Genomic DNA, 144,179 nt, shown 5'->3' with positions numbered 1-144,179 from the left:
AAAGAACGATGAAGAATGAACAAGGATTAATGGTCAATGACGAATGAACGATGAAGAATGAACAAGGATCAATGATCAATGAAGGATGAACGATGAAGAATGAACAAGGATCAATGATCAATGAAGAATGAACGATGAAGAATGAACAAGGATTAATGGCCAATGACGAATGAACGATGAAGAATGAACAAGGATCAATGATCAATGAAGGATGAACGATGAAGAATGAACAAGGATCAATGATCAATGACGAATGGACGATGAAGAATGAACAAGGATCAATGGTCAATGACGAATGAACGATGAAGAATGAACAAGGATCAATGATCAATGAAGAATGAACGATGAGGAATGAACAAGGATCCATGATCAATGAAGAATGAACGAAGAAGAATGAACAAGGATCAATGATCAATGAAGAATGAACAATGAAGAATGAACAAGGATCAACAGTCAATGAAGAATGAACAAGGATCAATGATCAATGAAGAATGAACGATGAAGAATGAACAAGGATCAATGCTCAATGAAGAATGAACGATGAAGAATGAACAAGATGAACGATGAAGAATGAACCAGGATAAATGATCAATGAAGAATGAACAAGGATCAATGATGAATGACAAATGAACGATGAAGAATGAACAAGGATCAATGATCAACGAAGAATGAACGATGAAGAATGAACAAGGATTAATGCTCAATGAAGAATGAACGATGAAGAATGAACAAGGATCAATGATCAATGAAGAATGAACGATGAAGAATGAACAAGGATCAATGATCAATGAAGAATGAACGATGAAGAATGAACAAGGATCAATGATCAATGAAGAATGAACGATGAAGAATAAACAAGGATCAATGGTCAATGACGAATGAACGATGAAGAATGAACAAGGATCAATGATCAATGAAGAATGAACGATGAAGAATGAACAAGGATCAATGCTCAATGAAGAATGAACGATGAATAATGAACAAGGATCAATTATCAATGACAAATGAACGATGAAGAATGAACAAGGATCAATGATCAATGAAGAATGAACGATGAAGAATGAACAAGGATCAATTATCAATGACAAATGAACGATGAAGAATGAACAAGGATCAATGATCAATGAAGAATGAACGATGAAGAATGAACAAGGATCAATGATGAATGACGAATGAACGATGAAGAATTAACAAGGATCAATGATCAATGAAGAATGAACGATGAAGAATGAACAAGGATCAAGGATCAATGAAGAATGAACGATGAAGAATGAACAAGGATCAATGATCAATGAAGAATGAACGATGAAGAATGAACAAGGATCAATGATCAATGAAGAATGAACGATGAAGAATGAACAAGGATTAATGGTCACTGAAGAATGAACGATGAAGAATGAACAAGGATCAATGATCAATGACGAATGAACGATGAAGAATGAACAAGGATCAATAATCAATGAAGAATGAACGATGAAGAATGAACAAGGGTCAATGATCAATGAAGAATGAACGATGAAGAATGAACGATGAAGAATGAACAAGGATCAATGATCAATGAAGAATGAACGATGAAGAATGAACAAGGATCAATGATCAATGAAGAATGAACGATGAAGAATGAACAAGGATTAATGGTCAATGACGAATGAACGATGAAGAATGAACAAGTATCAATGATCAATGAAGAATGAACGATGAAGAATGAACAAGGATCAATGATCAATGAAGAATGCACGATGAAGAATGAAAAAGGATCAATGATGAATGACGAATGAACGATGAAGAATGAACAAGGATCAATGATCAATGAAGAATAAACGATGAAGAATGAACAAGATGAACGATGAAGAATGAACCAGGATCAATGATTAATGAAGAATGAACGATGAAGAATGAACAAGGATCAATGATGAATGACGAATGAACGATGAAGAATGAACAAGGATCAATGATCAATGAAGAATGAACGATGAAGAATGAACAAGGATTAATGCTCAATGAAGAATGAACGATGAAGAATGAACAAGGATCAATGATCAATGAAGAATGAGTGATGAAGAATGAACAAGGATCAATGATCAATGAAGAATGAACGATGAAGAATGAACAATGATCAATGCTCAATGAGGAATGAACGATGAAGAATGAACAAGGATCAATTATCAATGACAAATGAACGATGAAGAATGAACAAGGATCAATGATCATGAAGAATGAACGATGAAGAATAAACAAGGATTAATGGTCAATGACGAATGAACGATGAAGAATGAACAATGGTCAATGATCAATGAAGAATGAAAGATGAAGAATGAACAAGGATCAATGGACAATGAAGAATGAACGATGAAGAATGAACAAGGATTAATGCTCAATGAAGAATGAACGATGAAGAATGAACAAGGATCAATTATCAATGACAAATGAACGTTGAAGAATGAACAAGGATCAATGATCAATAAAGAATGAACGATGAAGAATGAACAAGGATTAATGGTCAATGACGAATGAACGATGAAGAATTGATGCAATTATGAAGAGCCCACAATCCAATATCAAGCTAGGGCATAATTGCATCACAACACTAACCAAGTACTTCAAATCTTCATGCACTAAACTTGCTGGTCCTTGCTTATACAAGGGAAATCATCCTCAATTTGGGCTAAGCATGAACATGGGATCAATACAAGGACAAATAAGAACACAAGGAAGCATCCCAATATACGTTAGACCAAACAGAAAGCTGGCCCAATGCAAACAAGTGACAAAACAAACAGAACACCAACCTGGCGAACAGCTCACCTTGCGAGCATTAAAGCATCCAGCCTGGTGTGTGTGTGAGCATGAAACTTCGAGGCATGGCATCTTTGGACATGGAAGAAGAGTCCAAGACTCAAAGAACACACAGAGAGACCTCACAAAGCCCAGGGGAACAGCTGCAAGGTCCCCCACTCGCCAGTTTCTAGACATGGGTTGAAATCAGAATACTTAGGTTATTTTTCATGTTTCTGTTTTAATCCTTAGTATGCACGTGTTTGTAATAATAGGCACGGGGTAGTTAAAGGTTGTTAAAACTCCCCAACTAGCCGTTAGACATTGCTCTATATAAAGGGCATGATCCTTGTAATTCAGACTCAGTTTTCAGATTTGTTAATGAAGTATTCATTCAAGTAATTGGTGCAATTACAAACTTGAGTATTGCCTTTGTGAGTGAAGCAAGGGAAGTATTCAATCAATTCCACGAGGGTTAAGAGAGTGAATCTTAATCTCGAGTGTGAGGACGAGGCCAAGGACTGAGTGAAGGTCCATTTGTCTCCATCCACAACGAAAAACCATCTCCGAAGATTGTTCTTGTCACCCTTCTGTTTTCACAAAACAGAAGGTTTATTGTTCATTGTGTACGTGCATAGTGTTCTTGATCTTATTCTTGAAGGCATTAAGGGGGTTCTTGGATCATTCCACCCCGTACATGCATCAACTTGGTATCAGAGCCGCGTTTCGAAGAGGGAGATGATCAAAAGGAGTTGAGAAAATCAGGTAATAGGGGGCAACATACGCGCTGGTAAGAGGTAATCTGGAAAATCAGGTTTTGTGCAATTTTTTCAATTCTCACAAAATTCAGGTACAAATTCAATCTCATAATCTCTTAAATTCAATTTTCTTTGTTAATCATTCATTTGTAATCAAGGATTATAGAAAATATTTGATCATAATACGAATTTGAATGTGGAATGAAAACTTCTGGAAAATTGATTTTCGCAGGAATCAATGTGCTTCAATTTGATTGATGATATTTTGTTTCTGAGTCATTATACATATCAAATTTTGTTTACTAATTCATTTACATTTAATTCTTGAACGTCCTAAGTGAATGTTTGTTGAAATTTGATGACAATTGCGATTTAACTGTTCGAACAATAATCTTCGCTGCGAAAATTGATAAACGCGATTTCTACTTCTTGAATTTGTTTCTCTGATTGTTTTGAATGTAATTTCTGATAAGAATTGGGTAGAATTTGTTGTAAACCATTGAGTATTACATTTTTCTTTCAAAGATTGATAATAACAATCTGATTTATGAAAATTTTTCTGGAAAATTAGGGTTTGTTAGTGCGCATCTGAATTTCTCCCTTATTGATTGTTGCATTTGATTTTCTGTAGTTTATTGAACGCATTAGATTGTTTGATTATTGCTTTTGCATTGCATAACGTCACATTACATTCTTGAATAATCATTGCATCAAGTAATCTGAAATTTAAGTCATTGTTTGTTGTTTTCTCTTGCTGCTGTCAGTATACATTAAACCCATTGTATTGTATCATTGTGCTTTTGTTTTTGTGCATCTGAGTGTTGAGAACACCATGAGTAATGATGAAAGATTTGCTGAAATGGCCTTGACCATCCAACAACTCTCACAAACAGTAGCTAGATTAGCCATGAACCAACAAGAGGGAATACCCATACATAACCATGAAAGAACCACAGAAGACAAAACTCTTCGATTGGATATTTCTGAATTTGGGGGAACAACACACAACCCTGAAGACTACTTGGAATGGGAGGCTAGACTGGAGAGGTACTTTGAGTTTAAAGGGACTTCTGAAGAGCAGCAATACAAATTGGCAAAAATCAAACTAACCAAACTAGCAGCCATATGGCTTGAGGGGATTCAAAAGCAAAGAAGGAGGGAAGATAGGGATAGAATTCACACATGGACCAAGCTTAAGAAACACCTATGCAGGAAGTATGTACCCTCCTCTTACAGGCAAAACCTCTTTGTACAATGGAGTACCCTCAAGCAAGGGAGCAAAACAGTGGCTGACTATATACAGGAGTGGGAGAAATTATCCGTGCTCTATGATGTAAACGAACCAGAGGAAATGAAGGTGGGTAAGTTCATAGGAGGCTTGAGAGAGGATTTGAGGGAGAAACTTGAAGTAATGCAGCACTTGACTCTCAATACAGCCTGTGACAGTGCCTTAACCTATGAAAAATATGCTAAGAAGAGGGCTACCTATGCACAGCAACATGAACCCACTTTGCCTAGGACTAACATAGCAGGTAACTCAACAAATAGGGGAGTAAGTACCAGCATAGTTAGCAAGGACTCAAGCACAGCAACACCTATTAAACCCAAGGACAGGTCTAATGCACAAATGAAAGATGTTGTGTGTTTCAAATGCCATGGTCATGGGCACTATAGGAATGAATGTCCCAATGCGAGGGCTTTCACCAACATAGAGTGGACTGAAATCAACAGCAGGGAGAGGACACCTAGGGCCATGTTAGTAGCTAAGGATGGAGAGGAACAAGTGATACTACCACCTACACCTGCTGATGAACAAGAGGGTTCATATATACTAACTAACCTAGGCACACTTCAAAGGACTCAACCTGGAGACACTGAGAGTAGTGAGTCAGAGGGAGAAAAAATCGAGCAAATATACCCTGAGGAAGGTCATTACCACCTGCTAATACGAAGGAATTTCCATGCCACACCAAAAGAAAAATCAATGGACCAAAGGGAAAGTGTGTTCAGGACCAAATGCAGAATACAGGACCATGTGTGCAGCCTTGTGATTGATGGAGGAAGCGAGGTTAATTGTGTGAGCAGTCAGCTGGTGCATGATTTAAAATTAAACACTAAAAGCCACCCAAATCAATATAAGTTACGCTGGTTAGACCAAAGGGCTGAAGGTTTTGTGAAAAAACAGTGCTTAGTTAACCTTGCCATAGGATCTTACAGTGATGAAGTGTTATGTGATGTAGTAGATATGAACGTATGCCACATATTGCTGGGGAGACCCTGGCAGCATACCAAACATTCCATACATAATGGATTTACCAACGTCTACACTATCCAACATAATGGAAAAATGAAAGAACTTATACCCTTACCCCCATGTAAGACACTTACTACCACCGCTACACAGAACAAAGCAAGCTGTATTGTGGCTAGGGTAGGATACTACAATGAAACTCAACATGGGAGAGAACCTGTGCACCTGGTCAGGAGGAAAATTAAGGAGGATAAAGCTCAACAGCAGTCTACAACCCTAGACCCATTAGAAGATAAAGCATCTGATCTAGGTGTTGTTCAACCTGTGACTGATGATGTGAATAAACCACAGCAAAAAAGCTCACTGACATGCTGTGAGGTAAGTGGGTTTTATTTCATCGAGGACACTATTACTGACTTTTCTTATTGCTGTAGGTACCATATGAATGTTGAACACCAAGCTAAGGAAATGATACCCATACAAAGAGTCAGCCAAAGGGATCCCACCAACACAAGAGGAGACAGCATACAAGGGACAATGCATGAAGGAACTCAGACTGCATTACTGTTGCACCCCCTGATCAACTATAAAACTTCGAAGACTTTCAGCTTGAAGAACATAAAGAGGCATGAAGGCAACGCAGAATTGAGGACAATTCTGTTTAAAGAAGGAGGGATTGATGCAATTATGAAGAGCCCACAATCCAATATCAAGCTAGGGCATAATTGCATCACAACACTAACCAAGTACTTCAAATCTTCATGCACTAAACTTGCTGGTCCTTGCTTATACAAGGGAAATCATCCTCAATTTGGGCTAAGCATGAACATGGGATCAATACAAGGACAAATAAGAACACAAGGAAGCATCCCAATATACGTTAGACCAAACAGAAAGCTGGCCCAATGCAAACAAGTGACAAAACAAACAGAACACCAACCTGGCGAACAGCTCACCTTGCGAGCATTAAAGCATCCAGCCTGGTGTGTGTGTGAGCATGAAACTTCGAGGCATGGCATCTTTGGACATGGAAGAAGAGTCCAAGACTCAAAGAACACACAGAGAGACCTCACAAAGCCCAGGGGAACAGCTGCAAGGTCCCCCACTCGCCAGTTTCTAGACATGGGTTGAAATCAGAATACTTAGGTTAATTTTCATGTTTCTGTTTTAATCCTTAGTATGCACGTGTTTGTAATAATAGGCACGGGGTAGTTAAAGGTTGTTAAAACTCCCCAACTAGCCGTTAGACATTGCTCTATATAAAGGGCATGATCCTTGTAATTCAGACTCAGTTTTCAGATTTGTTAATGAAGTATTCATTCAAGTAATTGGTGCAATTACAAACTTAAGTATTGCCTTTGTGAGTGAAGCAAGGGAAGTATTCAATCAATTCCACGAGGGTTAAGAGAGTGAATCTTAATCTCGAGTGTGAGGACGAGGCCAAGGACTGAGTGAAGGTCCATTTGTCTCCATCCACGACGAAGAACCATCCCCGAAGATTGTTCTTGTCACCCTTCTGTTTTCACAAAACAGAAGGTTTATTGTTCATTGTGTACGTGCATAGTGTTCTTGATCTTATTCTTGAAGGCATTAAGGGGGTTCTTGGATCATTCCACCCCGTACATGCATCAAGAATGAACAAGGATCAATGATCAATGAAGGATAAACGATGAAGAATGAACAAGGATCAATGATCAATGAAGAATGAACGATGAAGAATGAACAAGGATTAATGGTCAATGACGAATGAACGATGAAGAATGAACAAGGATCAATGATCAGTGAAGGATGAACGATGAAGAATTAACAAGGGTCAATGATCAATGAAGAATGAACGATGAAGAATGAACAAGGATTAATGATCAATGAAGAATGAACGATGAAGAATAAACAAGGATCAATGATCAATGAAGAATGAACGATGAAGAATGAACAAGGATCAATGATCAATGAAGAATGAACGATGAAGAATGAACAAGGATCAATGATCAATGAAGAATGAACGATGAAAAATGAACAAGGATCAATGATCAATGACGAATGGACGATGAAGAATGAACAAGGATCAATGGTCAATGACGAATGAACGATGAAGAATGAACAGGGATCAATGATCAATGAAGAATGAACGATGAGGAATGAACAAGGATCCATGATCAATGAAGAATGAACGAAGAAGAATGAACAAGGATCAATGATCAATGAAGAATGAACAAGGATCAACAGTCAATGAAGAATGAACAAGGATCAATGATCAATGAAGAATGAACGATGAAGAATGAACAAGGATCAATGATCAATGAAGAATGAACGATGAAGAATGAACAAGATGAACGATGAAGAATGAACCAGGATAAATGATCAATGAAGAATGAACAAGGATCAATGATGAATGACGAATGAACGATGAAGAATGAACAAGGATCAATGATCAACGAAGAATGAACGATGAAGAATGAACAAGGATTAATGCTCAATGAAGAATGAACGATGAAGAATGAACAAGGATCAAAGATCAATGAAGAATGAACGATGAAGAATGAACAAGGATCAATGATCAATGAAGAATGAACGATGAAGAAAAAACAAGGATCAATGATCAATGAAGAATGAACGATGAAGAATGAACAAGGATCAATGATCAATGACAAATGAACGATGAAGAATGAACAAGGATCAATGATCAATGAAGAATGAACGATGAAGAATAAACAAGGATCAATGGTCAATGACGAATGAACGATGAAGAATGAACAAGGATCAACGATCAATGAAGAATGAACGATGAAGAATGAACAAGGATCAATGCTCAATGAAGAATGAACGATGAAGAATGAACAAGGATCAATTATCAATGACAAATGAACGATGAAGAATGAACAAGGATTAATGATCAATGAAGAATGAACGATGAAGAATGAACAAGGATCAATGATGAATGACGAATGAACGATGAAGAATTAACAAGGATCAATGATCAATGAAGAATGAACGATGAAGAATGAACAAGGATCAATAATCAATGAAGAATGAACGATGAAGAATGAACAAGGGTCAATGATCAATGAAGAATGAACGATGAAGAATGAACAAGGATCAATGATCAATGAAGAATGAACGATGAAGAATGAACAAGGATCAATGATCAATGAAGAATGAACGATGAAGAATGAACAAGGATTAATGGTCAATGACGAATGAACGATGAAGAATGAACAAGTATCAATGATCAATGAAGAATGAACGATGAAGAATGAACAAGGATCAATGATCAATGAAGAATGCACGATGAAGAATGAAAAAGGATCAATGATGAATGACGAATGAACGATGAAGAATGAACAAGGATCAATGATCAATGAAGAATAAACGATGAAGAATGAACAAGATGAACGATGAAGAATGAACCAGGATCAATGATCAATGAAGAATGAACGATGAAGAATGAACAAGGATCAATGATGAATGACGAATGAACGATGAAGAATGAACAAGGATCAATGATCAATGAAGAATGAACGATGAAGAATGAACAAGGATTAATGCTCAATGAAGAATGAACGATGAAGAATGAACAAGGATCAATGATCAATGAAGAATGAGTGATGAAGAATGAACAAGGATCAATGATCAATGAAGAATGAACGATGAAGAATGAACAAGGATCAATGCTCAATGAGGAATGAACGATGAAGAATGAACAAGGATCAATTATCAATGACAAATGAACGATGAAGAATAAACAAGGATCAATGATCAATGAAGAATGAACGATGAAGAATAAACAAGGATTAATGGTCAATGACGAATGAACGATGAAGAATGAACAATGGTCAATGATCAATGAAGAATGAAAGATGAAGAATGAACAAGGATCAATGGTCAATGAAGAATGAACGATGAAGAATGAACAAGGATTAATGCTCAATGAAAAATGAACGATGAAGAATGAACAAGGATCAATTATCAATGACAAATGAACGTTGAAGAATGAACAAGGATCAATGATCAATAAAGAAAGAACGATGAAGAATGAACAAGGATTAATGGTCAATGACGAATGAACGATGAAGAATGAACAAGGATCAATGATCAATGAAGGATGAACGATGAAGAATGAACAAGGATCAATGATCAATGAAGAATGAACGATGAAGAATGAACAAGGATTAATGGTCAATGACGAATGAACGATGAAGAATGAACAAGGATCAATGATCAGTGAAGGATGAACGATGAAGAATGAACAAGGGTCAATGATCAATGAAGAATGAACGATGAAGAATGAACAAGGATTAATGATCAATGAAGAATGAACGATGAAGAATAAACAAGCATCAATGATCAATGAAGAATGAACGATGAAGAATGAACAAGGATCAATGATCAATGAAGAATGAACGATGAAGAATGAACAAGGATCAATGATCAATGAAGAATGAACGATGAAGAATGAACAAGGATCAATGATCAATGACGAATGGACGATGAAGAATGAACAAGGATCAATGGTCAATGACGAATGAACGATGAAGAATGAACAAGGATCAATGATCAATGAAGAATGAACGATGAGGAATGAACTAGGATCCATGATCAATGAAGAATGAACGAAGAAGAATGAACAAGGATCAATGATCAATGAAGAATGAACAATGAAGAATGAACAAGGATCAACAGTCAATGAAGAATGAACAAGGATCAATGATCAATGAAGAATGAACGATGAAGAATGAACAAGATGAACGATGAAGAATGAACCAGGATAAATGATCAATGAAGAATGAACAAGGATCAATGATGAATGACGAATGAACGAAGAAGAATGAACAAGGATCAATGATCAACGAAGAATGAACGATGAAGAATGAACAAGGATTAATGCTCAATGAAGAATGAACGATGAAGAATGAACAAGGATCAATGATCAATGAAGAATGAACGATGAAGAATGAACAAGGATCAATGATCAATGAAGAATGAACGATGAAGAAAAAACAAGGATCAATGATCAATGAAGAATGAACGATGAAGAATGAACAAGGATCAATGATCAATGAGAACAAGGATCAATGATCAATGCAGAATGAACAAGGATCAATGATCAATGAAGAATGAACGATGAAGAATGAACAAGGATCAATTATCAATGACAAATGAACGATGAAGAATGAAAAAGGATCAATGATCAATGAAGAATGAACGATAAAGAATAAACAAGTATTAATGGTCAATGACGAATGAACGATTAAGAATGAACAAGGATCAATGGTCAATGAAGAATGAACAAGGATCAATGATCAATGACGAATGAACGATGAAGAATGAACAAAGATTAATGCTCAATGAAGAATGAACGATGAAGAATTAACAAGGATCAATGATCAATGAAGAATGAACGATGAAGAATGAACAAGGATTAATGGTCAATGAAGAATGAACGATGAAGATTGAACAAGGATCAATGATCAATGACGAATGAACGATGAAGAATGAACAAGGATCAATGATCAATGAAGGATGAACGATGAAGAATGAACAAGGATCAATGATATATGAAGAATGAACGATGAAGAATGAACAAGGATCAATGATCAATGAAGAATGAACGATGAAGAATGAACTAGGATCAATGATCAATGACGAATGAACGATGAAGAATGAACAAGGATCAATGATCAATGAAGAATGAACGATGAAGAATGAACAATGGTCAATGATCAATGAAGAATGAACGATGAAGAATGAACAAGGATTAATGATCAATGAAGAATGAACGATGAAAAATAAACAAGGATCAATGATCAATGAAGAATGAAGAATGAACGATGAAGAATGAACAAGGATTAATGGTCAATGACGAATGAACGATGAAGAATGAACAAGGATCAATGATCAATGAAGGATGAACGATGAAGAATGAACAAGGATCAATGATCAATGAAGAATGAACGATGAAGAATGAACAAGGATCAATGATGAATGAAGAATGAACGATGAAGAATGAACAAGGATCAATGATCAATGAAGAATGAACGATGTAGAATGAACAAAGATTAATGCTCAATGAAGAATGAACGATGAAGAATGAACAAGGATCAATGGTCAATGAAGAATGAACGATGAAGAATGAACAAGGATCAATGATAAATGACGAATGAACGATGAAGAATGAACAAGGATCAATGATCAATGAAGAATGAACGATGAAGAATTAACAAGGATCAATGATCAATGAAGAATCAACGATGAAGAATAAACAAGGATCAATTATCAATGACAAATGAACGATAAAGAATGAACAAGGATCAATGATCAATGAAGAATGAACGATGAAGAATGAACAAGGATCAATGATCAATGACGAATGGACGATGAAGAATGAACAAGGATCAATGGTCAATGACGAATGAACGATGAAGAATGAACAAGGATCAATGATCAATGAAGAATGAACGATGAGGAATGAACAAGGATCCATGATCAATGAAGAATGAACGAAGAAGAATGAACAAGGATCAATGATCAATGAAGAATGAACAATGAAGAATGAACAAGGATCAACAGTCAATGAAGAATGAACAAGGATCAATGATCAATGAAGAATGAACGATGAAGAATGAACAAGATGAACGATGAAGAATGAACCAGGATAAATGATCAATGAAGAATGAACAAGGATCAATGATGAATGACGAATGAACGAAGAAGAATGAACAAGGATCAATGATCAACGAAGAATGAACGATGAAGAATGAACAAGGATTAATGCTCAATGAAGAATGAACGATGAAGAATGAACAAGGATCAATGATCAATGAAGAATGAACGATGAAGAATGAACAAGGATCAATGATCAATGAAGAATGAACGATGAAGAAAAAACAAGGATCAATGATCAATGAAGAATGAACGATGAAGAATGAACAAGGATCAATGATCAATGAGAACAAGGATCAATGATCAATGCAGAATGAACAAGGATCAATGATCAATGAAGAATGAACGATGAAGAATGAACAAGGATCAATTATCAATGACAAATGAACGATGAAGAATGAAAAAGGATCAATGATCAATGAAGAATGAACGATAAAGAATAAACAAGGATTAATGGTCAATGACGAATGAACGATTAAGAATGAACAAGGATCAATGGTCAATGAAGAATGAACAAGGATCAATGATCAATGACGAATGAACGATGAAGAATGAACAAAGATTAATGCTCAATGAAGAATGAACGATGAAGAATTAACAAGGATCAATGATCAATGAAGAATGAACGATGAAGAATGAACAAGGATTAATGGTCAATGAAGAATGAACGATGAAGATTGAACAAGGATCAATGATCAATGACGAATGAACGATGAAGAATGAACAAGGATCAATGATCAATGAAGGATGAACGATGAAGAATGAACAAGGATCAATGATATATGAAGAATGAACGATGAAGAATGAACAAGGATCAATGATCAATGAAGAATGAACGATGAAGAATGAACTAGGATCAATGATCAATGACGAATGAACGATGAAGAATGAACAAGGATCAATGATCAATGAAGAATGAACGATGAAGAATGAACAATGGTCAATGATCAATGAAGAATGAACGATGAAGAATGAACAAGGATTAATGATCAATGAAGAATGAACGATGAAAAATAAACAAGGATCAATGATCAATGAAGAATGAAGAATGAACGATGAAGAATGAACAAGGATTAATGGTCAATGACGAATGAACGATGAAGAATGAACAAGGATCAATGATCAATGAAGGATGAACGATGAAGAATGAACAAGGATCAATGATCAATGAAGAATGAACGATGAAGAATGAACAAGGATTAATGGTCAATGACGAATGAACGATGAAGAATGAACAAGGATCAATGATCAGTGAAGGATGAACGATGAAGAATGAACAAGGGTCAATGATCAATGAAGAATGAACGATGAAGAATGAACAAGGATTAATGATCAATGAAGAATGAACGATGAAGAATAAACAAGCATCAATGATCAATGAAGAATGAACGATGAAGAATGAACAAGGATCAATGATCAATGAAGAATGAACGATGAAGAATGAACAAGGATCAATGATCAATGAAGAATGAACGATGAAGAATGAACAAGGATCAACGATCAATGACGAATGGACGATGAAGAATGAACAAGGATCAATGGTCAATGACGAATGAACGATGAAGAATGAACAAGGATCAATGATCAATGAAGAATGAAAGATGAGGAATGAACAAGGATCCATGATCAATGAAGAATGAATGAAGAAGAATGAACAAGGATCAATGATCAATGAAGAATGAACAATGAGGAATGAACAAGGATCAACAGTCAATGAAGAATGAACAAGGATCAATGATCAATGAAGAATGAACGATGAAGAATGAACAAGATGAACGATGAAGAATGAACCAGGATAAATGATCAATGAAGAATGAACAAGGATCAATGATGAATGACGAATGAACGAAGAAGAATGAACAAGGATCAATGATCAACGAAGAATGAACGATGAAGAATGAACAAGGATTAATGCTCAATGAAGAATGAACGATGAAGAATGAACAAGGATCAATGATCAATGAAGAATGAACGATGAAGAATGAACAAGGATCAATGATCAATGAAGAATGAACGATGAAGAAAAAACAAGGATCAATGATCAATGAAGAACGAACGATGAAGAATGAACAAGGATCAATGATCAATGAGAACAAGGATCAATGATCAATGCAGAATGAACAAGGATCAATGATCAATGAAGAATGAACGATGAAGAAAGAACAAGGATCAATTATCAATGACAAATAAACGATGAAGAATGAAAAAGGATCAATGATCAATGAAGAATGAACGATAAAGAATAAACAAGGATTAATGGTCAATGACGAATGAACGATTAAGAATGAACAAGGATCAATGGTCAATGAAGAATGAACAAGGATCAATGATCAATGACGAATGAACGATGAAGAATGAACAAAGATTAATGCTCAATGAAGAATGAACGATGAAGAATTAACAAGGATCAATGATCAATGAAGAATGAACGATGAAGAATGAACAAGGATTAATGGTCAATGAAGAATGAACGATGAAGATTGAACAAGGATCAATGATCAATGACGAATGAACGATGAAGAATGAACAAGGATCAATGATCAATGAAGGATGAACGATGAAGAATGAACAAGGATCAATGATCAATGAAGAATGAACGATGAAGAATGAACAAGGATCAATGATCAATGAAGAATGAACGATGAAGAATGAACAAGGATTAATGATCAATGAAGAATGAACGATGAAAAATAAACAAGGATCAATGATCAATGAAGAATGAAGAATGAACGATGAAGAATGAACAAGGATTAATGGTCAATGACGAATGAACGATGAAGAATGAACAAGGATCAATGATCAATGAAGGATGAACGATGAAGAATGAACAAGGATCAATGATCAATGAAGAATGAACGATGAAGAATGAACAAGGATCAATGATGAATGAAGAATGAACGATGAAGAATGAACAAGGATCAATGATCAATGAAGAATGAACGATGAAGAATGAACAAAGATTAATGTTCAATGAAGAATGAACGATGAAGAATGAACAAGGATCAATGGTCAATGAAGAATGAACGATGAAGAATGAACAAGGATCAATGATCAATGACGAATGAACGATGAAGAATGAACAAGGATCAATGATCAATGAAGAATGAACGATGAAGAATTAACAAGGATCAATGATCAATGAAGAATCAACGATGAAGAATAAACAAGGATCAATTATCAATGACAAATGAACGATAAAGAATGAACAAGGATCAATGATCAATGAAGAATGAACGATTAAGAATGAACAAGGATTAATGGTCAATGACGAATGAACGATGAAGAATGAACAAGGATCAATGATCAATGAAGGATGAACGATGAAGAATGAACAAGGATCAATGATCAATGAAGGATGAACGATGAAGAATGAACAAGGATCAATGATCAATGAAGAATGAACGATGAAGAATGAACAAGGATCAATGATGAATGAAGAATGAACGATGAAGAATGAACAAGGATCAATTATCAATGACAAATGAACGATGAAGAATGAAAAAGGATCAATGATCAATGAAGAATGAACGATGAAGAATGAACAAGGATCAATGATCAATGAAGGATGAACGATGAAGAATGAACAAGGATCAATGATCAATGAAGGATGAACGATGAAGAATGAACAAGGATCCATGATCAATGAAGAATGAACGATGAAGAATGAACAAGGATCAATGATCAATGAAGAATGAACGATGAAGAATGAACAAAGATTAATGCTCAATGAACAATGAACGATGAAGAATGAACAAGGATCAATGGTCAATGAAGAATGAACGATGAAGAATGAACAAGGATCAATGATCAATGAAGAATGAACGATGAAGAATGAACAAGGATCAATGATCAATGAAGAATGAACGATGAAGAATGAACAAGGATCAATTATCAATGACAAAAGAACGATGAAGAATGAAAAAGGATCAATGATCAATAAAGAATGAACGATGAAGAATAAACAACGATTAATGGTCAATGAAGAATGAACAATGAAGATTGAACAAGGATCAATGATCAATGAAGAATGAACGATGAAGAATGAACAAAGATTAATGCTCAATGAAGAATGAACGATGAAGAATGAACAAGGATCAATGGTCAATGAAGAATGAACGATGAAGAATGAACAAGGATCAATGATCAATGACGAATGAACGATGAAGAATGAACAAGGATCAATGATCAATGAAGGATGAACGATGAAGAATGAACAAGGATCAATGATCAATGAAGAATGAACGATGAAGAATGAACAAGGATCAATGATCAATGAAGAATGAACGATGAAGAATGAACTAGGATCAATGATCAATGACGAATGAACGATGAAGAATGAACAAGGATCAATGATCAATGAAGAATGAACGATGAAGAATGAACAAGGGTCAATGATCAATGAAGAATGAACGATGAAGAATGAACAAGGATTAATGGTCAATGACGAATGAACGATGAAGAATAAACAAGGATCAATGATCAATGAAGAATGAACGATGAAGAATGAACAAGGATCAATGGTCAATGAAGAATGAATGATGAAGAATGAACAAGGATCAATGATCAATGACGAATGAACGATGAAGAATGAATAAGGGTCAATGATCAATGAAGAATGAACGATGAAGAATGAACAAGGATTAATGGTCAATGACGAATGAACGATGAAGAATGAACAAGGATCAATGATCAATGAAGAATGAACGATGAAGAATGAACAAGGATCAATGGTCAATGAAGAATGAATGATGAAGAATGAACAAGGATCAATGATCAATGACGAATGAACGATGAAGAATGAATAAGGATCAATGATCAATGAAGAATGAACGATGAAGAATGAACAAGGATTAATGGTCAATGACGAATGAACGATGAAGAATAAACAAGGATCAATTATCAATGACAAATGAACGATGAAGAATGAAAAAGGATCAATGATCAATGAAGAATGAACGATGAAGAATAAACAAGGATTAATGGTCAATGACGAATGAACGATTAAGATTGAACAAGGATCAATGATCAATGACGAATGAACGATGAAGAATGAACAAGGATCAATGATCAATAAAGAATGAACGATGAAGAATGAACAAGGGTCAATGATCAATGAAGAATGAACAAGGATAAATGATGAATGACAAATGAACGATGAAGAATGAACAAGGATCAATGATGAATGACGAATGAACGATGAAGAATGAACAAGGATCAATGATGAATGAAGAATGAACGATGAAGAATGAACAAGAATCTAAATGAAGAATGAACGATGAAGAATGAACAAGGATCAATGATCAATGAAGAATGAACGATCAAGAATGAACAAGGTTCAATGATCAATGACGAATGAACGATGAAGAATGAACAAAGATTAATGCTCAATGAAGAATGAACGATGAAGAATGAACAAGGATCAATGATCAATGAAGAATGAACGATGAAGAATGAACAAGGATTAATGGTCAATGAAGAATGAACGATGAAGATTGAACAAGGATCAATGATCAATGACGAATGAACGATGAAGAATGAACAAGGATCAATGATCAATGAAGGATGAACGATGAAGAATGAACAAGGACCCATGATCAATGAAGAATGAACGATGAAGAATGAACAAGGATCAATGATCAATGAAGAATGAATGATGAAGAATGAACTAGGATCAATGATCAATGACGAATGAACGATGAAGAATGAACAAGGATCAATGATCAATGAAGAATGAACGATGAAGAACGAACAAGGGTCAATGATCAATGAAGAATGAAAGATGAAGAATGAACAAGGATTAATGATCAATGAAGAATGAACGATGAAGAATAAACAAGGATCAATGATCAATGAAGAATGAACGATGAAGAATGAACAAGGATTAATGGTCAATGACGAATGAACGACGAAGAATGAACATGGATCAATGATCAATGAAGGATGAACGATGAAGAATGAACAAGGATCAATGATCAATGAAGAATGAACGATGAAGAATGAACAAGGATCAATGATCAATGAAGAATGAACGATGAAGAATGAACAAGGATCAATGATCAATGAAGAATGAACGATGAAGAATGAACAAAGATTAATGCTCAATGAAGAATGAACGATGAAGAATGACCAAGGATCAATGGTCAATGAAGAATGAACGATGAAGAATGAACAAGGATCAATGATCAATGACGAATGAACGATGAAGAATGAACAAGGATCAATGATCAATGAAGAATGATTGATGAAGAATGAACAAGGATCAATGATCAATGAAGAATGAACGATGAAGAATAAACAAGGATCAATTATCAATGACAAATGAACGATGAAGAATGAACAAGGATCAATGATCAATGAAGAATTAACGATTAAGAATGAACAAGGATTAATGGTCAATGACGAATGAACGATGAAGAATGAACAAGGATCAATGATCAATGAAGGATGAACGATGAAGAATGAACAAGGATCAATGATCAATGAAGAATGAACGATGAAGAATGAACAAGGATCAATGATGAATGAAGAATGAACGATGAAGAATGAACAAGGATCAATTATCAATGACAAATGAACGATGAAGAATGAAAAAGGATCAATGATCAATGAAGAATGAACGATGAAGAATGAACAAGGATTAATGGTCAATGACGAATGAACGATGAAGAATGAACAAGGATCAATGATCAATGATGGATGAACGATGAAGAATGAACAAGGATCCATGATCAATGAAGAATGAACGATGAAGAATGAACAAGGATCAATGATCAATGAAGAATGAACGATAAAGAATGAACAAGGATCAATGATCAATGAAGAATGAACGATGAAGAATGAACTAGGATCAATGATCAATGACGAATGAACGATGAACAATGAACAAGGATCAATGATCAATGAAGAATGAACGATGAAGAATGAACAAGGGTCAATGATCAATGAAGAATGAACGATGAAGAATGAACAAGGATTAATGGTCAATGACGAATGAACGATGAAGAATGAACAAGGATCAATGATGAATGAAGAATGAACGATGAAGAATGAACAAGAATCTAAATGAAGAATGAACGATGAAGAATGAACAAGGATCAATGATCAATGAAGAATGAACGATGAAGAATGAACAAGGTTCAATGATCAATGACGAATGAACGATGAAGAATGAACAAAGATTAATGTTCAATGAAGAATGAACGATGAAGAATGAACAAGGATCAATGATCAATGAAGAATGAACGATGAAGAATGAACAAGGATTAATGGTCAATGAAGAATGAACGATGAAGATTGAACAAGGATCAATGATCAATGACGAATGAACGATGAAGAATGAACAAGGATCAATGATCAATGAAGGATGAACGATGAAGAATGAACAAGGATCCATGATCAATGAAGAATGAACGATGAAGAATGAACAAGGATCAATGATCAATGAAGAATGAACGATGAAGAATGAACTAGGATCAATGATCAATGATCAATGACGAATGAACGATGAAGAATGAACAAGGATCAATGATCAATGCAGAATGAACGATGAAGAATGAACAAGGGTCAATGATCAATGAAGAATGAACGATGAAGAATGAACAAGGATTAATGATCAATGAAGAATGAACGATGAAGAATAAACAAGGATCAATGATCAATGAAGAATGAACGATGAAGAATGAACAAGGATTAATGGTCAATGACGAATGAACGATGAAGAATGAACAAGGATCAATGATGAATGAAGAATGAACAAGGATCAATGATCAATGAAGAATGAACGATGAAGAATGAACAAAGATTAATGCTCAATGAAGAATGAACGATGAAGAATGAACAAGGATCAATGGTCAATGAAGAATGAACGATGAAGAATGAACAAGGATCAATGATCAATGACGAATGAACGATGAAGAATGAACAAGGATCAATGATCAATGAAGAATGATTGATGAAGAATGAACAAGGATCAATGATCAATGAAGAATGAACGATGAAGAATAAACAAGGATCAATTATCAATGACAAATGAACGATGAAGAATGAACAAGGATCAATGATCAATGAAGAATGAACGATTAAGAATGAACAAGGATTAATGGTCAATGACGAATGAACGATGAAGAATGAACAAGGATCAATGATCAATGAAGGATGAACGATGAAGAATGAACAAGGATCAATGATCAATGAAGAATGAACGATGAAGAATGAACAAGGATCAATGATGAATGAAGAATGAACGATGAAGAATGAACAAGGATCAATTATCAATGACAAATGAACGATGAAGAATGAAAAAGGATCAATGATCAATGAAGAATGAACGATGAAGAATGAACAAGGATCAATGATCAATGAAGGATGAACGATGAAGAATGAACAAGGATCAATGATCAATGAAGGATGAACGATGAAGAATGAACAAGGATCCATGATCAATGAAGAATGAACGATGAAGAATGAACAAGGATCAATGATCAATGAAGAATGAACGATGAAGAATGAACAAAGATTAATGCTCAATGAAGAATGAACGATGAAGAATGAACAAGGATCAATGGTCAATGAAGAATGAACGATGAAGAATGAACAAGGATCAATGATCAATGAAGAATGTACGATGAAGAATGAACAAGGATCAATGATCAATGAAGAATGAACGATTAAGAATGAACAAGGATTAATGGTCAATGACGAATGAACGATGAAGAATGAACAAGGATCAATGATCAATGAAGGATGAACGATGAAGAATGAACAAGGATCAATGATCAATGAAGAATGAACGATGAAGAATGAACAAGGATCAATGATGAATGAAGAATGAACGATGAAGAATGAACAAGGATCAATTATCAATGACAAATAAACGATGAAGAATGAAAAAGGATCAATGATCAATGAAGAATGAACGATGAAGAATGAACAAGGATCAATGATCATTGAAGGATGAACGATGAAGAATGAACAAGGATCAATGATCAATGAAGGATGAACGATGAAGAATGAACAAGGATCCATGATCAATGAAGAATGAACGATGAAGAATGAACAAGGATCAATGATCAATGAAGAATGAACGATGAAGAATGAACAAAGATTAATGCTCAATGAAGAATGAACGATGAAGAATGAACAAGGATCAATGGTCAATGAAGAATGAACGATGAAGAATGAACAAGGATCAATGATCAATGAAGAATGTACGATGAAGAATGAACAAGGATCAATGATCAATGAAGAATGAACGATGAAGAATGAACAAGGATCAATTATCAATGACAAATGAACGATGAAGAATGAAAAAGGATCAATGATCAATGAAGAATGAACGATGAAGAATAAACAACGATTAATGGTCAATGAAGAATGAACGATGAAGATTGAACAAGGATCAATGATCAATGACGAATGAACGATGAAGAATGAACAAGGATCAATGATCAATGAAGGATGAACGATGAAGAATGAACAAGGATCAATGATCAATGAAGAATGAACGATGAAGAATGAACAAGGATCAATGAAGAATGAACGATGAAGAATGAACTAGGATCAATGATCAATGACGAATGAACGATGAAGAATGAACAAGGATCAATGATCAATGAAGAATGAACGATGAAGAATGAACAAGGGTCAATGATCAATGAAGAATGAACGATGAAGAATGAACAAGGATTAATGGTCAATGACGAATGAACGATGAAGAATGAACAAGGATCAATGATCAATGAAGAATGAACGATGAAGAATGAACAAGGATCAATGGTCAATGAAGAATGAACGATGAAGAATGAACAAGGATGAATGATCAATGACGAATGAACGATGAAGAATGAACAAGGATCAATGATCAATGAAGAATGAACGATGAAGAATGAACAAGGATTAATGGTCAATGACGAATGAACGATGAAGAATGAACAAGGATCAATTATCAATGACAAATGAACGATGAAGAATGAAAAAGGATCAATGATCAATGAAGAATGAACGATGAAGAATAAACAAGGATTAATGGTCAATGACGAATGAACGATGAAGATTGAACAAGGATCAATGATCAATGACGAATGAACGATGAAGAATGAACAAGGATCAATGATCAATAAAGAATGAACGATGAAGAATGAACAAGGGTCAATGATCAATGAAGAATGAACAAGGATCAATGATGAATGACAAATGAACGATGAAGAATGAACAAAGATTAATGCTCAATGAAGAATGAACGATGAAGAATGAACAAGGATCAATGGTCAATGAAGAATGAACGATGAAGAATGAACAAGGATCAGTGATCAATGACGAATGAACGATGAAGAATGAACAAGGATCAATGATCAATGAAGAATGATTGATGAAGAATGAACAAGGATCAATGATCAATGAAGAATGAACGATGAAGAATAAACAAGGATCAATTATCAATGACAAATGAACGATGAAGAATGAACAAGGATCAATGATCAATGAAGAATGAACGATTAAGAATGAACAAGGATTAATGGTCAATGACGAATGAACGATGAAGAATGAACAAGGATCAATGATCAATGAAGGATGAACGATGAAGAATGAACAAGGATCAATGATCAATGAAGAATGAACGATGAAGAATGAACAAGGATCAATGATGAATGAAGAATGAACGATGAAGAATGAACAAGGATCAATTATCAATGACAAATGAACGATGAAGAATGAAAAAGGATCAATGATCAATGAAGAATGAACGATGAAGAATGAACAAGGATCAATGATCAATGAAGGATGAACGATGAAGAATGAACAAGGATCAATGATCAATGAAGGATGAACGATGAAGAATGAACAAGGATCCATGATCAATGAAGAATGAACGATGAAGAATGAACAAGGATCAATGATCAATGAAGAATGAACGATGAAGAATGAACAAAGATTAATGCTCAATGAAGAATGAACGATGAAGAATGAACAAGGATCAATGGTCAATGAAGAATGAACGATGAAGAATGAACAAGGATCAATGATCAATGAAGAATGTACGATGAAGAATGAACAAGGATCAATGATCAATGAAGAATGAACGATGAAGAATGAACAAGGATCAATTATCAATGACAAATGAACGATGAAGAATGAAAAAGGATCAATGATCAATGAAGAATGAACGATGAAGAATAAACAACGATTAATGGTCAATGAAGAATGAACGATGAAGAATGAACAAGGATCAATGATCAATGACGAATGAACGATGAAGAATGAACAAGGATCAATGATCAATGAAGAATGATTGATGAAGAATGAACAAGGATCAATGATCAATGAAAAATGAACGATGAAGAATAAACAAGGATCAATTATCAATGACAAATGAACGATGAAGAATGAACAAGGATCAATGATCAATGAAGAATGAACGATTAAGAATGAACAAGGATTAATGGTCAATGACGAATGAACGATGAAGAATGAACAAGGATCAATGATCAATGAAGGATGAACGATGAAGAATGAACAAGGATCAATGATCAATGAAGAATGAACGATGAAGAATGAACAAGGATCAATGATGAATGAAGAATGAACGATGAAGAATGAACAAGGATCAATTATCAATGACAAATGAACGATGAAGAATGAAAAAGGATCAATGATCAATGAAGAATGAACGATGAAGAATGAACAAGGATCAATGATCAATGAAGGATGAACGATGAAGAATGAACAAGGATCAATGATCAATGAAAGATGAACGATGAAGAATGAACAAGGATCCATGATCAATGAAGAATGAACGATGAAGAATGAACAAGGATCAATGATCAATGAAGAATGAACGATGAAGAATGAACAAAGATTAATGCTCAATGAAGAATGAACGATGAAGAATGAACAAGGATCAATGGTAAATGAAGAATGAACGATGAAGAATGAACAAGGATCAATGATCAATGAAGAATGTACGATGAAGAATGAACAAGGATCAATGATCAATGAAGAATGAACGATGAAGAATGAACAAGGATCAATTATCAATGACAAATGAACGATGAAGAATGAAAAAGGATCAATGATCAATGAAGAATGAACGATGAAGAATAAACAACGATTAATGGTCAATGAAGAATGAACGATGAAGATTGAACAAGGATCAATGATCAATGACGAATGAACGATGAAGAATGAACAAGGATCAATGATCAATGAAGGATGAACGATGAAGAATGAACAAGGATCAATGATCAATGAAGAATGAACGATGAAGAATGAACAAGGATCAATGATCAATGAAGAATGAACGATGAAGAATGAACTAGGATCAATGATCAATGACGAATGAACGATGAAGAATGAACAAGGATCAATGATCAATGAAGAATGAACGATGAAGAATGAACAAGGGTCAATGATCAATGAAGAATGAACGATGAAGAATGAACAAGGATTAATGGTCAATGACGAATGAACGATGAAGAATGAACAAGGATCAATGATCAATGAAGAATGAACGATGAAGAATGAACAAGGATCAATGGTCAATGAAGAATGAACGATGAAGAATGAACAAGGATGAATGATCAATGACGAATGAACGATGAAGAATGAACAAGGATCAATGATCAATGAAGAATGAACGATGAAGAATGAACAAGGATTAATGGTCAATGACGAATGAACGATGAAGAATGAACAAGGATCAATTATCAATGACAAATGAACGATGAAGAATGAAAAAGGATCAATGATCAATGAAGAATGAACGATGAAGAATAAACAAGGATTAATGGTCAATGACGAATGAACGATGAAGATTGAACAAGGATCAATGATCAATGACGAATGAACGATGAAGAATGAACAAGGATCAATGATCAATAAAGAATGAACGATGAAGAATGAACAAGGGTCAATGATCAATGAAGAATGAACAAGGATCAATGATGAATGACAAATGAACGATGAAGAATGAACAAGGATCAATGATGAATGACGAATGAACGATGAAGAATGAACAAGGATCAATGATGAATGAAGAATGAACGATGAAGAATGAACAAGAATCTAAATGAAGAATGAACGATGAAGAATGAACAAGGATCAATGATCAATGAAGAATGAACGATGAAGAATGAACAAGGATCAATGATCAATGACGAATGAACGATGAAGAATGAACAAAGATTAATGCTCAATGAAGAATGAACGATGAAGAATGAACAAGGATCAATGATCAATGAAGAATGAACGATGAAAAATGAACAAGGATTAATGGTCAATGAAGAATGAACGATGAAGATTGAACAAGGATCAATGATCAATGACGAATGAACGATGAAGAATGAACAAGGATCAATGATCAATGAAGAATGAACGATGAAGAATGAACAAGGATCAATGATCAATGACGAATGAACGATGAAGAATGAACAAAGATTAATGCTCAATGAAGAATGAACGATGAAGAATGAACAAGGATCAATGATCAATGAAGAATGAACGATGAAAAATGAACAAGGATTAATGGTCAATGAAGAATGAACGATGAAGATTGAACAAGGATCAATGATCAATGACGAATGAACGATGAAGAATGAACAAGGATCAATGATCAATGAAGGATGAACGATGAAGAATGAACAAGGATCCATGATCAATGAAGAATCAACGATGAAGAATGAACAAGGATCAATGATCAATGAAGAATGAACGATGAAGAATGAACTAGGATCAATGATCAATGACGAATGAACGATGAAGAATGAACAAGGATCAATGATCAATGAAGAATGAACGATGAAGAATGAACAAGGGTCAATGATCAATGAAGAATGAACGATGAAGAATGAACAAGGATTAATGATCAATGAAGAATGAACGATGAAGATTAAACAAGGATCAATGATCACTGAAGAATGAACGATGAAGAATGAACAAGGATTAATGGTCAATGACGAATGAACGATGAAGAATGAACAAGGATCAATGATCAACGAAGGATGAACGATGAAGAATGAACACGGATCAATGATCAATGAAGAATGAACGATGAAGAATGAACAAGGATCAATGATGAATGAAGAATGAACGATGAAGAATGAACAAGGATCAATGATCAATGAAGAATGAACGATGAAGAATGAACAAAGATTAATGCTCAATGAAGAATGAACGATGAAGAATGAACAAGGATCAATGGTCAATGAAGAATGAACGATGAAGAATGAACAAGGATCAATGATCAATGACGAATGAACGATGAAGAATGAACAAGGATCAATGATCAATGAAGAATGATTGATGAAGAATGAACAAGGATCAATGATCAATGAAGAATGAACGATGAAGAATAAACAAGGATCAATTATCAATGACCAATGAACGATGAAGAATGAACAAGGATCAATGATCAATGAAGAATGAACGATGAAGAATGAACAAGGATTAATGGTCAATGAAGAATGAACGATGAAGATTGAACAAGGATCAATGATCAATGACGAATGAACGATGAAGAATGAACAAGGATCAATGATCAATGAAGAATGAACGATGAAGAATGAACAAGGGTCAATGATCAATGAAGAATGAACGATGAAGAATGAACAAGGATTAATGATCAATGAAGAATGAACGATGAAGAATGAACAAGGATCAATGATCAATGAAGAATGAACGATGAAGAATGAACAAGGATCAATGGTCAATGACGAATGAACGATGAAGAATGAACAAGGATCAATGATCAATGAAGGATGAACGATGAAGAATGAACAAGGATCAATGATGAATGAAGAATGAACGATGAAGAATGAACAAGGATCAATGATGAATGACGAATGAACGATGAAGAATGAACAAGGATTAATGGTCAATGACGAATGAACGATGAAGAATGAACAAGGATCAATTATCAATGACAAATGAACGATGAAGAATGAAAAAGGATCAATGATCAATGAAGAATGAACGATGAAGAATAAACAAGGATTAATGGTCAATGACGAATGAACGATGAAGATTGAACAAGGATCAATGATCAATGACGAATGAACGATGAAGAATGAACAAGGATCAATGATCAATAAAGAATGAACGATGAAGAATGAACAAGGGTCAATGATCAATGAAGAATGAATAAGGATCAATGATGAATGACAAATGAACGATGAAGAATGAACAAGGATCAATGATGAATGACGAATGAACGATGAAGAATGAACAAGGATCAATGATGAATGAAGAATGAACGATGAAGAATGAACAAGAATCTAAATGAAGAATGAACGATGAAGAATGAACAAGGATCAATGATCAATGAAGAATGAACGATGAAGAATGAACAAGGATCAATGATCAATGACGAATGAACGATGAAGAATGAACAAAGATTAATGCTCAATGAAGAATGAACGATGAAGAATGAACAAGGATCAATGATCAATGAAGAATGAACGATGAAAAATGAACAAGGATTAATGATCAATGAAGAATGAACGATGAAGATTGAACAAGGATCAATGATCAATGACGAATGAACGATGAAGAATGAACAAGGATCAATGATCAATGAAGGATGAACGATGAAGAATGAACAAGGATCCATGATCAATGAAGAATGAACGATGAAGAATGAACAAGGATCAATGATCAATGAAGAAAGAACGATGAAGAATGAACTAGGATCAATGATCAATGACGAATGAACGATGAAGAATGAACAAGGATCAATGATCAATGAAGAATGAACGATGAAGAATGAACAAGGGTCAATGATCAATGAAGAATGAACGATGAAGAATGAACAAGGATTAATGATCAATGAAGAATGAACGATGAAGAATAAACAAGGATCAATGATCAATGAAGAATGAACGATGAAGAATGAACAAGGATTAATGGTCAATGACGAATGAACGATGAAGAATGAACAAGGATCAATGATCAATGAAGGATGAATGATGAAGAATGAACAAGGATCAATGATCAATGAAGAATGAACGATGAAGAATGAACAAGGATCAATGATGAATGAAGAATGAACGATGAAGAATGAAAAAGGATCAATGATCAATGAAGAATGAACGATGAAGAATAAACAAGGATTAATGGTCAATGACGAATGAACGATGAAGAATGAACAAGGATCAATGGTCAATGAAGAATGAACAAGGATCAATGATCAATGACGAATGAACGATGAAGAATGAACAAAGATTAATGCTCAATGAAGAATGAACGATGAAGAATTAACAAGGATCAATGATCAATGAAGAATGAACGATGAAGAATGAACAAGGATTAATGGTCAATGAAGAATGAACGATGAAGATTGAACAAGGATCAATGATCAATGACGAATGAACGATGAAGAATGAACAAGGATCAATGATCAATGAAGGATGAACGATGAAGAATGAACAAGGATCAATGATCAATGAAGAATGAACGATGAAGAATGAACAAGGATCAATGATCAATGAAGAATGAACGATGAAGAATGAACTAGGATCAATGATCAATGACGAATGAACGATGAAGAATGAACAAGGATCAATGATCAATGAAGAATGAACGATGAAGAATGAACAAGGGTCAATGATCAATGAAGAATGAACGATGAAGAGTGAACAAGGATTAATGATCAATGAAGAATGAACGATGAAGAATAAACAAGGATCAATGATCAATGAAGAATGAACGATGAAGAATGAACAAGGATTAATGGTCAATGACGAATGAACGATGAAGAATAAACAAGGATCAATGATCAATGAAGGATGAACGATGAATAATGAACAAGGATCAATGATCAATGAAGAATGAACGATGAAGAATGAACAAGGATCAATGATGAATGAAGAATGAACGATGAAGAATGAACAAGGATCAATGATCAATGAAGAATGAACGATGAAGAATGAACCAAGATTAATGCTCAATGAAGAATGAACGATGAAGAATTAACAAGGATCAATGGTCAATGAAGAATGAACGATGAAGAATGAACAAGGATCAATGATCAATGACGAATGAACGATGAAGAATGAACAAGGATCAATGATCAATGAAGAATGAACGATGAAGAATGAACAAGGATCAATGATCAATAAAGAATGAACGATGAAGAATAAACAAGGATCAAATATCAATGACAAATGAACGATGAAGAATGAACAAGGATCAATGATCAATGAAGAATGAACGATTAAGAATGAACAAGGATTAATGGTCAATGACGAATGAACGATGAAGAATGAACAAGGATCAATGATCAATGAAGGATGAACGATGAAGAATGAACAAGGATCAATGATCAATGAAGGATGAACGATGAAGAATGAACAAGGATCAATGATCAATGAAGAATGAACGATGAAGAATGAACAAGGATCAATGATGAATGAAGAATGAACGATGAAGAATGAACAAGGATCAATTATCAATGACAAATGAACGATGAAGAATGAAAAAGGATCAATGATCAATGAAGAATGAACGATGAAGAATGAACAAGGATCAATGATCAATGAAGGATGAACGATGAAGAATGAACAAGGATCAATGATCAATGAAGAATGAACGATGAAGAATGAACAAGGATCCATGATCAATGAAGAATGAACGATGAAGAATGAACAAGGATCAATGATCAATGAAGAATGAACGATGAAGAATGAACAAAGATTAATGCTCAATGAAGAATGAACGATGAAGAATGAACAAGGATCAATGGTCAATGAAGAATGAACGATGAAGAATGAACAAGGATCAATGATCAATGAAGAATGAACGATGAAGAATGAACAAGGATCAATGATCAATGAAGAATGAACGATAAAGAATGAACAAGGATCAATTATCAATGACAAATGAACGATGAAGAATGAAAAAGGATCAATGATCGATGAAGAATGAACGATGAAGAATAAACAACGATTAATGGTCAATGAAGAATGAACGATGAAGATTGTACAAGGGTGAATGATCAATGACGAATGAACGATGAAGAATGAACAAGGATCAATGATCAATGAAGGATGAACGATGAAGAATGAACAAGGATCAATGATCAATGAAGAATGAACGATGAAGAATGAACAAGGATCAATGATCAATGAAGAATGAACGATGAAGAATGAACTAGGATCAATGATCAATGACGAATGAACGATGAAGAATGAACAAGGATCAATGATCAATGAAGAATGAACGATGAAGAATGAACAAGGGTCAATGATCAATGAAGAATGAACGATGAAGAATGAACAAGGATTAATCGTCAATGACGAATGAACGATGAAGAATGAACAAGGATCAATGATCAATGAAGAATGAACAAGGATCAATGGTCAATGAAGAATGAACGATGAAAAATGAACAAGGATCAATGATCAATGACGAATGAACGATGAAGAATGAACAAGGATCAATGATCAATGAAGAATGAACGATGAAGAATGAACAAGGATCAATGATCAATGACGAATGAACGATCAAGAATGAACAAGGATCAATTATCAATGACAAATGAACGATGAAGAATGAAAAAGGATCAATGATCAATGAAGAATGAACGATGAAGAATAAACAAGGATTAATGGTCAATGACGAATGAACGATGAAGATTGAACAAGGATCAATGATCAATGACGAATGAACGATGAAGAATGAACAAGGATCAATGATCAATAAAGAATGAACGATGAAGAATGAACAAGGGTCAATGATCAATGAAGAATGAACAAGGATCAATGATGAATGACAAATGAACGATGAAGAATGAACAAGGATCAATGATGAATGACGAATGAACGATGAAGAATGAACTAGGATCAATGATGAATGAAGAATGAACGATGAAGAATGAACAAGAATCTCAATGAAGAATGAACGATGAAGAATGAACAAGGATCAATGATCAATGAAGAATGAATGATGAAGAATGAACAAGGATCAATGATCAATGACGAATGAACGATGAAGAATGAACAAGGATCAATTATCAATGACAAATGAACGATTAAGAATGAAAAAGGATCAATGATCAATGAAGAATGAACGATGAAGAATGAACAAGGATCAATGATCAATGAAGGATGAAGAATGAACAAGGATCAATGATCAATGAAGGATGAACGATGAAGAATGAACAAGGATCAATGGTCAATGAAGAATGAACGATGAAGAATGAACAAGGATCAATGATCAATGAACAATGAACGATGAAGAATGAACAAGGATCAATGATCAATGAAGAATGAACGATAAAGAATGAACAAGGATCAATTATTAATGACAAATGAACGATGAAGAATGAAAAAGGATCAATGATCGATGAAGAATGAACGATGAAGAATAAACAACGATTAATGGTTAATGAAGAATGAACGATGAAGATTGAACAAGGATCAATGATCAATGACGAATGAACGATGAAGAATGAACAAGGGTCAATGATCAATGAAGAATGAACAAGGATCAATGATGAATGATAAATGAACGATGAAGAATTAACAAGGATCAATGATGAATGACGAATGAACGATGAAGAATGAACAAGGATCAATGATGAATGAAGAATGAACGATGAAGAATGAACAAGAATCTCAATGAAGAATGAACGATGAAGAATGAACACGGATCAATGATCAATGAAGAATGAACGATGAAGAATGAACAAGGATCAATGATCAATGACGAATGAACGATGAAGAATGAACAAAGATTAATGCTCAATGAAGAATGAACGATGAAGAATGAACAAGGATCAATGATCAATGAAGAATGAACGATGGAGAATGAACAAGGATTAATGGTCAATGAAGAATGAACGATGAAGATTGAACAAGCATCAATGATCAATGACGAATGAACGATGAAGAATGAACAAGGATCAATGATCAATGAATGATGAACGATGAAGAATGAACAAGGATCCATGATCAATGAAGAATGAACGATGAAGAATGAACAAGGATCAATGATTAATGAAGAATGAACGATGAAGAATGAACAAGGATCAATGATCAATGACGAATGAACGATGAAGAATGAACAAGGATCAATGATCAATGACGAATGAACGATGAAGAATGAACAAGGGTCATTGATCAATGAAGAATGAACGATGAAGAATGAACAAGGATTAATGATCAATGAAGAATGAACGATGAAGAATAAACAAGGATCAATGATCAATGAATAATGCACGATGAAGAATGAACAAGGATTAATGGTCAATGACGAATGAACGATGAAGAATGAACAAGGATCAATGATCAATGAAGGATGAACGATGAATAATGAACAAGGATCAATGATCAATGAAGAATGAACGATGAAGAATGAACAAGGATCAATGATGAATGAAGAATGAACGATGAAGAATGAACAAGGATCAATTATCAATGACAAATGAACGATGAAGAATGAAAAAGGATCAATGATCAAAGAAGAATGAACGATGAAGAATGAACAAGGATCAATGATCAATGAAGGATGAACGATGAAGAATGAACAAGGATCAATGATCAATGAAGGATGAACGATGAAGAATGAACAAGGATCCATGATCATTGAAGAATGAACGATGAAGAATGAACAAGGATCAATGATCAATGAAGAATGAACGATGAAGAATGAACAAAGATTAATGCTCAATGAAGAATGAACGATGAAGAATGAACAAGGATCAATGGTCAATGAAGAATGAACGATGAAGAATGAACAAGGATCAATGATCAATGAAGAATGTACGATGAAGAATGAACAAGGATCAATGATCAATGAAGAATGAACGATGAAGAATGAACAAGGATCAATTATCAATGACAAATGAACGATGAAGAATGAAAAAGGATCAATGATCAATGAAGAATGAACGATGAAGAATAAACAACGATTAATGGTCAATGAAGAATGAACGATGAAGATTGAACAAGGATCAATGATCAATGACGAATGAACGATGAAGAATGAACAAGGATCAATGATCAATGAAGGATGAACGATGAAGAATGAACAAGGATCAATGATCAATGAAGAATGAACGATGAAGAATAAACAAGGATCAATGAAGAATGAACGATGAAGAATGAACTAGGATCAATGATCAATGACGAATGAACGATGAAGAATGAACAAGGATCAATGATCAATGAAGAATGAACGATGAAGAATGAACAAGGGTCAATGATCAATGAAGAATGAACGATGAAGAATGAACAAGGATTAATGGTCAATGACGAATGAACGATGAAGAATGAACAAGGATCAATGATCAATGAAGAATGAACGATGAAGAATGAACAAGGATCAATGGTCAATGAAGAATGAACGATGAAGAATGAACAAGGATGAATGATCAATGACGAATGAACGATGAAGAATGAACAAGGATCAATGATCAATGAAGAATGAACGATGAAGAATGAACAAGGATTAATGGTCAATGACGAATGAACGATGAAGAATGAACAAGGATCAATTATCAATGACAAATGAACGATGAAGAATGAAAAAGGATCAATGATCAATGAAGAATGAACGATGAAGAATAAACAAGGATTAATGGTCAATGACGAATGAACGATGAAGATTGAACAAGGATCAATGATCAATGACGAATGAACGATGAAGAATGAACAAGGATCAATGATCAATAAAGAATGAACGATGAAGAATGAACAAGGGTCAATGATCAATGAAGAATGAACAAGGATCAATGATGAATGACAAATGAACGATGAAGAATGAACAAAGATTAATGCTCAATGAAGAATGAACGATGAAGAATGAACAAGGATCAATGGTCAATGAAGAATGAACGATGAAGAATGAACAAGGATCAGTGATCAATGACGAATGAACGATGAAGAATGAACAAGGATCAATGATCAATGAAGAATGATTGATGAAGAATGAACAAGGATCAATGATCAATGAAGAATGAACGATGAAGAATAAACAAGGATCAATTATCAATGACAAATGAACGATGAAGAATGAACAAGGATCAATGATCAATGAAGAATGAACGATTAAGAATGAACAAGGATTAATGGTCAATGACGAATGAACGATGAAGAATGAACAAGGATCAATGATCAATGAAGGATGAACGATGAAGAATGAACAAGGATCAATGATCAATGAAGAATGAACGATGAAGAATGAACAAGGATCAATGATGAATGAAGAATGAACGATGAAGAATGAACAAGGATCAATTATCAATGACAAATGAACGATGAAGAATGAAAAAGGATCAATGATCAATGAAGAATGAACGATGAAGAATGAACAAGGATCAATGATCAATGAAGGATGAACGATGAAGAATGAACAAGGATCAATGATCAATGAAGGATGAACGATGAAGAATGAACAAGGATCCATGATCAATGAAGAATGAACGATGAAGAATGAACAAGGATCAATGATCAATGAAGAATGAACGATGAAGAATGAACAAAGATTAATGCTCAATGAAGAATGAACGATGAAGAATGAACAAGGATCAATGGTCAATGAAGAATGAACGATGAAGAATGAACAAGGATCAATGATCAATGAAGAATGTACGATGAAGAATGAACAAGGATCAATGATCAATGAAGAATGAACGATGAAGAATGAACAAGGATCAATTATCAATGACAAATGAACGATGAAGAATGAAAAAGGATCAATGATCAATGAAGAATGAACGATGAAGAATAAACAACGATTAATGGTCAATGAAGAATGAACGATGAAGAATGAACAAGGATCAATGATCAATGACGAATGAACGATGAAGAATGAACAAGGATCAATGATCAATGAAGAATGATTGATGAAGAATGAACAAGGATCAATGATCAATGAAGAATGAACGATGAAGAATAAACAAGGATCAATTATCAATGACAAATGAACGATGAAGAATGAACAAGGATCAATGATCAATGAAGAATGAACGATTAAGAATGAACAAGGATTAATGGTCAATGACGAATGAACGATGAAGAATGAACAAGGATCAATGATCAATGAAGGATGAACGATGAAGAATGAACAAGGATCAATGATCAATGAAGAATGAACGATGAAGAATGAACAAGGATCAATGATGAATGAAGAATGAACGATGAAGAATGAACAAGGATCAATTATCAATGACAAATGAACGATGAAGAATGAAAAAGGATCAATGATCAATGAAGAATGAACGATGAAGAATGAACAAGGATCAATGATCAATGAAGGATGAACGATGAAGAATGAACAAGGATCAATGATCAATGAAAGATGAACGATGAAGAATGAACAAGGATCCATGATCAATGAAGAATGAACGATGAAGAATGAACAAGGATCAATGATCAATGAAGAATGAACGATGAAGAATGAACAAAGATTAATGCTCAATGAAGAATGAACGATGAAGAATGAACAAGGATCAATGGTCAATGAAGAATGTACGATGAAGAATGAACAAGGATCAATGATCAATGAAGAATGAACGATGAAGAATGAACAAGGATCAATTATCAATGACAAATGAACGATGAAGAATGAAAAAGGATCAATGATCAATGAAGAATGAACGATGAAGAATAAACAACGATTAATGGTCAATGAAGAATGAACGATGAAGATTGAACAAGGATCAATGATCAATGACGAATGAACGATGAAGAATGAACAAGGATCAATGATCAATGAAGGATGAACGATGAAGAATGAACAAGGATCAATGATCAATGAAGAATGAACGATGAAGAATGAACAAGGATCAATGATCAATGAAGAATGAACGATGAAGAATGAACTAGGATCAATGATCAATGACGAATGAACGATGAAGAATGAACAAGGATCAATGATCAATGAAGAATGAACGATGAAGAATGAACAAGGGTCAATGATCAATGAAGAATGAACGATGAAGAATGAACAAGGATTAATGGTCAATGACGAATGAACGATGAAGAATGAACAAGGATCAATGATCAATGAAGAATGAACGATGAAGAATGAACAAGGATCAATGGTCAATGAAGAATGAACGATGAAGAATGAACAAGGATGAATGATCAATGACGAATGAACGATGAAGAATGAACAAGGATCAATGATCAATGAAGAATGAACGATGAAGAATGAACAAGGATTAATGGTCAATGACGAATGAACGATGAAGAATGAACAAGGATCAATTATCAATGACAAATGAACGATGAAGAATGAAAAAGGATCAATGATCAATGAAGAATGAAGAATGAACGATGAAGAATAAACAAGGATTAATGGTCAATGACGAATGAACGATGAAGATTGAACAAGGATCAATGATCAATGACGAATGAACGATGAAGAATGAACAAGGATCAATGATCAATAAAGAATGAACGATGAAGAATGAACAAGGGTCAATGATCAATGAAGAATGAACAAGGATCAATGATGAATGACAAATGAACGATGAAGAATGAACAAGGATCAATGATGAATGACGAATGAACGATGAAGAATGAACAAGGATCAATGATGAATGAAGAATGAACGATGAAGAATGAACAAGAATCTAAATGAAGAATGAACGATGAAGAATGAACAAGGATCAATGATCAATGAAGAATGAACGATGAAGAATGAACAAGGATCAATGATCAATGACGAATGAACGATGAAGAATGAACAAAGATTAATGCTCAATGAAGAATGAACGATGAAGAATGAACAAGGATCAATGATCAATGAAGAATGAACGATGAAAAATGAACAAGGATTAATGGTCAATGAAGAATGAACGATGAAGATTGAACAAGGATCAATGATCAATGACGAATGAACGATGAAGAATGAACAAGGATCAATGATCAATGAAGGATGAACGATGAAGAATGAACAAGGATCCATGATCAATGAAGAATGAACGATGAAGAATGAACAAGGATCAATGATCAATGAAGAATGAACGATGAAGAATGAACTAGGATCAATGATCAATGACGAATGAACGATGAAGAATGAACAAGGATCAATGATCAATGAAGAATGAACGATGAAGAATGAACAAGGGTCAATGATCAATGAAGAATGAACGATGAAGAATGAACAAGGATTAATGATCAATGAAGAATGAACGATGAAGATTAAACAAGGATCAATGATCACTGAAGAATGAACGATGAAGAATGAACAAGGATTAATGGTCAATGACGAATGAACGATGAAGAATGAACAAGGATCAATGATCAACGAAGGATGAACGATGAAGAATGAACAAGGATCAATGATCAATGAAGAATGAACGATGAAGAATGAACAAGGATCAATGATGAATGAAGAATGAACGATGAAGAATGAACAAGGATCAATGATCAATGAAGAATGAACGGTGAAGAATGAACAAAGATTAATGCTCAATGAAGAATGAACGATGAAGAATGAACAAGGATCAATGGTCAATGAAGAATGAACGATGAAGAATGAACAAGGATCAATGATCAATGACGAATGAACGATGAAGAATGAACAAGGATCAATGATCAATGAAGAATGATTGATGAAGAATGAACAAGGATCAATGATCAATGAAGAATGAACGATGAAGAATAAACAAGGATCAATTATCAATGACAAATGAACGATGAAGAATGAACAAGGATCAATGATCAATGAAGAATGAACGATGAAGAATGAACAAGGATTAATGGTCAATGAAGAATGAACGATGAAGATTGAACAAGGATCAATGATCAATGACGAATGAACGATGAAGAATGAACAAGGATCAATGATCAATGAAGAATGAACGATGAAGAATGAACAAGGGTCAATGATCAATGAAGAATGAACGATGAAGAATGAACAAGGATTAATGATCAATGAAGAATGAACGATGAAGAATGAACAAGGATCAATGATCAATGAAGAATGAACGATGAAGAATGAACAAGGATCAATGGTCAATGACGAATGAACGATGAAGAATGAACAAGGATCAATGATCAATGAAGGATGAACGATGAAGAATGAACAAGGATCAATGATGAATGAAGAATGAACGATGAAGAATGAACAAGGATCAATGATGAATGACGAATGAACGATGAAGAATGAACAAGGATTAATGGTCAATGACGAATGAACGATGAAGAATGAACAAGGATCAATTATCAATGACAAATGAACGATGAAGAATGAAAAAGGATCAATGATCAATGAAGAATGAACGATGAAGAATAAACAAGGATTAATGGTCAATGACGAATGAACGATGAAGATTGAACAAGGATCAATGATCAATGACGAATGAACGATGAAGAATGAACAAGGATCAATGATCAATAAAGAATGAACGATGAAGAATGAACAAGGGTCAATGATCAATGAAGAATGAATAAGGATCAATGATGAATGACAAATGAACGATGAAGAATGAACAAGGATCAATGATGAATGACGAATGAACGATGAAGAATGAACAAGGATCAATGATGAATGAAGAATGAACGATGAAGAATGAACAAGAATCTAAATGAAGAATGAACGATGAAGAATGAACAAGGATCAATGATCAATGAAGAATGAACGATGAAGAATGAACAAGGATCAATGATCAATGACGAATGAACGATGAAGAATGAACAAAGATTAATGCTCAATGAAGAATGAACGATGAAGAATGAACAAGGATCAATGATCAATGAAGAATGAACGATGAAAAATGAACAAGGATTAATGGTCAATGAAGAATGAACGATAAAGATTGAACAAGGATCAATGATCAATGACGAATGAACGATGAAGAATGAACAAGGATCAATGATCAATGAAGGATGAACGATGAAGAATGAACAAGGATCCATGATCAATGAAGAATGAACGATGAAGAATGAACAAGGATCAATGATCAATGAAGAAAGAACGATGAAGAATGAACTAGGATCAATGATCAATGACGAATGAACGATGAAGAATGAACAAGGATCAATGATCAATGAAGAATGAACGATGAAGAATGAACAAGGGTCAATGATCAATGAAGAATGAACGATGAAGAATGAACAAGGATTAATGATCAATGAAGAATGAACGATGAAGAATAAACAAGGATCAATGATCAATGAAGAATGAACGATGAAGAATGAACAAGGATTAATGGTCAATGACGAATGAACGATGAAGAATGAACAAGGATCAATGATCAATGAAGGATGAATGATGAAGAATGAACAAGGATCAATGATCAATGAAGAATGAACGATGAAGAATGAACAAGGATCAATGATGAATGAAGAATGAACGATGAAGAATGAAAAAGGATCAATGATCAATGAAGAATGAACGATGAAGAATAAACAAGGATTAATGGTCAATGACGAATGAACGATGAAGAATGAACAAGGATCAATGGTCAATGAAGAATGAACAAGGATCAATGATCAATGACGAATGAACGATGAAGAATGAACAAAGATTAATGCTCAATGAAGAATGAACGATGAAGAATTAACAAGGATCAATGATCAATGAAGAATGAACGATGAAGAATGAACAAGGATTAATGGTCAATGAAGAATGAACGATGAAGATTGAACAAGGATCAATGATCAATGACGAATGAACGATGAAGAATGAACAAGGATCAATGATCAATGAAGGATGAACGATGAAGAATGAACAAGGATCAATGATCAATGAAGAATGAACGATGAAGAATGAACAAGGATCAATGATCAATGAAGAATGAACGATGAAGAATGAACTAGGATCAATGATCAATGACGAATGAACGATGAAGAATGAACAAGGATCAATGATCAATGAAGAATGAACGATGAAGAATGAACAAGGGTCAATGATCAATGAAGAATGAATGATGAAGAGTGAACAAGGATTAATGATCAATGAAGAATGAACGATGAAGAATAAACAAGGATCAATGATCAATGAAGAATGAACGATGAAGAATGAACAAGGATTAATGGTCAATGACGAATGAACGATGAAGAATAAACAAGGATCAATGATCAATGAAGGATGAACGATGAAGAATGAACAAGGATCAATGATCAATGAAGAATGAACGATGAAGAATGAACAAGGATCAATGATGAATGAAGAATGAACGATGAAGAATGAACAAGGATCAATGATCAATGAAGAATGAACGATGAAGAATGAACCAAGATTAATGCTCAATGAAGAATGAACGATGAAGAATTAACAAGGATCAATGGTCAATGAAGAATGAACGATGAAGAATGAACAAGGATCAATGATCAATGACGAATGAACGATGAAGAATGAACAAGGATCAATGATCAATGAAGAATGAACGATGAAGAATGAACAAGGATCAATGATCAATAAAGAATGAACGATGAAGAATAAACAAGGATCAATTATCAATGACAAATGAACGATGAAGAATGAACAAGGATCAATGATCAATGAAGAATGAACGATTAAGAATGAACAAGGATTAATGGTCAATGACGAATGAACGATGAAGAATGAACAAGGATCAATGATCAATGAAGGATGAACGATGAAGAATGAACAAGGATCAATGATCAATGAAGGATGAACGATGAAGAATGAACAAGGATCAATGATCAATGAAGAATGAACGATGAAGAATGAACAAGGATCAATGATGAATGAAGAATGAACGATGAAGAATGAACAAGGATCAATTATCAATGACAAATGAACGATGAAGAATGAAAAAGGATCAATGATCAATGAAGAATGAACGATGAAGAATGAACAAGGATCAATGATCAATGAAGGATGAACGATGAAGAATGAACAAGGATCAATGATCAATGAAGAATGAACGATGAAGAATGAACAAGGATCCATGATCAATGAAGAATGAACGATGAAGAATGAACAAGGATCAATGATCAATGAAGAATGAACGATGAAGAATGAACAAAGATTAATGCTCAATGAAGAATGAACGATGAAGAATGAACAAGGATCAATGGTCAATGAAGAATGAACGATGAAGAATGAACAAGGATCAATGATCAATGAAGAATGAACGATGAAGAATGAACAAGGATCAATGATCAATGAAGAATGAACGATAAAGAATGAACAAGGATCAATTATCAATGACAAATGAACGATGAAGAATGAAAAAGGATCAATGATCGATGAAGAATGAACGATGAAGAATAAACAACGATTAATGGTCAATGAAGAATGAACGATGAAGAATGAACTAGGATCAATGATCAATGACGAATGAACGATGAAGAATGAACAAGGATCAATGATCAATGAAGAATGAACGATGAAGAATGAACAAGGGTCAATGATCAATGAAGAATGAACGATGAAGAATGAACAAGGATTAATGATCAATGAAGAATGAACGATGAAGATTAAACAAGGATCAATGATCACTGAAGAATGAACGATGAAGAATGAACAAGGATTAATGGTCAATGACGAATGAACGATGAAGAATGAACAAGGATCAATGATCAACGAAGGATGAACGATGAAGAATGAACAAGGATCAATGATCAATGAAGAATGAACGATGAAGAATGAACAAGGATCAATGATGAATGAAGAATGAACGATGAAGAATGAACAAGGATCAATGATCAATGAAGAATGAACGGTGAAGAATGAACAAAGATTAATGCTCAATGAAGAATGAACGATGAAGAATGAACAAGGATCAATGGTCAATGAAGAATGAACGATGAAGAATGAACAAGGATCAATGATCAATGACGAATGAACGATGAAGAATGAACAAGGATCAATGATCAATGAAGAATGATTGATGAAGAATGAACAAGGATCAATGATCAATGAAGAATGAACGATGAAGAATAAACAAGGATCAATTATCAATGACAAATGAACGATGAAGAATGAACAAGGATCAATGATCAATGAAGAATGAACGATGAAGAATGAACAAGGATTAATGGTCAATGAAGAATGAACGATGAAGATTGAACAAGGATCAATGATCAATGACGAATGAACGATGAAGAATGAACAAGGATCAATGATCAATGAAGAATGAACGATGAAGAATGAACAAGGGTCAATGATCAATGAAGAATGAACGATGAAGAATGAACAAGGATTAATGATCAATGAAGAATGAACGATGAAGAATGAACAAGGATCAATGATCAATGAAGAATGAACGATGAAGAATGAACAAGGATCAATGGTCAATGACGAATGAACGATGAAGAATGAACAAGGATCAATGATCAATGAAGGATGAACGATGAAGAATGAACAAGGATCAATGATGAATGAAGAATGAACGATGAAGAATGAACAAGGATCAATGATGAATGACGAATGAACGATGAAGAATGAACAAGGATTAATGGTCAATGACGAATGAACGATGAAGAATGAACAAGGATCAATTATCAATGACAAATGAACGATGAAGAATGAAAAAGGATCAATGATCAATGAAGAATGAACGATGAAGAATAAACAAGGATTAATGGTCAATGACGAATGAACGATGAAGATTGAACAAGGATCAATGATCAATGACGAATGAACGATGAAGAATGAACAAGGATCAATGATCAATAAAGAATGAACGATGAAGAATGAACAAGGGTCAATGATCAATGAAGAATGAATAAGGATCAATGATGAATGACAAATGAACGATGAAGAATGAACAAGGATCAATGATGAATGACGAATGAACGATGAAGAATGAACAAGGATCAATGATGAATGAAGAATGAACGATGAAGAATGAACAAGAATCTAAATGAAGAATGAACGATGAAGAATGAACAAGGATCAATGATCAATGAAGAATGAACGATGAAGAATGAACAAGGATCAATGATCAATGACGAATGAACGATGAAGAATGAACAAAGATTAATGCTCAATGAAGAATGAACGATGAAGAATGAACAAGGATCAATGATCAATGAAGAATGAACGATGAAAAATGAACAAGGATTAATGGTCAATGAAGAATGAACGATAAAGATTGAACAAGGATCAATGATCAATGACGAATGAACGATGAAGAATGAACAAGGATCAATGATCAATGAAGGATGAACGATGAAGAATGAACAAGGATCCATGATCAATGAAGAATGAACGATGAAGAATGAACAAGGATCAATGATCAATGAAGAAAGAACGATGAAGAATGAACTAGGATCAATGATCAATGACGAATGAACGATGAAGAATGAACAAGGATCAATGATCAATGAAGAATGAACGATGAAGAATGAACAAGGGTCAATGATCAATGAAGAATGAACGATGAAGAATGAACAAGGATTAATGATCAATGAAGAATGAACGATGAAGAATAAACAAGGATCAATGATCAATGAAGAATGAACGATGAAGAATGAACAAGGATTAATGGTCAATGACGAATGAACGATGAAGAATGAACAAGGATCAATGATCAATGAAGGATGAATGATGAAGAATGAACAAGGATCAATGATCAATGAAGAATGAACGATGAAGAATGAACAAGGATCAATGATGAATGAAGAATGAACGATGAAGAATGAAAAAGGATCAATGATCAATGAAGAATGAACGATGAAGAATAAACAAGGATTAATGGTCAATGACGAATGAACGATGAAGAATGAACAAGGATCAATGGTCAATGAAGAATGAACAAGGATCAATGATCAATGACGAATGAACGATGAAGAATGAACAAAGATTAATGCTCAATGAAGAATGAACGATGAAGAATTAACAAGGATCAATGATCAATGAAGAATGAACGATGAAGAATGAACAAGGATTAATGGTCAATGAAGAATGAACGATGAAGATTGAACAAGGATCAATGATCAATGACGAATGAACGATGAAGAATGAACAAGGATCAATGATCAATGAAGGATGAACGATGAAGAATGAACAAGGATCAATGATCAATGAAGAATGAACGATGAAGAATGAACAAGGATCAATGATCAATGAAGAATGAACGATGAAGAATGAACTAGGATCAATGATCAATGACGAATGAACGATGAAGAATGAACAAGGATCAATGATCAATGAAGAATGAACGATGAAGAATGAACAAGGGTCAATGATCAATGAAGAATGAATGATGAAGAGTGAACAAGGATTAATGATCAATGAAGAATGAACGATGAAGAATAAACAAGGATCAATGATCAATGAAGAATGAACGATGAAGAATGAACAAGGATTAATGGTCAATGACGAATGAACGATGAAGAATAAACAAGGATCAATGATCAATGAAGGATGAACGATGAAGAATGAACAAGGATCAATGATCAATGAAGAATGAACGATGAAGAATGAACAAGGATCAATGATGAATGAAGAATGAACGATGAAGAATGAACAAGGATCAATGATCAATGAAGAATGAACGATGAAGAATGAACCAAGATTAATGCTCAATGAAGAATGAACGATGAAGAATTAACAAGGATCAATGGTCAATGAAGAATGAACGATGAAGAATGAACAAGGATCAATGATCAATGACGAATGAACGATGAAGAATGAACAAGGATCAATGATCAATGAAGAATGAACGATGAAGAATGAACAAGGATCAATGATCAATAAAGAATGAACGATGAAGAATAAACAAGGATCAATTATCAATGACAAATGAACGATGAAGAATGAACAAGGATCAATGATCAATGAAGAATGAACGATTAAGAATGAACAAGGATTAATGGTCAATGACGAATGAACGATGAAGAATGAACAAGGATCAATGATCAATGAAGGATGAACGATGAAGAATGAACAAGGATCAATGATCAATGAAGGATGAACGATGAAGAATGAACAAGGATCAATGATCAATGAAGAATGAACGATGAAGAATGAACAAGGATCAATGATGAATGAAGAATGAACGATGAAGAATGAACAAGGATCAATTATCAATGACAAATGAACGATGAAGAATGAAAAAGGATCAATGATCAATGAAGAATGAACGATGAAGAATGAACAAGGATCAATGATCAATGAAGGATGAACGATGAAGAATGAACAAGGATCAATGATCAATGAAGAATGAACGATGAAGAATGAACAAGGATCCATGATCAATGAAGAATGAACGATGAAGAATGAACAAGGATCAATGATCAATGAAGAATGAACGATGAAGAATGAACAAAGATTAATGCTCAATGAAGAATGAACGATGAAGAATGAACAAGGATCAATGGTCAATGAAGAATGAACGATGAAGAATGAACAAGGATCAATGATCAATGAAGAATGAACGATGAAGAATGAACAAGGATCAATGATCAATGAAGAATGAACGATAAAGAATGAACAAGGATCAATTATCAATGACAAATGAACGATGAAGAATGAAAAAGGATCAATGATCGATGAAGAATGAACGATGAAGAATAAACAACGATTAATGGTCAATGAAGAATGAACGATGAAGATTGTACAAGGGTGAATGATCAATGACGAATGAACGATGAAGAATGAACAAGGATCAATGATCAATGAAGGATGAACGATGAAGAATGAACAAGGATCAATGATCAATGAAGAATGAACGATGAAGAATGAACAAGGATCAATGATCAATGAAGAATGAACGATGAAGAATGAACTAGGATCAATGATCAATGACGAATGAACGATGAAGAATGAACAAGGATCAATGATCAATGAAGAATGAACGATGAAGAATGAACAAGGGTCAATGATCAATGAAGAATGAACGATGAAGAATGAACAAGGATTAATCGTCAATGACGAATGAACGATGAAGAATGAACAAGGATCAATGATCAATGAAGAATGAACAAGGATCAATGGTCAATGAAGAATGAACGATGAAGAATGAACAAGGATCAATGATCAATGACGAATGAACGATGAAGAATGAACAAGGATCAATGATCAATGAAGAATGAACGATGAAGAATTAACAAGGATCAATGATCAATGACGAATGAACGATCAAGAATGAACAAGGATCAATTATCAATGACAAATGAACGATGAAGAATGAAAAAGGATCAATGATCAATGAAGAATGAACGATGAAGAATAAACAAGGATTAATGGTCAATGACGAATGAACGATGAAGATTGAACAAGGATCAATGATCAATGACGAATGAACGATGAAGAATGAACAAGGATCAATGATCAATAAAGAATGAACGATGAAGAATGAACAAGGGTCAATGATCAATGAAGAATGAACAAGGATCAATGATGAATGACAAATGAACGATGAAGAATGAACAAGGATCAATGATGAATGACGAATGAACGATGAAGAATGAACTAGGATCAATGATGAATGAAGAATGAACGATGAAGAATGAACAAAAATCTCAATGAAGAATGAACGATGAAGAATGAACAAGGATCAATGATCAATGAAGAATGAACGATGAAGAATGAACAAGGATTAATGATCAATGACGAATGAACGATGAAGAATGAACAAGGATCAATTATCAATGACAAATGAACGATGAAGAATGAAAAAGGATCAATGATCAATGAAGAATGAACGATGAAGAATGAACAAGGATCAATGATCAATGAAGGATGAAGAATGAACAAGGATCAATGATCAATGAAGGATGAACGATGAAGAATGAACAAGGATCAATGGTCAATGAAGAATGAACGATGAAGAATGAACAAGGATCAATGATCAATGAACAATGAACGATGAAGAATGAACAAGGATCAATGATCAATGAAGAATGAACGATAAAGAATGAACAAGGATCAATTATTAATGACAAATGAACGATGAAGAATGAAAAAGGATCAATGATCGATGAAGAATGAACGATGAAGAATGAACAAGGGTCAATGATCAATGAAGAATGAACAAGGATCAATGATGAATGATAAATGAACGATGAAGAATTAACAAGGATCAATGATGAATGACGAATGAACGATGAAGAATGAACAAGGATCAATGATGAATGAAGAATGAACGATGAAGAATGAACAAGAATCTCAATGAAGAATGAACGATGAAGAATGAACACGGATCAATGATCAATGAAGAATGAACGATGAAGAATGAACAAGGATCAATGATCAATGACGAATGAACGATGAAGAATGAACAAAGATTAATGCTCAATGAAGAATGAACGATGAAGAATGAACAAGGATCAATGATCAATGAAGAATGAACGATGGAGAATGAACAAGGATTAATGGTCAATGAAGAATGAACGATGAAGATTGAACAAGCATCAATGATCAATGACGAATGAACGATGAAGAATGAACAAGGATCAATGATCAATGAATGATGAACGATGAAGAATGAACAAGGATCCATGATCAATGAAGAATGAACGATGAAGAATGAACAAGGATCAATGATTAATGAAGAATGAACGATGAAGAATGAACAAGGATCAATGATCAATGACGAATGAACGATGAAGAATGAACAAGGATCAATGATCAATGACGAATGAACGATGAAGAATGAACAAGGGTCATTGATCAATGAAGAATGAACGATGAAGAATGAACAAGGATTAATGATCAATGAAGAATGAACGATGAAGAATAAACAAGGATCAATGATCAATGAATAATGCACGATGAAGAATGAACAAGGATTAATGGTCAATGACGAATGAACGATGAAGAATGAACAAGGATCAATGATCAATGAAGGATGAACGATGAATAATGAACAAGGATCAATGATCAATGAAGAATGAACGATGAAGAATGAACAAGGATCAATGATGAATGAAGAATGAACGATGAAGAATGAACAAGGATCAATGATCAATGAAGAATGAACGATGAAAAATGAACAAAGATTAATGCTCAATGAAGAATGAACGATGAAGAATGAACAAGGATCAATGGTCAATGAAGAATGAACGATGAAGAATGAACAAGGATCAATGATCAATGACGAATGAACGATGAAGAATGAACAAGGATCAATGATCAATGAAGAATGAACGATGAAGAATGAACAAGGATCAATGATCAATGAAGAATGAACGATGAAGAATAAACAAGGATCAATTATCAATGACAAATGAACGATGAAGAATGAACAAGGATCAATGATCAATGAAGAATGAACGATTAAGAATGAACAAGGATTAATGGTCAATGACGAATGAACGATGAAGAATGAACAAGGATCAATGATCAAGGAAGGATGAACGATGAAGAATGAACAAGGATCAATGATCAATGAAGGATGAACGATGAAGAATGAACAAGGATCAATGATCAATGAAGAATGAACGATGAAGAATGAACAAGGATCAATGATGAATGAAGAATGAACGATGAAGAATGAACAAGGATCAATTATCAATGACAAATGAACGATGAAGAATGAAAAAGGATCAATGATCAATGAAGAATGCACGATGAAGAATGAACAAGGATCAATTCTTCATTGATCATTGATCCTTGTTCATTCTTCATCGTTCATTCGTCATTGACCATTGATCCTTGTTTATTCTTCATCGTTCATTCTTCATTGATCATTGATCCTTGTTCATTCTTCATCGTTCATTCTTCATTGATCATTGATCCTTGTTCATTTTTCATCGTTCATTCTTCATTGATCATTGATCCTTGTTCATTCTTCATCGTTCATTCTTCATTGAGCATTAATCCTTGTTCATTCTTCATCGTTCATTCTTCGTTGATCATTGATCCTTGTTCATTCTTCATCGTTCATTCGTCATTCATCATTGATCCTTGTTCATTCTTCATTGATCATTTATCCTGGTTCATTCTTCATCGTTCATCTTGTTCATTCTTCATCGTTCATTCTTTATTGATCATTGATCCTTGTTCATTCTTCATCGTTCATTCTTCATTGATCATTGATCCTTGTTTATTCTTCATCGTTCATTCTTCATGGATCATTGATACTTGTTCATTCTTCATCGTTCATTCGTCATTGACCATTAATCCTTGTTCATTCTTCATCGTTCATTCTTCATCGATCATTGATCCTTGTTCATTCTTCATCGTTCATTTGTCATTGATAATTGATCCTTGTTCATTCTTCATCGTTCATTCTTCATTGAGCATTGATCCTTGTTCATTCATCATCGTTCATTCTTCATTAACCATTGATCCTTGTTCATTCTTCATCGTCCATTCGTCATTGATCATTGATCCTTGTTCATTCTTCATCGCTCATTCTTCATTGATCCTTGATCCTTGTTCATTCTTCATCGTTGATTCTTCATTGAGCATTAATCCTTGTTCATTCTTCATCGTTCATTCTTCATTGATCATTGATCCTTGTTCATTCTTCATCGTTCATTTGTCATTGATAATTGATCCTTGTTCATTCTTCATCGTTTATTCTTCATTGAGCATTGATCCTTGTTCATTCTTCATCGTTCATTCTTCATTGATCATTGATCCTTGTTCATTTTTCATCGTTCATTCGTCATTGACCATTGATCCTTGTTTATTCTTCATCGTTCATTCTTCATTGATCATTGATCCTTGTTCATTCTTCATCGTTCATTCTTCATTGATCATTGATCCTTGTTCATTCTTCATCGTTCATTCTTCATTGATCATTGATCCTTGTTCATTCTTCATCGTTCATTCTTCATTGAGCATTAATCCTTGTTCATTCTTCATCGTTCATTCTTCGTTGATCATTGATCCTTGTTCATTCTTCATCGTTCATTCGTCATTCATCATTGATCCTTGTTCATTCTTCATTGATCATTTATCCTGGTTCATTCTTCATCGTTCATCTTGTTCATTCTTCATCTTTCATTCTTTATTGATCATTGATCCTTGTTCATTCTTCATCGTTCATTCTTCATTGATCATTGATCCTTGTTTATTCTTCATCGTTCATTCTTCATGGATCATTGATACTTGTTCATTCTTCATCGTTCATTCGTCATTGACCATTAATCCTTGTTCATTCTTCATCGTTCATTCTTCATCGATCATTGATCCTTGTTCATTCTTCATCGTTCATTCTTCATTGATCATTCATCCTTGTTCATTCTTCATCGTTCATTTGTCATTGATAATTGATCCTTGTTCATTCTTCATCGTTTATTCTTCATTGAGCATTGATCCTTGTTCATTCATCATCGTTCATTCTTCATTAACCATTGATCCTTGTTCATTCTTCATCGTCCATTCGTCATTGATCATTGATCCTTGTTCATTCTTCATCGTTCATTCTTCATTGATCATTGACCCTTGTTCATTCTTCATCGTTCATTCTTCATTGATCATTGATCCTTGTTCATTCTTCATCGTTCATTCTTCATTAATCATTGATCCTTGTTTATTCTTCATCGTTCATTCTTCATTGATCATTAATCCTTGTTCATTCTTCATCGTTCATTCTTCATTGATCATTGACCCTTGTTCATTCTTCATCGTTCATCCTTCACTGATCATTGATCCTTGTTCATTCTTCATCGTTCATTCGTCATTGACCATTAATCCTTGTTCATTCTTCATCGTTCATTCTTCATTGATCATTGATCCTTGTTCATTCTTCATCGTTCATCCTTCATTGATCATTGATCCTTGTTCATTCTTCATCGTTCATTCGTCATTGACCATTAATCCTTGTTCATTCTTCATCGTTCTTTCTTTATTGATCATTGATCCTTGTTCATTCTTCATCGTTCATTTATCATTGATAATTGATCCTTGTTCATTCTTCATCGTTCATTCTTCATTGATCATTGATCCTTGTTCATTCTTCGTCGTTCATTCGTCATTCATCATTGATCCTTGTTCATTCTTCATCGTTCATTCTTCATTGATCATTGATCCTGGTTCATTCTTCATCGTTCATCTTGTTCATTCTTCATCGTTTATTCTTCATTGATCATTGATCCTTGTTCATTCTTCATCACTCATTCTTCATTGATCATTGATCCTTGTTCATTCTTCATCGTTCATTCTTCATTGAGCATTAATCCTTGTTCATTCTTCATCGTTCATTCTTCATTGATTATTGATCCTTGTTCATTCTTCATCGTTCATTCGTCATTCATCATTGTTCCTTGTTCATTCTTCATCGTTCATTCTTCATTGATCATTGATCCTGGTTCATTCTTCATCGTTCATCTTGTTCATTCTTCATCGTTTATTCTTCATTGATCATTGATCCTTGTTCATTCTTCATCGTTCATTCGTCATTCATCATTGATCCTTTTTCATTCTTCATCGTGCATTCTTCATTGATCATTGATCCTTGTTCATTCTTCATCGTTCATTCTTCATTGATCATTGATCCTTGTTCATTCTTCATCGTTCATTCGTCATTGAGCATCGATCCTTGTTCATTCTTCATTGATCATTGATCCTTGTTCATTCTTCATCGTTCATTCTTTATTGATCATTGATCCTTGTTCATTCTTCATCGTTCATTCTTCATTGACCATTAATCCTTGTTCAATCTACATCGTTCATTCTTCATTGATCATTGATCCTTGTTCATTCTTCATCATTCATTCTTCATTGATCATTGATCCTTGTTCATTCTTCATCGTTCATTCTTCATTGATCCTTGATTCTTGTTCATTCTTCATCGTTCATTCTTCATTGATCATTGATCCTTGTTAATTCTTCATCGTTCATTCGTCATTCATCATTGATCCTTGTTCATTCTTCATCGTTCATTCTTCATTGATCATTGATCCTTGTTCATTCTTCATCATTCATTTGTCATTGATAATTGATCCTTGTTCATTCTTCATCGTCATTCTTCATTCATCATTGATCCTTGTTCATTCTACATCGTTCATTTGTCATTGATAATTGATCCTTGTTCATTCTTCATCGTTCATTCTTCATTGAGCATTGATCCTTGTTCATTCTTCATCGTTCATTCTTCATTGATCATTGATCCTTGTTCATTCTTCATCGTTCATTTGTCATTGATAATTGATCCTTGTTCATTTTTCATCGTTCATTCTTCATTGATCATTGATCCTTGTTCATTCTTCATCGTTCATTCTTCATTGATCATTAATCCTTGTTCATTCTTCATCGTTCATTCTTCATTGATCATTGACCCTTGTTCATTCTTCATCGTTCATTCTTCATTGATTATTGATCCTTGTTCATTCTTCATCGTTCATTCGTCATTGATCATTGATCCTTGTTCATTCTTCATCGTTCATTCTTCATTGACCATTAATCCTTGTTCAATCTTCATCGTTCATTCTTCATTGATCATTGATCCTTGTTCATTCTTCATCATTCATTCTTCATTGATCATTGATCCTTGTTCATTCTTCATCGTTCATTCTTCATTGATCCTTGATCCTTGTTCATTCTTCATCGTTCATTCTTCATTGATCATTGATCCTTGTTAATTCTTCATCGTTCATTCGTCATTCATCATTGATCCTTGTTCATTCTTCATCGTTCATTCTTCATTTATCATTGATCCTTGTTCATTCTTCATCATTCATTTGTCATTGATAATTGATCCTTGTTCATTCTTCATCGTTCATTCTTCATTGATCATTGATCCTTGTTCATTCTTCATCGTTCATTCTTCATTGATTATTGATCCTTGTTCATTCTTCATCGCTCATTCGTCATTGATCATTGATCCTTGTTCATTCTTCATCGTTCATTCTTCATTGAGCATTAATCCTTGTTCATTCTTCATCGTTCATTCTTCGTTGATCATTGATCCTTGTGCATTCTTCATCGTTCATTCGTCATTCATCATTGATCCTTGTTCATTCTTCATTGATCATTTATCCTGGTTCATTCTTCATCTTTCATCTTGTTCATTCTTCATCGTTCATTCTTCATTGATAATTGATCCTTGTTCATTCTTCATCGTTCATTCTTCATTGATCATTGATCCTTGTTCATTCTTCATTGACTGTTGATCCTTGTTTATTCTTCATTGTTCGTTCTTCATTGATCATTGATCCTTGTTCATTCTTCTTCGTTCATTCTTCATTGATCATGGATCCTTGTTCATTCCTCATCGTTCATTCTTCATTGATCATTTATCCTTGTTCATTCTTCATCGTTCATTCGTCATTGACCATTGATCCTTGTTCATTCTTCATCGTCCATTCGTCATTGATCATTGATCCTTGTTCATTCTTCATCGTTCATTCTTCATTGATCATTGATCCTTGTTCATTCTTCATCGTTCATTCTTCATTGATCATTGATCCTTGTTCATTCTTCATCGTTCATTCTTCATTGATCATTGATCCTTGTTTATTCTTCATCGTTCATTCTTCATTGATCATTGATCCTTGTTCATTCTTCATCGTTCATCCTTCATTGATCATTGATCCTTGTTCATTCTTCATCGTTCATTCGTCATTGACCATTAATCCTTGTTCATTCTTCATCGTTCTTTCTTTATTGATCATTGATCCTTGTTCATTCTTCATCGTTCATTTGTCATTGATAATTGATCCTTGTTCATTCTTCATCGTTCATTCTTCATTGAGCATTAATCCTTGTTCATTCTTCATCGTTCATTCTTCATTGATCATTGATCCTTGTTCATTCTTCATCGTTCATTCGTCATTCATCATTGATCCTTGTTCATTCTTCATCGTTCATTCTTCATTGATCATTGATCCTGGTTCATTCTTCATCGTTCATCTTGTTCATTCTTCATCGTTTATTCTTCATTGATCATTGATCCTTGTTCATTCTTCATCACTCATTCTTCATTGATCATTGATCCTTGTTCATTCTTCATCGTTCATTCTTCATTGAGCATTAATCCTTGTTCATTCTTCATCGTTCATTCTTCATAGATCATTGATCCTTGTTCATTCTTCATCGTTCATTCGTCATTCATCATTGATCCTTGTTCATTCTTCATCGTTCATTCTTCATTGATCATTGATCCTGGTTCATTCTTCATCGTTCATCTTGTTCATTCTTCATCGTTTATTCTTCATTGATCATTGATCCTTGTTCATTCTTCATCGTTCATTCGTCATTCATCATTGATCCTTTTTCATTCTTCATCGTGCATTCTTCATTGATCATTGATCCTTGTTCATTCTTCATCGTTCATTCTTCATTGATCATTGATCCTTGTTCATTCTTCATCGTTCATTCGTCATTGACCATTAATCCTTGTTCATTCTTCATCGTTCATTCTTCATTGATCATTGATCCTTGTTCATTCTTCATCGTTCATTCTTCATTGATCATTAATCCTTGTTCATTCTTCATCGTTCATTCTTCATTGATCATTGACCCTTGTTCATTCTTCATCGTTCATTCTTCATTGATTATTGATCCTTGTTCATTCTTCATCGTTCATTCGTCATTGATCATTGATCCTTGTTCATTCTTCATTGTTCATTCTTCATTGACCATTAATCCTTGTTCATTCTTCATCGTTCATTCTTCATTGATCATTGATCCTTGTTCATTCTTCATCGTTCATTCTTCATTGATCATTGATCCTTGTTCATTCTTCATCGTTCATTCTTCATTGATCATTGACCCTTGTTAATTCTTCATCTTTCATCCTTCACTGATCATTGATCCTTGTTCATTCTTCATCGTTCATTCGTCATTGACCATTAATCCTTGTTCATTCTTCATCGTTCATTCTTCATTGATCATTGATCCTTGTTCATTCTTCATCGTTCATCCTTCATTGATCATTGATCCTTGTTCATTCTTCATCGTTCATTCGTCATTGACCATTAATCCTTGTTCATTCTTCATCGTTCTTTCTTTATTGATCATTGATCCTTGTTCATTCTTCATCGTTCATTTGTCATTGATAATTGATCCTTGTTCATTCTTCATCGTTCATTCTTCATTGATCATTGATCCTTGTTCATTCTTCATCGTTCATTCTTCATTGATCATTGATCCTTGTTCATTCTTCATCGTTCATTCTTCATTGATCCTTGATCATTGTTCATTCTTCATCGTTCATTCTTCATTGAGCATTAATCCTTGTTCATTCTTCATTGATCATTGATCCTTGTTCATTCTTCATCGTTCATTCTTCATTGAGCATTGATCCTTGTTCATTCTTCATCGTTCATTCTTCATTGATCATTGATCCTTGTTCATTCTTCATCGTTCATTCGTCATTGACCATTGATCCTTGTTTATTCTTCATCGTTCATTCTTCATTGATCATTGATCCTTGTTCATTCTTCATCGTTCATTCTTCATTGATCATTGATCCTTGTTCATTCTTCATCGTTCATTCTTCATTGATCATTGATCCTTGTTCATTCTTCATCGTTCATTCTTCATTGATCATTGACCCTTGTTAATTCTTCATCTTTCATCCTTCACTGATCATTGATCCTTGTTCATTCTTCATCGTTCATTCTTCATTGACCATTAATCCTTGTTCATTCTTCATCGTTCATTCTTCATTGATCATTGATCCTTGTTCATTCTTCATTGTTCATTCTTCATTGATCATTGATCCTTGTTCATTCTTCATCGTTCATTCTTCATTGATCATTGACCCTTGTTAATTCTTCATCTTTCATCCTTCACTGATCATTGATCCTTGTTCATTCTTCATCGTTCATTCTTCATTGACCATTAATCCTTGTTCATTCTTCATCGTTCATTCTTCATTGATCATTGATCCTTGTTCATTCTTCATCGTTCATTCTTCATTGATCATTGATCCTTGTTCATTCTTCATCGTTCATTCTTCATTGATCATTGACCCTTGTTAATTCTTCATCTTTCATCCTTCACTGATCATTGATCCTTGTTCATTCTTCATCGTTCATTTGTCATTGATAATTGATCCTTGTTCATTCTTCATCGTTCATTCTTCATTGAGCATTAATCCTTGTTCATTCTTCATCGTTCATTCTTCATTGATCATTGATCCTTGTTCATTCTTCATCGTTCATTCGTCATTCATCATTGATCCTTGTTCATTCTTCATCGTTCATTCTTCATTGATCATTGATCCTGGTTCATTCTTCATCGTTCATCTTGTTCATTCTTCATCGTTTATTCTTCATTGATCATTGATCCTTGTTCATTCTTCATCACTCATTCTTCATTGATCATTGATCCTTGTTCATTCTTCATCGTTCATTCTTCATTGAGCATTAATCCTTGTTCATTCTTCATCGTTCATTCTTCATAGATCATTGATCCTTGTTCATTCTTCATCGTTCATTCGTCATTCATCATTGATCCTTGTTCATTCTTCATCGTTCATTCTTCATTGATCATTGATCCTGGTTCATTCTTCATCGTTCATCTTGTTCATTCTTCATCGTTTATTCTTCATTGATCATTGATCCTTGTTCATTCTTCATCGTTCATTCGTCATTCATCATTGATCCTTTTTCATTCTTCATCGTGCATTCTTCATTGATCATTGATCCTTGTTCATTCTTCATCGTTCATTCTTCATTGATCATTGATCCTTGTTCATTCTTCATCGTTCATTCGTCATTGACCATTAATCCTTGTTCATTCTTCATCGTTCATTCTTCATTGATCATTGATCCTTGTTCATTCTTCATCGTTCATTCTTCATTGATCATTAATCCTTGTTCATTCTTCATCGTTCATTCTTCATTGATCATTGACCCTTGTTCATTCTTCATCGTTCATTCTTCATTGATTATTGATCCTTGTTCATTCTTCATCGTTCATTCGTCATTGATCATTGATCCTTGTTCATTCTTCATCGTTCATTCTTCATTGACCATTAATCCTTGTTCATTCTTCATCGTTCATTCTTCATTGATCATTGATCCTTGTTCATTCTTCATCGTTCATTCTTCATTGATCATTGATCCTTGTTCATTCTTCATCGTTCATTCTTCATTGATCATTGACCCTTGTTAATTCTTCATCTTTCATCCTTCACTGATCATTGATCCTTGTTCATTCTTCATCGTTCATTCGTCATTGACCATTAATCCTTGTTCATTCTTCATCGTTCATTCTTCATTGATCATTGATCCTTGTTCATTCTTCATCGTTCATCCTTCATTGATCATTGATCCTTGTTCATTCTTCATCATTCATTCGTCATTGACCATTAATCCTTGTTCATTCTTCATCGTTCTTTCTTTATTGATCATTGATCCTTGTTCATTCTTCATCGTTCATTTGTCATTGATAATTCATCCTTGTTCATTCTTCATCGTTCATTCTTCATTGATCATTGATCCTTGTTCATTCTTCATCGTTCATTCTTCATTGATCATTGATCCTTGTTCATTCTTCATCGTTCATTCTTCATTGATCCTTGATCATTGTTCATTCTTCATCGTTCATTCTTCATTGAGCATTAATCCTTGTTCATTCTTCATTGATCATTGATCCTTGTTCATTCTTCATCGTTCATTCTTCATTGAGCATTGATCCTTGTTCATTCTTCATCGTTCATTCTTCATTGATCATTGATCCTTGTTCATTCTTCATCGTTCATTCGTCATTGACCATTGATCCTTGTTTATTCTTCATCGTTCATTCTTCATTGATCATTGATCCTTGTTCATTCTTCATCGTTCATTCTTCATTGATCATTGATCCTTGTTCATTCTTCATCGTTCATTCTTCATTGATCATTGATCCTTGTTCATTCTTCATCGTTCATTCTTCATTGAGCATTAATCCTTGTTCATTCTTCATCGTTCATTCTTCGTTGATCATTGATCCTTGTTCATTCTTCATCGTTCATTCGTCATTCATCATTGATCCTTGTTCATTCTTCATTGATCATTTATCCTGGTTCATTCTTCATCGTTCATCTTGTTCATTCTTCATCGTTCATTCTTTATTGATCATTGATCCTTGTTCATTCTTCATCGTTCATTCTTCATTGATCATTGATCCTTGTTCATTCTTCATTGACTGTTGATCCTTGTTCATTCTTCATTGTTCATTCTTCATTGATCATTGATCCTTGTTCATTCTTCTTCGTTCATTCTTCATTGATCATGGATCCTTGTTCATTCCTCATCGTTCATTCTTCATTGATCATTGATCCTTGTTCATTCTTCATCGTTCATTCTTCATTGAGCATTAATCCTTGTTCATTCTTCATCGTTCATTCTTCATTGATCATTGATCCTTGTTCATTCTTCATCGTTCATTCTTCATTGATCATTGATCCTTGTTCATTCTTCATCGTTCATTCTTCATTGAGCATTGATCCTTGTTCATTCTTCATCGTTCATTCTTCATTGATCATTGATCCTTGTTCATTCTTCATCGTTCATTCGTCATTAACCATTGATCCTTGTTTATTCTTCATCGTTCATTCTTCATTGATCATTGATCCTTGTTCATTCTTCATCGTTCATTCTTCATTGATCATTAATCCTTGTTCATTCTTCATCGTTCATTCTTCATTGATCATTGACCCTTGTTCATTCTTCATCGTTCATTCTTCATTGATTATTGATCCTTGTTCATTCTTCATCGTTCATTCGTCATTGATCATTGATCCTTGTTCATTCTTCATCGTTCATTCTTCATTGACCATTAATCCTTGTTCAATCTTCATCGTTCATTCTTCATTGATCATTGATCCTTGTTCATTCTTCATCATTCATTCTTCATTGATCATTGATCCTTGTTCATTCTTCATCGTTCATTCTTCATTGATCCTTGATCCTTGTTCATTCTTCATCGTTCATTCTTCATTGATCATTGATCCTTGTTAATTCTTCATCGTTCATTCGTCATTCATCATTGATCATTGTTCATTCTTCATCGTTCATTCTTCATTGATCATTGATCCTTGTTCATTCTTCATCATTCATTTGTCATTGATAATTGATCCTTGTTCATTCTTCATCGTTCATTCTTCATTGATCATTGATCCTTGTTCATTCTTCATCGTTCATTCTTCATTGATTATTGATCCTTGTTCATTCTTCATCGTTCATTCGTCATTGATCATTGATCCTTGTTCATTCTTCATCGTTCATTCTTCATTGACCATTAATCCTTGTTCAATCTTCATCGTTCATTCTTCATTGATCATTGATCCTTGTTCATTCTTCATCATTCATTCTTCATTGATCATTGATCCTTGTTCATTCTTCATCGTTCATTCTTCATTGATCATTGATCCTTGTTCATTCTTCATCGTTCATTCTTCATCGTTCATTCGTCATTCATTATTGATCCTTGTTCATTCTTCATTGATCATTTATCCTGGTTCATTCTTCATCGTTCATCTTGTTCATTCTTCATCGTTCATTCTTCATTGATCATTAATCCTTGTTCATTCTTCATCGTTCATTCTTCATTGATCATTGATCCTTGTTCATTCTTCATTGACTGTTGATCCTTGTTCATTCTTCATTGTTCATTCTTCATTGATCATTGATCCTTGTTCATTCTTCTTCGTTCATTCTTCATTGATCATGGATCCTTGTTCATTCCTCATCGTTCATTCTTCATTAATCATTGATCCTTGTTCATTCTTCATTGTTCATTCGTCATTGACCAAATATCCTTGTTCATTCTTCATCGTCCATTCGTCATTGATCATTGATCCTTTTTCATTCTTCATCGTGCATTTTTCATTGATCATTGATCCTTGTTCATTCTTTATCGTTCATTCTTCATTGATCATTGATACTTGTTCATTCTTCATCGTTCATTCGTCATTGACCATTAATCCTTGTTCATTCTTCATCGTTCATTCTTCATTTATCATTGATCCTTGTTCATTCTTCATCGTTCATTCTTCATTGATTATTGATCCTTGTTCATTCTTCATCGTTCATTCGTCATTGATCATTGATCCTTGTTCATTCTTTATCGTTCATTCTTCATTGATCATTGATCCTTGTTCATTCTTCATCGTTCATTCTTCATTGATCATTGATCCTTGTTTATTCTTCATCGTTCATTCTTCATTGATCATTGATCCTTGTTCATTCTTCATCGTTCATCCTTCATTGATCATTGATCCTTGTTCATTCTTCATCGTTCATTCGTCATTGACCATTAATCCTTGTTCATTCTTCATCGTTCATTCGTCATTCATCATTGATCCTTGTTCATTCTTCATCGTTCATTCTTCATTGATCATTGATCCTGGTTCATTCTTCATCGTTCATCTTGTTCATTCTTCATCGTTTATTCTTCATTGATCATTGATCCTTGTTCATTCTTCATCACTCATTCTTCATTGATCATTGATCCTTGATCATTCTTCATCGTTCATTCTTCATTGAGCATTAATCCTTGTTCATTCTTCATCGTTCATTCTTCATTGATCATTGATCCTTGTTCATTCTTCATCGTTCATTCGTCATTCATCATTGATCCTTGTTCATTCTTCATCACTCATTCTTCATTGATCATTGATCCTTGATCATTCTTCATCGTTCATTCTTCATTGAGCATTAATCCTTGTTCATTCTTCATCGTTCATTCTTCATTGATCATTGATCCTTGTTCATTCTTCATCGTTCATTCGTCATTCATCATTGATCCTTGTTCATTCTTCATCGTTCATTCTTCATTGATCATTGATCCTGGTTCATTCTTCATCGTTCATCTTGTTCATTCTTCATCGTTTATTCTTCATTGATCATTGATCCTTGTTCATTCTTCATCGTTCATTCGTCATTCATCATTGATCCTTTTTCATTCTTCATCGTGCATTCTTCATTGATCATTGATCCTTGTTCATTCTTCATCGTTCATTCTTCATTGATCATTGATACTTGTTCATTCTTCATCGTTCATTCGTCATTGACCATTAATCCTTGTTCATTCTTCATCGTTCATTCTTCATTGATCATTGATCCTTGTTCATTCTTCATCGTTCATTCTTCATTGATCATTAATCCTTGTTCATTCTTCATCGTTCATTCTTCATTGATCATTGACCCTTGTTCATTCTTCATCGTTCATTCTTCATTGATTATTGATCCTTGTTCATTCTTCATCGTTCATTCGTCATTGATCATTGATCCTTGTTCATTCTTCATCGTTCATTCTTCATTGACCATTAATCCTTGTTCATTCTTCATCGTTCATTCTTCATTGATCATTGATCCTCGTTCATTCTTCATCGTTCATTCTTCATTGATCATTGATCCTTGTTCATTCTTCATCGTTCATTCTTCATTGATCAATGACCCTTGTTAATTCTTCATCGTTCATCCTTCACTGATCATTGATCCTTGTTCATTCTTCATCGTTCATTCGTCATTGACCATTAATCCTTGTTCATTCTTCATCGTTCATTCTTCATTGATCATTGATCCTTGTTCATTCTTCATCGTTCATTCTTCATTGATCATTAATCCTTGTTCATTCTTCATCGTTCATTCTTCATTGATCATTGACCCTTGTTCATTCTTCATCGTTCATTCTTCATTGATTATTGATCCTTGTTCATTCTTCATCGTTCATTCGTCATTGATCATTGATCCTTGTTCATTCTTCATCGTTCATTCTTCATTGACCATTAATCCTTGTTCATTCTTCATCGTTCATTCTTCATTGATCATTGATCCTTGTTCATTCTTCATCGTTCATTCTTCATTGATCATTGATCCTTGTTCATTCTTCATCGTTCATTCTTCATTGATCATTGACCCTTGTTAATTCTTCATCTTTCATCCTTCACTGATCATTGATCCTTGTTCATTCTTCATCGTTCATTCGTCATTGACCATTAATCCTTGTTCATTCTTCATCGTTCATTCTTCATTGATCATTGATCCTTGTTCATTCTTCATCGTTCATCCTTCATTGATCATTGATCCTTGTTCATTCTTCATCATTCATTCGTCATTGACCATTAATCCTTGTTCATTCTTCATCGTTCTTTCTTTATTGATCATTGATCCTTGTTCATTCTTCATCGTTCATTTGTCATTGATAATTCATCCTTGTTCATTCTTCATCGTTCATTCTTCATTGATCATTGATCCTTGTTCATTCTTCATCGTTCATTCTTCATTGATCATTGATCCTTGTTCATTCTTCATCGTTCATTCTTCATTGATCCTTGATCATTGTTCATTCTTCATCGTTCATTCTTCATTGAGCATTAATCCTTGTTCATTCTTCATTGATCATTGATCCTTGTTCATTCTTCATCGTTCATTCTTCATTGAGCATTGATCCTTGTTCATTCTTCATCGTTCATTCTTCATTGATCATTGATCCTTGTTCATTCTTCATCGTTCATTCGTCATTGACCATTGATCCTTGTTTATTCTTCATCGTTCATTCTTCATTGATCATTGATCCTTGTTCATTCTTCATCGTTCATTCTTCATTGATCATTGATCCTTGTTCATTCTTCATCGTTCATTCTTCATTGATCATTGATCCTTGTTCATTCTTCATCGTTCATTCTTCATTGAGCATTAATCCTTGTTCATTCTTCATCGTTCATTCTTCGTTGATCATTGATCCTTGTTCATTCTTCATCGTTCATTCGTCATTCATCATTGATCCTTGTTCATTCTTCATTGATCATTTATCCTGGTTCATTCTTCATCGTTCATCTTGTTCATTCTTCATCGTTCATTCTTTATTGATCATTGATCCTTGTTCATTCTTCATCGTTCATTCTTCATTGATCATTGATCCTTGTTCATTCTTCATTGACTGTTGATCCTTGTTCATTCTTCATTGTTCATTCTTCATTGATCATTGATCCTTGTTCATTCTTCTTCGTTCATTCTTCATTGATCATGGATCCTTGTTCATTCCTCATCGTTCATTCTTCATTGATCATTGATCCTTGTTCATTCTTCATCGTTCATTCTTCATTGAGCATTAATCCTTGTTCATTCTTCATCGTTCATTCTTCATTGATCATTGATCCTTGTTCATTCTTCATCGTTCATTCTTCATTGATCATTGATCCTTGTTCATTCTTCATCGTTCATTCTTCATTGAGCATTGATCCTTGTTCATTCTTCATCGTTCATTCTTCATTGATCATTGATCCTTGTTCATTCTTCATCGTTCATTCGTCATTGACCATTGATCCTTGTTTATTCTTCATCGTTCATTCTTCATTGATCATTGATCCTTGTTCATTCTTCATCGTTCATTCTTCATTGATCATTAATCCTTGTTCATTCTTCATCGTTCATTCTTCATTGATCATTGACCCTTGTTCATTCTTCATCGTTCATTCTTCATTGATTATTGATCCTTGTTCATTCTTCATCGTTCATTCGTCATTGATCATTGATCCTTGTTCATTCTTCATCGTTCATTCTTCATTGACCATTAATCCTTGTTCAATCTTCATCGTTCATTCTTCATTGATCATTGATCCTTGTTCATTCTTCATCATTCATTCTTCATTGATCATTGATCCTTGTTCATTCTTCATCGTTCATTCTTCATTGATCCTTGATCCTTGTTCATTCTTCATCGTTCATTCTTCATTGATCATTGATCCTTGTTAATTCTTCATCGTTCATTCGTCATTCATCATTGATCATTGTTCATTCTTCATCGTTCATTCTTCATTGATCATTGATCCTTGTTCATTCTTCATCATTCATTTGTCATTGATAATTGATCCTTGTTCATTCTTCATCGTTCATTCTTCATTGATCATTGATCCTTGTTCATTCTTCATCGTTCATTCTTCATTGATTATTGATCCTTGTTCATTCTTCATCGTTCATTCGTCATTGATCATTGATCCTTGTTCATTCTTCATCGTTCATTCTTCATTGACCATTAATCCTTGTTCAATCTTCATCGTTCATTCTTCATTGATCATTGATCCTTGTTCATTCTTCATCATTCATTCTTCATTGATCATTGATCCTTGTTCATTCTTCATCGTTCATTCTTCATTGATCATTGATCCTTGTTCATTCTTCATCGTTCATTCTTCATCGTTCATTCGTCATTCATTATTGATCCTTGTTCATTCTTCATTGATCATTTATCCTGGTTCATTCTTCATCGTTCATCTTGTTCATTCTTCATCGTTCATTCTTCATTGATCATTAATCCTTGTTCATTCTTCATCGTTCATTCTTCATTGATCATTGATCCTTGTTCATTCTTCATTGACTGTTGATCCTTGTTCATTCTTCATTGTTCATTCTTCATTGATCATTGATCCTTGTTCATTCTTCTTCGTTCATTCTTCATTGATCATGGATCCTTGTTCATTCCTCATCGTTCATTCTTCATTAATCATTGATCCTTGTTCATTCTTCATTGTTCATTCGTCATTGACCAAATATCCTTGTTCATTCTTCATCGTCCATTCGTCATTGATCATTGATCCTTTTTCATTCTTCATCGTGCATTTTTCATTGATCATTGATCCTTGTTCATTCTTTATCGTTCATTCTTCATTGATCATTGATACTTGTTCATTCTTCATCGTTCATTCGTCATTGACCATTAATCCTTGTTCATTCTTCATCGTTCATTCTTCATTTATCATTGATCCTTGTTCATTCTTCATCGTTCATTCTTCATTGATTATTGATCCTTGTTCATTCTTCATCGTTCATTCGTCATTGATCATTGATCCTTGTTCATTCTTTATCGTTCATTCTTCATTGATCATTGATCCTTGTTCATTCTTCATCGTTCATTCTTCATTGATCATTGATCCTTGTTTATTCTTCATCGTTCATTCTTCATTGATCATTGATCCTTGTTCATTCTTCATCGTTCATCCTTCATTGATCATTGATCCTTGTTCATTCTTCATCGTTCATTCGTCATTGACCATTAATCCTTGTTCATTCTTCATCGTTCATTCGTCATTCATCATTGATCCTTGTTCATTCTTCATCGTTCATTCTTCATTGATCATTGATCCTGGTTCATTCTTCATCGTTCATCTTGTTCATTCTTCATCGTTTATTCTTCATTGATCATTGATCCTTGTTCATTCTTCATCACTCATTCTTCATTGATCATTGATCCTTGATCATTCTTCATCGTTCATTCTTCATTGAGCATTAATCCTTGTTCATTCTTCATCGTTCATTCTTCATTGATCATTGATCCTTGTTCATTCTTCATCGTTCATTCGTCATTCATCATTGATCCTTGTTCATTCTTCATCACTCATTCTTCATTGATCATTGATCCTTGATCATTCTTCATCGTTCATTCTTCATTGAGCATTAATCCTTGTTCATTCTTCATCGTTCATTCTTCATTGATCATTGATCCTTGTTCATTCTTCATCGTTCATTCGTCATTCATCATTGATCCTTGTTCATTCTTCATCGTTCATTCTTCATTGATCATTGATCCTGGTTCATTCTTCATCGTTCATCTTGTTCATTCTTCATCGTTTATTCTTCATTGATCATTGATCCTTGTTCATTCTTCATCGTTCATTCGTCATTCATCATTGATCCTTTTTCATTCTTCATCGTGCATTCTTCATTGATCATTGATCCTTGTTCATTCTTCATCGTTCATTCTTCATTGATCATTGATACTTGTTCATTCTTCATCGTTCATTCGTCATTGACCATTAATCCTTGTTCATTCTTCATCGTTCATTCTTCATTGATCATTGATCCTTGTTCATTCTTCATCGTTCATTCTTCATTGATCATTAATCCTTGTTCATTCTTCATCGTTCATTCTTCATTGATCATTGACCCTTGTTCATTCTTCATCGTTCATTCTTCATTGATTATTGATCCTTGTTCATTCTTCATCGTTCATTCGTCATTGATCATTGATCCTTGTTCATTCTTCATCGTTCATTCTTCATTGACCATTAATCCTTGTTCATTCTTCATCGTTCATTCTTCATTGATCATTGATCCTCGTTCATTCTTCATCGTTCATTCTTCATTGATCATTGATCCTTGTTCATTCTTCATCGTTCATTCTTCATTGATCAATGACCCTTGTTAATTCTTCATCGTTCATCCTTCACTGATCATTGATCCTTGTTCATTCTTCATCGTTCATTCGTCATTGACCATTAATCCTTGTTCATTCTTCATCGTTCATTCTTCATTGATCATTGATCCTTGTTCATTCTTCATCGTTCATCCTTCATTGATCATTGATCCTTGTTCATTCTTCATCGTTCATTCGTCATTGACCATTAATCCTTGTTCATTCTTCATCGTTCTTTCTTTATTGATCATTGATCCTTGTTCATTCTTCATCGTTCATTTGTCATTGATAATTGATCCTTGTTCATTCTTCATCGTTCATTCTTCATTGAGCATTAATCCTTGTTCATTCTTCATCGTTCATTCTTCATTGATCATTGATCCTTGTTCATTCTTCATCGTTCATTCGTCATTCATCATTGATCCTTGTTCATTCTTCATCGTTCATTCTTCATTGATCATTGATCCTGGTTCATTCTTCATCGTTCATCTTGTTCATTCTTCATCGTTTATTCTTCATTGATCATTGATCCTTGTTCATTCTTCATCACTCATTCTTCATTGATCATTGATCCTTGTTCATTCTTCATCGTTCATTCTTCATTGAGCATTAATCCTTGTTCATTCTTCATCGTTCATTCTTCATTGATCATTGATCCTTGTTCATTCTTCATCGTTCATTCGTCATTCATCATTGATCCTTGTTCATTCTTCATCGTTCATTCTTCATTGATCATTGATCCTGGTTCATTCTTCATCGTTCATCTTGTTCATTCTTCATCGTTTATTCTTCATTGATCATTGATCCTTGTTCATTATTCGTCGTTCATTCGTCATTCATCATTGATCCTTTTTCATTCTTCATCGTGCATTCTTCATTGATCATTGATCCTTGTTCATTCTTCATCGTTCATTCTTCATTGATCATTGATACTTGTTCATTCTTCATCGTTCATTCGTCATTGACCATTAATCCTTGTTCATTCTTCATCGTTCATTCTTCATTGATCATTGATCCTTGTTCATTCTTCATCGTTCATTCTTCATTGATCATTGACCCTTGTTAATTCTTCATCGTTCATCCTTCACTGATCATTGATCCTTGTTCATTCTTCATCGTTCATTCGTCATTGACCATTAATCCTTGTTCATTCTTCATCGTTCATTCTTCATTGATCATTGATCCTTGTTCATTCTTCATCGTTCATTCGTCATTCATCATTGATCCTTGTTCATTCTACATCGTTCATTCTTCATTGATCATTGATCCTTGTTCATTCTTCATCGTTCATTCTTCATTGATCATTGATCCTTGTTCATTCTTCATCGTTCATTCTTCATTGATCATTGACCCTTGTTAATTCTTCATCGTTCATCCTTCACTGATCATTGATCCTTGTTCATTCCTCATCGTTCATTCGTCATTGACCATTAATCCTTGTTCATTCTTCATCGTTCATTCTTCATTGATCATTGATCCTTGTTCATTCTTCATCGTTCATCCTTCATTGACCATTAATCCTTGTTCATTCTTCATCGTTCATTCTTCATTGATCATTGATCCTTGTTCATTCTTCATCGTTTATTCTTCATTGATCATTGATCCTTGTTCATTCTTCATCGTTCATTCTTCATTGATCATTGACCCTTGTTAATTCTTCAACGTTCATCCTTCACTGATCATTCATCCTTGTTCATTCTTCATCGTTCATTCGTCATTGACCATTAATCCTTGTTCATTCTTCATCGTTCAATCTTCATTGATCATTGATCCTTGTTCATTCTTCATCGTTCATTCTTCATTGATTATTGATCCTTGTTCATTCTTCATCGTTCATTCGTCATTGATCATTGATCCTTGTTCATTCTTCATCGTTCATTCTTCATTGATCATTGACCCTTGTTCATTCTTCATCGTTCATTCTTCATCGATTATTGATCCTTGTTCATTCTTCATCGTTCATTCGTCATTGATCATTGATCCTTGTTCATTCTTCATCGTTCATTCTTCATTGACCATTAATCCTTGTTCATTCTTCATCCTTCATTCTTCATTGATCATTGATCCTTGTTCATTCTTCATCGTTCATTCTTCATTGATCATTGATCCTTGTTCATTCTTCATCGTTCATTCTTCATTGATCATTGATCCTTGTTCATTCTTCATCGTTCATTCTTCATTGAGCATTAATCCTTGTTCATTCTTCATCGTTCATTCTTCGTTGATCGTTGATCCTTGTTCATTCTTCATCGTTCATTCGTCATTCATCATTGATCCTTGTTCATTCTTCATTGATCATTTATCCTGGTTCATTCTTCATCGTTCATCTTGTTCATTCTTCATCGTTCATTCTTTATTGATCATTGATCCTTGTTCATTCTTCATCGTTCATTCTTCATTGATCATTGATCCTTGTTCATTCTTCATTGACTGTTGATCCTTGTTCATTCTTCATTGTTCATTCTTCATTGATCATTGATCCTTGTTCATTCTTCTTCGTTCATTCTTCATTGATCATGGATCCTTGTTCATTCCTCATCGTTCATTCTTCATTGATCATTGATCCTTGTTCATTCTTCATCGTTCATTCTTCATTGAGCATTAATCCTTGTTCATTCTTCATCGTTCATTCTTCATTGATCATTGATCCTTGTTCATTCTTCATCGTTCATTCTTCATTGATCATTGATCGTTGTTCATTCTTCATCGTTCATTCTTCATTGAGCATTGATCCTTGTTCATTCTTCATCGTTCATTCGTCATTGACCATTGATCCTTGTTCATTCTTCATCGTTCATTCGTCATTGATCATTGATCCTTGTTTATTCTTCATCGTTCATTCTTCATTGATCATTGATCCTTGTTCATTCTTCATCGTTCATTCTTCATTGATCATTAATCCTTGTTCATTCTTCATCGTTCATTCTTCATTGATCATTGACCCTTGTTCATTCTTCATCGTTCATTCTTCATTGATTATTGATCCTTGTTCATTCTTCATCGTTCATTCGTCATTGATCATTGATCCTTGTTCATTCTTCATCGTTCATTCTTCATTGACCATTAATCCTTGTTCAATCTTCATCGTTCATTCTTCATTGATCATTGATCCTTGTTCATTCTTCATCATTCATTCTTCATTGATCATTGATCCTTGTTCATTCTTCATCGTTCATTCTTCATTGATCCTTGATCCTTGTTCATTCTTCATCGTTCATTCTTCATTGATCATTGATCCTTGTTAATTCTTCATCGTTCATTCGTCATTCATCATTGATCATTGTTCATTCTTCATCGTTCATTCTTCATTGATCATTGATCCTTGTTCATTCTTCATCATTCATTTGTCATTGATAATTGATCCTTGTTCATTCTTCATCGTTCATTCTTCATTGATCATTGATCCTTGTTCATTCTTCATCGTTCATTCTTCATTGATTATTGATCCTTGTTCATTCTTCATCGTTCATTCGTCATTGATCATTGATCCTTGTTCATTCTTCATCGTTCATTCTTCATTGACCATTAATCCTTGTTCAATCTTCATCGTTCATTCTTCATTGATCATTGATCCTTGTTCATTCTTCATCATTCATTCTTCATTGATCATTGATCCTTGTTCATTCTTCATCGTTCATTCTTCATTGATCATTGATCCTTGTTCATTCTTCATCGTTCATTCTTCATCGTTCATTCGTCATTCATTATTGATCCTTGTTCATTCTTCATTGATCATTTATCCTGGTTCATTCTTCATCGTTCATCTTGTTCATTCTTCATCGTTCATTCTTCATTGATCATTAATCCTTGTTCATTCTTCATCGTTCATTCTTCATTGATCATTGATCCTTGTTCATTCTTCATTGACTGTTGATCCTTGTTCATTCTTCATTGTTCATTCTTCATTGATCATTGATCCTTGTTCATTCTTCTTCGTTCATTCTTCATTGATCATGGATCCTTGTTCATTCCTCATCGTTCATTCTTCATTAATCATTGATCCTTGTTCATTCTTCATTGTTCATTCGTCATTGACCAAATATCCTTGTTCATTCTTCATCGTCCATTCGTCATTGATCATTGATCCTTTTTCATTCTTCATCGTGCATTTTTCATTGATCATTGATCCTTGTTCATTCTTTATCGTTCATTCTTCATTGATCATTGATACTTGTTCATTCTTCATCGTTCATTCGTCATTGACCATTAATCCTTGTTCATTCTTCATCGTTCATTCTTCATTTATCATTGATCCTTGTTCATTCTTCATCGTTCATTCTTCATTGATTATTGATCCTTGTTCATTCTTCATCGTTCATTCGTCATTGATCATTGATCCTTGTTCATTCTTTATCGTTCATTCTTCATTGATCATTGATCCTTGTTCATTCTTCATCGTTCATTCTTCATTGATCATTGATCCTTGTTTATTCTTCATCGTTCATTCTTCATTGATCATTGATCCTTGTTCATTCTTCATCGTTCATCCTTCATTGATCATTGATCCTTGTTCATTCTTCATCGTTCATTCGTCATTGACCATTAATCCTTGTTCATTCTTCATCGTTCATTCGTCATTCATCATTGATCCTTGTTCATTCTTCATCGTTCATTCTTCATTGATCATTGATCCTGGTTCATTCTTCATCGTTCATCTTGTTCATTCTTCATCGTTTATTCTTCATTGATCATTGATCCTTGTTCATTCTTCATCACTCATTCTTCATTGATCATTGATCCTTGATCATTCTTCATCGTTCATTCTTCATTGAGCATTAATCCTTGTTCATTCTTCATCGTTCATTCTTCATTGATCATTGATCCTTGTTCATTCTTCATCGTTCATTCGTCATTCATCATTGATCCTTGTTCATTCTTCATCACTCATTCTTCATTGATCATTGATCCTTGATCATTCTTCATCGTTCATTCTTCATTGAGCATTAATCCTTGTTCATTCTTCATCGTTCATTCTTCATTGATCATTGATCCTTGTTCATTCTTCATCGTTCATTCGTCATTCATCATTGATCCTTGTTCATTCTTCATCGTTCATTCTTCATTGATCATTGATCCTGGTTCATTCTTCATCGTTCATCTTGTTCATTCTTCATCGTTTATTCTTCATTGATCATTGATCCTTGTTCATTCTTCATCGTTCATTCGTCATTCATCATTGATCCTTTTTCATTCTTCATCGTGCATTCTTCATTGATCATTGATCCTTGTTCATTCTTCATCGTTCATTCTTCATTGATCATTGATACTTGTTCATTCTTCATCGTTCATTCGTCATTGACCATTAATCCTTGTTCATTCTTCATCGTTCATTCTTCATTGATCATTGATCCTTGTTCATTCTTCATCGTTCATTCTTCATTGATCATTAATCCTTGTTCATTCTTCATCGTTCATTCTTCATTGATCATTGACCCTTGTTCATTCTTCATCGTTCATTCTTCATTGATTATTGATCCTTGTTCATTCTTCATCGTTCATTCGTCATTGATCATTGATCCTTGTTCATTCTTCATCGTTCATTCTTCATTGACCATTAATCCTTGTTCATTCTTCATCGTTCATTCTTCATTGATCATTGATCCTCGTTCATTCTTCATCGTTCATTCTTCATTGATCATTGATCCTTGTTCATTCTTCATCGTTCATTCTTCATTGATCAATGACCCTTGTTAATTCTTCATCGTTCATCCTTCACTGATCATTGATCCTTGTTCATTCTTCATCGTTCATTCGTCATTGACCATTAATCCTTGTTCATTCTTCATCGTTCATTCTTCATTGATCATTGATCCTTGTTCATTCTTCATCGTTCATCCTTCATTGATCATTGATCCTTGTTCATTCTTCATCGTTCATTCGTCATTGACCATTAATCCTTGTTCATTCTTCATCGTTCTTTCTTTATTGATCATTGATCCTTGTTCATTCTTCATCGTTCATTTGTCATTGATAATTGATCCTTGTTCATTCTTCATTGAGCATTAATCCTTGTTCATTCTTCATCGTTCATTCTTCATTGATCATTGATCCTTGTTCATTCTTCATCGTTCATTCGTCATTCATCATTGATCCTTGTTCATTCTTCATCGTTCATTCTTCATTGATCATTGATCCTGGTTCATTCTTCATCGTTCATCTTGTTCATTCTTCATCGTTTATTCTTCATTGATCATTGATCCTTGTTCATTCTTCATCACTCATTCTTCATTGATCATTGATCCTTGTTCATTCTTCATCGTTCATTCGTCATTGACCATTAATCCTTGTTCATTCTTCATCGTTCTTTCTTTATTGATCATTGATCCTTGTTCATTCTTCATCGTTCATTTGTCATTGATAATTGATCCTTGTTCATTCTTCATTGAGCATTAATCCTTGTTCATTCTTCATCGTTCATTCTTCATTGATCATTGCTCCTTGTTCATTCTTCATCGTTCATTCGTCATTCATCATTGATCCTTGTTCATTCTTCATCGTTCATTCTTCATTGATCATTGATCCTGGTTCATTCTTCATCGTTCATCTTGTTCATTCTTCATCGTTTATTCTTCATTGATCATTGATCCTTGTTCATTATTCGTCGTTCATTCGTCATTCATCATTGATCCTTTTTCATTCTTCATCGTGCATTCTTCATTGATCATTGATCCTTGTTCATTCTTCATCGTTCATTCTTCATTGATCATTGATACTTGTTCATTCTTCATCGTTCATTCGTCATTGACCATTAATCCTTGTTCATTCTTCATCGTTCATTCTTCATTGATCATTGATCCTTGTTCATTCTTCATCGTTCATTCTTCATTGATCATTGACCCTTGTTAATTCTTCATCGTTCATCCTTCACTGATCATTGATCCTTGTTCATTCTTCATCGTTCATTCGTCATTGACCATTAATCCTTGTTCATTCTTCATCGTTCATTCTTCATTGATCATTGATCCTTGTTCATTCTTCATCGTTCATTCGTCATTCATCATTGATCCTTGTTCATTCTACATCGTTCATTCTTCATTGATCATTGATCCTTGTTCATTCTTCATCGTTCATTCTTCATTGATCATTGATACTTGTTCATTCTTCATCGTTCATTCTTCATTGATCATTGACCCTTGTTAATTCTTCATCGTTCATCCTTCACTGATCATTGATCCTTGTTCATTCCTCATCGTTCATTCGTCATTGACCATTAATCCTTGTTCATTCTTCATCGTTCATTCTTCATTGATCATTGATCCTTGTTCATTCTTCATCGTTCATCCTTCATTGACCATTAATCCTTGTTCATTCTTCATCGTTCATTCTTCATTGATCATTGATCCTTGTTCATTCTTCATCGTTTATTCTTCATTGATCATTGATCCTTGTTCATTCTTCATCGTTCATTCTTCATTGATCATTGACCCTTGTTAATTCTTCAACGTTCATCCTTCACTGATCATTCATCCTTGTTCATTCTTCATCGTTTATTCGTCATTGACCATTAATCCTTGTTCATTCTTCATCGTTCAATCTTCATTGATCATTGATCCTTGTTCATTCTTCATCGTTCATTCTTCATTGATTATTGATCCTTGTTCATTCTTCATCGTTCATTCGTCATTGATCATTGATCCTTGTTCATTCTTCATCGTTCATTCTTCATTGATCATTGACCCTTGTTCATTCTTCATCGTTCATTCTTCATTGATTATTGATCCTTGTTCATTCTTCATCGTTCATTCGTCATTGATCATTGATCCTTGTTCATTCTTCATCGTTCATTCTTCATTGACCATTAATCCTTGTTCATTCTTCATCCTTCATTCTTCATTGATCATTGATCCTTGTTCATTCTTCATCGTTCATTCTTCATTGATCATTGATCCTTGTTCATTCTTCATCGTTCATTCTTCATTGATCATTGACCCTTGTTAATTCTTCATCGTTCATCCTTCACTGATCATTGATCCTTGTTCATTCTTCATCGTTCATTCGTCATTGACCATTAATCCTTGTTCATTCTTCATCGTTCATTCTTCATTGATCATTGATCCTTGTTCATTCTTCATCGTTCATTCTTCATTGATTATTGATCCTTGTTCATTCTTCATCGTTCATTCGTCATTGATCATTGATCCTTGTTCATTCTTCATCGTTCATTCTTCATTGATCATTGACCCTTGTTCATTCTTCATCGTTCATTCTTCATTGATTATTGATCCTTGTTCATTCTTCATCGTTCATTCGTCATTGATCATTGATCCTTGTTCATTCTTCATCGTTCATTCTTCATTGACCATTAATCCTTGTTCATTCTTCATCGTTCATTCTTCATTGATCATTGATCCTTGTTCATTCTTCATCGTTCATTCTTCATTGATCATTGATCCTTGTTCATTCTTCATCGTTCATTCTTCATTGATCATTGACCCTTGTTAATTCTTCATCGTTCATCCTTCACTGATCATTGATCCTTGTTCATTCTTCATCGTTCATTCGTCATTGACCATTAATCCTTGTTCATTCTTCATCGTTCATTCTTCATTGATCATTGATCCTTGTTCATTCTTCATCGTTCATCCTTCATTGATCATTGATCCTTGTTCATTCTTCATCGTTCATTCGTCATTGACCATTAATCCTTGTTCATTCTTCATCGTTCTTTCTTTATTGATCATTGATCCTTGTTCATTCTTCATCGTTCATTTGTCATTGATAATTGATCCTTGTTCATTCTTCATCGTTCATTCTTCATTGAGCATTAATCCTTGTTCATTCTTCATCGTTCATTCTTCATTGATCATTTATCCTTGTTCATTTTTCATCGTTCATTCGTCATTCATCATTGATCCTTGTTAATTCTTCATCGTTCATTCTTCATTGATCATTGATCCTGGTTCATTCTTCATCGTTCATCTTGTTCATTCTTCATCGTTTATTCTTCATTGATCATTGATCCTTGTTCATTCTTCATCGTTCATTCTTCATTGATTATTGATCCTTGTTCATTCTTCATCGTTCATTCGTCATTGATCATTGATCCTTGTTCATTCTTCATCGTTCATTCTTCATTGACCATTAATCCTTGTTCATTCTTCATCGTTCATTCTTCATTGATCATTGATCCTTGTTCATTCTTCATCGTTCATTCTTCATTGATCATTGATCCTTGTTCATTCTTCATCGTTCATTCTTCATTGATCATTGACCCTTGTTAATTCTTCATCGTTCATCCTTCACTGATTCTTGATCCTTGTTCATTCTTCATCGTTCATTCGTCATTGACCATTAATCCTTGTTCATTCTTCATCGTTCATTCTTCATTGATCATTGATCCTTGTTCATTCTTCATCGTTCATCCTTCATTAATCATTGATCCTTGTTCATTCTTCATCGTTCATTCGTCATTGACCATTAATCCTTGTTCATTCTCATCGTTCTTTCTTTATTGATCATTGATCCTTGTTCATTCTTCATCGTTCATTTGTCATTGATAATTGATCCTTGTTCATTCTTCATCGTTCATTCTTCATTGAGCATTAATCCTTGTTCATTCTTCATCGTTCATTCTTCATTGATCATTGATCCTTGTTCATTCTTCATCGTTCATTCGTCATTCATCATTGATCCTTGTTCATTCTTCATCGTTCATTCTTCATTGATCATTGATCCTGGTTCATTCTTCATCGTTCATCTTGTTCATTCTTCATCGTTTATTCTTCATTGATCATTGATCCTTGTTCATTCTTCATCGTTCTTTCTTTATTGATCATTGATCCTTGTTCATTCTTCATCGTTCATTTGTCATTGATAATTGATCCTTGTTCATTCTTCATCGTTCATTCTTCATTGAGCATTAATCCTTGTTCATTCTTCATCGTTCATTCTTCATTGATCATTGATCCTTGTTCATTCTTCATCGTTCATTCGTCATTGACCATTAATCCTTGTTCATTCTTCATCGTTCATTCTTCATTGATCATTGATCCTTGTTCATTCTTAATCGTTCATTCTTCATTGACCATTAATCCTTGTTCATTCTTCATCGTTCATTCTTCATTGATCATTGATCCTTGTTCATTCTTCACCGTTCATTCTTCATTGATCATTGATCCTTGTTCATTCTTCATCGTTCATTCTTCATTGATCATTGACCCTTGTTAATTCTTCATCGTTCATCCTTCACTGATCATTGATCCTTGTTCATTCTTCATCGTTCATTCGTCATTGACCATTAATCCTTGTTCATTCTTCATCGTTCATTCTTCATTGATCATTGATCCTTGTTCATTCTTCATCGTTCATTCTTCATTGATTATTGATCCTTGTTCATTCTTCATCGTTCATTCGTCATTGATCATTGATCCTTGTTCATTCTTCATCGTTCATTCTTCATTGATCATTGACCCTTGTTCATTCTTCATCGTTCATTCTTCATTGATTATTGATCCTTGTTCATTCTTCATCGTTCATTCGTCATTGATCATTGATCCTTGTTCATTCTTCATCGTTCATTCTTCATTGACCATTAATCCTTGTTCATTCTTCATCGTTCATTCTTCATTGATCATTGATCCTTGTTCATTCTTCATCGTTCATTCTTCATTGATCATTGATCCTTGTTCATTCTTCATCGTTCATTCTTCATTGATCATTGACCCTTCTTAATTCTTCATCGTTCATCCTTCACTGATCATTGATCATTGATCCTTGTTCATTCTTCATCGTTCATTCGTCATTGACCATTAATCCTTGTTCATTCTTCATCGTTCATTCTTCATTGATCATTGATCCTTGTTCATTCTTCATCTCTCATCCTTCATTGATCATTGATCCTTGTTCATTCTTCATCGTTCATTCGTCATTGACCATTAATCCTTGTTCATTCTTCATCGTTCTTTCTTTATTGATCATTGATCCTTGTTCATTCTTCATCGTTCATTTGTCATTGATAATTGATCCTTGTTCATTCTTCATCGTTCATTCTTCATTGAGCATTAATCCTTGCTCATTCTTCATCGTTCATTCTTCATTGATCATTGATCCTTGTTCATTCTTCATCGTTCATTCGTCATTCATCATTGATCCTTGTTCATTCTTCATCGTTCATTCTTCATTGATCATTGATCCTGGTTCATTCTTCATCGTTCATCTTGTTCATTCTTCATCGTTTATTCTTCATTGATCATTGATCCTTGTTCATTCTTCATCGTTCTTTCTTTATTGATCATTGATCCTTGTTCATTCTTCATCGTTCATTTGTCATTGATAATTGATCCTTGTTCATTCTTCATCGTTCATTCTTCATTGAGCATTAATCCTTGTTCATTCTTCATCGTTCATTCTTCATTGATCATTGATCCTTGTTCATTCTTCATCGTTCATTCGTCATTGACCATTAATCCTTGTTCATTCTTCATCGTTCATTCTTCATTGATCATTGATCCTTGTTCATTCTTCATCGTTCATTCTTCATTGACCATTAATCCTTGTTCATTCTTCATCGTTCATTCTTCATTGATCATTGATCCTTGTTCATTCTTCATCGTTCATTCTTCATTGATCATTGATCCTTGTTCATTCTTCATCGTTCATTCGTCATTGATCATTGATCCTTGTTCATTCTTCATCGTTCATTCTTCATTGATCATTGACCCTTGTTCATTCTTCATCATTCATTCTTCATTGATTATTGATCCTTGTTCATTCTTCATCGTTCATTCGTCATTGATCATTGATCCTTGTTCATTCTTCATCGTTCATTCTTCATTGACAATTAATCCTTGTTCATTCTTCATCGTTCATTCTTCATTGATCATTGATCCTTGTTCATTCTTCATCGTTCATTCTTCATTGATCATTGATCCTTGTTCATTCTTCATCGTTCATTCTTCATTGATCATTGACCCTTGTTAATTCTTCATCGTTCATCCTTCACTGATCATTGATCCTTGTTCATTCTTCATCGTTCATTCGTCATTGACCATTAATCCTTGTTCATTCTTCATCGTTCATTCTTCATTGATCATTGATCCTTGTTCATTCTTCATCGTTCATTCTTCATTGATTATTGATCCTTGTTCATTCTTCATCGTTCATTCGTCATTGATCATTGATCCTTGTTCATTCTTCATCGTTCATTCTTCATTGATCATTGACCCTTGTTCATTCTTCATCGTTCATTCTTCATTGATTATTGATCCTTGTTCATTCTTCATCGTTCATTCGTCATTGATCATTGATCCTTGTTCATTCTTCATCGTTCATTCTTCATTGACCATTAATCCTTGTTCATTCTTCATCGTTCATTCTTCATTGATCATTGATCCTTGTTCATTCTTCATCGTTCTTTCGTCATTGACCATTAATCCTTGTTCATTCTTCATCGTTCATTCTTGATTGATCATTGATCCTTGTTCATTCTTCATCGTTCATTCGTCATTCACCATTAATCCTTGTTCATTCTTCATCGTTCATTCTTCATTGATTATTGATCCTTTTTCATTCTTCATCGTTCATTCTTCATTGATCATTGATCCTTGTTAATTCTTCATCGTTCATTCTTCTTTGATCATTGATCCTTGTTCATTCTTCATCGTTCATTCGTCATTGACCATTGATCCTTGTTCATTCTTCATCATTCATTCGTCATTGATCATTAATCCTTGTTCATTCTTCATCGTTCATTCTTCATTGAGCATTAATCCTTGTTCATTCTTCATCGTTCATTCTTCATTGATCATTGATCCTTGTTCATTCTTCATCGTTCATTCGTCATTGATCATTGATCGTTGTTCATTCTTCATCATTCATTCTTCATTGATCATTGATCCTTGTTCATTCTACATCGTTCATTCGTCATTGACCATTAATCCTTGTTCATTCTTCATCGTTCATTCTTCATTGATCATTAATCCTTGTTCATTCTTCATCGTTCATTCTTCATTGATCATTGACCCTTGTTCATTCTTCATCGTTCATTCTTCATTGATCATTGATCCTTGTTCATTCTTCATCGTTCATTCGTCATTCTTCATTGATCCTTGTTCATTCTTCATCGTTTATTCTTCATTGACCATTTATCCTTGTTCATTCTTCATCGTTCATTCTTCATTGACCATTTATCCTTGTTCATTCTTCATCGTTCATTCTTCATTGATCATTGATCCTTGTTCATTCTTCATCGTTCATTCGTCATTCTTCATTGATCCTTGTTCATTCTTCATCGTTTATTCTTCATTGATCATTGATCCTTGTTCATTCTTCATCGTTCATTCTTCATTGATCATTTATCCTTGTTCATTCTTCATCGTTCATTCGACATTGACCATTAATCCTTGTTCATTCTTCATCGTTCATTATTCATTGATAATTGATCCTTGTTCATTCTTCATCGTTCATTCTTCATTGATCATTGATCCTTGTTCATTCTTCATCGTTCATTCTTCATTGATCATTGATCCTTGTTCATTCTTCATCGTTCATTCTTCTTTGATCATTGATCCTTGTTCATTCTTCATCGTTCATTCTTCATTGATCATTGATCCTTGTTCATTCTTCATCGTTCATTCGTCATTGACCATTAATCCTTGTTCCTTCTTCATAGTTCATTATTCATTGATCATTGATCCTTGTTCATTCTTCATCGTTCATTCGTCATTGACTATTGATCCTTGTTCATTCTTCATCATTCATTCTTCATTGATCATTGATCCTTGTTCATTCTTCATCGTTCATTCTTCATTCTTCATTGATCATTGATCCTTTCATTGACCATTAATCCTTGTTTATTCTTCATCGTTCATTCTTCATTGATCATTGATCCTTGTTCATTCTTCATCGTTCATTCTTTATTGATCATTAATCCTTGTTCATTCTTCATCGTTCATTCTTCATTGATCATTAATCCTTGTTCATTCTTCATCGTTCATTCTTCATTAATCATTGACCCTTGTTCATTCTTCATCGTTCATTCTTCATTGATCATTGATCCTTGTTCATTCTTCATCGTTCATTCGACATTGATCATTGATCCTTGTTAATTCTTCATCGTTCATTCTTCATTGACCATTTATCCTTGTTCATTCTTCATCGTTCATTCTTCATTGACCATTTATCCTTGTTCATTCTTCATCGTTCATTCTTCATTGATCATTGATCCTTGTTCATTCTTCATCGTTCATTCGTCATTCTTCATTGATCCTTGTTCATTCTTCATCGTTTATTCTTCATTGATCATTGATCCTTGTTCATTCTTCATCGTTCATTCTTCATTGATCATTGATCCTTGTTCATTCTTCATCGTTGATTCGACATTGACCATTAATGCTTGTTCATTCTTCATCGTTCATTATTCATTGATAATTGATCCTTGTTCATTCTTCATCGTTCATTCTTCATTGATCATTGATCCTTGTTCATTCTTCATCGTTCATTCTTCATTGATCATTGATCCTTGTTCATTCTTCATCGTTCATTCTTCTTTGATCATTGATCCTTGTTCATTCTTCATCGTTCATTCTTCATTGATCATTGATCCTTGTTCATTCTTCATCGTTCATTCGTCATTGACCATTAATCCTTGTTCATTCTTCATCGTTCATTATTCATTGATCATTGATCCTTGTTCATTCTTCATCGTTCATTCGTCATTGACTATTGATCCTTGTTCATTCTTCATCATTCATTCTTCATTGATCACTGATCCTTGTTCATTCTTCATCGTTCATTCTTCATTGATCATTGATACTTGTTCATTCTTCATCGTTCATTCGTCTTTGACCATTAATCCTTGTTCATTCTTCATCGTTCATTCTTCATTGATCATTGATCCTTGTTCATTCTTCATCGTTCATTCGTCATTGACTATTGATCCTTGTTCATTCTTCATTGATCATTGATCCTTGTTCATTCTTCATCGTTCATTCTTCATTGAGCATTAATCTTTGTTCATTCTTCATCGTTCATTCGTCATTGATCATTGATCCTTGTTCATTCTTCATCGTTCATTCGTCATTCTGCATTGATCCTTGTTCATTCTTCATCGTTTATTCTTCATTGATCATTGATCCTTGTTCATTTTTCATCGTTCATTCTTCATTGATCATTGATCCTTGTTCATTCTTCATCGTTCATTCGACATTGACCATTAATCCTTGTTCATTCTTCATCGTTCATTATTCATTGATAATTGAACCTTGTTCATTCTTCATCGTTCATTCTTCTTCGTTCATTCTTCATTGATCATTGATCGTTGTTCATTCTTCATCGCTCATTCTTCATTGATCATTGATCCTTGTTCATTCTTCATCGTTCATTCGTCATTCTTCATTGATCCTTGTTCATTCTTCATCGTTTATTCTTCATTGATCATTGATCCTTGTTCATTTTTCATCGTTAATTCTTCATTGATAATTGATCCTTGTTCATTCTTCATCGTTCATTCTTCATTGAGCATTGATCCTTGTTCATTCTTCATCGTTCATTCTTCATTGATCATTGATCGTTGTTCATTCTTCATCGCTCATTCTTCATTGATCATTGATCCTTGTTCATTCTTCATTGACTATTGATCCTTGTTCATTCTTCATCGTTCATTCTTCATTGATCATTGATCCTTGTTCATTCTTCATTGATCATTGAACCTTGTTCATTCTTCATCGTTCTTTCGTCATTGACCATTAATCCTTGTTCATTCTTCATCGTTCATTCTTGATTGATCATTGATCCTTGTTCATTCTTCATCGTTCATTCTTCATTGATCATTGATCCTTTTTCATTCTTCATCGTTCATTCTTCATTGATCATTGATCCTTGTTAATTCTTCATCGTTCATTCTTCTTTGATCATTAATCCTTGTTCATTCTTCATCGTTCATTCGTCATTGACCATTGATCCTTGTTCATTCTTCATAGTTCATTCTTCATTGATCATTGATCCTTGTTAATTCTTCATCGTTCATTTGTCATTGACCATTAATCCTTGTTCATTCTTCATCGTGCATTCTTCATTGATCATTGATCCTTGTTCATTCATCATCGTTCCTTCTTCATGGAGCATTAATCCTTGTTCATTCTTCATCGTTCATTCTTCATTGATCATTGATCCTTGTTCATTCTTCATCGTTCATTCGTCATTGACCATTGATCCTTGTTCATTCTTCATAGTTCATTCTTCATTGATCATTGATCCTTGTTAATTCTTCATCGTTCATTTGTCATTGACCATTAATCCTTGTTCATTCTTCATCGTGCATTCTTCATTGATCATTGATCCTTGTTCATTCATCATCGTTCCTTCTTCATTGAGCATTAATCCTTGTTCATTCTTCATCGTTCATTCTTCATTGATCATTGATCCTTGTTCATTCTTCATCGTTCATTCGTCATTGACCATTAATCCTTGTTCATTCTTCATCATTCATTCTTCATTGATCATTGATCCTTGTTCATTCTTCATCGTTCATTCGTCATTGGCTATTGATCCTTGTTCATTCTTCATCGTTCATTCTTCATCGTTCATTCGTCATTGACGATTGATCCTTGTTTATTCTTCATCGTTCATCCTTCATTGATCATTGATCCTTGTTCATTCTTCATCGTTCATTCGTCATTGACCATTAATCCTTGTTTATTCTTCATCGTTCATTCTTCATTGATCTTTGATCCTTGTTCATTCTTCATCGTTCATTCGTCATTGATGATTGATCCTTGTTCATTTTTCATCGTTCATTCTTCATTGATCATTGATCCTTGTTCATTCTTCATCGTTCATTCTTCATTGATCATTGATTCTTGTTTATTCTTCATCGTTCATTCTTCATTGGTCATTGATCCTTGTTCATTCTTCATCGTTCACTCGTCATTGACCATTAATCCTTGTTCATTCTTCATCGTTTATTCTTCATTGATCATTGATCCTTGTTCATTCTTCATCGTTCATTCTTCATTGATCATTGATCCTTGTTCATTCTTCATCGTTTATTCGACATTGACCATTAATCCTTGTTCATTCTTCATCGTTCATTATTCATTGATAATTGATCCTTGTTCATTCTTCATTGTTCATTCTTCTTCGTTCATTCTTCATTGATCATTGATCCTTGTTCATTCCTCATCGTTCATTCTTCATTGATCATTGATCCTTGTTCATTCTTCATCGTTCATTTGTCATTGACCATTGATCCTTGTTCATTCTTCATCGTTCATTCGTCATTGATCATTTGATCCTTGTTCATTCTTCATCGTTCATTCTTCATTGAGCATTAATCTTTGTTCATTCTTCATCGTTCATTCGTCATTGATCATTGATCCTTGTTCATTCTTCATCGTTCATTCTTCATTGACCATTGATCCTTGTTCATTCTTCATCGTTCATTCTTCATTGATCATTGATCCTTGTTCATTCTTCATCGTTCATTCGTCATTGACCATTAATCCTTGTTCATTCTTCATCGTTCTTTCGTCATTGACCATTAATCCTTGTTCATTCTTCATCGTTCATTCTTGATTGATCATTGATCCTTGTTCATTCTTCATCGTTCATTCGTCATTCACCATTAATCCTTGTTCATTCTTCATCGTTCATTCTTCATTGATTATTGATCCTTTTTCATTCTTCATCGTTCATTCTTCATTGATCATTGATCCTTGTTAATTCTTCATCGTTCATTCTTCTTTGATCATTGATCCTTGTTCATTCTTCATCGTTCATTCGTCATTGACCATTGATCCTTGTTCATTCTTCATCATTCATTCGTCATTGATCATTAATCCTTGTTCATTCTTCATCGTTCATTCTTCATTGAGCATTAATCCTTGTTCATTCTTCATCGTTCATTCTTCATTGATCATTGATCCTTGTTCATTCTTCATCGTTCATTCGTCATTGATCATTGATCGTTGTTCATTCTTCATCATTCATTCTTCATTGATCATTGATCCTTGTTCATTCTACATTGTTCATTCGTCATTGACCATTAATCCTTGTTCATTCTTCATCGTTCATTCTTCATTGATCATTAATCCTTGTTCATTCTTCATCGTTCATTCTTCATTGATCATTGACCCTTGTTCATTCTTCATCGTTCATTCTTCATTGATCATTGATCCTTGTTCATTCTTCATCGTTCATTCGTCATTCTTCATTGATCCTTGTTCATTCTTCATCGTTTATTCTTCATTGACCATTTATCCTTGTTCATTCTTCATCGTTCATTCTTCATTGACCATTTATCCTTGTTCATTCTTCATCGTTCATTCTTCATTGATCATTGATCCTTGTTCATTCTTCATCGTTCATTCGTCATTCTTCATTGATCCTTGTTCATTCTTCATCGTTTATTCGACATTGACCATTAATCCTTGTTCATTCTTCATCGTTCATTCGACATTGACCATTAATCCTTGTTCATTCTTCATCGTTCATTATTCATTGATAATTGATCCTTGTTCATTCTTCATCGTTCATTCTTCATTGATCATTGATCCTTGTTCATTCTTCATCGTTCATTCTTCATTGATCATTGATCCTTGTTCATTCTTCATCGTTCATTCTTCTTTGATCATTGATCCTTGTTCATTCTTCATCGTTCATTCTTCATTGATCATTGATCCTTGTTCATTCTTCATCGTTCATTCGTCATTGACCATTAATCCTTGTTCCTTCTTCATAGTTCATTATTCATTGATCATTGATCCTTGTTCATTCTTCATCGTTCATTCGTCATTGACTATTGATCCTTGTTCATTCTTCATCATTCATTCTTCATTGATCATTGATCCTTGTTCATTCTTCATCGTTCATTCTTCATTCTTCATTGATCATTGATCCTTGTTCATTCTTCATCGTTCATTCGTCATTGACCATTAATCCTTGTTTATTCTTCATCGTTCATTCTTCATTGATCATTGATCCTTGTTCATTCTTCATCGTTCATTCTTTATTGATCATTAATCCTTGTTCATTCTTCATCGTTCATTCTTCATTGATCATTAATCCTTGTTCATTCTTCATCGTTCATTCTTCATTAATCATTGACCCTTGTTCATTCTTCATCGTTCATTCTTCATTGATCATTGATCCTTGTTCATTTTTCATCGTTCATTCGACATTGATCATTGATCCTTGTTAATTCTTCATCGTTCATTCTTCATTGACCATTTATCCTTGTTCATGCTTCATCGTTCATTCTTCATTGACCATTTATCCTTGTTCATTCTTCATCGTTCATTCTTCATTGATCATTGATCCTTGTTCATTCTTCATCGTTCATTCGTCATTCTTCATTGATCCTTGTTCATTCTTCATCGTTCATTCGATATTGACCATTAATCCTTGTTCATTCTTCATCGTTCATTATTCATTGATAATTGATCCTTGTTCATTCTTCATCGTTCATTCTTCTTCGTTCATTCTTCATTGATCATTGATCCTTGTTCATTCCTCATCGTTCATTCTTCATTGATCATTGATCCTTGTTCATTCTTCATCGTTCATTCGTCATTGACCATTGATCCTTGTTCATTCTTCATCGTTCATTCGTCATTGATCATTTGATCCTTGTTCATTCTTCATCGTTCATTCTTCATTGAGCATTAATCTTTGTTCATTCTTCATCGTTCATTCGTCATTGATCATTGATCCTTGTTCATTCTTCATCTTTCATTCTTCATTGACCATTGATCCTTGTTCATTCTTCATCGTTCATTCTTCATTGATCATTGATCCTTGTTCATTCTTCATCGTTCATTCGTCATTGACCATTAATCCTTGTTCATTCTTCATCGTTCTTTCGTCATTGACCATTAATCCTTGTTCATTCTTCATCGTTCATTCTTGATTGATCATTGATCCTTGTTCATTCTTCATCGTTCATTCGTCATTCACCATTAATCCTTGTTCATTCTTCATCGTTCATTCTTCATTGATCATTGATCCTTTTTCATTCTTCATTGTTCATTCTTCATTGATCATTGATCCTTGTTAATTCTTCATCGTTCATTCTTCTTTGATCATTGATCCTTGTTCATTCTTCATCGTTCATTCGTCATTGACCATTGATCCTTGTTCATTCTTCATCATTCATTCGTCATTGATCATTAATCCTTGTTCATTCTTCATCGTTCATTCTTCATTGAGCATTAATCCTTGTTCATTCTTCATCGTTCATTCTTCATTGATCATTGATCCTTGTTCATTCTTCATCGTTCATTCGTCATTGATCATTGATCGTTGTTCATTCTTCATCATTCATTCTTCATTGATCATTGATCCTTGTTCATTCTACATCGTTCATTCGTCATTGACCATTAATCCTTGTTCATTCTTCATCGTTCATTCTTCATTGATCATTAATCCTTGTTCATTCTTCATCGTTCATTCTTCATTGATCATTGACCCTTGTTCATTCTTCATCGTTCATTCTTCATTGATCATTGATCCTTGTTCATTCTTCATCGTTCATTCGTCATTCTTCATTGATCCTTGTTCATTCTTCATCGTTTATTCTTCATTGACCATTTATCCTTGTTCATTCTTCATCGTTCATTCTTCATTGACCATTTATCCTTGTTCATTCTTCATCGTTCATTCTTCATTGATCATTGATCCTTGTTCATTCTTCATCGTTCATTCGTCATTCTTCATTGATCCTTGTTCATTCTTCATCGTTTATTCTTCATTGATCATTGATCCTTGTTCATTCTTCATCGTTCATTCTTCATTGATCATTTATCCTTGTTCATTCTTCATCGTTCATTCGACATTGACCATTAATCCTTGTTCATTCTTCATCGTTCATTATTCATTGATAATTGATCCTTGTTCATTCTTCATCGTTCATTCTTCATTGATCATTGATCCTTGTTCATTCTTCATCGTTCATTCTTCATTGATCATTGATCCTTGTTCATTCTTCATCGTTCATTCTTCTTTGATCATTGATCCTTGTTCATTCTTCATCGTTCATTCTTCATTGATCATTGATCCTTGTTCATTCTTCATCGTTCATTCGTCATTGACCATTAATCCTTGTTCCTTCTTCATAGTTCATTATTCATTGATCATTGATCCTTGTTCATTCTTCATCGTTCATTCGTCATTGACTATTGATCCTTGTTCATTCTTCATCATTCATTCTTCATTGATCATTGATCCTTGTTCATTCTTCATCGTTCATTCTTCATTCTTCATTGATCATTGATCCTTGTTCATTCTTCATCGTTCATTCGTCATTGACCATTAATCCTTGTTTATTCTTCATCGTTCATTCTTCATTGATCATTGATCCTTGTTCATTCTTCATCGTTCATTCTTTATTGATCATTAATCCTTGTTCATTCTTCATCGTTCATTCTTCATTGATCATTAATCCTTGTTCATTCTTCATCGTTCATTCTTCATTAATCATTGACCCTTGTTCATTCTTCATCGTTCATTCTTCATTGATCATTGATCCTTGTTCATTCTTCATCGTTCATTCGACATTGATCATTGATCCTTGTTAATTCTTCATCGTTCATTCTTCATTGACCGTTTATCCTTGTTCATTCTTCATCGTTCATTCTTCATTGACCATTTATCCTTGTTCATTCTTCATCGTTCATTCTTCATTGATCATTGATCCTTGTTCATTCTTCATCGTTCATTCGTCATTCTTCATTGATCCTTGTTCATTCTTCATCGTTTATTCTTCATTGATCATTGATCCTTGTTCATTCTTCATCGTTCATTCTTCATTGATCATTGATCCTTGTTCATTCTTCATCGTTCATTCGACATTGACCATTAATGCTTGTTCATTCTTCATCGTTCATTATTCATTGATAATTGATCCTTGTTCATTCTTCATCGTTCATTCTTCATTGATCATTGATCCTTGTTCATTCTTCATCGTTCATTCTTCATTGATCATTGATCCTTGTTCATTCTTCATCGTTCATTCTTCTTTGATCATTGATCCTTGTTCATTCTTCATCGTTCATTCTTCATTGATCATTGATCCTTGTTCATTCTTCATCGTTCATTCGTCATTGACCATTAATCCTTGTTCATTCTTCATCGTTCATTATTCATTGATCATTGATCCTTGTTCATTCTTCATCGTTCATTCGTCATTGACTATTGATCCTTGTTCATTCTTCATCATTCATTCTTCATTGATCACTGATCCTTGTTCATTCTTCATCGTTCATTCTTCATTGATCATTGATCCTTGTTCATTCTTCATCGTTCATTCGTCATTGACCATTAATCCTTGTTCATTCTTCATCGTTCTTTCGTCATTGACCATTAATCCTTGTTCATTCTTCATCGTTCATTCTTGATTGATCATTGATCCTTGTTCATTCTTCATCGTTCATTCGTCATTCACCATTAATCCTTGTTCATTCTTCATCGTTCATTCTTCATTGATTATTGATCCTTTTTCATTCTTCATCGTTCATTCTTCATTGATCATTGATCCTTGTTAATTCTTCATCGTTCATTCTTCTTTGATCATTGATCCTTGTTCATTCTTCATCGTTCATTCGTCATTGACCATTGATCCTTGTTCATTCTTCATCATTCATTCGTCATTGATCATTAATCCTTGTTCATTCTTCATCGTTCATTCTTCATTGAGCATTAATCCTTGTTCATTCTTCATCGTTCATTCTTCATTGATCATTGATCCTTGTTCATTCTTCATCGTTCATTCGTCATTGATCATTGATCGTTGTTCATTCTTCATCATTCATTCTTCATTGATCATTGATCCTTGTTCATTCTACATCGTTCATTCGTCATTGACCATTAATCCTTGTTCATTCTTCATCGTTCATTCTTCATTGATCATTAATCCTTGTTCATTCTTCATCGTTCATTCTTCATTGATCATTGACCCTTGTTCATTCTTCATCGTTCATTCTTCATTGATCATTGATCCTTGTTCATTCTTCATCGTTCATTCGTCATTCTTCATTGATCCTTGTTCATTCTTCATCGTTTATTCTTCATTGACCATTTATCCTTGTTCATTCTTCATCGTTCATTCTTCATTGATCATTGATCCTTGTTCATTCTTCATCGTTCATTCTTCATTGATCATTGATCCTTGTTCATTCTTCATCGTTCATTCGTCATTCTTCATTGATCCTTGTTCATTCTTCATCGTTTATTCTTCATTGATCATTGATCCTTGTTCATTCTTCATCGTTCATTCTTCATTGATCATTTATCCTTGTTCATTCTTCATCGTTCATTCGACATTGACCATTAATCCTTGTTCATTCTTCATCGTTCATTATTCATTGATAATTGATCCTTGTTCATTCTTCATCGTTCATTCTTCATTGATCATTGATCCTTGTTCATTCTTCATCGTTCATTCTTCATTGATCATTGATCCTTGTTCATTCTTCATCGTTCATTCTTCTTTGATCATTGATCCTTGTTCATTCTTCATCGTTCATTCTTCATTGATCATTGATCCTTGTTCATTCTTCATCGTTCATTCGTCATTGACCATTAATCCTTGTTCCTTCTTCATAGTTCATTATTCATTGATCATTGATCCTTGTTCATTCTTCATCGTTCATTCGTCATTGACTATTGATCCTTGTTCATTCTTCATCATTCATTCTTCATTGATCATTGATCCTTGTTCATTCTTCATCGTTCATTCTTCATTCTTCATTGATCATTGATCCTTGTTCATTCTTCATCGTTCATTCGTCATTGACCATTAATCCTTGTTTATTCTTCATCGTTCATTCTTCATTGATCATTGATCCTTGTTCATTCTTCATCGTTCATTCTTTATTGATCATTAATCCTTGTTCATTCTTCATCGTTCATTCTTCATTGATCATTAATCCTTGTTCATTCTTCATCGTTCATTCTTCATTAATCATTGACCCTTGTTCATTCTTCATCGTTCATTCTTCATTGATCATTGATCCTTGTTCATTCTTCATCGTTCATTCGACATTGATCATTGATCCTTGTTAATTCTTCATCGTTCATTCTTCATTGACCATTTATCCTTGTTCATTCTTCATCGTTCATTCTTCATTGACCATTTATCCTTGTTCATTCTTCATCGTTCATTCTTCATTGATCATTGATCCTTGTTCATACTTCATCGTTCATTCGTCATTCTTCATTGATCCTTGTTCATTCTTCATCGTTTATTCTTCATTGATCATTGATCCTTGTTCATTCTTCATCGTTCATTCTTCATTGATCATTGATCCTTGTTCATTCTTCATCGTTGATTCGACATTGACCATTAATGCTTGTTCATTCTTCATCGTTCATTATTCATTGATAATTGATCCTTGTTCATTCTTCATCGTTCATTCTTCATTGATCATTGATCCTTGTTCATTCTTCATCGTTCATTCTTCATTGATCATTGATCCTTGTTCATTCTTCATCGTTCATTCTTCTTTGATCATTGATCCTTGTTCATTCTTCATCGTTCATTCTTCATTGATCATTGATCCTTGTTCATTCTTCATCGTTCATTCGTCATTGACCATTAATCCTTGTTCATTCTTCATCGTTCATTATTCATTGATCATTGATCCTTGTTCATTCTTCATCGTTCATTCGTCATTGACTATTGATCCTTGTTCATTCTTCATCATTCATTCTTCATTGATCACTGATCCTTGTTCATTCTTCATCGTTCATTCTTCATTGATCATTGATACTTGTTCATTCTTCATCGTTCATTCGTCTTTGACCATTAATCCTTGTTCATTCTTCATCGTTCATTCTTCATTGATCATTGATCCTTGTTCATTCTTCATCGTTCATTCGTCATTGACTATTGATCCTTGTTCATTCTTCATTGATCATTGATCCTTGTTCATTCTTCATCGTTCATTCTTCATTGAGCATTAATCTTTGTTCATTCTTCATCGTTCATTCGTCATTGATCATTGATCCTTGTTCATTCTTCATCGTTCATTCGTCATTCTGCATTGATCCTTGTTCATTCTTCATCGTTTATTCTTCATTGATCATTGATCCTTGTTCATTTTTCATCGTTCATTCTTCATTGATCATTGATCCTTGTTCATTCTTCATCGTTCATTCGACATTGACCATTAATCCTTGTTCATTCTTCATCGTTCATTATTCATTGATAATTGAACCTTGTTCATTCTTCATCGTTCATTCTTCTTCGTTCATTCTTCATTGATCATTGATCGTTGTTCATTCTTCATCGCTCATTCTTCATTGATCATTGATCCTTGTTCATTCTTCATCGTTCATTCGTCATTCTTCATTGATCCTTGTTCATTCTTCATCGTTTATTCTTCATTGATCATTGATCCTTGTTCATTTTTCATCGTTAATTCTTCATTGATAATTGATCCTTGTTCATTCTTCATCGTTCATTCTTCATTGAGCATTGATCCTTGTTCATTCTTCATCGTTCATTCTTCATTGATCATTGATCGTTGTTCATTCTTCATCGCTCATTCTTCATTGATCATTGATCCTTGTTCATTCTTCATTGACTATTGATCCTTGTTCATTCTTCATCGTTCATTCTTCATTGATCATTGATCCTTGTTCATTCTTCATTGATCATTGAACCTTGTTCATTCTTCATCGTTCTTTCGTCATTGACCATTAATCCTTGTTCATTCTTCATCGTTCATTCTTGATTGATCATTGATCCTTGTTCATTCTTCATCGTTCATTCTTCATTGATCATTGATCCTTTTTCATTCTTCATCGTTCATTCTTCATTGATCATTGATCCTTGTTAATTCTTCATCGTTCATTCTTCTTTGATCATTAATCCTTGTTCATTCTTCATCGTTCATTCGTCATTGACCATTGATCCTTGTTCATTCTTCATAGTTCATTCTTCATTGATCATTGATCCTTGTTAATTCTTCATCGTTCATTTGTCATTGACCATTAATCCTTGTTCATTCTTCATCGTGCATTCTTCATTGATCATTGATCCTTGTTCATTCATCATCGTTCCTTCTTCATGGAGCATTAATCCTTGTTCATTCTTCATCGTTCATTCTTCATTGATCATTGATCCTTGTTCATTCTTCATCGTTCATTCGTCATTGACCATTGATCCTTGTTCATTCTTCATAGTTCATTCTTCATTGATCATTGATCCTTGTTAATTCTTCATCGTTCATTTGTCATTGACCATTAATCCTTGTTCATTCTTCATCGTGCATTCTTCATTGATCATTGATCGTTGTTCATTCATCATCGTTCCTTCTTCATTGAGCATTAATCCTTGTTCATTCTTCATCGTTCATTCTTCATTGATCGTTGATCCTTGTTCATTCTTCATCGTTCATTCGTCATTGACCATTAATCCTTGTTCATTCTTCATCATTCATTCTTCATTGATCATTGATCCTTGTTCATTCTTCATCGTTCATTCGTCATTGGCTATTGATCCTTGTTCATTCTTCATCGTTCATTCTTCATCGTTCATTCGTCATTGACGATTGATCCTTGTTTATTCTTCATCGTTCATCCTTCATTGATCATTGATCCTTGTTCATTCTTCATCGTTCATTCGTCATTGACCATTAATCCTTGTTTATTCTTCATCGTTCATTCTTCATTGATCATTGATCCTTGTTCATTCTTCATCGTTCATTCGTCATTGATGATTGATCCTTGTTCATTTTTCATCGTTCTTTCTTCATTGATCATTGATCCTTGTTCATTCTTCATCGTTCATTCTTCATTGATCATTGATTCTTGTTTATTCTTCATCGTTCATTCTTCATTGGTCATTGATCCTTGTTCATTCTTCATCGTTCACTCGTCATTGACCATTAATCCTTGTTCATTCTTCATCGTTTATTCTTCATTGATCATTGATCCTTGTTCATTCTTCATCGTTCATTCTTCATTGATCATTGATCCTTGTTCATTCTTCATCGTTCATTCGACATTGACCATTAATCCTTGTTCATTCTTCATCGTTCATTATTCATTGATAATTGATCCTTGTTCATTCTTCATCGTTCATTCTTCTTCGTTCATTCTTCATTGATCATTGATCCTTGTTCATTCCTCATCGTTCATTCTTCATTGATCATTGATCCTTGTTCATTCTTCATCGTTCATTCGTCATTGACCATTGATCCTTGTTCATTCTTCATCGTTCATTCGTCATTGATCATTTGATCCTTGTTCATTCTTCATCGTTCATTCTTCATTGAGCATTAATCTTTGTTCATTCTTCATCGTTCATTCGTCATTGATCATTGATCCTTGTTCATTCTTCATCGTTCATTCTTCATTGACCATTGATCCTTGTTCATTCTTCATCGTTCATTCTTCATTGATCATTGATCCTTGTTCATTCTTCATCGTTCATTCGTCATTGACCATTAATCCTTGTTCATTCTTCATCGTTCTTTCGTCATTGACCATTAATCCTTGTTCATTCTTCATCGTTCATTCTTGATTGATCATTGATCCTTGTTCATTCTTCATCGTTCATTCGTCATTCACCATTAATCCTTGTTCATTCTTCATCGTTCATTCTTCATTGATTATTGATCCTTTTTCATTCTTCATCGTTCATTCTTCATTGATCATTGATCCTTGTTAATTCTTCATCGTTCATTCTTCTTTGATCATTGATCCTTGTTCATTCTTCATCGTTCATTCGTCATTGACCATTGATCCTTGTTCATTCTTCATCATTCATTCGTCATTGATCATTAATCCTTGTTCATTCTTCATCGTTCATTCTTCATTGAGCATTAATCCTTGTTCATTCTTCATCGTTCATTCTTCATTGATCATTGATCCTTGTTCATTCTTCATCGTTCATTCGTCATTGATCATTGATCGTTGTTCATTCTTCATCATTCATTCTTCATTGATCATTGATCCTTGTTCATTCTACATCGTTCATTCGTCATTGACCATTAATCCTTGTTCATTCTTCATCGTTCATTCTTCATTGATCATTAATCCTTGTTCATTCTTCATCGTTCATTCTTCATTGATCATTGACCCTTGTTCATTCTTCATCGTTCATTCTTCATTGATCATTGATCCTTGTTCATTCTTCATCGTTCATTCGTCATTCTTCATTGATCCTTGTTCATTCTTCATCGTTTATTCTTCATTGACCATTTATCCTTGTTCATTCTTCATCGTTCATTCTTCATTGACCATTTATCCTTGTTCATTCTTCATCGTTCATTCTTCATTGATCATTGATCCTTGTTCATTCTTCATCGTTCATTCGTCATTCTTCATTGATCCTTGTTCATTCTTCATCGTTTATTCGACATTGACCATTAATCCTTGTTCATTCTTCATCGTTCATTCGACATTGACCATTAATCCTTGTTCATTCTTCATCGTTCATTATTCATTGATAATTGATCCTTGTTCATTCTTCATCGTTCATTCTTCATTGATCATTGATCCTTGTTCATTCTTCATCGTTCATTCTTCATTGATCATTGATCCTTGTTCATTCTTCATCGTTCATTCTTCTTTGATCATTGATCCTTGTTCATTCTTCATCGTTCATTCTTCATTGATCATTGATCCTTGTTCATTCTTCATCGTTCATTCGTCATTGACCATTAATCCTTGTTCCTTCTTCATAGTTCATTATTCATTGATCATTGATCCTTGTTCATTCTTCATCGTTCATTCGTCATTGACTATTGATCCTTGTTCATTCTTCATCATTCATTCTTCATTGATCATTGATCCTTGTTCATTCTTCATCGTTCATTCTTCATTCTTCATTGATCATTGATCCTTGTTCATTCTTCATCGTTCATTCGTCATTGACCATTAATCCTTGTTTATTCTTCATCGTTCATTCTTCATTGATCATTGATCCTTGTTCATTCTTCATCGTTCATTCTTTATTGATCATTAATCCTTGTTCATTCTTCATCGTTCATTCTTCATTGATCATTAATCCTTGTTCATTCTTCATCGTTCATTCTTCATTAATCATTGACCCTTGTTCATTCTTCATCGTTCATTCTTCATTGATCATTGATCCTTGTTCATTCTTCATCGTTCATTCGACATTGATCATTGATCCTTGTTAATTCTTCATCGTTCATTCTTCATTGACCATTTATCCTTGTTCATTCTTCATCGTTCATTCTTCATTGACCATTTATCCTTGTTCATTCTTCATCGTTCATTCTTCATTGATCATTGATCCTTGTTCATTCTTCATCGTTCATTCGTCATTCTTCATTGATCCTTGTTCATTCTTCATCGTTTATTCTTCATTGATCATTGATCCTTGTTCATTCTTCATCGTTCATTCTTCATTGATCATTGATCCTTGTTCATTCTTCATCGTTCATTCGACATTGACCATTAATGCTTGTTCATTCTTCATCGTTCATTATTCATTGATAATTGATCCTTGTTAATTCTTCATCGTTCATTCTTCTTTGATCATTGATCCTTGTTCATTCTTCATCGTTCATTCGTCATTGACCATTGATCCTTGTTCATTCTTCATCATTCATTCGTCATTGATCATTAATCCTTGTTCATTCTTCATCGTTCATTCTTCATTGAGCATTAATCCTTGTTCATTCTTCATCGTTCATTCTTCATTGATCATTGATCCTTGTTCATTCTTCATCGTTCATTCGTCATTGATCATTGATCGTTGTTCATTCTTCATCATTCATTCTTCATTGATCATTGATCCTTGTTCATTCTACATCGTTCATTCGTCATTGACCATTAATCCTTGTTCATTCTTCATCGTTCATTCTTCATTGATCATTAATCCTTGTTCATTCTTCATCGTTCATTCTTCATTGATCATTGACCCTTGTTCATTCTTCATCGTTCATTCTTCATTGATCATTGATCCTTGTTCATTCTTCATCGTTCATTCGTCATTCTTCATTGATCCTTGTTCATTCTTCATCGTTTATTCTTCATTGACCATTTATCCTTGTTCATTCTTCATCGTTCATTCTTCATTGACCATTTATCCTTGTTCATTCTTCATCGTTCATTCTTCATTGATCATTGATCCTTGTTCATTCTTCATCGTTCATTCGTCATTCTTCATTGATCCTTGTTCATTCTTCATCGTTTATTCTTCATTGATCATTGATCCTTGTTCATTCTTCATCGTTCATTCTTCATTGATCATTTATCCTTGTTCATTCTTCATCGTTCATTCGACATTGACCATTAATCCTTGTTCATTCTTCATCGTTCATTATTCATTGATAATTGATCCTTGTTCATTCTTCATCGTTCATTCTTCATTGATCATTGATCCTTGTTCATTCTTCATCGTTCATTCTTCATTGATCATTGATCCTTGTTCATTCTTCATCGTTCATTCTTCTTTGATCATTGATCCTTGTTCATTCTTCATCGTTCATTCTTCATTGATCATTGATCCTTGTTCATTCTTCATCGTTCATTCGTCATTGACCATTAATCCTTGTTCCTTCTTCATAGTTCATTATTCATTGATCATTGATCCTTGTTCGATCTTCATCGTTCATTCGTCATTGACTATTGATCCTTGTTCATTCTTCATCATTCATTCTTCATTGATCATTGATCCTTGTTCATTCTTCATCGTTCATTCTTCATTGATCATTGATCCTTGTTCATTCTTCATCGTTCATTCGTCATTGATCATTGATCCTTGTTAATTCTTCATCGTTCATTCTTCATTGATCATTTATCCTTGTTCATTCTTCATCGTTCATTCGACATTGACCATTAATCCTTGTTCATTCTTCATCGTTCATTATTCATTGATAATTGATCCTTGTTCATTCTTCATCGTTCATTCTTCATTGATCATTGATCCTTGTTCATTCTTCATCGTTCATTCTTTATTGATCATTGATCCTTGTTCATTCTTCATCGTTCATTCGTCATTGATCATTGATCCTTGTTCATTCTTCATCGTTCATTCTTCATTGACCATTGATCCTTGTTCATTCTTCATCGTTCATTCTTCATTGATCATTGATCCTTGTTCATTCTTCATCGTTCATTCGTCATTGACCATTTATCCTTGTTTATTCTTCATCGTTCATTCTTCATTGATCATTGATCCTTGTTCATTCTTCATCGTTCATTCTTTATTGATCATTAATCCTTGTTCATTCTTCATCGTTCATTCTTCATTGATCATTAATCCTTGTTCATTCTTCATCGTTCATTCTTCATTGATCATTGACCCTTGTTCATTCTTCATCGTTCATTCTTCATTGATCATTGATCCTTGTTCATTCTTCATCGTTCATTCGTCTTTCTTCATTGATCCTTGTTCATTCTTCATCGTTTATTCTTCATTGATCATTGATCCTTGTTCATTCTTCATCGTTCATTCTTCATTGATCATTTATCCTTATTCATTCTTCATCGTTCATTCGACATTGACCATTAATCCTTGTTCATTCTTCATCGTTCATTATTCATTGATAATTGATCCTTGTTCATTCTTCATCGTTCATTCTTCATTGATCATTGATCCTTGTTCATTCTTCATCGTTCATTCTTCATTGATCATTGATCCTTTTTCATTCTTCATCGTTCATTCTTCATTGATCATTGATCCTTGTTAATTCTTCATCGTTCATTCTTCTTTGAGCATTGATCCTTGTTCATTCTTCATCGTTCATTCGTCATTGACCATTGATCCTTGTTCATTCTTCATCATTCATTCGTCATTGATCATTAATCCTTGTTCATTCTTCATCGTTCATTCTTCATTGAGCATTAATCCTTGTTCATTCTTCATCGTTCATTCTTCATTGATCATTGATCCTTGTTCATTCTTCATCGTTCATTCTTCATTGATCATTGATCCTTGTTCACTCTTCATCGTTCATTCTTCATTGATCATTGATTCTTGTTTATTCTTCATCGTTCATTCTTCATTGATCATTGATCCTTGTTCATTCTTCATCGTTCATTCTTCATTGATCATTGATCCTTGTTCATTCTTCATCGTTCATTCGTCATTCTTCATCGATCCTTGTTCATTCTTCATCGTTTATTCTTCATTGACCATTTATCCTTGTTCATTCTTCATCGTTCATTCTTCATTGACCATTTATCCTTGTTCATTCTTCATCGTTCATTCTTCATTGATCATTGATCCTTGTTCATTCTTCATCGTTCATTCGTCATTCTTCATTGATCCTTGTTCATTCTTCATCGTTTATTCTTCATTGATCATTGATCCTTGTTCATTCTTCATCGTTCATTCTTCATTGATCATTTATCCTTATTCATTCTTCATCGTTCATTCGACATTGACCATTAATCCTTGTTCATTCTTCATCGTTCATTATTCATTGATAATTGATCCTTGTTCATTCTTCATCGTTCATTCTTCATTGATCATTGATCCTTGTTCATTCTTCATCGTTCATTCTTCATTGATCATTGATCCTTTTTCATTCTTCATCGTTCATTCTTCATTGATCATTGATCCTTGTTAATTCTTCATCGTTCATTCTTCTTTGATCATTGATCCTTGTTCATTCTTCATCGTTCATTCGTCATTGACCATTGATCCTTGTTCATTCTTCATCATTCATTCGTCATTGATCATTAATCCTTGTTCATTCTTCATCGTTCATTCTTCATTGAGCATTAATCCTTGTTCATTCTTCATTGATCATTGATCCTTGTTCATTCTTCATCGTTCATTCTTCATTGATCATTGATCCTTGTTCACTCTTCATCGTTCATTCTTCATTGATCATTGATTCTTGTTTATTCTTCATCGTTCATTCTTCATTGATCATTGATCCTTGTTCATTCTTCATCGTTCATTCTTCATTGATCATTGATCCTTGTTGATTCTTCATCGTTCATTCGTCATTGACGATTGATCCTTGTTTATTCTTCATCGTTCATCCTTCATTGATCATTGATCCTTGTTCATTCTTCATCGTTCATTCGTCATTGACCATTAATCCTTGTTTATTCTTCATCGTTCATTCTTCATTGATCATTGATCCTTGTTCATTCTTCATCGTTCATTCGTCATTGATAATTGATCCTTGTTCATTTTTCATCGTTCATTCTTCATTGATCATTGATCCTTGTTCATTCTTCATCGTTCATTCTTTATTGATCATTGATCCTTGTTCATTCTTCATCGTTCATTCGTCATTGATCATTGATCCTTGTTCATTCTTCATCGTTCATTCTTCATTGACCATTTATCCTTGTTCATTCTTCATCGTTCATTCTTCATTGATTATTGATCCTTGTTCATTCTTCATCGTTCATTCGTCATTGACCATTAATCCTTGTTTATTCTTCATCGTTCATTCTTCATTGATCATTGATCCTTGTTCATTCTTCATCGTTCATTCTTTATTGATCATTGATCCTTGTTCATTCTTCATCGTTCATTCGTCATTGATCATTGATCCTTGTTCATTCTTCATCGTTCATTCTTCATTGACCATTGATCCTTGTTCATTCTTCATCGTTCATTCTTCATTGATCATTGATCCTTGTTCATTCTTCATCGTTCATTCGTCATTGACCATTTATCCTTGTTTATTCTTCATCGTTCATTCTTCATTGATCATTGATCCTTGTTCATTCTTCATCGTTCATTCTTTATTGATCATTAATCCTTGTTCATTCTTCATCGTTCATTCTTCATTGATCATTAATCCTTGTTCATTCTTCATCGTTCATTCTTCATTGATCATTGACCCTTGTTCATTCTTCATCGTTCATTCTTCATTGATCATTGATCCTTGTTCATTCTTCATCGTTCATTCGTCATTCTTCATTGATCCTTGTTCATTCTTCATCGTTTATTCTTCATTGACCATTTATCCTTGTTCATTCTTCATCGTTCATTCTTCATTGACCATTTATCCTTGTTCATTCTTCATCGTTCATTCTTCATTGATCATTGATCCTTGTTCATTCTTCATCGTTCATTCGTCATTCTTCATTGATCCTTGTTCATTCTTCATCGTTTATTCTTCATTGATCATTGATCCTTGTTCATTCTTCATCGTTCATTCTTCATTGATCATTTATCCTTGTTCATTCTTCATCGTTCATTCGACATTGACCATTAATCCTTGTTCATTCTTCATCGTTCATTATTCATTGATAATTGATCCTTGTTCATTCTTCATCGTTCATTCTTCATTGATCATTGATCCTTGTTCATTCTTCATCGTTCATTCTTCATTGATCATTGATCCTTTTTCATTCTTCATCGTTCATTCTTCATTGATCATTGATCCTTGTTAATTCTTCATCGTTCATTCTTCTTTGATCATTGATCCTTGTTCATTCTTCATCGTTCATTCGTCATTGACCATTGATCCTTGTTCATTCTTCATCATTCATTCGTCATTGATCATTAATCCTTGTTCATTCTTCATCGTTCATTCTTCATTGAGCATTAATCCTTGTTCATTCTTCATCGTTCATTCTTCATTGATCATTGATCCTTGTTCATTCTTCATCGTTCATTCTTCATTGATCATTGATCCTTGTTCACTCTTCATCGTTCATTCTTCATTGATCATTGATTCTTGTTTATTCTTCATCGTTCATTCTTCATTGATCATTGATCCTTGTTGATTCTACATCGTTCATTCGTCATTGACGATTGATCCTTGTTTATTCTTCATCGTTCATCCTTCATTGATCATTGATCCTTGTTCATTCTTCATCGTTCATTCGTCATTGACCATTAATCCTTGTTTATTCTTCATCGTTCATTCTTCATTGATCATTGATCCTTGTTCATTCTTCATCGTTCATTCGTCATTGATAATTGATCCTTGTTCATTTTTCATCGTTCATTCTTCATTGATCATTGATCCTTGTTCATTCTTCATCGTTCATTCTTTATTGATCATTGATCCTTGTTCATTCTTCATCGTTCATTCGTCATTGATCATTGATCCTTGTTCATTCTTCATCGTTCATTGTTCATTGACCATTTATCCTTGTTCATTCTTCATCGTTCATTCTTCATTGATTATTGATCCTTGTTCATTCTTCATCGTTCATTCGTCATTGACCATTAATCCTTGTTTATTCTTCATCGTTCATTCTTCATTGATCATTGATCCTTGTTCATTCTTCATCGTTCATTCTTTATTGATCATTGATCCTTGTTCATTCTTCATCGTTCATTCGTCATTGATAATTGATCCTTGTTCATTCTTCATCGTTCATTCTTGATTGATCATTGATCCTTGTTCATTCTTCATCGTTCATTCTTCATTGATCATTGATCCTTTTTCATTCTTCATCGTTCATTCTTCATTGATCATTGATCCTTGTTAATTCTTCATCGTTCATTCTTCTTTGATCATTGATCCTTGTTCATACTTCATCGTTCATTCGTCATTGACCATTGATCCTTGTTCATTCTTCATAGTTCATTCTTCATTGATCATTGATCCTTGTTAATTCTTCATCGTTCATTTGTCATTGACCATTAATCCTTGTTCATTCTTCATCGTTCATTCTTCATTGACCATTTATCCTTGTTCATTCTTCATCGTTCATTCTTCATTGATCATTGATCCTTGTTCATTCTTCATCGTTCATTCGTCATTCTTCATTGATCCTTGTTCATTCTTCATCGTTTATTCTTCATTGATCATTGATCCTTGTTCATTCTTCATCGTTCATTCTTCATTGATCATTTATCCTTGTTCATTCTTCATCGTTCATTCGACATTGACCATTAATCCTTGTTCATTCTTCATCGTTCATTATTCATTGATAATTGATCCTTGTTCATTCTTCATCGTTCATTCTTCATTGATCATTGATCCTTGTTCATTCTTCATCGTTCATTCTTCATTGATCATTGATCCTTTTTCATTCTTCATCGTTCATTCTTCATTGATCATTGATCCTTGTTAATTCTTCATCGTTCATTCTTCTTTGATCATTGATCCTTGTTCATTCTTCATCGTTCATTCGTCATTGACCATTGATCCTTGTTCATTCTTCATCATTCATTCGTCATTGATCATTAATCCTTGTTCATTCTTCATCGTTCATTCTTCATTGAGCATTAATCCTTGTTCATTCTTCATCGTTCATTCTTCATTGATCATTGATCCTTGTTCATTCTTCATCGTTCATTCTTCATTGATCATTGATCCTTGTTCACTCTTCATCGTTCATTCTTCATTGATCATTGATTCTTGTTTATTCTTCATCGTTCATTCTTCATTGATCATTGATCCTTGTTGATTCTACATCGTTCATTCGTCATTGACGATTGATCCTTGTTTATTCTTCATCGTTCATCCTTCATTGATCATTGATCCTTGTTCATTCTTCATCGTTCATTCGTCATTGACCATTAATCCTTGTTTATTCTTCATCGTTCATTCTTCATTGATCATTGATCCTTGTTCATTCTTCATCGTTCATTCGTCATTGATAATTGATCCTTGTTCATTTTTCATCGTTCATTCTTCATTGATCATTGATCCTTGTTCATTCTTCATCGTTCATTCTTTATTGATCATTGATCCTTGTTCATTCTTCATCGTTCATTCGTCATTGATCATTGATCCTTGTTCATTCTTCATCGTTCATTGTTCATTGACCATTTATCCTTGTTCATTCTTCATCGTTCATTCTTCATTGATTATTGATCCTTGTTCATTCTTCATCGTTCATTCGTCATTGACCATTAATCCTTGTTTATTCTTCATCGTTCATTCTTCATTGATCATTGATCCTTGTTCATTCTTCATCGTTCATTCTTTATTGATCATTGATCCTTGTTCATTCTTCATCGTTCATTCGTCATTGATAATTGATCCTTGTTCATTCTTCATCGTTCATTCTTGATTGATCATTGATCCTTGTTCATTCTTCATCGTTCATTCTTCATTGATCATTGATCCTTTTTCATTCTTCATCGTTCATTCTTCATTGATCATTGATCCTTGTTAATTCTTCATCGTTCATTCTTCTTTGATCATTGATCCTTGTTCATACTTCATCGTTCATTCGTCATTGACCATTGATCCTTGTTCATTCTTCATAGTTCATTCTTCATTGATCATTGATCCTTGTTAATTCTTCATCGTTCATTTGTCATTGACCATTAATCCTTGTTCATTCTTCATCGTGCATTCTTCATTGATCATTGATCCTTGTTCATTCTTCATCGTTCCTTCTTCATTGAGCATTAATCCTTGTTCATTCTTCATCATTCATTCTTCATTGATCATTGATCCTTGTTCATTCTTCATCGTTCATTCTTCATTGATCATTGATCCTTGTTCATTCTTCATCGTTCATTCGTCATTGACCATTAATCCTTGTTCATTCTTCATCGTTCTTTCGTCATTGACCATTAATCCTTGTTCATTCTTCATCGTTCATTCTTGATTGATCATTGATCCTTGTTCATTCTTCATCGTTCATTCGTCATTCACCATTAATCCTTGTTCATTCTTCATCGTTCATTCTTCATTGATCATTGATCCTTTTTCATTCTTCATCGTTCATTCTTCATTGATCATTGATCCTTGTTAATTCTTCATCGTTCATTCTTCTTTGATCATTGATCCTTGTTCATTCTTCATCGTTCATTCGTCATTGACCATTGATCCTTGTTCATTCTTCATAGTTCATTCTTCATTGATCATTGATCCTTGTTAATTCTTCATCGTTCATTTGTCAAATACCATTAATCCTTGTTCATTCTTCATCGTGCATTCTTCATTGATCATTGATCCTTGTTCATTCTTCATCGTTCAATCTTCATTGAGCATTAATCCTTGTTCATTCTTCATCGTTCATTCTTCATTGATCATTGATCCTTGTTCATTCTTCATCGTTCATTCGTCATTGACCATTAGTCCTTGTTCATTCTTCATCGTTCATTCTTCATTGATCATTGATCCTTGTTCATTCTTCATCGTTCATTCTTCATTGAGCATTAATCTTTGTTCATTCTTCATCGTTCATTCGTCATTGATCATTGATCCTTGTTCATTCTTCATCGTTCATTCGTCATTCTTCATTGATCCTTGTTCATTCTTGATCGTTTATTCTTCATTGATCATTGATCCTTGTTCATTTTTCATCGTTCATTCTTCATTGATCATTGATCCTTGTTCATTCTTCATCGTTCATTCGACATTGACCATTAATCCTTGTTCATTCTTCATCGTTCATTATTCATTGATAATTGAACCTTGTTCATTCTTCATCGTTCATTCTTCTTCGTTCATTCTTCATTGATCATTGATCCTTGTTCATTCCTCATCATTCATTCTTCATTGATCATTGATCCTTGTTCATTCTTCATCGTTCATTCGTCATTGACCATTGATCCTTGTTCATTCTTCATCGTTCATTCGTCATTGATCATTGATCCTTGTTCATTCTTCATCGTTCATTCTTCATTGATCATTGATCCTTGTTCATTCTTCATCGTTCATTCGTCATTGATCATTGATCCTTGTTCATTCTTCATCATTCATTCTACATTGATCATTGATCCTTGTTCATTCTACATCGTTCATTCGTCATTGACCATTAATCCTTGTTCATTCTTCATCGTTCATTCGTCATTGACCATTAATCCTTGTTCATTCTTCATCATTCATTCTTTATTGATCATTGATCCTTGTTCATTCTTCATCGTTCATTCTTCATTGAGCATTAATCTTTGTTCATTCTTCATCGTTCATTCGTCATTGATCATTGATCCTTGTTCATTCTTCATCGTTCATTCGTCATTCTTCATTGATCCTTGTTCATTCTTCATCGTTTATTCTTCATTGATCATTGATCCTTGTTCATTTTTCATCGTTAATTCTTAATTGATAATTGATCCTTGTTCATTCTTCATCGTTCATTCTTCATTGAGCATTGATCCTTGTTCATTCTTCATCGTTCATTCTTCATTGATCATTGATCGTTGTTCATTCTTCATCGCTCATTCTTCATTGATCATTGATCCTTGTTCATTCTTCATTGACTATTGATCCTTGTTCATTCTTCATCGTTCATTCTTCATTGATCATTGATCCTTGTTCATTCTTAATCGTTCATTCGTCATTGACTATTGATCCTTGTTCATTCTTCATTGTTCATTCTTCATCGTTCATTCTTCATTGATCATTGATCCTTGTTCATTCTTCATCGTTCATTCGTCATTGACCATTAATCCTTGTTTATTCTTCATCGTTCATTCTTCATTGATCATTGATCCTTGTTCATTCTTCATCGTTCATTTGTCATTGATCATTGATCCTTGTTCATTCTTCATCGTTCATTCTTCATTGATCATTGATCCTTGTTCATTCTTCATCGTTCATTCTTCATTGATCATTGATCCTTGTTCATTCTTCATCGTTCATTCTTCATTGATCATTGATTCTTGTTTATTCTTCATCGTTCATTCTTCATTGATCATTGATCCTTGTTCATTCTTCATCGTTCATTCTTCATTGATCATTGATCCTTGTTGATTCTTCATCGTTCATTCGTCATTGACGATTGATCCTTGTTTATTCTTCATCGTTCATCCTTCATTGATCATTGATCCTTGTTCATTCTTCATCGTTCATTCGTCATTGACCATTAATCCTTGTTTATTCTTCATCGTTCATTCTTCATTGATCATTGATCCTTGTTCATTCTTCATCGTTCATTCGTCATTGATAATTGATCCTTGTTCATTTTTCATCGTTCATTCTTCATTGATCATTGATCCTTGTTCATTCTTCATCGTTCATTCTTTATTGATCATTGATCCTTGTTCATTCTTCATCGTTCATTCGTCATTGATCATTGATCCTTGTTCATTCTTCATCGTTCATTCTTCATTGACCATTTATCCTTGTTCATTCTTCATCGTTCATTCTTCATTAATTATTGATCCTTGTTCATTCTTCATCGTTCATTCGTCATTGACCATTAATCCTTGTTTATTCTTCATCGTTCATTCTTCATTGATCATTGATCCTTGTTCATTCTTCATCGTTCATTCTTTATTGATCATTGATCCTTGTTCATTCTTCATCGTTCATTCGTCATTGATCATTGATCCTTGTTCATTCTTCATCGTTCATTCTTCATTGACCATTGATCCTTGTTCATTCTTCATCGTTCATTCTTCATTGATCATTGATCCTTGTTCATTCTTCATCGTTCATTCGTCATTGACCATTTATCCTTGTTTATTCTTCATCGTTCATTCTTCATTGATCATTGATCCTTGTTCATTCTTCATCGTTCATTCTTTATTGATCATTAATCCTTGTTCATTCTTCATCGTTCATTCTTCATTGATCATTAATCCTTGTTCATTCTTCATCGTTCATTCTTCATTGATCATTGACCCTTGTTCATTCTTCATCTTTCATTCTTCATTGATCATTGATCCTTGTTCATTCTTCATCGTTCATTCGTCATTCTTCATTGATCCTTGTTCATTCTTCATCGTTTATTCTTCATTGACCATTTATCCTTGTTCATTCTTCATCGTTCATTCTTCATTGACCATTTATCCTTGTTCATTCTTCATCGTTCATTCTTCATTGATCATTGATCCTTGTTCATTCTTCATCGTTCATTCGTCATTCTTCATTGATCCTTGTTCATTCTTCATCGTTTATTCTTCATTGATCATTGATCCTTGTTCATTCTTCATCGTTCATTCTTCATTGATCATTTATCCTTGTTCATTCTTCATCGTTCATTCGACATTGACCATTAATCCTTGTTCATTCTTCATCGTTCATTATTCATTGATAATTGATCCTTGTTCATTCTTCATCGTTCATTCTTCATTGATCATTGATCCTTGTTCATTCTTCATCGTTCATTCTTCATTGATCATTGATCCTTGTTCATTCTTCATCGTTCATTCTTCTTTGATCATTGATCCTTGTTCATTCTTCATCGTTCATTCTTCATTGATCATTGATCCTTGTTCATTCTTCATCGTTCATTCGTCATTGACCATTAATCCTTGTTCCTTCTTCATAGTTCATTATTCATTGATCATTGATCCTTGTTCATTCTTCATCATTCATTCGTCATTGCCTATTGATCCTTGTTCATTCTTCATCATTCATTCTTCATTGATCATTGATCCTTGTTCATTCTTCATCGTTCATTCTTCATTCTTCATTGATCATTGATCCTTGTTCATTCTTCATCGTTCATTCGTCATTGACCATTAATCCTTGTTTATTCTTCATCGTTCATTCTTCATTGATCATTGATCCTTGTTCATTCTTCATCGTTCATTCTTTATTGATCATTAATCCTTGTTCATTCTTCATCGTTCATTCTTCATTGATCATTAATCCTTGTTCATTCTTCATCGTTCATTCTTCATTGATCATTGACCCTTGTTCATTCTTCATCGTTCATTCTTCATTGATCATTGATCCTTGTTCATTCTTCATCGTTCATTCGACATTGATCATTGATCCTTGTTAATTCTTCATCGTTCATTCTTCATTGACCATTTATCCTTGTTCATTCTTCATCGTTCATTCTTCATTGATCATTGATCCTTGTTCATTCTTCATCGTTCATTCGTCATTCTTCATTGATCCTTGTTCATTCTTCATCGTTTATTCTTCATTGATCATTGATCCTTGTTCATTCTTCATCGTTCATTCTTCATTGATCATTGATCCTTGTTCATTCTTCATCGTTCATTCGACATTGACCATTAATGCTTGTTCATTCTTCATCGTTCATTATTCATTGATAATTGATCCTTGTTCATTCTTCATCGTTCATTCTTCATCGTTCATTCTTCATTGATCATTGATCCTTGTTCATTCTTCATCGTTCATTCTTCATTGATCATTGATCCTTGTTCATTCTTCATCGTTCATTCTTCTTTGATCATTGATCCTTGTTCATTTTTCATCGTTCATTCTTCATTGATCATTGATTCTTGTTCATTCTTCATCGTTCATTCATCATTGACCATTAATCCTTGTTCATTCTTCATCGTTCATTATTCATTGATCATTGATCCTTGTTCATTCTTCATCGTTCATTCGTCATTCACTATTGATCCTTGTTCATTCTTCATCATTCATTCTTCATTGATCATTGATCCTTGTTCATTCTTCATCGTTCATTCTTCATTGATCATTGATACTTGTTCATTCTTCATCGTTCATTCGTCTTTGACCATTAATCCTTGTTCATTCTTCATCGTTCATTCTTCATTGATCATTGATCCTTGTTCATTCTTCATCGTTCATTCGTCATTGACTATTGATCCTTGTTCATTCTTCATTGTTCATTCTTCATTGATCATTGATCCTTGTTCATTCTTCATCGTTCATTCTTCATTGAGCATTAATCTTTGTTCATTCTTCATCGTTCATTCGTCATTGATCATTGATCCTTGTTCATTCTTCATCGTTCATTCGTCATTCTTCATTGATCCTTGTTCATTCTTCATCGTTTATTCTTCATTGATCATTGATCCTTGTTCATTTTTCATCGTTCATTCTTCATTGATCATTGATCCTTGTTCATTCTTCATCGTTCATTCGACATTGACCATTAATCCTTGTTCATTCTTCATCGTTCATTATTCATTGATAATTGAACCTTGTTCATTCTTCATCGTTCATTCTTCTTCGTTCATTCTTCATTGATCATTGATCCTTGTTCATTCCTCATCATTCATTCTTCATTGATCATTGATCCTTGTTGATTCTTCATCGTTCATTCGTCATTGACCATTGATCCTTGTTCATTCTTCATCGTTCATTCGTCATTGATCATTGATCCTTGTTCATTCTTCATCGTTCATTCTTCATTGATCATTGATCCTTGTTCATTCTTCATCGTTCATTCGTCATTGATCATTGATCCTTGTTCATTCTTCATCATTCATTCTATATTGATCATTGATCCTTGTTCATTCTACATCGTTCATTCGTCATTGACCATTAATCCTTGTTCATTCTTCATCGTTCATTCTTCATTGATCATTGATCCTTGTTCATTCTTCATCGTGCATTCTTCATTGATCATTGATCCTTGTTCATTCTTCATCGTTCCTTCTTCATTGAGCATTAATCCTTGTTCATTCTTCATCGTTCATTCTTCATTGATCATTGATCCTTGTTCATTCTTCATCGTTCATCGTTCATTCGTCATTGACCATTAATCCTTGTTCATTCTTCATCATTCATTCTTCATTGATCATTGATCCTTGTTCATTCTTCATCGTTCATTCTTCATTGAGCATTAATCTTTGTTCATTCTTCATCGTTCATTCTTCATTGATCATTGATCCTTGTTCATTCTTCATCGTTCATTCGTCATTCTTCATTGATCCTTGTTCATTCTTCATCGTTTATTCTTCATTGATCATTGATCCTTGTTCATTTTTCATCGTTAATTCTTCATTGATAATTGATCCTTGTTCATTCTTCATCGTTCATTCTTCATTGAGCATTGATCCTTGTTCATTCTTCATCGTTCATTCTTCATTGATCATTGATCGTTGTTCATTCTTCATCGCTCATTCTTCATTGATCATTGATCCTTGTTCATTCTTCATTGACTATTGATCCTTGTTCATTCTTCATCGTTCATTCTTCATTGATCATTGATCCTTGTTCATTCTTCATCGTTCATTCGTCATTGACTATTGATCCTTGTTCATTCTTCATCGTTCATTCTTCATTGATCATTGATCCTTGTTCATTCTTCATCGTTCATTCGTCATTGACCATTAATCCTTGTTTATTCTTCATCGTTCATTCTTCATCGTTCATTTGTCATTGATCATTGATCCTTGTTCATTCTTCATCGTTCATTCTTCATTGATCATTGATCCTTGTTCATTCTTCATCGTTCATTCTTCATTGATCATTGATCCTTGTTCATTCTTCATCGTTCATTCTTCATTGATCATTGATTCTTGTTTATTCTTCATCGTTCATTCTTCATTGATCATTGATCCTTGTTCATTCTTCATCGTTCATTCTTCATTGATCATTGATCCTTGTTGATTCTTCATCGTTCATTCGTCATTGACGATTGATCCTTGTTTATTCTTCATCGTTCATCCTTCATTGATCATTGATCCTTGTTCATTCTTCATCGTTCATTCGTCATTGACCATTAATCCTTGTTTATTCTTCATCGTTCATTCTTCATTGATCATTGATCCTTGTTCATTCTTCATCGTTCATTCGTCATTGATAATTGATCCTTGTTAATTCTTCATCGTTCATTCTTCATTGATCATTGATCCTTGTTCATTCTTCATCGTTCATTCTTTATTGATCATTGATCCTTGTTCATTCTTCATCGTTCATTCGTCATTGATCATTGATCCTTGTTCATTCTTCATCGTTCATTCTTCATTGACCATTTATCCTTGTTCATTCTTCATCGTTCATTCTTCATTGATTATTGATCCTTGTTCATTCTTCATCGTTCATTCGTCATTGACCATTAATCCTTGTTTATTCTTCATCGTTCATTCTTCATTGATCATTGATCCTTGTTCATTCTTCATCGTTCAGTCTTTATTGATCATTGATCCTTGTTCATTCTTCATCGTTCATTCGTCATTGATCATTGATCCTTGTTCATTCTTCATTGACCATTGATCCTTGTTCATTCTTCATCGTTCATTCTTCATTGATCATTGATCCTTGTTCATTCTTCATCGTTCATTCGTCATTGACCATTTATCCTTGTTTATTCTTCATCGTTCATTCTTCATTGATCATTGATCCTTGTTCATTCTTCATCGTTCATTCTTTATTGATCATTAATCCTTGTTCATTCTTCATCGTTCATTCTTCATTGATCATTAATCCTTGTTCATTCTTCATCGTTCATTCTTTATTGATCATTGACCCTTGTTCATTCTTCATCGTTCATTCTTCATTGATCATTGATCCTTGTTCATTCTTCATCGTTCATTCGACATTGATCATTGATCCTTGTTAATTCTTCATCGTTCATTCTTCATTGACCATTTATCCTTGTTCATTCTTCATCGTTCATTCTTCATTGACCATTTATCCTTGTTCATTCTTCATCGTTCATTCTTCATTGATCATTGATCCTTGTTCATTCTTCATCGTTCATTCGTCATTCTTCATTGATCCTTGTGCATTCTTCATCGTTTATTCTTCATTGATCATTGATCCTTGTTCATTCTTCATCGTTCATTCTTCATTGATCATTTATCCTTGTTCATTCTTCATCGTTCATTCGACATTGACCATTAATCCTTGTTCATTCTTCATCGTTCATTATTCATTGATAATTGATCCTTGTTCATTCTTCATCGTTCATTCTTCATTGATCATTGATCCTTGTTCATTCTTCATCGTTCATTCTTTATTGATCATTGATCCTTGTTCATTCTTCATCGTTCATTCGTCATTGATCATTGATCCTTGTTCATTCTTCATCGTTCATTCTTCATTGACCATTTATCCTTGTTCATTCTTCATCGTTCATTCTTCATTGATTATTGATCCTTGTTCATTCTTCATCGTTCATTCGTCATTGACCATTAATCCTTGTTTATTCTTCATCGTTCATTCTTCATTGATCATTGATCCTTGTTCATTCTTCATCGTTCAGTCTTTATTGATCATTGATCCTTGTTCATTCTTCATCGTTCATTCGTCATTGATCATTGATCCTTGTTCATTCTTCATTGACCATTGATCCTTGTTCATTCTTCATCGTTCATTCTTCATTGATCATTGATCCTTGTTCATTCTTCATCGTTCATTCGTCATTGACCATTTATCCTTGTTTATTCTTCATCGTTCATTCTTCATTGATCATTGATCCTTGTTCATTCTTCATCGTTCATTCTTTATTGATCATTAATCCTTGTTCATTCTTCATCGTTCATTCTTCATTGATCATTAATCCTTGTTCATTCTTCATCGTTCATTCTTTATTGATCATTGACCCTTGTTCATTCTTCATCGTTCATTCTTCATTGATCATTGATCCTTGTTCATTCTTCATCGTTCATTCGACATTGATCATTGATCCTTGTTAATTCTTCATCGTTCATTCTTCATTGACCATTTATCCTTGTTCATTCTTCATCGTTCATTCTTCATTGACCATTTATCCTTGTTCATTCTTCATCGTTCATTCTTCATTGATCATTGATCCTTGTTCATTCTTCATCGTTCATTCGTCATTCTTCATTGATCCTTGTGCATTCTTCATCGTTTATTCTTCATTGATCATTGATCCTTGTTCATTCTTCATCGTTCATTCTTCATTGATCATTTATCCTTGTTCATTCTTCATCGTTCATTCGACATTGACCATTAATCCTTGTTCATTCTTCATCGTTCATTATTCATTGATAATTGATCCTTGTTCATTCTTCATCGTTCATTCTTCATCGTTCATTCTTCATTGATCATTGATCCTTGTTCATTCTTCATCGTTCATTCTTCATTGATCATTGATCCTTGTTCATTCTTCATCGTTCATTCTTCATTGACCATTTATCCTTGTTCATTCTTCATCGTTCATTCTTCATTGATCATTGATCCTTGTTCATTCTTCATCGTTCATTCTTCTTTGATCAGTGATCCTTGTTCATTCTTCATCGTTCATTCTTCATTGATCATTGATCCTTGTTCATTCTTCATCGTTCATTCGTCATTGACCATTAATCCTTGTTTATTCTTCATCGTTCATTCTTCATTGATCATTGATCCTTGTTCATTCTTCATCGTTCATTTGTCATTGATCATTGATCCTTGTTCATTCTTCATCGTTCATTCTTCATTGATCATTGATCCTTGTTCATTCTTCATCGTTCATTCTTCATTGATCATTGATCCTTGTTCATTCTTCATCGTTCATTCTTCATTGATCATTGATTCTTGTTTATTCTTCATCGTTCATTCTTCATTGATCATTGATCCTTGTTCATTCTTCATCGTTCATTCTTCATTGATCATTGATCCTTGTTGATTCTTCATCGTTCATTCGTCATTGACGATTGATCCTTGTTTATTCTTCATCGTTCATCCTTCATTGATCATTGATCCTTGTTCATTCTTCATCGTTCATTCGTCATTGATCATTAATCCTTGTTTATTCTTCATCGTTCATTCTTCATTGATCATTGATCCTTGTTCATTCTTCATCGTTCATTCGTCATTGATAATTGATCCTTGTTCATTTTTCATCGTTCATTCTTCATTGATCATTGATCCTTGTTCATTCTTCATCGTTCATTCTTTATTGATCATTGATCCTTGTTCATTCTTCATCGTTCATTCGTCATTGATCATTGATCCTTGTTCATTCTTCATCGTTCATTCTTCATTGACCATTTATCCTTGTTCATTCTTCATCGTTCATTCTTCATTAATTATTGATCCTTGTTCATTCTTCATCGTTCATTCGTCATTGACCATTAATCCTTGTTTATTCTTCATCGTTCATTCTTCATTGATCATTGATCCTTGTTCATTCTTCATCGTTCATTCTTTATTGATCATTGATCCTTGTTCATTCTTCATCGTTCATTCGTCATTGATCATTGATCCTTGTTCATTCTTCATCGTTCATTCTTCATTGACCATTGATCCTTGTTCATTCTTCATCGTTCATTCGTCATTGACCATTTATCCTTGTTTATTCTTCATCGTTCATTCTTCATTGATCATTGATCCTTGTTCATTCTTCATCGTTCATTCTTTATTGATCATTAATCCTTGTTCATTCTTCATCGTTCATTCTTCATTGATCATTGATCCTTGTTCATTCTTCATCGTTCATTCTTCTTTGATCAGTGATCCTTGTTCATTCTTCATCGTTCATTCTTCATTGATCATTGATCCTTGTTCATTCTTCATCGTTCATTCGTCATTGACCATTAATCCTTGTTTATTCTTCATCGTTCATTCTTCATTGATCATTGATCCTTGTTCATTCTTCATCGTTCATTTGTCATTGATCATTGATCCTTGTTCATTCTTCATCGTTCATTCTTCATTGATCATTGATCCTTGTTCATTCTTCATCGTTCATTCTTCATTGATCATTGATCCTTGTTCATTCTTCATCGTTCATTCTTCATTGATCATTGATTCTTGTTTATTCTTCATCGTTCATTCTTCATTGATCATTGATCCTTGTTCATTCTTCATCGTTCATTCTTCATTGATCATTGATCCTTGTTGATTCTTCATCGTTCATTCGTCATTGACGATTGATCCTTGTTTATTCTTCATCGTTCATCCTTCATTGATCATTGATCCTTGTTCATTCTTCATCGTTCATTCGTCATTGATCATTAATCCTTGTTTATTCTTCATCGTTCATTCTTCATTGATCATTGATCCTTGTTCATTCTTCATCGTTCATTCGTCATTGATAATTGATCCTTGTTCATTTTTCATCGTTCATTCTTCATTGATCATTGATCCTTGTTCATTCTTCATCGTTCATTCTTTATTGATCATTGATCCTTGTTCATTCTTCATCGTTCATTCGTCATTGATCATTGATCCTTGTTCATTCTTCATCGTTCATTCTTCATTGACCATTTATCCTTGTTCATTCTTCATCGTTCATTCTTCATTAATTATTGATCCTTGTTCATTCTTCATCGTTCATTCGTCATTGACCATTAATCCTTGTTTATTCTTCATCGTTCATTCTTCATTGATCATTGATCCTTGTTCATTCTTCATCGTTCATTCTTTATTGATCATTGATCCTTGTTCATTCTTCATCGTTCATTCTTCATTGATCATTGATTCTTGTTTATTCTTCATCGTTCATTCTTCATTGATCATTGATCCTTGTTCATTCTTCATCGTTCATTCTTCATTGATCATTGATCCTTGTTGATTCTTCATCGTTCATTCGTCATTGACGATTGATCCTTGTTTATTCTTCATCGTTCATCCTTCATTGATCATTGATCCTTGTTCATTCTTCATCGTTCATTCGTCATTGATCATTAATCCTTGTTTATTCTTCATCGTTCATTCTTCATTGATCATTGATCCTTGTTCATTCTTCATCGTTCATTCGTCATTGATAATTGATCCTTGTTCATTTTTCATCGTTCATTCTTCATTGATCATTGATCCTTGTTCATTCTTCATCGTTCATTCTTTATTGATCATTGATCCTTGTTCATTCTTCATCGTTCATTCGTCATTGATCATTGATCCTTGTTCATTCTTCATCGTTCATTCTTCATTGACCATTTATCCTTGTTCATTCTTCATCGTTCATTCTTCATTAATTATTGATCCTTGTTCATTCTTCATCGTTCATTCGTCATTGACCATTAATCCTTGTTTATTCTTCATCGTTCATTCTTTATTGATCATTAATCCTTGTTCATTCTTCATCGTTCATTCTTCATTGATCATTAATCCTTGTTTATTCTTCATCGTTCATTCTTCATTGATCATTGATCCTTGTTCATTCTTCATCGTTCATTCGTCATTGATAATTGATCCTTGTTCATTTTTCATCGTTCATTCTTCATTGATCATTGATCCTTGTTCATTCTTCATCGTTCATTCTTTATTGATCATTGATCCTTGTTCATTCTTCATCGTTCATTCGTCATTGATCATTGATCCTTGTTCATTCTTCATCGTTCATTCTTCATTGACCATTTATCCTTGTTCATTCTTCATCGTTCATTCTTCATTAATTATTGATCCTTGTTCATTCTTCATCGTTCATTCGTCATTGACCATTAATCCTTGTTTATTCTTCATCGTTCATTCTTTATTGATCATTAATCCTTGTTCATTCTTCATCGTTCATTCTTCATTGATCATTAATCCTTGTTCATTCTTCATCGTTCATTCTTCATTGATCATTGACCCTTGTTCATTCTTCATCGTTCATTCTTCATTGATCATTGATCCTTGTTCATTCTTCATCGTTCATTCGTCATTGATCATTAATCCTTGTTTATTCTTCATCGTTCATTCTTCATTGATCATTGATCCTTGTTCATTCTTCATCGTTCATTCGTCATTGATAATTGATCCTTGTTCATTTTTCATCGTTCATTCTTCATTGATCATTGATCCTTGTTCATTCTTCATCGTTCATTCTTTATTGATCATTAATCCTTGTTCATTCTTCATCGTTCATTCTTCATTGATCATTAATCCTTGTTCATTCTTCATCGTTCATTCTTTATTGATCATTGACCCTTGTTCATTCTTCATCGTTCATTCTTCATTGATCATTGATCCTTGTTCATTCTTCATCGTTCATTCGACATTGATCATTGATCCTTGTTAATTCTTCATCGTTCATTCTTCATTGACCATTTATCCTTGTTCATTCTTCATCGTTCATTCTTCATTGACCATTTATCCTTGTTCATTCTTCATCGTTCATTCTTCATTGATCATTGATCCTTGTTCATTCTTCATCGTTCATTCGTCATTCTTCATTGATCCTTGTGCATTCTTCATCGTTTATTCTTCATTGATCATTGATCCTTGTTCATTCTTCATCGTTCATTCTTCATTGATCATTTATCCTTGTTCATTCTTCATCGTTCATTCGACATTGACCATTAATCCTTGTTCATTCTTCATCGTTCATTATTCATTGATAATTGATCCTTGTTCATTCTTCATCGTTCATTCTTCATCGTTCATTCTTCATTGATCATTGATCCTTGTTCATTCTTCATCGTTCATTCTTCATTGATCATTGATCCTTGTTCATTCTTCATCGTTCATTCTTCATTGACCATTTATCCTTGTTCATTCTTCATCGTTCATTCTTCATTGATCATTGATCCTTGTTCATTCGACATCGTTCATTCTTCTTTGATCAGTGATCCTTGTTCATTCTTCATCGTTCATTCTTCATTGATCATTGATCCTTGTTCATTCTTCATCGTTCATTCGTCATTGACCATTAATCCTTGTTTATTCTTCATCGTTCATTCTTCATTGATCATTGATCCTTGTTCATTCTTCATCGTTCATTTGTCATTGATCATTGATCCTTGTTCATTCTTCATCGTTCATTCTTCATTGATCATTGATCCTTGTTCATTCTTCATCGTTCATTCTTCATTGATCATTGATCCTTGTTCATTCTTCATCGTTCATTCTTCATTGATCATTGATTCTTGTTTATTCTTCATCGTTCATTCTTCATTGATCATTGATCCTTGTTCATTCTTCATCGTTCATTCTTCATTGATCATTGATCCTTGTTGATTCTTCATCGTTCATTCGTCATTGACGATTGATCCTTGTTTATTCTTCATCGTTCATCCTTCATTGATCATTGATCCTTGTTCATTCTTCATCGTTCATTCGTCATTGATCATTAATCCTTGTTTATTCTTCATCGTTCATTCTTCATTGATCATTGATCCTTGTTCATTCTTCATCGTTCATTCGTCATTGATAATTGATCCTTGTTCATTTTTCATCGTTCATTCTTCATTGATCATTGATCCTTGTTCATTCTTCATCGTTCATTCTTTATTGATCATTGATCCTTGTTCATTCTTCATCGTTCATTCGTCATTGATCATTGATCCTTGTTCATTCTTCATCGTTCATTCTTCATTGACCATTTATCCTTGTTCATTCTTCATCGTTCATTCTTCATTAATTATTGATCCTTGTTCATTCTTCATCGTTCATTCGTCATTGACCATTAATCCTTGTTTATTCTTCATCGTTCATTCTTCATTGATCATTGATCCTTGTTCATTCTTCATCGTTCATTCTTTATTGATCATTGATCCTTGTTCATTCTTCATCGTTCATTCGTCATTGATCATTGATCCTTGTTCATTCTTCATCGTTCATTCTTCATTGACCATTGATCCTTGTTCATTCTTCATCGTTCATTCGTCATTGACCATTTATCCTTGTTTATTCTTCATCGTTCATTCTTCATTGATCATTGATCCTTGTTCATTCTTCATCGTTCATTCTTTATTGATCATTAATCCTTGTTCATTCTTCATCGTTCATTCTTCATTGATCATTGATCCTTGTTCATTCTTCATCGTTCATTCTTCTTTGATCAGTGATCCTTGTTCATTCTTCATCGTTCATTCTTCATTGATCATTGATCCTTGTTCATTCTTCATCGTTCATTCGTCATTGACCATTAATCCTTGTTTATTCTTCATCGTTCATTCTTCATTGATCATTGATCCTTGTTCATTCTTCATCGTTCATTTGTCATTGATCATTGATCCTTGTTCATTCTTCATCGTTCATTCTTCATTGATCATTGATCCTTGTTCATTCTTCATCGTTCATTCTTCATTGATCATTGATCCTTGTTTATTCTTCATCGTTCATCCTTCATTGATCATTGATCCTTGTTCATTCTTCATCGTTCATTCGTCATTGATCATTAATCCTTGTTTATTCTTCATCGTTCATTCTTCATTGATCATTGATCCTTGTTCATTCTTCATCGTTCATTCGTCATTGATAATTGATCCTTGTTCATTTTTCATCGTTCATTCTTCATTGATCATTGATCCTTGTTCATTCTTCATCGTTCATTCTTTATTGATCATTGATCCTTGTTCATTCTTCATCGTTCATTCGTCATTGATCATTGATCCTTGTTCATTCTTCATCGTTCATTCTTCATTGACCATTTATCCTTGTTCATTCTTCATCGTTCATTCTTCATTAATTATTGATCCTTGTTCATTCTTCATCGTTCATTCGTCATTGACCATTAATCCTTGTTTATTCTTCATCGTTCATTCTTCATTGATCATTGATCCTTGTTCATTCTTCATCGTTCATTCTTTATTGATCATTGATCCTTGTTCATTCTTCATCGTTCATTCTTCATTGATCATTGATTCTTGTTTATTCTTCATCGTTCATTCTTCATTGATCATTGATCCTTGTTCATTCTTCATCGTTCATTCTTCATTGATCATTGATCCTTGTTGATTCTTCATCGTTCATTCGTCATTGACGATTGATCCTTGTTTATTCTTCATCGTTCATCCTTCATTGATCATTGATCCTTGTTCATTCTTCATCGTTCATTCGTCATTGATCATTAATCCTTGTTTATTCTTCATCGTTCATTCTTCATTGATCATTGATCCTTGTTCATTCTTCATCGTTCATTCGTCATTGATAATTGATCCTTGTTCATTTTTCATCGTTCATTCTTCATTGATCATTGATCCTTGTTCATTCTTCATCGTTCATTCTTTATTGATCATTGATCCTTGTTCATTCTTCATCGTTCATTCGTCATTGATCATTGATCCTTGTTCATTCTTCATCGTTCATTCTTCATTGACCATTTATCCTTGTTCATTCTTCATCGTTCATTCTTCATTAATTATTGATCCTTGTTCATTCTTCATCGTTCATTCGTCATTGACCATTAATCCTTGTTTATTCTTCATCGTTCATTCTTTATTGATCATTAATCCTTGTTCATTCTTCATCGTTCATTCTTCATTGATCATTAATCCTTGTTTATTCTTCATCGTTCATTCTTCATTGATCATTGATCCTTGTTCATTCTTCATCGTTCATTCGTCATTGATAATTGATCCTTGTTCATTTTTCATCGTTCATTCTTCATTGATCATTGATCCTTGTTCATTCTTCATCGTTCATTCTTTATTGATCATTGATCCTTGTTCATTCTTCATCGTTCATTCGTCATTGATCATTGATCCTTGTTCATTCTTCATCGTTCATTCTTCATTGACCATTTATCCTTGTTCATTCTTCATCGTTCATTCTTCATTAATTATTGATCCTTGTTCATTCTTCATCGTTCATTCGTCATTGACCATTAATCCTTGTTTATTCTTCATCGTTCATTCTTTATTGATCATTAATCCTTGTTCATTCTTCATCGTTCATTCTTCATTGATCATTAATCCTTGTTCATTCTTCATCGTTCATTCTTCATTGATCATTGACCCTTGTTCATTCTTCATCGTTCATTCTTCATTGATCATTGATCCTTGTTCATTCTTCATCGTTCATTCGTCATTGATCATTAATCCTTGTTTATTCTTCATCGTTCATTCTTCATTGATCATTGATCCTTGTTCATTCTTCATCGTTCATTCGTCATTGATAATTGATCCTTGTTCATTTTTCATCGTTCATTCTTCATTGATCATTGATCCTTGTTCATTCTTCATCGTTCATTCTTTATTGATCATTGATCATTGTTCATTCTTCATCGTTCATTCGTCATTGATCATTGATCCTTGTTCATTCTTCATCGTTCATTCTTCATTGACCATTTATCCTTGTTCATTCTTCATCGTTCATTCTTCATTAATTATTGATCCTTGTTCATTCTTCATCGTTCATTCGTCATTGACCATTAATCCTTGTTTATTCTTCATCGTTCATTCTTCATTGATCATTGATCCTTGTTCATTCTTCATCGTTCATTCTTTATTGATCATTGATCCTTGTTCATTCTTCATCGTTCATTCGTCATTGATCATTGATCCTTGTTCATTCTTCATCGTTCATTCTTCATTGACCATTGATCCTTGTTCATTCTTCATCGTTCATTCGTCATTGACCATTTATCCTTGTTTATTCTTCATCGTTCATTCTTCATTGATCATTGATCCTTGTTCATTCTTCATCGTTCATTCTTTATTGATCATTAATCCTTGTTCATTCTTCATCGTTCATTCTTCATTGATCATTGATCCTTGTTCATTCTTCATCGTTCATTCTTCTTTGATCAGTGATCCTTGTTCATTCTTCATCGTTCATTCTTCATTGATCATTGATCCTTGTTCATTCTTCATCGTTCATTCGTCATTGACCATTAATCCTTGTTTATTCTTCATCGTTCATTCTTCATTGATCATTGATCCTTGTTCATTCTTCATCGTTCATTTGTCATTGATCATTGATCCTTGTTCATTCTTCATCGTTCATTCTTCATTGATCATTGATCCTTGTTCATTCTTCATCGTTCATTCTTCATTGATCATTGATCCTTGTTCATTCTTCATCGTTCATTCTTCATTGATCATTGATTCTTGTTTATTCTTCATCGTTCATTCTTCATTGATCATTGATCCTTGTTCATTCTTCATCGTTCATTCTTCATTGATCATTGATCCTTGTTGATTCTTCATCGTTCATTCGTCATTGACGATTGATCCTTGTTTATTCTTCATCGTTCATCCTTCATTGATCATTGATCCTTGTTCATTCTTCATCGTTCATTCGTCATTGATCATTAATCCTTGTTTATTCTTCATCGTTCATTCTTCATTGATCATTGATCCTTGTTCATTCTTCATCGTTCATTCGTCATTGATAATTGATCCTTGTTCATTTTTCATCGTTCATTCTTCATTGATCATTGATCCTTGTTCATTCTTCATCGTTCATTCTTTATTGATCATTGATCCTTGTTCATTCTTCATCGTTCATTCGTCATTGATCATTGATCCTTGTTCATTCTTCATCGTTCATTCTTCATTGACCATTTATCCTTGTTCATTCTTCATCGTTCATTCTTCATTAATTATTGATCCTTGTTCATTCTTCATCGTTCATTCGTCATTGACCATTAATCCTTGTTTATTCTTCATCGTTCATTCTTCATTGATCATTGATCCTTGTTCATTCTTCATCGTTCATTCTTTATTGATCATTGATCCTTGTTCATTCTTCATCGTTCATTCTTCATTGATCATTGATTCTTGTTTATTCTTCATCGTTCATTCTTCATTGATCATTGATCCTTGTTCATTCTTCATCGTTCATTCTTCATTGATCATTGATCCTTGTTGATTCTTCATCGTTCATTCGTCATTGACGATTGATCCTTGTTTATTCTTCATCGTTCATCCTTCATTGATCATTGATCCTTGTTCATTCTTCATCGTTCATTCGTCATTGATCATTAATCCTTGTTTATTCTTCATCGTTCATTCTTCATTGATCATTGATCCTTGTTCATTCTTCATCGTTCATTCGTCATTGATAATTGATCCTTGTTCATTTTTCATCGTTCATTCTTCATTGATCATTGATCCTTGTTCATTCTTCATCGTTCATTCTTTATTGATCATTGATCCTTGTTCATTCTTCATCGTTCATTCGTCATTGATCATTGATCCTTGTTCATTCTTCATCGTTCATTCTTCATTGACCATTTATCCTTGTTCATTCTTCATCGTTCATTCTTCATTAATTATTGATCCTTGTTCATTCTTCATCGTTCATTCGTCATTGACCATTAATCCTTGTTTATTCTTCATCGTTCATTCTTTATTGATCATTAATCCTTGTTCATTCTTCATCGTTCATTCTTCATTGATCATTAATCCTTGTTTATTCTTCATCGTTCATTCTTCATTGATCATTGATCCTTGTTCATTCTTCATCGTTCATTCGTCATTGATAATTGATCCTTGTTCATTTTTCATCGTTCATTCTTCATTGATCATTGATCCTTGTTCATTCTTCATCGTTCATTCTTTATTGATCATTGATCCTTGTTCATTCTTCATCGTTCATTCGTCATTGATCATTGATCCTTGTTCATTCTTCATCGTTCATTCTTCATTGACCATTTATCCTTGTTCATTCTTCATCGTTCATTCTTCATTAATTATTGATCCTTGTTCATTCTTCATCGTTCATTCGTCATTGACCATTAATCCTTGTTTATTCTTCATCGTTCATTCTTTATTGATCATTAATCCTTGTTCATTCTTCATCGTTCATTCTTCATTGATCATTAATCCTTGTTCATTCTTCATCGTTCATTCTTCATTGATCATTGACCCTTGTTCATTCTTCATCGTTCATTCTTCATTGATCATTGATCCTTGTTCATTCTTCATCGTTCATTCGTCATTGACCATTTATCCTTGTTTATTCTTCATCGTTCATTCTTCATTGATCATTGATCCTTGTTCATTCTTCATCGTTCATTCTTTATTGATCATTAATCCTTGTTCATTATTCATCGTTCATTCTTCATTGATCATTAATCCTTGTTCATTCTTCATCGTTCATTCTTTATTGATCATTGACCCTTGTTCATTCTTCATCGTTCATTCTTCATTGATCATTGATCCTTGTTCATTCTTCATCGTTCATTCGACATTGATCATTGATCCTTGTTAATTCTTCATCGTTCATTCTTCATTGACCATTTATCCTTGTTCATTCTTCATCGTTCATTCTTCATTGACCATTTATCCTTGTTCATTCTTCATCGTTCATTCTTCATTGATCATTGATCCTTGTTCATTCTTCATCGTTCATTCGTCATTCTTCATTGATCCTTGTGCATTCTTCATCGTTTATTCTTCATTGATCATTGATCCTTGTTCATTCTTCATCGTTCATTCTTCATTGATCATTTATCCTTGTTCATTCTTCATCGTTCATTCGACATTGACCATTAATCCTTGTTCATTCTTCATCGTTCATTATTCATTGATAATTGATCCTTGTTCATTCTTCATCGTTCATTCTTCATCGTTCATTCTTCATTGATCATTGATCCTTGTTCATTCTTCATCGTTCATTCTTCATTGATCATTGATCCTTGTTCATTCTTCATCGTTCATTCTTCATTGACCATTTATCCTTGTTCATTCTTCATCGTTCATTCTTCATTGATCATTGATCCTTGTTCATTCTTCATCGTTCATTCTTCTTTGATCAGTGATCCTTGTTCATTCTTCATCGTTCATTCTTCATTGATCATTGATCCTTGTTCATTCTTCATCGTTCATTCGTCATTGACCATTAATCCTTGTTTATTCTTCATCGTTCATTCTTCATTGATCATTGATCCTTGTTCATTCTTCATCGTTCATTTGTCATTGATCATTGATCCTTGTTCATTCTTCATCGTTCATTCTTCATTGATCATTGATCCTTGTTCATTCTTCATCGTTCATTCTTCATTGATCATTGATCCTTGTTCATTCTTCATCGTTCATTCTTCATTGATCATTGATTCTTGTTTATTCTTCATCGTTCATTCTTCATTGATCATTGATCCTTGTTCATTCTTCATCGTTCATTCTTCATTGATCATTGATCCTTGTTGATTCTTCATCGTTCATTCGTCATTGACGATTGATCCTTGTTTATTCTTCATCGTTCATCCTTCATTGATCATTGATCCTTGTTCATTCTTCATCGTTCATTCGTCATTGATCATTAATCCTTGTTTATTCTTCATCGTTCATTCTTCATTGATCATTGATCCTTGTTCATTCTTCATCGTTCATTCGTCATTGATAATTGATCCTTGTTCATTTTTCATCCTTCATTCTTCATTGATCATTGATCCTTGTTCATTCTTCATCGTTCATTCTTTATTGATCATTGATCCTTGTTCATTCTTCATCGTTCATTCGTCATTGATCATTGATCCTTGTTCATTCTTCATCGTTCATTCTTCATTGACCATTTATCCTTGTTCATTCTTCATCGTTCATTCTTCATTAATTATTGATCCTTGTTCATTCTTCATCGTTCATTCGTCATTGACCATTAATCCTTGTTTATTCTTCATCGTTCATTCTTCATTGATCATTGATCCTTGTTCATTCTTCATCGTTCATTCTTTATTGATCATTGATCCTTGTTCATTCTTCATCGTTCATTCGTCATTGATCATTGATCCTTGTTCATTCTTCATCGTTCATTCTTCATTGACCATTGATCCTTGTTCATTCTTCATCGTTCATTCGTCATTGACCATTTATCCTTGTTTATTCTTCATCGTTCATTCTTCATTGATCATTGATCCTTGTTCATTCTTCATCGTTCATTCTTTATTGATCATTAATCCTTGTTCATTCTTCATCGTTCATTCTTCATTGATCATTAATCCTTGTTCATTCTTCATCGTTCATTCTTCATTGATCATTGACCCTTGTTCATTCTTCATCGTTCATTCTTCATTGATCATTGATCCTTGTTCATTCTTCATCGTTCATTCGTCATTCTTCATTGATCCTTGTTCATTCTTCATCGTTTATTCTTCATTGACCATTTATCCTTGTTCATTCTTCATCGTTCATTCGTCATTGACCATTAATCCTTGTTTATTCTTCATCGTTCATTCTTTATTGATCATTAATCCTTGTTCATTCTTCATCGTTCATTCTTCATTGATCATTAATCCTTGTTTATTCTTCATCGTTCATTCTTCATTGATCATTGATCCTTGTTCATTCTTCATCGTTCATTCGTCATTGATAATTGATCCTTGTTCATTTTTCATCGTTCATTCTTCATTGATCATTGATCCTTGTTCATTCTTCATCGTTCATTCTTTATTGATCATTGATCCTTGTTCATTCTTCATCGTTCATTCGTCATTGATCATTGATCCTTGTTCATTCTTCATCGTTCATTCTTCATTGACCATTTATCCTTGTTCATTCTTCATCGTTCATTCTTCATTAATTATTGATCCTTGTTCATTCTTCATCGTTCATTCGTCATTGACCATTAATCCTTGTTTATTCTTCATCGTTCATTCTTTATTGATCATTAATCCTTGTTCATTCTTCATCGTTCATTCTTCATTGATCATTAATCCTTGTTCATTCTTCATCGTTCATTCTTCATTGATCATTGACCCTTGTTCATTCTTCATCGTTCATTCTTCATTGATCATTGATCCTTGTTCATTCTTCATCGTTCATTCGTCATTGATCATTAATCCTTGTTTATTCTTCATCGTTCATTCTTCATTGATCATTGATCCTTGTTCATTCTTCATCGTTCATTCGTCATTGATAATTGATCCTTGTTCATTTTTCATCGTTCATTCTTCATTGATCATTGATCCTTGTTCATTCTTCATCGTTCATTCTTTATTGATCATTGATCCTTGTTCATTCTTCATCGTTCATTCGTCATTGATCATTGATCCTTGTTCATTCTTCATCGTTCATTCTTCATTGACCATTTATCCTTGTTCATTCTTCATCGTTCATTCTTCATTAATTATTGATCCTTGTTCATTCTTCATCGTTCATTCGTCATTGACCATTAATCCTTGTTTATTCTTCATCGTTCATTCTTCATTGATCATTGATCCTTGTTCATTCTTCATCGTTCATTCTTTATTGATCATTGATCCTTGTTCATTCTTCATCGTTCATTCGTCATTGATCATTGATCCTTGTTCATTCTTCATCGTTCATTCTTCATTGACCATTGATCCTTGTTCATTCTTCATCGTTCATTCGTCATTGACCATTTATCCTTGTTTATTCTTCATCGTTCATTCTTCATTGATCATTGATCCTTGTTCATTCTTCATCGTTCATTCTTTATTGATCATTAATCCTTGTTCATTCTTCATCGTTCATTCTTCATTGATCATTGATCCTTGTTCATTCTTCATCGTTCATTCTTCTTTGATCAGTGATCCTTGTTCATTCTTCATCGTTCATTCTTCATTGATCATTGATCCTTGTTCATTCTTCATCGTTCATTCGTCATTGACCATTAATCCTTGTTTATTCTTCATTGATCATTGATCCTTGTTCATTCTTCATCGTTCATTTGTCATTGATCATTGATCCTTGTTCATTCTTCATCGTTCATTCTTCATTGATCATTGATCCTTGTTCATTCTTCATCGTTCATTCTTCATTGATCATTGATCCTTGTTCATTCTTCATCGTTCATTCTTCATTGATCATTGATTCTTGTTTATTCTTCATCGTTCATTCTTCATTGATCATTGATCCTTGTTCATTCTTCATCGTTCATTCTTCATTGATCATTGATCCTTGTTGATTCTTCATCGTTCATTCGTCATTGACGATTGATCCTTGTTTATTCTTCATCGTTCATCCTTCATTGATCATTGATCCTTGTTCATTCTTCATCGTTCATTCGTCATTGATCATTAATCCTTGTTTATTCTTCATCGTTCATTCTTCATTGATCATTGATCCTTGTTCATTCTTCATCGTTCATTCGTCATTGATAATTGATCCTTGTTCATTTTTCATCGTTCATTCTTCATTGATCATTGATCCTTGTTCATTCTTCATCGTTCATTCTTTATTGATCATTGATCCTTGTTCATTCTTCATCGTTCATTCGTCATTGATCATTGATCCTTGTTCATTCTTCATCGTTCATTCTTCATTGACCATTTATCCTTGTTCATTCTTCATCGTTCATTCTTCATTAATTATTGATCCTTGTTCATTCTTCATCGTTCATTCGTCATTGACCATTAATCCTTGTTTATTCTTCATCGTTCATTCTTCATTGATCATTGATCCTTGTTCATTCTTCATCGTTCATTCTTTATTGATCATTGATCCTTGTTCATTCTTCATCGTTCATTCTTCATTGATCATTGATTCTTGTTTATTCTTCATCGTTCATTCTTCATTGATCATTGATCCTTGTTCATTCTTCATCGTTCATTCTTCATTGATCATTGATCCTTGTTGATTCTTCATCGTTCATTCGTCATTGACGATTGATCCTTGTTTATTCTTCATCGTTCATCCTTCATTGATCATTGATCCTTGTTCATTCTTCATCGTTCATTCGTCATTGATCATTAATCCTTGTTTATTCTTCATCGTTCATTCTTCATTGATCATTGATCCTTGTTCATTCTTCATCGTTCATTCGTCATTGATAATTGATCCTTGTTCATTTTTCATCGTTCATTCTTCATTGATCATTGATCCTTGTTCATTCTTCATCGTTCATTCTTTATTGATCATTGATCCTTGTTCATTCTTCATCGTTCATTCGTCATTGATCATTGATCCTTGTTCATTCTTCATCGTTCATTCTTCATTGACCATTTATCCTTGTTCATTCTTCATCGTTCATTCTTCATTAATTATTGATCCTTGTTCATTCTTCATCGTTCATTCGTCATTGACCATTAATCCTTGTTTATTCTTCATCGTTCATTCTTTATTGATCATTAATCCTTGTTCATTCTTCATCGTTCATTCTTCATTGATCATTAATCCTTGTTTATTCTTCATCGTTCATTCTTCATTGATCATTGATCCTTGTTCATTCTTCATCGTTCATTCGTCATTGATAATTGATCCTTGTTCATTTTTCATCGTTCATTCTTCATTGATCATTGATCCTTGTTCATTCTTCATCGTTCATTCTTTATTGATCATTGATCCTTGTTCATTCTTCATCGTTCATTCGTCATTGATCATTGATCCTTGTTCATTCTTCATCGTTCATTCTTCATTGACCATTTATCCTTGTTCATTCTTCATCGTTCATTCTTCATTAATTATTGATCCTTGTTCATTCTTCATCGTTCATTCGTCATTGACCATTAATCCTTGTTTATTCTTCATCGTTCATTCTTTATTGATCATTAATCCTTGTTCATTCTTCATCGTTCATTCTTCATTGATCATTAATCCTTGTTCATTCTTCATCGTTCATTCTTCATTGATCATTGACCCTTGTTCATTCTTCATCGTTCATTCTTCATTGATCATTGATCCTTGTTCATTCTTCATCGTTCATTCGTCATTGACCATTTATCCTTGTTTATTCTTCATCGTTCATTCTTCATTGATCATTGATCCTTGTTCATTCTTCATCGTTCATTCTTTATTGATCATTAATCCTTGTTCATTATTCATCGTTCATTCTTCATTGATCATTAATCCTTGTTCATTCTTCATCGTTCATTCTTTATTGATCATTGACCCTTGTTCATTCTTCATCGTTCATTCTTCATTGATCATTGATCCTTGTTCATTCTTCATCGTTCATTCGACATTGATCATTGATCCTTGTTAATTCTTCATCGTTCATTCTTCATTGACCATTTATCCTTGTTCATTCTTCATCGTTCATTCTTCATTGACCATTTATCCTTGTTCATTCTTCATCGTTCATTCTTCATTGATCATTGATCCTTGTTCATTCTTCATCGTTCATTCGTCATTCTTCATTGATCCTTGTGCATTCTTCATCGTTTATTCTTCATTGATCATTGATCCTTGTTCATTCTTCATCGTTCATTCTTCATTGATCATTTATCCTTGTTCATTCTTCATCGTTCATTCGACATTGACCATTAATCCTTGTTCATTCTTCATCGTTCATTATTCATTGATAATTGATCCTTGTTCATTCTTCATCGTTCATTCTTCATCGTTCATTCTTCATTGATCATTGATCCTTGTTCATTCTTCATCGTTCATTCTTCATTGATCATTGATCCTTGTTCATTCTTCATCGTTCATTCTTCATTGACCATTTATCCTTGTTCATTCTTCATCGTTCATTCTTCATTGATCATTGATCCTTGTTCATTCTTCATCGTTCATTCTTCTTTGATCAGTGATCCTTGTTCATTCTTCATCGTTCATTCTTCATTGATCATTGATCCTTGTTCATTCTTCATCGTTCATTCGTCATTGACCATTAATCCTTGTTTATTCTTCATCGTTCATTCTTCATTGATCATTGATCCTTGTTCATTCTTCATCGTTCATTTGTCATTGATCATTGATCCTTGTTCATTCTTCATCGTTCATTCTTCATTGATCATTGATCCTTGTTCATTCTTCATCGTTCATTCTTCATTGATCATTGATCCTTGTTCATTCTTCATCGTTCATTCTTCATTGATCATTGATTCTTGTTTATTCTTCATCGTTCATTCTTCATTGATCATTGATCCTTGTTCATTCTTCATCGTTCATTCTTCATTGATCATTGATCCTTGTTGATTCTTCATCGTTCATTCGTCATTGACGATTGATCCTTGTTTATTCTTCATCGTTCATCCTTCATTGATCATTGATCCTTGTTCATTCTTCATCGTTCATTCGTCATTGATCATTAATCCTTGTTTATTCTTCATCGTTCATTCTTCATTGATCATTGATCCTTGTTCATTCTTCATCGTTCATTCGTCATTGATAATTGATCCTTGTTCATTTTTCATCCTTCATTCTTCATTGATCATTGATCCTTGTTCATTCTTCATCGTTCATTCTTTATTGATCATTGATCCTTGTTCATTCTTCATCGTTCATTCGTCATTGATCATTGATCCTTGTTCATTCTTCATCGTTCATTCTTCATTGACCATTTATCCTTGTTCATTCTTCATCGTTCATTCTTCATTAATTATTGATCCTTGTTCATTCTTCATCGTTCATTCGTCATTGACCATTAATCCTTGTTTATTCTTCATCGTTCATTCTTCATTGATCATTGATCCTTGTTCATTCTTCATCGTTCATTCTTTATTGATCATTGATCCTTGTTCATTCTTCATCGTTCATTCGTCATTGATCATTGATCCTTGTTCATTCTTCATCGTTCATTCTTCATTGACCATTGATCCTTGTTCATTCTTCATCGTTCATTCGTCATTGACCATTTATCCTTGTTTATTCTTCATCGTTCATTCTTCATTGATCATTGATCCTTGTTCATTCTTCATCGTTCATTCTTTATTGATCATTAATCCTTGTTCATTCTTCATCGTTCATTCTTCATTGATCATTAATCCTTGTTCATTCTTCATCGTTCATTCTTCATTGATCATTGACCCTTGTTCATTCTTCATCGTTCATTCTTCATTGATCATTGATCCTTGTTCATTCTTCATCGTTCATTCGTCATTCTTCATTGATCCTTGTTCATTCTTCATCGTTTATTCTTCATTGACCATTTATCCTTGTTCATTCTTCATCGTTCATTCTTCATTGACCATTTATCCTTGTTCATTCTTCATCGTTCATTCTTCATTGATCATTGATCCTTGTTCATTCTTCATCGTTCATTCGTCATTCTTCATTGATCCTTGTTCATTCTTCATCGTTTATTCTTCATTGATCATTGATCCTTGTTCATTCTTCATCGTTCATTCTTCATTGATCATTGATCCTTGTTCATTGATGTAAATGCTAATTCAAGACTTCCTAAATGATTAAGGAAGGAGAAGGACAAAAGAAAAGAAAGAAGAAGTAATTTGGACAGAATGTATATTTGAATGAAAATAGGACAACCAAAGCACAAGAACAAACTCAATGCAATAGTATTTAGGCTAGAGACAAGACAAACTCAATCTCCCCTAGTTTAATACTCAAGAACACACTCAAAGTATTAAAGAACTCTTGTTAACCTTGGACAAACACAAAGATAGGCAAGAAGAAAACACAAAGGTTGATTCATAAAACAAGTCTGAACTTTCATTCATGAATAGCTCTCTTTAAATAGAGTTACAACAGCAAAAGGAAGCTAAAAAGCAAGAGAAATTAAGGTGGGACGTCCAAGCATGGGGAACAAGCATTGGAACTCACAAAACAACATTAAATAGCCTCCAAAGCATGCATTAGGCTGATTTAAGTTGTTCCCTAAGCATGCAGTAGCTAATTAATCAGATTTAAGTGGTAAAAAGACTTTAAAAAACATAACTAAACTTGGACCTATCAAAGTGACGTCCAACCAATATATATGTAGCTTCACTTAATCTTCAACCCAAGTTAGACATGTAACAAATTCAGATTTAAAAGGATTAAAACCAAGTACTTCAAGAACTAAAGCAATCGGCTCATGAGATAACGTATTTGATCTTGGATCATTCTCTCCTTCTTTTGAAGAGTTTGTCCTCAAACTTGAATCATCCAAGTACGGTGACAAATCGCCCACATTAAAAGTAGCACTAACACCCATCAACTCATCAGGAAGTTCAATCTTGTATGCATTATCATTTACCCTCTCAAGTACTTTAAACGGACCATCAGAACGAGGCATGAGCTTGTTTTTGCGAAGCTTCGGAAATTCATTAGCAAAATCAGGATCATCTTTGTAATACTCCTTGAGTTGTTCAAAACCCAAAACCTTAGCATCCACCATAGAAAGCAAGTATGCTCTTCGAGATAAAGCATCAGCTACAATATTACTTTTTCCATCTTTATATTTGGAGCTAAAGGTAAATGATTGAAGAAATTCTACCCACTTTGCATGTCTTTTATTAAGTTTTTGTTGCCCATTTATGAATTTTAAAGCTTCATGATCAGAATGAAGAACAAAGGGTTTTGGTCTAAGGTAATGAGACCAATGATCAAGAGCTCTAACGATGGCATAAAATTCACGATCATAAGTAGAGTAATTCAATTTAGCCTCACTTAACTTCTCACTAAAGAAACTTACTGGCTTCTTTTCTTGAATAAGGACAGCCCCTATTCCAACCCCACTTGCATCACACTCTACTTCAAACACGTTGTTAAAATCAGGGAGAACAAGTATAGGTGCATTGCAAAGCATGTATTTGACTTTATCAAAAGCCCTTTGAGCATTTTCAGTCCATTCAAATTCACCCTTTTTTGTTAACTCGGTAATGGGAGCCATAATAGAAGAGAAGTTTCTAATGAACCGCCTATAGAAAGAAGCAAGCCCATGAAAACTCCTTACCTCATGCACATTGGTTGGAGCCAACCAAGACTTAACTGCCTTAACCTTTTCTGGATCTACTTGCACTCCTTCTCTAGTCACAATGTATCCCAAAAATGACACTAGGGGTCATAAAAAAACACTTCTCAAGCTTTCCATACAACTTTACTTCCCTCAATTTTTCAAACAACCTCTTCAAATGCACCATATGGTCTTCATTGTTTTTACTATACACTAGAATATCATCCAAGTAAACAACAACAAAATTATTAAGAAAAGGACGGAGAACCTCATTCATTAACCTCATGAAAGAACTTGGAGCATTGCAAAGCCCAAATGGCATCACTAACCACTCATATAACCCTTGTTTTGTTTTAAAAGCAGTTTTCCATTCATCCCCTTCCCTTATTCTCATTTGATGATAACCACTCCTTAAATCTATTTTTGAAAAGACTAAGGCTCCACTTAATTCATCAAGCATATCTTGCAACCTAGGCATAGGAAAACGGTATTTGATGGTTATGTTATTTATGGATCTACTATCTACACACATTCTCCAAGTGCCATCTTTCTTAGGCACTAAAAGGGCAGGGACAGCACAAGGACTAAGACTTTCTCTCACGTAGCCCCTTTCAATCAACTCACTCACTTGCCTCTCAAGCTCTTTACTTTCCTCGGGGTTACATCTATAAGCAGCTTTATTTGGCAAAGGTGCTCCAGGAATCAAGTCAATGGCGTGCTCAATGCCTCTTATTGGTGGGAGGCCCTTGGGCAAGTCATTTGGAAATACATCTTTGTACTCTTCTAATAACTCATTTAAGGAAGATGAGTTATCACAAGAAGTACTAATCTGATCTTTGGTCCTTAGAACCAAAGCATAACCACCACCATATTCATCCACTATTTTTTCAAACTCATTACATGTTACAAGATAGTTGCTTTTGTCTTTTTCTTTCTTAGCAACTTTAGGGGGTAAGGGAATTAATTTGACTTTTCTACCATCTTTTTTTGTTACAATATACTCATTACTTTTTCCTCTATGCTCCGAATTGTGATCAAATTGCCATGGTCTTCCAAGCAGCAAGTGACAAGCATCCATGGGAATTACATCGCACCATCTTTCATCTTCAAAGCCTCCAATAGAATAAGAAACCAAAGCTTGCTTCCTCACCCTTATTCCAATGCTATCATTCAACCAATTCAACTTGTAAGGTTCTTCATGATCTCTAGTAGCTAACTTCAGCTTACTCACAACTTCAGATGATACTACATCAGTTTGTGCACCACTATCAACTATAACATTGCAAGTATTCTCTCTAATTTTGCATCTAGTATGAAACAAATTGTGGCGTTGCTTCAAATCAGCTTGTGGCTCACTAAATAGCACTTTTCGAACCACCATCATATTGTACTCATCTTCTGGTTGTATTTCCTCCTCATAATCATCCTCCAAATCTTCCACTTCATTTGCCACAAAATTATACATTTTTTCCTCTTCATCCATAATAGCACACTGAGTAGATGTTAAAACAGCCTTGCTAGGACATTCACTAGCAATATGTCCTCTTCCATGACATTTAAAACATTTCCTCCTTGTTGCAAGTTCACTAGGCGACACAACAGCCTTTTCTTTTGATTTTTCGCTTATAAAACTAGATGGGAAAGCCTTACTTTGAAAAGTACTCCCTTTTGAGTTGGAAGGAGTAAACTTCGAAGTACCTTTGTAAGGAAACTTAGGCTTTTCCTTCTCTTTCTCTTCCTTGGATTGTGCTTCATATTTCAAAGCCAATTTGCAAACATCACTAAAAGAAGCATAATGAGTAACTTCCACTTTTCTACAAATATTTTTGGACAGCCCTTTAATGAAACGAGCAATTTTAAAGGCTTCCTTCTCTTGCAAATCACAAATCAAACATAGTTTTTCAAACTCTCTAATGTATTCTTCCACACTCATCTCATTTTCTTGTGAAAGATGTGTAAGTTTCAAGTATTGCTCCTGCTCATACTCCTTACTCACCCATTTATCCCTCATCTTTTTTTTAAATTTTTCCCAAGAGTCTATTTTATTTTTTCCTTCTCTTCTTCTATTTGCTTTAACATTTTCGTACCATAAGGCAGCAAGTTTAGTGAGTTTAAGAACAGCAAGCTTAAACTTCTTTTTATCATCATACTCCTTATATTCAAACACGGTTTCAATTTGCCTTAGCCAATCAAGAAATGATTCGCTATCATGACCTCCATCAAATTCTGGAAGATCAATTCTAAGCCCCCTATCTTCATCAAAAGATTTATAATTATTTCCACTACTAGAATCCTCATTTTCAATCTCACCAATTTTTCTTGTAGCTTTTAAAAGTATATCAGCCATAGCATCCATTCTTGTATCTTGCTTTTGTTTTTCAATCTCACGCTCTTCATTTTTTTTCTCCATTCTTTCTAACCTCAAATTGATTGATCTCAATAGCTCAGCGAGGTTTTCTTCAGCCATAGTTTTTTTTTTTTTTTTTTTTTGTGTTTATTTTGAATGAATTAACACTTTGAAACACTCTTTAAAATACCAAAGCTCTGATACCAAATGATGTAAATGCTAATTCAAGACTTCCTAAATGATTAAGGAAGGAGAAGGACAAAAGAAAAGAAAGAAGAAGTAATTTGGACAGAATGTATATTTGAATGAAAATAGGACAACCAAAGCACAAGAACAAACTCAATGCAATAGTATTTAGGCTAGAGACAAGACAAACTCAATCTCCCCTAGTTTAATACTTTGAGTGTGTTCTTGAGTATTAAACTAGGGGAGATTGAGTTTGTCTTGTCTCTAGCCTAAATACTATTGCATTGAGTTTGTTCTTGTGCTTTGGTTGTCCTATTTTCATTCAAATATACATTCTGTCCAAATTACTTCTTCTTTCTTTTCTTTTGTCCTTCTCCTTCCTTAATCATTTAGGAAGTCTTGAATTAGCATTTACATCATTCATTCTTCATCGTTCATTATTCATTGATAATTGATCCTTGTTCATTCTTCATCGTTCATTCTTCATTGATCATTGATCCTTGTTCATTCTTCATCGTTCATTCTTCATTGATCATTGATCCTTGTTCATTCTTCATCGTTCATTCTTCTTTGATCATTGATCCTTGTTCATTCTTCATCGTTCATTCTTCATTGATCATTGATCCTTGTTCATTCTTCATCGTTCATTCGTCATTGACCATTAATCCTTGTTCCTTCTTCATAGTTCATTATTCATTGATCATTGATCCTTGTTCATTCTTCATCGTTCATTCGTCATTGCCTATTGATCCTTGTTCATTCTTCATCATTCATTCTTCATTGATCATTGATCCTTGTTCATTCTTCATCGTTCATTCTTCATTCTTCATTGATCATTGATCCTTGTTCATTCTTCATCGTTCATTCGTCATTGACCATTAATCCTTGTTTATTCTTCATCGTTCATTCTTCATTGATCATTGATCCTTGTTCATTCTTCATCGTTCATTCTTTATTGATCATTAATCCTTGTTCATTCTTCATCGTTCATTCTTCATTGATCATTAATCCTTGTTCATTCTTCATCGTTCATTCTTCATTGATCATTGACCCTTGTTCATTCTTCATCGTTCATTCTTCATTGATCATTGATCCTTGTTCATTCTTCATCGTTCATTCGACATTGATCATTGATCCTTCTTAATTCTTCATCGTTCATTCTTCATTGACCATTTATCCTTGTTCATTCTTCATCGTTCATTCTTCATTGACCATTTATCCTTGTTCATTCTTCATCGTTCATTCTTCATTGATCATTGATCCTTGTTCATTCTTCATCGTTCATTCGTCATTCTTCATTGATCCTTGTTCATTCTTCATCGTTTATTCTTCATTGATCATTGATCCTTGTTCATTCTTCATCGTTCATTCTTCATTGATCATTGATCCTTGTTCATTCTTCATCGTTCATTCGACATTGACCATTAATGCTTGTTCATTCTTCATCGTTCATTATTCATTGATAATTGATCCTTGTTCATTCTTCATCGTTCATTCTTCATCGTTCATTCTTCATTGATCATTGATCCTTGTTCATTCTTCATCGTTCATTCTTCATTGATCATTGATCCTTGTTCATTCTTCATCGTTCATTCTTCTTTGATCATTGATCCTTGTTCATTCTTCATCGTTCATTCTTCATTGATCATTGATTCTTGTTCATTCTTCATCGTTCATTCGTCATTGACCATTAATCCTTCTTCATTCTTCATCGTTCATTATTCATTGATCATTGATCCTTGTTCATTCTTCATCGTTCATTCGTCATTGACTATTGATCCTTGTTCATTCTTCATCATTCATTCTTCATTGATCATTGATCCTTGTTCATTCTTCATCGTTCATTCTTCATTGATCATTGATACTTGTTCATTCTTCATCGTTCATTCGTCTTTGACCATTAATCCTTGTTCATTCTTCATCGTTCATTCTTCATTGATCATTGATCCTTGTTCATTCTTCATCGTTCATTCGTCATTGACTATTGATCCTTGTTCATTCTTCATTGTTCATTCTTCATTGATCATTGATCCTTGTTCATTCTTCATCGTTCATTCTTCATTGAGCATTAATCTTTGTTCATTCTTCATCGTTCATTCGTCATTGATCATTGATCCTTGTTCATTCTTCATCGTTCATTCGTCATTCTTCATTGATCCTTGTTCATTCTTCATCGTTTATTCTTCATTGATCATTGATCCTTGTTCATTTTTCATCGTTCATTCTTCATTGATCATTGATCCTTGTTCATTCTTCATCGTTCATTCGACATTGACCATTAATCCTTGTTCATTCTTCATCGTTCATTATTCATTGATAATTGAACCTTGTTCATTCTTCATCGTTCATTCTTCTTCGTTCATTCTTCATTTATCATTGATCCTTGTTCATTCCTCATCATTCATTCTTCATTGATCATTGATCCTTGTTGATTCTTCATCGTTCATTCGTCATTGACCATTGATCCTTGTTCATTCTTCATCGTTCATTCGTCATTGATCATTGATCCTTGTTCATTCTTCATCGTTCATTCTTCATTGATCATTGATCCTTGTTCATTCTTCATCGTTCATTCGTCATTGATCATTGATCCTTGTTCATTCTTCATCATTCATTCTATATTGATCATTGATCCTTGTTCATTCTACATCGTTCATTCGTCATTGACCATTAATCCTTGTTCATTCTTCATCGTTCATTCTTCATTGATCATTGATCCTTGTTCATTCTTCATCGTGCATTCTTCATTGATCATTGATCCTTGTTCATTCTTCATCGTTCCTTCTTCATTGAGCATTAATCCTTGTTCATTCTTCATCGTTCATTCTTCATTGATCATTGATCCTTGTTCATTCTTCATCGTTCATTCGTCATTGACCATTAATCCTTGTTCATTCTTCATCATTCATTCTTCATTGATCATTGATCCTTGTTCATTCTTCATCGTTCATTCTTCATTGAGCATTAATCTTTGTTCATTCTTCATCGTTCATTCTTCATTGATCATTGATCCTTGTTCATTCTTCATCGTTCATTCGTCATTCTTCATTGATCCTTGTTCATTCTTCATCGTTTATTCTTCATTGATCATTGATCCTTGTTCATTTTTCATCGTTAAATTCTTCATTGATAATTGATCCTTGTTCATTCTTCATCGTTCATTCTTCATTGAGCATTGATCCTTGTTCATTCTTCATCGTTCATTCTTCATTGATCATTGATCGTTGTTCATTCTTCATCGCTCATTCTTCATTGATCATTGATCCTTGTTCATTCTTCATTGACTATTGATCCTTGTTCATTCTTCATCGTTCATTCTTCATTGATCATTGATCCTTGTTCATTCTTCATCGTTCATTCGTCATTGACTATTGATCCTTGTTCATTCTTCATCGTTCATTCTTCATTGATCATTGATCCTTGTTCATTCTTCATCGTTCATTCGTCATTGACCATTAATCCTTGTTTATTCTTCATCGTTCATTCTTCATCGTTCATTTGTCATTGATCATTGATCCTTGTTCATTCTTCATCGTTCATTCTTCATTGATCATTGATCCTTGTTCATTCTTCATCGTTCATTCTTCATTGATCATTGATCCTTGTTCATTCTTCATCGTTCATCCTTCATTGATCATTGATCCTTGTTCATTCTTCATCGTTCATTCGTCATTGACCATTAATCCTTGTTTATTCTTCATCGTTCATTCTTCATTGATCATTGATCCTTGTTCATTCTTCATCGTTCATTCGTCATTGATAATTGATCCTTGTTCATTCTTCATCGTTCATTCTTCATTGATCATTGATCCTTGTTCATTCTTCATCGTTCATTCTTTATTGATCATTGATCCTTGTTCATTCTTCATCGTTCATTCGTCATTGATCATTGATCCTTGTTCATTCTTCATCGTTCATTCTTCATTGACCATTTATCCTTGTTCATTCTTCATCGTTCATTCTTCATTGATTATTGATCCTTGTTCATTCTTCATCGTTCATTCGTCATTGACCATTAATCCTTGTTTATTCTTCATCGTTCAGTCTTTATTGATCATTGATCCTTGTTCATTCTTCATCGTTCATTCGTCATTGATCATTGATCCTTGTTCATTCTTCATTGACCATTGATCCTTGTTCATTCTTCATCGTTCATTTTTCATTGATCATTGATCCTTGTTCATTCTTCATCGTTCATTCGTCATTGACCATTTATCCTTGTTTATTCTTCATCGTTCATTCTTCATTGATCATTGATCCTTGTTCATTCTTCATCGTTCATTCTTTATTGATCATTAATCCTTATTCATTCTTCATCGTTCATTCTTCATTGATCATTAATCCTTGTTCATTCTTCATCGTTCATTCTTTATTGATCATTGACCCTTGTTCATTCTTCATCGTTCATTCTTCATTGATCATTGATCCTTGTTCATTCTCCATCGTTCATTCGACATTGATCATTGATCCTTGTTAATTCTTCATCGTTCATTCTTCATTGACCATTTATCCTTGTTCATTCTTCATCGTTCATTCTTCATTGACCATTTATCCTTGTTCATTCTTCATCGTTCATTCTTCATTGATCATTGATCCTTGTTCATTCTTCATCGTTCATTCGTCATTCTTCATTGATCCTTGTTCATTCTTCATCGTTCATTCGTCATTCTTCATTGATCCTTGTGCATTCTTCATCGTTTATTCTTCATTGATCATTGATCCTTGTTCATTCTTCATCGTTCATTCTTCATTGATCATTTATCCTTGTTCATTCTTCATCGTTCATTCGACATTGACCATTAATCCTTGTTCATTCTTCATCGTTCATTATTCATTGATAATTGATCCTTGTTCATTCTTCATCGTTCATTCTTCATCGTTCATTCTTCATTGATCATTGATCCTTGTTCATTCTTCATCGTTAATTCTTCATTGATCATTGATCCTTGTTCATTCTTCATCGTTCATTCTTCATTGACCATTTATCCTTGTTCATTCTTCATCGTTCATTCTTCATTGATCATTGATCCTTGTTCATTCTTCATCGTTCATTCGACATTGATCATTGATCCTTGTTAATTCTTCATCGTTCATTCTTCATTGACCATTTATCCTTGTTCATTCTTCATCGTTCATTCTTCATTGACCATTTATCCTTGTTCATTCTTCATCGTTCATTCTTCATTGATCATTGATCCTTGTTCATTCTTCATCGTTCATTCGTCATTCTTCATTGATCCTTGTTCATTCTTCATCGTTTATTCTTCATTGATCATTGATCCTTGTTCATTCTTCATCGTTCATTCTTCATTGATCATTTATCCTTGTTCATTCTTCATCGTTCATTCGACATTGACCATTAATCCTTGTTCATTCTTCATCGTTCATTATTCATTGATAATTGATCCTTGTTCATTGTTCATCGTTCATTCTTCATCGTTCATTCTTCATTGATCATTGATCCTTGTTCATTCTTCATCGTTCATTCTTCATTGATCATTGATCCTTGTTCATTCTTCATCGTTCATTCTTCATTGATCATTGATCCTTGTTCATTCTTCATCGTTCATTCTTCATTGATCATTGATCCTTGTTCATTCTTCATCGTTCATTCGTCATTGACCATTAATCCGTGTTCCTTCTTCATCGTTCATTCTTCATTGATCATTGATCCTTGTTCATTCTTCATCGTTCATTCTTCTTTGATCATTGATCCTTGTTCATTCTTTATCGTTCATTCTTCATTGATCATTGATCCTTGTTCATTCTTCATCGTTCATTCGACATTGATCATTGATCCTTGTTAATTCTTCATCGTTCATTCTTCATTGACCATTTATCCTTGTTCATTCTTCATCGTTCATTCTTCATTGACCATTTATCCTTGTTCATTCTTCATCGTTCATTCTTCATTGATCATTGATCCTTGTTCATTCTTCATCGTTCATTCGACATTGACCATTAATCCTTTTTCATTCTTCATCGTTCATTATTCATTGATAATTGATCCTTGTTCATTCTTCATTGATCATTGATCGTTGTTCATTCTTCATCGTTCATTCTTCATTGATCATTGATCCTTGTTCATTCTTCATCGTTCATTCTTCTTTGATCAGTGATCCTTGTTCATTCTTCATCGTTCATTCTTCATTGATCATTGATACTTGTTCATTCTACATCGTTCATTCGTCATTGACCATTAATCCTTGTTCATTCTTCATCGTTCATTCTTCATTGATCATTGATCCTTGTTCATTCTTCATCGTTCATTCGTCATTGACTATTGATCCTTGTTCATTCTTCATCGTTCATTCTTCATTGATCATTGATCCTTGTTCATTCTTCATCGTTCATTCTTCATCGTTCATTCTTCATTGATCATTGATCCTTGTTCATTCTTCATCGTTCATTCTTCATTGATCATTGATCCTTGCTCATTCTTCATCGTTCATTCTTCATTGATCATTGATCCTTGTTCATTCTTCATCGTTCATCCTTCATTGATCATTGATCCTTGTTCATTCTTCATCGTTCATTCGTCATTGACCATTAATCCTTGTTTATTCTTCATCGTTCATTCTTCATTGATCATTGATCCTTGTTCATTCTTCATCGTTCATTCGTCATTGATAATTGATCCTTGTTCATTCTTCATCGTTCATTCTTCATTGATCATTGATCCTTGTTCATTCTTCATCGTTCATTCTTTATTGATCATTGATCCTTGTTCATTCTTCATCGTTCATTCGTCATTGATCATTGATCCTTGTTCATTCTTCATCGTTCATTCTTCATTGACCATTTATCCTTGTTCATTCTTCATCGTTCATTCTTCATTGATTATTGATCCTTGTTCATTCTTCATCGTTCATTCGTCATTGACCATTAATCCTTGTTTATTCTTCATCGTTCATTCTTCATTGATCATTGATCCTTGTTCATTCTTCATCGTTCAGTCTTTATTGATCATTGATCCTTGTTCATTCTTCATCGTTCATTCGTCATTGATCATTGATCCTTGTTCATTCTTCATTGACCATTGATCCTTGTTCATTCTTCATCGTTCATTCTTCATTGATCATTGATCCTTGTTCATTCTTCATCGTTCATTCGTCATTGACCATTTATCCTTGTTTATTCTTCATCGTTCATTCTTCATTGATCATTGATCCTTGTTCATTCTTCATCGTTCATTCTTTATTGATCATTAATCCTTGTTCATTCTTCATCGTTCATTCTTCATTGATCATTAATCCTTGTTCATTCTTCATCGTTCATTCTTTATTGATCATTGACCCTTGTTCATTCTTCATCGTTCATTCTTCATTGATCATTGATCCTTGTTCATTCTTCATCGTTCATTCGACATTGATCATTGATCCTTGTTAATTCTTCATCGTTCATTCTTCATTGACCATTTATCCTTGTTCATTCTACATCGTTCATTCTTCATTGACCATTTATCCTTGTTCATTCTTCATCGTTCATTCTTCATTGATCATTGATCCTTGTTCATTCTTCATCGTTCATTCGTCATTCTTCATTGATCCTTGTGCATTCTTCATCGTTTATTCTTCATTGATCATTGATCCTTGTTCATTCTTCATCGTTCATTCTTCATTGATCATTTATCCTTGTTCATTCTTCATCGTTCATTCTTCTTTGATCATTGATCCTTGTTCATTCTTCATCGTTCATTCTTCATTGATCATTGATTCTTGTTCATTCTTCATCGTTCATTCGTCATTGACCATTAATCCTTGTTCATTCTTCATCGTTCATTATTCATTGATCATTGATCCTTGTTCATTCTTCATCGTTCATTCGTCATTGACTATTGATCCTTGTTCATTCTTCATCATTCATTCTTCATTGATCATTGATCCTTGTTCATTCTTCATCGTTCATTCTTCATTGATCATTGATACTTGTTCATTCTTCATCGTTCATTCGTCTTTGACCATTAATCCTTGTTCATTCTTCATCGTTCATTCTTCATTGATCATTGATCCTTGTTCATTCTTCATCGTTCATTCGTCATTGACTATTGATCCTTGTTCATTCTTCATTGTTCATTCTTCATTGATCATTGATCCTTGTTCATTCTTCATCGTTCATTCTTCATTGAGCATTAATCTTTGTTCATTCTTCATCGTTCATTCGTCATTGATCATTGATCCTTGTTCATTCTTCATCGTTCATTCGTCATTCTTCATTGATCCTTGTTCATTCTTCATCGTTTATTCTTCATTGATCATTGATCCTTGTTCATTTTTCATCGTTCATTCTTCATTGATCATTGATCCTTGTTCATTCTTCATCGTTCATTCGACATTGACCATTAATCCTTGTTCATTCTTCATCGTTCATTATTCATTGATAATTGAACCTTGTTCATTCTTCATCGTTCATTCTTCTTCGTTCATTCTTCATTGATCATTGATCCTTGTTCATTCCTCATCATTCATTCTTCATTGATCATTGATCCTTGTTGATTCTTCATCGTTCATTCGTCATTGACCATTGATCCTTGTTCATTCTTCATCGTTCATTCGTCATTGATCATTGATCCTTGTTCATTCTTCATCGTTCATTCTTCATTGATCATTGATCCTTGTTCATTCTTCATCGTTCATTCGTCATTGATCATTGATCCTTGTTCATTCTTCATCATTCATTCTATATTGATCATTGATCCTTGTTCATTCTACATCGTTCATTCGTCATTGACCATTAATCCTTGTTCATTCTTCATCGTTCATTCTTCATTGATCATTGATCCTTGTTCATTCTTCATCGTGCATTCTTCATTGATCATTGATCCTTGTTCA

General features: G+C 33.7%; 1 protein-coding gene across 1 annotated transcript; it reads left to right on the top strand.

Annotated features, from left to right (window-relative positions):
• Window positions 1-4,365: 4,365 nt before the first annotated feature.
• LOC130826477 (uncharacterized) lies at window positions 4,366-6,915 on the top strand. The gene has a single exon (XM_057692066.1). It carries the CDS (start codon window positions 4,366-4,368, stop codon window positions 6,913-6,915), a length of 2,550 nt encoding a protein of 849 aa, XP_057548049.1.
• The last annotated feature ends 137,264 nt before the right edge of the window (window positions 6,916-144,179 follow it).

Source organism: Amaranthus tricolor, chromosome 11 (genome assembly GCF_026212465.1).
Source record: "Amaranthus tricolor cultivar Red isolate AtriRed21 chromosome 11, ASM2621246v1, whole genome shotgun sequence".
NCBI classification, from domain to species: Eukaryota; Viridiplantae; Streptophyta; class Magnoliopsida; order Caryophyllales; family Amaranthaceae; genus Amaranthus; species Amaranthus tricolor.
This window is presented reverse-complemented; position numbering and strand designations above follow the sequence as displayed.

Bases quoted from the DNA above. Each gene is read 5' to 3' on its own strand.
- LOC130826477 (XM_057692066.1), top strand. From the start codon at position 4,366: ATGAGTAATGATGAAAGATTTGCTGAAATGGCCTTGACCATCCAACAA.